At 39.4% G+C, this 144,179-nt stretch overlaps 1 protein-coding gene across 1 annotated transcript; it reads left to right on the top strand.

Moving 5' to 3' along the window:
• Positions 1-4,985: 4,985 nt before the first annotated feature.
• Positions 4,986-102,479, top strand: LOC131996706 (uncharacterized). Its single transcript, XM_059366468.1, has 4 exons — positions 4,986-8,240; positions 8,913-9,633; positions 102,227-102,330; positions 102,438-102,479. Exons 1-4 carry the CDS (start codon positions 4,986-4,988, stop codon positions 102,477-102,479), a joined length of 4,122 nt encoding a protein of 1,373 aa, XP_059222451.1.
• Positions 102,480-144,179: the final 41,700 nt, after the last annotated feature.

The following is a 144,179-nucleotide window of genomic DNA, read 5'->3' on the forward strand; positions in this document are numbered from 1 at the left end:
TGAGCAGTCAGTTGGCACTGGCTCTTAATTAAATACTGAGTGCCAATGATACTCAAGATGACAAGACGAGTTATTAGCGCCTTCAAATAACCAATGGCCAACATCAGCGTCTGTTCCCAGGTTAGGAGCAGCTGGAAGCCAGCGTCGGATCTTGGAGCTAGCGGCTTGCCACAACGAAGGTTACATGTACATTTCCACAAAACCCATGCGGTTCAAGAATATAAATCGTTTATGGGGTCTCAGACGAATATTTCGAGTAGCTACAAACAGAAGGACGAAATAAGTATACCCCCATCCTATGGTGGAGTATATGAAAACTGACCCCCCCAACATTGACGACCTACGCAAACGAAAAAAGGACCATGGTTTGCGGATCTGCACCTGGAATGTTAACACTCTATATATAGAGAAGGAGCAGTATAAGCGTTGGCGGATGTATTAGAGAAGTACAAGGAAGATATTGCTGCCTTACAGGAAGTGCGATGTACTGGAAAAGACGTCACTACAACACCAAACGGTGACGAATGAATTTGGCTGTGGATTGTGGAAACACCTTGTCTCAAGCCTTACTTCGGTGGATGAGAGGCTTGCCACAATCCGCATAAAAGCCAATTTCTTCAACATTAGCCTTATTTGTGCCCATGCCCCGACGGAAGACAAAGACGAGCACACGATGAATATTTTCTACGAGTGCCTAGAGCAAGAAATGCCCTTGATATTAAAATCGTTCTAGGAGATTTAAATGCGAAGATAGGGAAGGAAGACTTTGGTCCAACAGTCGGAAAGTTTAGCCTCCACGAGATAACGTCCAGCAATGGGTTGAGTCAGATAAATTTCGCAGCGGCCAAAAACATGGAAGTTAGTAGCACTAGATTTCAACATAAAAATATTCACAGAGCCACATGGCTGTCATCAGATCAAAACACGAGGAACCAAATTGATCACGTTGTGATAGATGGAAGGCATTCATCCATCGTATAAGATGTACGATCGATCCGTGGAGCGAATAAAGATTCGGATCATTGCTTTGTTGCAGCAAAGCTTCGCACCCTTTTGAACATGGCGAAGAAAGTACGATCTGACACTGCACGGAAGCCTGACACTGAAAAGCTAGAAACACAACAGACAGCAGCGGCATCTCCACTCGACTGACCCAACTGCTTGATGAAAGCACTCCTAGTTCCGATGATATATTGGCGAAGTAGCAAGCTATTGCCTACTCCATGGAAAATGCAGCGAAATCCGTATTTGTGTACCAAGAACCAAGAATGCAACTTATAGAGCAACCCTGCAATCAGACGCAACGCGCCAGATGAAGGAGAGGTATTGGGAGAAAGGAGAAACGTCTATTACGCGTTTCTCAGTAATCTCTCGGAACCATTTAATACCAAACGAGGTTTCAGACAAGGAGACAGCCTATCGTGTGATCTTTTTAATATCCTGCTGAAGGAAATAACGCGAGATGCAGATGTGAATTGATATGGCACACTAATCACTAGAGAACACATGCTACTAGCTATGCCGACAACGTCGACATCATAGGTCGGTCACCGAAAGTAGTAACTGCAGCCTTTGAAAGAATCGAAAGAGAGTCAGTGCAAATGGGTCTGGCAGTAAATGGAGATAAGACGAAATAGATGGTTTCAAATCCCAAAACGCCTTGTACAACCGAGCAGATAAAGAAAATGGAGAAAGTTGGGAACCACAACCTCGAGATAGTTAGCAACTTTATCTACCTCGGCACCGCCGTAACCGAAACGAATGACACTAATTTTGAGATAAAGCAAAGATTAATACTCTCAAACAAATGCTACTTTGGAACAAGGCCACCTCTCGACAGACGAAGATTACACTATACGAGGTACTGATACTACCCGTGTTGTTATATGCTTCTGAAGCAGTGCTTGAAGTAGTTGAGAGAAAAATTCTTCGTAAAAGTTTGCGTTAGTGGAGAATATTCGCGACGTATGAACCACGAGCTTTATGAGCTGTATGACAACCATAACATAGTTGCACGCATCAAAATACAACGGCTGCGTTGGTTAGGTCATGTTGTCAGAATGAAGATGAGATGAAGAAGCTCCAGCAAAGAAGTCTTTTGAAGGCAAACACGATGGTACACGCAAACCGACAAGACCAAAAGCTCGATGGAAAGATCAAGGGAGACACCTCGAAACTTGATGTCAGAGATTTTAGAATGAGCGCAGAAGATCGAGGCGCTTGGTACGCTATTCAACGTTCGGCTAGTAAAACAAATATTCTGCCAATTAAAGTAAGTAAAGTAAAGTAAGTATATTCAGAAGTGGGGTATATGGATGTCTAGAGGGGAAACACTAGAATGACTGGTTGATACACATTTTCCGGGAAATTCTGTAGCGGACAACGTAGCGCCAGAAGAGGTTGTCACTGGTAGGCATTTGTCGGAGGTCATTAGGGAAATTGTGTCTGAGCCCAAATCCTTTGGGCGATAAGAAGTTTCAACTCCTTAAAATCGCCAGCACCTGATGATGTATCACCGGTTGAATTGCAATCTGTGTCTGATAGACTGGTTTTTTGGCTTAGGGAGATACACTCTGCTTGTATCAGAATGTTATATATACCTGTGGGATGGAGGGACACGAAGGTCTTTTTCACCCTGAAAACAGGAAAACAGTTTCACACGAAAGCGGAAGATTTTCTTCTTATTAGTCTGTCATCCTTTATGCTGAAGACTCTTGAGAGGCTGATAGAAACATATCTTAGGGCAGATCCCTGGAGATAGCCTGTCGCGGCAGTAGCATACATATAGTAAAGTTATATCCACTGAAACAGCCCTTCACGGCCTAGTGGGCTACATTGAGGGTTCTCTCGCTGTCAAGAAATATACAATGGTAGCATTTCTTGACATTGAAGGTGTTTTCAATAATGTAAAACCGACGTCAATTAAGAATGAGTTGGAGTTTCTAGACATCAATGCTTACTTTAGAAGGTTTATTAATAACTTACTAAAAGATGCAGAGGAACACCCCAAAGAGGTGCACTGTCTCCTCTACTTTGGAATTTAGCCATTAACAATATATTATTGTTGTTTACATCCAAAACCCCTACATATTTTACGGTCAAACTACATTCCCAATTTGTTTATCGAAAATCCCCAGATAACCATATTGGATTATTTACAATCTTGTTTTGACGTTTCATCAAATGACGTATTTTTTCGCCGCGATTAGTAACCCATCAAAATTGATATTTCCGCAAAAAAATCTGAGGCCTTCTGTCTCATTCGCTGTTCATCTTCATACTGGTAAGACGTATTCCCCCTCAATAAAATCCAAGCATATTTGTTCAATCCTAACTCCACTGCTTTTTCTCATTCCTTTTGTTTTCATATGTTCACTGGGAACATATTCTCCAACCATTCTTACGAAGATGCAAAGCCATTAGTGAAGTGTTACTTCTGACTTTTGCAGTGGACTCAATCAATACACCATCTTCCCACAGATCGAAGTGCACTCCCGCACACATAAACATTTTGGTCCAATTCGAACCTGATACCTACGACCTCTTGGAGCAGGCACTCTCAGAAGTTTCAATTCCAGAAGTTCCAGTTCTTGTCATCCCGATAAAAACAGGTTAGTGTTACATTGCCTTTTGTGTTCTAGCTATTTGTTATTGAGGTGCTATAGAGTGAGGATTGACACAGAATAAGCTACAGTCAAAAGCGCATTTAACCACGTGTCAAATTTATAAATTGTGCTATAAGAAGAAAATAAATTAATTAGTCCGCATACAGAATTTATATAAGCCAAACTGGGAGATCATACATTTGTTTGGTCACTATGGAAAATACACTTATTAATGTGACAAAATAATCACCAAGACTTCGTTTACAAGCATTGCCTGAAATATTGGATTAATTGGACCATAAGGCATGGGCCCTTCATGGACAAAGCATTGGTGAGTCGTGTGTTTTTAAATCCAAAAATACAAACATTCCATAAATGAAGTAAAGAAAAAATTCTTTCAATATCCATGTGCATGAGGCAAAGTAAAATCGGTGGTGTATGTTCAGTGCGCGCTTCCTACTTTGCAGTTGATATACCCATGAATGCACAGTAGCCAAAGATGATATGGGATTTCATTGTGCTCTGTGGTTATTTCTCTTGCAGTGAATGTATGCTTATTTTGATTTTCAGCTATTTGTTGTTATTTGAGATCATCCAGTCATTTACGATATCTTCTGTTCATTCCCATTGTCCCTAAGTCAACTCTTTTTTTTCTAATTACCACTCCTATTCTCTATCACTCAAACCATTGCACTCTCTTACAAGTGATCTTTCCACATAGAAGCTTCATTTCATTTTGTCAGTGATCATAACTTGTCATACGATTGTATCATAGGGGTACAAACAAGTTATTTTATGACTACACTACTCCCATGCGCTGTGTACTAATAAGTTCGCTTGTGGGTACAATTTTCTCTTCTATGTTTGGAGCCAATCTGATTTTCATCACTGGTGCCTGTATTTATTGGAGTCTGCGCAGTGGTTGATTTCCTCTCTTGAGTTATAAATATTTCGGTTCTCCGTTCTCCATTCCTTCTTTCTTCTTTCGAGGTTATTGACCCCCAACAGTTTTGAATAAGGCTACAGCTGATTCATGACGTCACTAGTGCAGTTTAGCCTAGCGATGTATCTATGACTTATGTTTTTGAATCTCTGTTGGGATCCATTTGTGGTTGAATATTCTTTTTCTTGGTTTTTCAGTGTGACTAGATACTTTTGTGTTTCGAAGGTACATTTTACGCTTTGTTTGATTAACAGGAATTAATTCTATATTTTGTCTACGGGCGAAATCTGTTTGAATAGAGACTTCCTGTTAAGGAACAGAATTATTCGACCTAGTCGATTTTTGGTTTGCTGTGCATTTCCCCACATTTTTTTTATCTACTGCCTTCCCACGGTGCTTTTGAGATTGTATAAAGGCAATCGAATGTAGATACGATCATGTCCTTGGATAAGTTCATCCGATTGTCTGACAGGCTTGTCGAATTTGAGGCACTCCTTAATGATAAGCATACCAAGTTGTCCTCATGTTATGCTGTTGAGACGCACAAGGAGGAAGTCAAGGAAATTTGGGATAGGCTGAAGCCAGTTTACGAGCAATGCCTTGGCGATTTGGAAGAGGAGGCAGTTGGGGATGAGATGCCTTTTGGGGGAAATGACGAGAAGGCTTCTGAGGTTGAAATGGTCAAGTCAAAGTTTAGAAGTGCTTTCTCAACTTATTGTCGATGCGTTGAACATTTAGGGGAGGTGCTTCAACAGCTCTCCCAACCCATTTCTACAACGGCTTCGAATCAACCTCAGGGATTTAAACTCCCACCATGTGAAATTCCTACATTCGGTGGCGATTATCCCACATGGCCCACATTCCGGGACATGTTTACGGCGGTCTGTATTCGGAATTCTCGTCTTAGTCCGGTGGAGAAGCTATTTCATCTGACTCAAAGGACGAAGGGAGAGGCCAATGAGATAGTGAGGAAATTCCCTTTGACTCAGGAGAATTTTGCCTTGGCTTGGAGAAGTCTTTGTTCACGGTACGAGAACAAACGGGTTCTTGTCAACACTCAACTGAAGGCACTTTTTAATATTTCTTCCATTCATTCAGAATCTGCCGGCGCACTTAAGTCTCTTCAGCGAGACATAAATGCTTGCATCTCCATGTTGAAGCTTTATGACATTGATGTTGACAGTTGGGACCCCATTTTCATTTATATATGCTCCAGTCGTCTTCCTGACGTGACCCTTACTTTATGGGAACAGACATTGGAGGACAAAACTTTAATTCCGAAATGGTCTGTCTTCGATACATTTCTGACAAATCGACATAGGACCTTAGAATCTGTGTCCGAAATCCGTAAAAAGGACACGATGTCGACTGGCTCTAATACGGGGCAGAGGTCATGCCCGAAGTCCGGGGGCAAGAACATAAGGGCTTTTCAGAATAAAGTTTCTGAGTCCAACTGCAAACTGTGCCCTAATGAGGTTCACGTTATTCGAAAGTGTCCTAAGTTTTTGCAAATGAGTGTGAATCAGAGGTTGGCGGAAATTAAGAGATTGGGTCTATGCCTAAATTGTTTTTCCAAATCCCATTCCGTGAGACACTGTTCGAGTAAGTTTTCTTGTCTGAGGTGCAACAAACGCCACAATTCTTTACTACACCGAGAACAGACGCCTTCGACCCAGGGCCAGCCCGATACGAACGCTCATACCACTTCCAGTTCTGTCACATCTCCGATACCAAATTCCTGTACTCTACAGTCCACTAATTCCGGAGGTGGTTTAATACAGACATGCTTTTCAAGTCATTCCAAAGGGGTTCTGTTGGGCACGGCTATGGTGAAGATTTGTCATAATGGTTTGGATTATCTGGCAAGAGCACTAGTTGATTCAGGTTCTGAGGGTACCTTCATTTCCGAGAAGTTGTTCAATCAGCTTAAATTGCCGTTCAAACGTATGAGTGCGAGTATTTCGGGGTTAAATAATACAATTTCCGCCTCCGTTCAGAAGGAATGCCGTTTCAAGTTAAATTCAATAGTGGATCCGAATTTTGAGGTCTGGGCTTCAGCACTGGTGGTACCACATTTGTCAGGAAGCCTGCCATCGAGAACCTTTCATCCGAACTCATTAGTCGATTTGCCCGACATTCCTTTTGCAGACCCCCGGTTTTATGAAAGTTCCAAAATTGATCTTCTTCTAGGTGGGGACATTCTTCCATTTATAATGCTCTCGGGCATTAGACGAGAAGTCTGTGGATCGTTGCTTGCACAGGAAACTGTATTTGGATGGATCCTTACAGGTCCAATTCCTTCTGAATCCATTCCTTCATCTCCTAGAGTTGTGTCTTATTTTTGTGAAGTTGCTCTAGAATCACTGATTTCCCGTTTTTGGGAGGTGGAAGACCTTCCAAGGAAGACGTTTTTATCTCGTTCAGATCAGTATTGTGAGGATTTGTATGCAGCGACTACTACAAGGGATAAAGAGGGCCGATATATGGTTTCACTTCCATTTAGGGAGGGTTTTCCGGAGGATGTTAACATCGGTCACTCTAGAAACTGTGCGATGGCACAGTTCATAAGGAATGAGGCACGTCTTCTCCGAAATCCAGTTTTCAAGTCCGAGTATGACAAAGTGCTTGAGGAATATACGTCCTTAAAGCACATGTCCAGGGTTTCTGCCCCTAAAGATGTACACTCTTGCGATTATTATTATTTACCCCATCACGCCGTTGTAAAGCCCGAGAGCACTACGACAAAAGTGAGGGTGGTATTCAATGCCTCTTCCCCCTCATCCAATGGTGTCAGTTTAAACGATGTTTTATATGCTGGCCCTGTTTTACAGAATGACCTTGTCGTGCTCATTCTTAGGTGGAGATTTTTCCGTTATGTATTCAACGGGGACATAACGAAAATGTATCGGCAGATACTAATACGTCCGGAACATAGAGTTTTCCAAAGAATTCTTCACCGTATAGACCCTAATGGAAGTATTTCTGACTACGAACTCGATACGGTGACTTTCGGAGTCAATTGTGCCCCCTTCCTTGCCATAAGGACTATCCTGCAGTTGGCTGACGATGTGAAAGAGTCATTTCCATTAGCAGCCCATATATTACGGGATTCGATGTATGTGGACGATGCTCTCGCAGGTGCCCACACAATTGAGGATGCGATTGAGTCGAGAAATCAGCTTATTAGAGCTTTGATGTCCGCTGGTTTTTCAATGAGGAAGTGGGCATCTAATTCCAAGATGGTCCTTTCCGACCTTTCTACTGACCAACTGCTTTCCGAGGACTTTTTGAATTTAGATGACCGAAGTACTGCTAAAACTTTAGGCATTCGCTGGAATGCATCTTCTGATTCATTTTACTTTTCTACTTCACCATTTCCCGACAATTGCAAATTTACGAAAAGGGAAATTTTATCGCAAATCTCCAAACTCTTTGACCCTGCCGGTTGGTTGGCCCCATGCATTGTTATAGCGAAAATGATTATGCAGACTATTTGGACCGAAGGTACAAAGTGGGACGAGGAAGTTTCCCCACAATCATTGTCTGGCTGGAGATGTTTTCAGTCTGCATATCCGTCAATAAATTCCATTGTCGTGCCAAGGTGGTTTGAGTATAGCCCAGATTGTGATATCCAGTTTCATGGTTTCAGTGACGCCTCAGAGAAGGCATACGCGGCTGCACTCTACGTTCGGGTCAGTAAGAGGGGGTCAACATCCGTCCATTTGGTTTCATGTAAGACTAAAGTTGCACCATTGAAGACACTTTCGATTCCACGATTGGAATTGTGTGGGGCAACTTTACTTGCTGAAATGCTTGACCACCTACTTCCTCAATTACATATCCAGGATTATTCAGTGTTTTGTTGGACGGACTCCACTATTGTCCTGTCTTGGCTTAGTAAACCTCCTTGTTTTTGGTCGACGTTCGTGGCCAATCGGGTATCAAGGATCACCCAGGTTATTGATGTTTCTAAATGGCATCATGTAAGGTCTGACTTTAATCCAGCTGATTTGGCCAGTCGGGGTATATATCCGACTGAACTTCTGAATAACAACCTATGGTGGCATGGACCATCGTGGCTAAGTAGCCCCAAGCATGCTTGGCCAAAGCTCAGCGAGTGTTCAAGCGAGCCTATTGAGCTTGAAAGGAAGACTGTGAAGGTCCATTTTTCCTATTTTCGTGATTTTGACGACATCCTGGAAAGGTTTTCCTCTTTTTCAAGAGCCATTCGGGTTATTGCATACATATATCGGTTTTTCCACAGCACGCATCCAAAATACCGATCTAAGCACCAGAGGCATAGGGCAACAATTTCACCATCAGAGGTTTTGATGGTGCAGAACCGCCTTCTCTCCATGACTCAGAAAGCTTACTTTCCCGACGAATATTTGGCACTGTCTGCGAAGAAAACTATTGCCTCCAAAAGCTCATTATTAAGTTTAAATCCATTCCTGGATGATGAAGGTGTTATGAGGATATGTGGGAGGCTGACATCATCTCCGGTCTTGTCGTATAATGAAAGACATCCGGTTATACTTCCGTATAGTAGCCAGTTATCTCGTCTCCTGGTTAAATTCACCCATGAGATTTCCATTCATGGTGGCAACCAACTGGTTCTCCGTTTGCTTCGTATGCAATTTTGGATAATCAAAGTTAAAAATTTGATTAAGACGATTATTAACAGATGTAAACCGTGCATCCTTTATAAGCAACGGTGTCAGCGACAAATGATGTCCGCACTGCCTCCAGAAAGAACTGAAATTTTCAGGCCTTTTACTCACACTGGTCTGGATTTCACTGGGCCATTCGATATAAAGAATTATTCCGGCCGGTGCTGTCGCATCACCAAAGGCTATGTATGTGTCTTTGTGTGTTTTGCGACCAAGGCCATTCATTTGGAACCCACATCAGATCTGTCCACCAACACGTTTTTGGCGGCTTTTACTAGATTTGCTTCACGGCGTGGATGTCCTCTCCATCTCTATTCCGACAATGGCACTAACTTCGTTGGTGCGTCCAAGGTCTTGGCAAGAGATTTCCTCCAATCATCCCAGCAGTTACTTGAGTCCAAATATGCTCACCAGGGTATAGCATGGCATTTTATCCCTCCTGGAGCCCCACATATGGGTGGGCTTTGGGAGGCAGGGGTAAAAAGTTTTAAGTCCCATTTCCGAAAGGTGGCGGCGAATTCCAAACACACCTTTGAAGAGTTTCAAACTTTACTGTCTAAAATTGAGGCTTGTTTGAACTCACGCCCACTTTGCCCTATATCTCAAGAATCATCCGATTTATCGGCCCTAACACCTGGTCATTTCTTGATTGGGGCTCCGATTTTAACGCCTATTGATCCAAATATGAAAAATGTCTCATTATCCCTCGTGAATCGATGGCAACGATTAAAAATTATGCACCAACATTTTTGTATTCGATGGAAGGACGAATACCTGAAAGAGCTCCACAAGCGCCACAAGTGGAAAAATCCCACTGCGAACTTGGAAGAAAATTCGTTGGTTGTAGTTCGAGAAGAAAATTTGCCCCCAAATTGTTGGCGATTGGGTAGAATCTCGAAAGTGTGTCCAGGCTCAGATGGTCGAGTCCGTGTCGCCGAGATTATTACCGAGAAAGGTAAAATAACAAGGCCGATCACAAAGTTAGTCGTTCTTCCTAACGAATCCACCTTTTAACACTTTAATCCTTTGATTAAAATCTAATTGGTACTAAAACTACATTCAATCCTAGCAAAAAAAAATGCGTGGTAACCAAAAGGCCAGTAAACCAAATAGTAAGAAGCCCGGGCAATATGTATGCAGATTGTGTAGATGGACCCATCCACTCCGAAAATGTAAAAAGTTCTTGGAAATGGAACCTATTAGACGGCTTCAACTGGTAAACAAATTCGGCTACTGTAAGAACTGCTTGGCACATTCGCACTCCCAAGGTTCTTGTTTTACAACGACTGGTTGCCGGTACTGCCAAAAAAAACCATCACAGCCTACTTCATATGCACAAGGCACAACAACAAACTCGGAGCCAAAAAGGACGGCCTCATTCTACACAACAAAAACAGTCCAAAAATAAATCCCGAAGCTCAAAAACTCCAAATTCACATCCAAAGCCAAACCCGAATCCAATACTAAATCCGGATTCAAATCCAAATTTGAAGCCAACTGCAAGGTCGAAATCGTGTGAAAATAAATCTTCCAATGCTTCTTTATCTGCTATCCTAAAGCAGAATACAGTTACGCTACTCCCAACCGTGGTTGTGGAAATCGAAGGTAACAAAGGAAAATGCAGAGTACGTTGTTTGCTTGATACTGGATCCCAATATAGCCGCATATCTTCAAGTTTAGTGCGCCAATTGGGACTTACAACGCTTACTCTAAACGAAGAGACAATTTGCCCAATTGTTTTGGCATCCGTGTACGATCCAGACATACGAATCGAGGTTACACTCCGCGTAACTAATAGAATTTCCGTGCGCACACCCGGCAAATTGCTTTCAAAATCCATAAAGGCCAAATACACCAATATAATGCTTGCAGACGCTTCATTCTACAAACCAGGCCCCATAGATGTAATACTTGGTATCGACATATACTCTTTAGTGATAAGAGAAGGCATTTCCAACCATTCTGGTCTGCCAACTGCCCAGAATACTATGTTTGGATGGACCATCTATGGCAGTTGCCCAATGTAGTTTTTACCTTGCACTTTGAATTATTACTCGCATCAACTGAAATCCAACAAAACTGAACTCACTCTAAATAGCAAACTGAACACTTAAGCAAATGTAACCTAACACCAACACTTCAATATACGTACATAATTTTAAAATTATTATAAAAATACAAATCTAGTTTCTATTTTCAATTGAAAATACAAAGAAGTATTTATAACCTTAAGAGTACAATGAATTACATAACTTTCCTAACCTAGCGAATTAATTTGAAAATTATTTGTAGAAATTATATTTTTTAATACTAAATTAACATGAATTGTAAACGGAAAATCAATTCTGATGTGGTACGAACTATTTGTTGCAGTAATACTGCAAGGGGGGCGGAATGTTTACATCCAAAACCCCTACATATTTTACGGTCAAACTACATTCCCAATTTGTTTATCGAAAATCCCCAGATAACCATATTGGATTATTTACAATCTTGTTTTGACGTTTCATCAAATGACGTATTTTTTCGCCGCGATTAGTAACCCATCAAAATTGATATTTCCGCAAAAAAATCTGAGGCCTTCTGTCTCATTCGCTGTTCATCTTCATACTGGTAAGACGTATTCCCCCTCAATAAAATCCAAGCATATTTGTTCAATCCTAACTCCACTGCTTTTTCTCATTCCTTTTGTTTTCATATGTTCACTGGGAACATATTCTCCAACCATTCTTACGAAGATGCAAAGCCATTAGTGAAGTGTTACTTCTGACTTTTGCAGTGGACTCAATCAATACACCATCTTCCCACAGATCGAAGTGCACTCCCGCACACATAAACAATTGTGGTCGCGCATGCTGATGGCATGGAAATTGCTGTTAGGGGAATGTTCCCAGCATTCTGAGAGATATACTTCAGGAAGCTCTACGTGAAACAGCAAAGCGGACTACCGAAAGTGGCCTAGGCGTAAATCCGTGCAAGACGGAAGTAGTTCACTTCAACAGGAGATACAAGTTACCTACGGTGGCACCTGTTTTCTTGGGAGAAGAGAATGTCCCATTCGCAGAAAGCGCAAAATACCTGGGTGTTTTGTTGGACAGAAAATTGTACTTGAAATCCAACATGTTGGATGGTCAAGAAATGCAATTCCTGCCCTATACACCTGCAAGAGAGCTTTCCTCCTTTTATAAGCTCATTACACTATATCGGGAGATCGGTCTATATGACAGCTATATCAAAATATGGGTAGGGGTCTACCAGAACTCACTGTGCCAAATTTCATCGAATTCGGATGAAAAATTAGTCTGGAGATCGGTCTATATAGCGGCTATATATAACTCAAATCCGATTTTATGAGATCAGATGGTCAGGTTTATATAAAAAGAATACGAAATCATCAAAAACTGTTTGGAAAATGTTTTTATACCCAAGATATCTGCAAAATCATAAATACCCAGGGTAAAAAACTATGTATTTACCGGATAAATACATTTTGGCATGATCAAGATGCCATTAAAAGCATCATTATCATCGACGTCTTCATCATCAATTTTCAATTACTTGTCAATAAAGGTGAGTACCGTCAAATAGTTGAGCATACGCGAGTGCATTTTTCTATTTTTATATCCTCCACCATAGGATGGGGGTATACTATTGTAATTTCGTCATTTTGTTTGTAACTACTCGAAATATTCGTCTGAGACCCCATAAGGTATATATATTCTTGATCGTCGCGACATTTTATGTCGATCTAGCCATGTCCGTCCGTCTGTCCGTCCGTCCGTCTGTCTGTCTGTCGAAAGCACGCTAACTTACGAAGGAGTAAAGTTAGCCGCTTGAAATTTTGCACAAATACTTCTTATTAGCGTAGGTCGGTTGGTATTGTAAATGGCCCATATCAGTCCATGTTTTGATATAGCTGCCATCTTATCCGATTGGAGTGAAATTTTGCACGACGTGTTTTATTATGATATCCAATAACTGTGCCAAGTATGGTTCAAATCGGTTCATAACCTGCTATAGCTGCCATATAAACCGATCTTGGGCCTTGACTTTTTGAGCCTCTAGAGTCCGCAATTCTTATCCGATTAGAATGACATTTTGCACAACGTGTTTTATTATGATATCCAATAACTGTGCCAAGTATGGCTTAAATCGGTCCATAACCTGATAAAGCTACCATATAAACCGATCTTGGGCCTTTACTTCTTGAGCCTCTAGAGTGCGCAATTCTTATCCGATTGGAATGAAATTTTGCACGTAGTATTTTGTTATCATTATCGTGTTGTCAAATCGGTAAATAACCTGATATAGCTGTCATATAAACAGATGTGGGTACTTGACTTCTTGAGCTTCTAGAGGGTGCAATTCCTATCCGATTTGGCTGAAATTTTGCAAGACATATTTTATTCTTACTTTCAACAACTGTGTCAAATAAGGTTCAAATCAGTCCATAACCTGATATAGCTGCCATATAAACCGATCTGGGATCTTGACTTCTTGAGCCTCGAGAGGTCGCAATTACCATCCGATTTGCCTGAAATTTTGTACGACGGATTCTTTCATGACCATCAACATACGTTATTATTATGGTTTGAATCGGACTATAGCCCAATACAGTTCCCATACAAATCGATCTCTCTATTTTACTTTTGGAGCCCCCAAAGGGTGCAATCCTTATTCGAACTGGCTGGCATTTTACACAGGTCTCCAACATATAATTTAATTGTAGTCCAAACCAGACTATATCTTGATATCGCTCTAATAGCAGAGCAAATCTTTTCTTGTATCCTTTTTATACCCTCCACCATAGGATGGGGGTATACTAATTTCGTCATTCTGTTTGTAACACCTCGAAATATGCGTCTAGGACCCTCATAAAGTATATATATATGCTTGATCGTCATATCATTTTAGGTCGATCTAGCCATGTCCATCCGTCTATCCGTCCGTCCGTCTGTCTGTCGAAAGCACGCTAACTTTCGAAGGAGTAAAGCTAGCCGCTTCAAATTTTGTACAAATACTTTTTATTAGTGTAGTTCGCTTGGTATTGGAAATGGACCAAATCGGTCCATGTTTTGATATAGCTGCCATATAAACCGATCTTGGGTCTTGACTTCTTAAGCCCCTAGAGGGCTTGCGCCCTCTATACGATTATCCGATTTTATTGAAATTTTGCACGTAGTGTTTTGGTATCACTTCCAACAAAAACGCTATGTATGGTTTAAATCGGTCTATGTTTTGATATAGCTGCCATATAAACCGATCTTGGGTCTTGATTTCTTGAGCCTCTAGAGGGCGCAATCTTCGTCAGATTTTATTGATATTTTGCACGTAGTGTTTTGGTAGCACTTCCAACAACTATGCTAAGTATGGTTTAAATCGGTCCATGTTTTGATATAGCTGCCATATAAACCGATCTTGGGTCTTGACTTCTTGAGCCAATAGAGCGTGCAATTCTCAACCTATTTGGCTGAAATTTTGCATGAGGTGTTTCGTTATGTCAGTATAGAACCTGATATAGCTACCATATAAAGAGATCTGGGATCTTGACTTCTTGAACCTCTAAGGACGCAATTGTAATCCGATTTGGCTGAAATTTTGTACAACGGCTTCTCTCCTTCAACATACGTGTCTAATACGGTGTGAATCGATCAATAGCTTGATACCCATATAAACCTATCTCCCGATTTTGCTTCTTGAGACCCTACAAGGCGCAATTCTTACCCGAATGAACTGAAATATTACATAATGACTGTTCAGTATTCATTTATGGTCCGAATCGGACTATAACTTGATATAGCTGCAATAGCATAAGAGTTCTTATTCAAAATTCTATGTTTGTCCAAAAAGAGATACCGCATAGAACTCGACAAATGCGATCAATGGTGGAGGGTATATAAGATTCGGCCCGGCCGAATTTAGCACGCTCTTACTTGTTTTGCCTAAGAAGAGATGCTGGGAACAGAACTCGACAAATGCGATCCATTGTGGAGGGTATATAAGATTCGGCCCGGACGAACTTAGCATGCTTTTACTTGTTAGTATTTTTTTCAATCCAAACTCCAGTATTGTAAAGAACGAGAGAGAGATAGAGAGGAAACAAGTAAAAGCGTGCTAAGTTCGGCCGGGCCGAATCTTATATACCCTCCACCATGGATCGCATTTGTCGAGTCCTTTTTCCGGCATCTCTTCTTAGGCAAAAAAGGATATAAGAAAAGAGTTGCTCTGCTATTAAAACGATATCAAGATATGGTCCGGTTCGGACCACAATTAAATTTTATGTTGGAGACCTGTGTAAAATTTCAGCCAATTCGTATAAGAATTGCGCCCATTGGGGCTCACGAAGTTAAATAGAGAGAACGATTTATATGGGATCTGTATCGGGCTATAGACCGATTCAGACCATAATAAACACGTTTGTTGATGGTCATGAGAGGATCCGTCGTAAAAAATTTCAGGCATATCGGATAATAATTGCGACCTCTAGAGGTCAAGAAGTCAAGATCCCAGATCGGTTTATATGGCAGCTATATCAGGTTATGAACCGATTTGAACCTTATTTGACACAGTGGTTGAAAGTAAAAATAAAATACGTCATGCAAAATTTCATTCAAATCGGATAAGAATTGTGCCCTCTAGATGCTCAAGAAGTCAAGACCCAAGATCGGTTTATATGGCAGCTATATCAGGTTATGGGCGGATTCGAGCCATACTTGGCACACTTGTTGGGTATCATAACAAAACACGTCGTGCGAAATTCCATTCCAATCAGATAAGAATTGCGCCCTCTAGAGGTTCAAGAAGTCAAGACCCAAGATCGATTTATATGGCAGCTATATCAGGTTATGAACCGATTTGAACCATACTTGGCACAGTTGTTGGATATAATAACAAAACACGTCGTGCAAAATTTCATTCCAATCGGATAAGAATTGCGCACTCTAGAGGCTCAAGAAGTCAAGACCCAAGATCGATTTATATGGCAGCTATATCAGGTTATGGAGTGATTTGAACTATACTTGGCACAGTTGTTAGATATCATAACAAAACACGTCGTGCAAAATTTCATTCTGATCGGGTTAGAATTGCGCACGCTAGAGGCTCAAGAAGTCAAGACCCAAGATCGGTTTATATGGCAGCTATATCAGGTTATGGACCGATTTGATCTATACTTGGCACAGTTGTTGGATATCACAGCAAAACACGTCGTGCAAAATTTCATCCCAATGGCATAAGAATTGCGCACTCTAGAGGCTCAATAATTCAAGACCCAAGATCGGTTTATATGGCAGCTATATCAAAACATGGACCGATATGGCCCATTTACAATACCAACCGACCTACACTAATAAGAAGTATTTGCTCAAAATTTCAAGCGGCTAGCTTTACTCCTTCGGAAGTTAGCGTGCTTTCGACAGACAGACGGACGGACGGACGGACGGATGGACAGACGGACGGACATGGCTAGATCGACATAAAATGTCGCGACGATCACGAATATATATACTTTATGGGGTCTCAGACGAATATTTCGAGTAGTTACAAACAGAATGACGAAATTAGTATACCCCCCATCTTATGGTGGAGGGTATAACAAGTAAAAGCGTGTTTGTTCGGCCGGGTCGAATCTTGGGACCCACCACCATGGATTCTGCTGCCGTACTTGGTACAGCTGTTGGAAGTCATAACAGAACGAATGTGCAAAATTTTAACTAAATCGGACGAAAATTGCTGCTTTCATGGGCTAAAGATGTCAACTCGGGAGACCAGTTTATATGGCAGCTATATCAGGTTACAGACTGATTTGATCCGTATTTGGCAGAGTTGTTGGAAGTTGTAATAGAACACCGCATGGAAATTTCAGAGAAATCGGACAAAAATTTCGGCTTTCAGGGACTCAAGAAGCATGGCTTTTTCGAATCAGAATGTCGAAACGATCAGGAATATATATATATATATATATTTTATGGGGTCTTAGGCGGATGTTTCGAGGTGTTACAAACGGAATGACTAGATTAGTATGCCCCCATCCAATGGTGGTGGGTATAAAAACACTGGCCATCAACTGTTGGGTTGTAACAACAATAACATTCACTGCATTCAGCCTCTTCTTGATCATCGATCGGCTGCTTGCTTGCCTAAGTGCACACACACGCACACGTAAAGGAACATATGTACGTCAGTCGCGAAAAAGTGTTGCCAATTTAGTCACCCTTTTTAGCGTTTTTTCAGCTTAGAACTTCTGCGTTTTTTTAATTGATAGATAAACGCAATTATCTATAAATCGGAAAACGTAAATTAATTGATCGTGAGCACCCTATACGCGGAACTATTGACATTTGAACAATTAAGTGTTATATCTATAAAGAAATATTGTAATTATTTTCTTGACTTATATTTTCGATTTTGATATAATTTATAAAAAAAAAACATTTCTGTTGGCTATTTGCGTGCACAGTCCGTGCACCCTACAAAAGGCTGTTCTTTTGAATGTAATTCGATTTTTTACGATTTCTTGCCTATTTGTTGTGTTTTTTGATACAATAAAGAAAAGAGCTGTCTATTTTCCGATACAATAAAATAGGTTACAAAATAATTTTCATTAGTTTTTAGTTAGATTTTTGTTCGAAAGTTAAGATTTTCCAAATATTCGTTCCAACTGCTGGTGTAAAAAGTTTGTTCTAGGTCTGAACGTTAAAATCTGTCCATTTGAATATTAATTTCTGAAATGTGTTTGATTCTTTGAGGATTAAAGAATTTATTCCCTTAAAATGTCGCTTACTCCATTAGACTTTTTCATCAGAGCAACAGATGCTCTTATTAAATATGATGACAATTTTACTTCTCTCCGAGTTGAAGATTTTGATATTTATTCTCTTGAGATTCAAGCTGTTGAGGTTAGAGAAATGTGGAGTAGGGTGAAGGATATGTTCGATAAATGCCTTACACACAAATTTCTAATAATACCAAGGCCGAAGATATTACATCAGCGGAAAGTAAGTATCAGGTAACTTGATGCTGCAGGCTCCGCGAAAGACATCTAATGCCACGGAAGAACAGAGTATGGATGTTACTCTTCGGGAAGAGTCTCCGGGAATATATGGGAATATGTCCTGGTCCCAGGTTTCGCATAGCAGTGGAAGTTCAGGTGAAGTGTCAGTTCCATTTAATGATTGTGGTACCCATAATCTAAACTTGCCTCCTTAAAGGACACATATGACAATGTCCGAATTCTTGTTAACAATTAGTAGAAGTTGTTGTTTGATCTTCCAGTCTGATTCAGAAACTTGTTCAGGTTTGAAAAATCTACAAGGGGCTATTAATGGTTGCATTTCGCACATGGCGATCTATGAAGTTTCTACGAACGATTAATCTGTGATAGATAAATCGTTGGCTAATTGGAAAGATTTGCTATTTGTGCTATTTGTTAGTAAAATAATTGCATTTCTTTTCGAATTATTCTGCTTTAAAAATCAAAGCAGACTGCTCACAAATTTTTTAATTTTCCTTCTACATCTGTTATTAGTTATATAGTGACACTTTTGTGTTGATCTACAACATCTAGCCACATTTTTTAGGATTTATGTAATCACCATTCACCACTGTTTATGAAAAACAATAATTTTATCATAATGAATTGATTTCACAAAAATGAATTTTGTTTTTAATGTGTGTAAGAAATTCCTTAAACCTAAATTAGTTTCGTTAATGAAAATTTATGAAAAAAGTCACAAAAAAACATGCTAATTGTTTTGTAAAGGAGTATATCTTCTACAAGAAGTTAATGAAAATGTCTTAGAAGTGCAGTAACAATTTGCTAAAATTTTTTTTTCATACAAATCTATCATGTATATCACAAACTACAATTAACGATGCAATTATCCCTTCCTCCCGGTATTTTTGAAAGAGATTTTAAGATTTTTTAACTGGTTATGAAGAAACATTTTTAGGAAATATCCATACCCATTTTAAGCACATGAACTACAATAACTGCAATTTCTTTGAAAATAGGATATGTTAGGATACCGTAGTTAAGCAAAATTTTATTATAAAAAACAGAAAATTTTCATAAAACGTAATAAAATGTTTGTACTAATTTTAGGCAAATTGTTTACTACGTAATAGGATACCCTTTTTTCAGTGTATCTATAATTCGGCCCGACCGATTTTAATGCTTCTTATTGACTTTTTCGTATCGCCGGATTTGTGGATCTTCGAAAGAAAAACATGCTCGATTTCTACGTACTAAACCGCACTCCCATCTGCTATCGCCATGAACTATAGTTATATATACTTCTACCGCGTTCCAATTTTCCTCCGATCTAACATGACGGTTACTAGATCGTCTGCCATTAATCGTTTGTTTATGAAACACTTGTTTTGCGACCCATGGCGAATCTGAATACTACATTGTCTGCGTCCTCATCCATTGTAGGGCATTTTGGGCACCGCGGAGTGGTGACATGTTCGAAGCGATACTGGTAGCTTTTGTAAAAGCCATGATCTGTCAAAAATTGGGTCAAATTGAAGTTTAGCTCCCCACGCTTTCGCGTTAACCACATATTTATGTTTGGCAATATCTCCTCTGCCAGTTTCCTATCATGGTTTCTCTATCAGACCTACGAATGGCCTTCTTGACGTGCTCCCGTCTTCGAGTAATCTCCTATATACATTGGAATTCTCCCTAGCAAGCACAAGGAGATAACGAGCAGTGCCCATCACTGATAAATAGAGTATGATTTAGAATTTTTTCATCACTCTTATTTGCAGCCCCTTTCCAATCCTACAATGGAGTTATACATAATCGTAAAAAATTATGTCGATTATGCAAAAACACCTTAACCATGAGAATAACCTAGAGAAATGTGAAATGTGTTACATTTAAATATTCGGGGTATCCTGATTTCTCGTAATGTGGGACGAGTGTACAAAAGGTTGTGACTTTACGATTGTAAAACAATTTCTATGGCTAATATGTCTTGATTTTTATGGACAAACAGGTTGTGACCATCAGAGCTAATGATGGCAGGGACAAATCTCAAGGCAAAAACTCAATACATTTTATGAAGGGAAAACACTACAAAAACCCACAAAACAAAATAGGCAACTGTAGAAGAGGGGGAAGGGTACATATTGAACCGGAATCAAGTGTTTTGTTCATACTCTGTTTTGGAAATCAATAAATTTTTATTGTTTTGTATCAGTGGCACAATATTTGCTCTCGTTCATCATAACATAGTCATATGGTTGTTCGACATATCCGTTTCCGCTTTGATTAGCTTTGCCTGCGGCCATTAAAATTTATTTGTTTCGATTTGAGTTTTACGACACTACGTATGTGTTGCTAAACTAATTTTATGTTCAATCCAGCTACTTAAAGACTTGCCTAGATTTGATTCTTTATTTTAAAATGGATTCTAAGGCATTCTGCATGTGGGAGAGATGTCTTAGACAGGCCGCAAACTGTGGTGTATTTTAAATGTTTCATATCCTTGAGGCTAATTGTTTTTAGTTGGCGTATAATATGCTCACAACGGATTAAAATTAAACAAGTAAGAGCGCGCTAAGTTCGGCCGGGCCGAATCTTATATACCCTCCACCATGGATCGCATCGGTCGAGTTCTTTGCGCAGTATCTCTTTTTAGACAAACAAAGAATAATGAATAAGGACTGTAATGCTATTGGAGCTATATCAAGTTACAGTCCGATTCGGGGCACAAGAAGCAAAATCGGGAGATCGGTTTATATGGGAGCTGTGTCAAGCTATAGATCGATTCAGACCATATTGCACACGTATGTTGATGGCCGTGGGAGAAGCCGTTGTACAAAATTGGTGTCAAATCGGATGAGAATTGCGCTCTCTAGACGCTCAAGAAGCCAAGATCCCAAATCGGTTTATATGGCAGCTATATCAGGTTATGGACCGACTTGGACCATACTTAGCACAGTTGTTGGAAGTAATATCAAACAAATCGGACGAGAATTGCGCCCTCTAGAGGCTCAAGAAGTCAAAACCCAAGATCGGTTTACATGGCATCTATTATCGTGCTGAAACAAAATAGAGAAAGGAATTATTATGCCCTCCACCACAGGATGGGGTATACTAGTTTCGTCATTCTGTTTGTAACGCCTCGAAATATGCGTCTGAGACCCCATAAAGTAAATATATTCTTGATTGTCATGTCATTTTAAGTCGATCTAGACATGGCCGTCCGTCTGTCGGTCGAAAGCACCTTAACTTTCGAAGGAGTAAAGCTAGCCGCTTGAAATTATGCACAAATACTTTTTATTACTGTAGGTCGATTGGGATCGTACATGGGCCAAATCGGTCCATGTTTTGATATGGATGGGTGCATATGGCGAACAATAATATATGCCATATGCACCCAGAGAAATCATTGGTTAAAATTCTATTATAAGAACAAAAAGATAATAATGTCAAAACAATTTCAATTGTTTGAACCACAGTTTGGTTATTTTCATAGTTCAGTTTGTATCTTAACCACGACACAATAAATAGGGTTAAAAGAAGATGCTACATACGTTTATATCAGTTCTATCTATCATTTTCATAATAAATAAATTCATTTGCTTCTGCCAATTGTATCAACAATGTTTTATTTTCTGCAGTAGCAATAAAGAGTTAGCATAAAAACCCTTACTATAGTTTTGCTTATTACCCTCCCGGTATCATTCTTGTTTGAACCATTGAGTGGAGCAGACATTGTCATTTCACTCCGCAAGAATTTTCCTGTAACTGGTAATAGGTCATTGTTTTTGGAAGAAAAATTTAAGTCACTCAAGGATAGCTGCGATAGAGGTACCTATTAGGCGGTTGATGATCTGCGTATGTTTCCAGCGGAGCGGCACATCTAGAGCCCGGAAGTAGGCTTACAATGCAGTCTAAAGACCGAACAGCTGCGGTGGTGGTATAAGGCCGTAGCATGTTGTCTGCTACTGAAACTTCGACTGGTGGAACGGCTATTCCACAGTGCACTAGCCGACAGACGCCTGGTCAGCAGGGGCTTTTGATGAAGACACCTAGTTCGAGTCTCAAGGACAAGGCCGAACCTATCCTATCTTCACATGCCTATAATTTGCCTAGGCCATCGGCCTTGCCCGGTAAACCAACACGCTCTTTAAGAGGTTGGAATAGAAGAAGACGCATCGCTCTCAGGTTTATTGAGAGGCTTGGTACGAATGATCCTAGGACTGTCACTAATAGGGAGAGAGACTCCCAATATTGGACTTGGGAATCCGTTGCACAGGCTACCCCAAAGACTACACGTCTGGATTCGGAGACTGCTCCGCAGTCAGCCAAAAGGCTGCGGGCACCTGGAGGGCATCCCATGCCTAAAAGAACTAGGGCGAACAACAGTAAGATGGGTACTCCTTTGCTAATGTCGCTAGGAACAGTTTGGTGATGGCAGTTATCGACAAGGGAGAAGAACAGGGCTGCATTCCATGGAATACTTGGAGTGGGATAGTCAATGGACTGTCATCAGTATACTCCGATGTCCTTACGGAATTTCCTGGGTCTCCTCCAGTTTGTGACGATGCAGGCTGGTACCGGGGCCGATATAGATGAATTGCCTTCGGCGATCAACGCTCAATTGAAATGTATCGTTGTGCGCTAAAAAAAGATTGATGAGATCTAGTGCAGCACTAGATTTAGTCAAGAAGGAAGATATTCCTTCTCGACCAATGGCGCATGCTTTGATACCAAGGATTCCCTCAGATCCTGAATCGATAATTGGAAACTAAGAGAATGTAATCCCAATCTTTCATCCACCGACTGGAAGATTGGTACATTGGATGAGGATGGTGACCGGAGACATGCAGTTTTCGTGCTAAACTCCGGCTGTCGCAGACCCCAACAAGTCTGAAGGAGTTGTATCCTACGGTTTTAACAAGTTGAAACTCAAGGTTTATAGAAGCTGTGGTGTTGGGGAATCAGGAGACGACTCAGCAGTTGTTGCTGAACACTTGCCTGAGGGACTAACGACCACATTGCTAAAGTCTGACGGATTGCAGGAGACTGAAAATCCCAGTGCCACGATCGAGACTGAAGGGGATGACATCGAAAAGGTACCCGACAAGCCCTGTGCGGGTGTGTCTCAAAGTTGAACTGGGCTCAAAGTGTGCGCCAGCGGGGAAACACGGAACTCAGAAAGTAATTCGACAGCAGCAGTTATTGAAGCATCTAAGGAGAAATCTTCCACACCGCAAGTGTCCAGTGTCCTGAAGAAGAGTGGTTCCATAGCTTTCTCACCTGCCCTTGGATGCGTACGGAAGCTCACCATGACAAGTTCTAACGAATTTTGTGACGATGAACTCCTGGTGGAATAAGAAGACGAGGCTAGCACAACTGTGGTGGAAATTCTGAATGCTGACAATGGTCCGGATTTTCTTCTTCTATCGCTAAGCACTGAAGATTTAGTAGTACCCAGCCTTTTAATAACTAAGTCTCATTACTGGCTGGCTTCCCTATATATGGCACACGATTCAGAGATGCCGCCTTCAAATCATAAGTTACTGGTTAAAGCCGCTTCTCTACACATCGCAATTCCAGATATAGGGAAGTTCGGATGTCAACGAAAGGGGTGAGCTGCTTGTTGAATCTTATATATAAAAATCAATTCGTGTTTGTTTGTTTGTATGTTTGTGTGTTCCTTATAGACTCAAAAACGGCTGAAACGATTTTCGTGAAATTTTCACAGATGGTGCATTATGACCCCGTGGTGAAAATGGAGTACTACATTTTTTGATATCTGAGGGGAGCGGACCCTCCCCCTTACCCTAATTTTCAGAAACCCCAGATCTCGGAGATGGGTGGTGCGATTTAAGCGAAATTTTGTGTGCTCTCATAAAGTACCCTAAAAATTACAAGTAAAAGCGTGCCAAGTTCGGCCGGGCCGAATCTTATATACCCTCCACCATGGATCGCATTTGTCGAGTTCTTTTCCCGCAATCTCTTCTTAGGCAAAACAGGATATAAGAAAAGATTTGCTCTGTTATTAAAGCGATATCAATATATAGTCCGGTTTGGACCACAATTAAATTATATATTGGAGACCTGTGTAAAATGTCAGCCAATTCGAATAAGAATTGCACCCTTTGGGGGCTCAAGAAGTAAAATAGAGAGATCGATTTATATGGGAGCTGTATCGGGCTATAGACCGATTCAGACCATAAAACACACGTATGTTGATGGTCATCAGAGAATCTGTCGTACAAAATTTCAGGCAAATCGGATAATAATTGCGACCTCTAGAGGCTCAAGAAGTGAAGATCCCAGATCGGTTTATATGGCAGCTATATCAGGTTATGGACCGATTTGAACCACAATTGTCACAGTTGTTGGATATTATAACAAAACACGTCGTGCAAAATTTTATTCCAAGCGGATAAGAATTGCGCACTCTAGAGGCTCAAGAAGTCAAGTCCCAAGATCGGTTTATATGGCAGCTATATCAGGTTATGGACCGATTTGAACAATACTTGGCACAGTTGTTGGATATCATAACAAAATACTACGTAGAAAATTTCAGTCAAATCGGATAAGAATTGCGCCCTCTGGAGGCTCATGAAGTCAAGACCCAAGATCGGTTTATATGGCAGCTATATCAGGTTATGGACCGATTTAAATCATACTTAGCACAGTTGTTGGATATTATAACAAAACACGTCGTGCAAAATTTCAATCCAATCGGATAAGAATTGCGCACTCTAGAGGCTCAAGAAGTCAAGACCCAAGATCGGTTTATATGGCAGCTATATCAAAACATGAACCGATATGGCCCATTTACAATACCAACTGACCTATACTAATAAGAAGTGTTTGTGCAAAATTTCAAGCAGCTAGCTTTACTCCTTCGGAAGTTAGTGTGCTTTCGACAGACAGACGGACGGACATGGCTAGATCGACATAAAATGTCGCGACGTTCAAGAATATATATACTTTATGGGGTATCAGACGAATATTTCGAGTAGTTACAAACAGAATGACGAAATTAGCATACCTCCTATCTTATAGTGGAGGGTTTAAATATTTGGTATCCAAATTTCGGATGGGGTACCTAGGGGAGCTGCCCCACCCTAAAACCCACCAAACATATATATTTAGACCAATCAGGACAATATGGGACTCAAATGAAAGGTATTTAGGATAAACAAGTAAAAGCGTGCTAAGTTCGGCCGGGCCGAATCTTATATACCCTCCACCATGGATCGCATTTGTCGAGTCCTTTTTCCGGCATCTCTTCTTAGGCAAAAAAGGATATAAGAAAAGAGTTGCTCTGCTATTAAAACGATATCAAGATATGGTCCGGTTCGGACCACAATTAAATTATATGTTGGAGACCTGTGTAAAATTTCAGCCAATTCGTATAAGAATTGCGCCCATTGGGGCTCACGAAGTAAAATAGAGAGAACGATTTATATGGGAGCTGTATCGGGCTATAGACCGATTCAGACCATAATAAACACGTTTGTTGATGGTCATGAGAGGATCCGTCGTAAAAAATTTCAGGCATATCGGATAATAATTGCGACCTCTAGAGGTCAAGAAGTCAAGATCCCAGATCGGTTTATATGGCAGCTATATCAGGTTATGATCCGATTTGAACCATACTTGGCACAGTTATTAGATATCATAACAAAACATGTCGTGCAAAATTTCATTCTGATCGGGTAAGAATTGCGCACGCTAGAGGCTCAAGAAGTCAAGACCCAAGATCGGTTTATATGGCAGCTATATCAGGTTATGGACCGATTTGAACTATACTTGGCACAGTTGTTGGATATCACAGCAAAACACGTCGTGCAAAATTTCATCCCAATGGCATAAGAATTGCGCGCTCTAGAGGCTCAAGAAGTCAAGACCCAAGATCGGTTTATATGGCAGCTATATCAAAACATGGATCGATATACGCATTTACAATACCAACCGACCTACACTAATAAGAAGTATTTGCGCAAAATTTCAAGCGGCTAGCTTTACTCCTTCGGAAGTTAGCGTGCTTTCGACAGACAGACGGACGGACGGACGGACAGACGGACGGACATGGCTAGATCGACATAAAATGTCGCGACGATCACGAATATATATACTTTATGGGGTCTCAGACGAATATTTCGAGTAGTTACAAACAGAATGACGAAATTAGTATACCCCCCATCTTATGGTGGAGGGTATAAAAAACGTATCTGATATCCAATTGGCGGACCAAGAACTAGGGGAACAACCCTAAGCCCCAAAACACCCCTAAATCGGACATATTTACCGACCGTGGCAATATGGGACTCAAATGAAAGGTATTTGCGAGCAGAATACGAATCTGATATCCAAATGTGGGACCACGTTACTGGGGGTCCACCCCTTTTCCAAAACACCCTCCAAACAGGACTTATTTACTGACCATGGGAATATGGGGCTTAAATAAAAGGTATTTGAATGTAGAATACGAGTCTGATATCCAAATATGGGACAAAGTGTTTGGGGGCCGCCTCTCACCAAAAACACCCCCCAAAGGGGACAAATTACGACCATAGCAAATTGGGGCTCAAATGAAAGGTCTTTGGGAGTCAAGCACGAATTTGATATCAATAATCGGGAAAAGTGTCTATGGGGCCACCCCACCTCCCCACACCATCCAAATAGTAAGTATTTTCTGACTATTGCAATATGAGGCTCAAATAGGAGGTATTTGGGAGTAGAATACGAATTTGATATCCAAATGTAGGACCATGTATTTAGGGCATCACCCCTTCCCCAAAACACCCCCAATGGGAAACATTTTTCGGCCATGCCAAAATGTGGCTCAGATGAAAGGTATTTGAGATTAGAAAACGAATTTGATAACCTATTTTGGGTCCATGTGTTTGGGGGACGCCTCATCCTGTAAACACCTCTTAAGCCAATGTCAACATGGGGTTTAAATAAATGGTATTTGAGAGAAGAGCACGATGCTGATATTTTTTCAGGACCAAGTATCTGGGGCACCACCTCTCCCCCGAAAACACCCCTAAATCAGACATCATGAGAATATCAGGCTGAAATAAAGTATTTTAAGAATGGAGTACACCTTACATCCAAACTTAAATTCGTAGACCAATAAAGATCATGTGGGATTCAGATAAAGGTACTTATATTGTAAAACTGTTAGTAAAGTTAGCATGGTATTTCACTAAAAGATCTTTAATTGTCGAAAGTAAATATTCCAAGGAAACTTTTGTTCCATATAAAGTAAAAGAAGGCGCAGCGGAGCGGGCCCGGGTCAGCTAGTATATTATAAGTTGCAATATGGTGGTTTGAAATAAAGGGGATATACCGATATTTATTACCAGGAACAGGCAGGAGGTACTAGATATTACCTTTGTATCGGAAGATATAAGTGGAAGAATATGCGACTGGGAAGTGTTGGATGACCACAGCTTTTCTGATCATCGTTACATTAGTTTCAGTCTTGGAGAAATTACTGAAGTAGTGGGCCCTCGGCTAAACAGAAGAAAGGCGGATTGGGATAATTTTCGGCACAAATTCTGCACGTCTATCCCTTCTAGACCAGAAAAGGAAGTGGAAACTGTGCAGGATATAGACTAAGCGGTCACGCGGATCACGAAGGCCCTGAATGACTCGGTTGTGTCAGCATGCCCTAGTGCCAAGCCAAGGGGCAAACAGCGACCGCCATGGTGGACCTCGGAGCTAGTTGGTCTAAGGAAGGACTGCAGAAAACTCTTCAACAGAGCAAAAGCCACCAGAGCACCAAACGATTGGGACATCTATGAGGCTGAGTGAAGAAAATATAAGGGGGAGCTGAGAAACGCTCAGAACAAATCCTTTGTAGAATTCTGCAGCTCCGTGGAGGATACATCTGAGGCCTCTTGGTTAAGGAAGATTCTGTCCTCGATACCTATTCCAGTGGGGTATATTCAGAAGTCAGAGAATGTATGGACAATATCTAGTGAGGAAACACTAGAACTACTCGTTAATACCCATTTTCCAGGAAATTCTCCAACGGACAACGTAGCGCCGGAAGATGTTGTCACTGGTATGCATTCGTGGGAAGCTATTAGGGAAATTGTGTCTGAGCCGAAAATTCTTGGGCGATAAGAAGTTTCGACTCCTTAAAGTCTCCAGGCCCTGATGATGTATCACCGGTTGAGTTTCTTGGCATCAGCTCTACCGCAGGAAGGTTTATTAATAACTTACTTACCAAAAGATGCATTACGGCAGGCTTGAGATCTGTCGATCTAAAAAGATGAGTCAGCAGAGGAACAGCTCTAGGAGGTATACTGTCTCCTCTACTTTGGAGTTTAGCAATTAACAATTTATTATTGTCTCTGGAAGAAGAAGGCGTAAAAATAGTTGCGTATGCTGATGAGGTTGCAATTGCGGTAAGGGGAAAGTTTCCCAGCACTCTAAGAGCTATACTTCAGGAAGCTTTACGTGCAACAGTAAAGTGGGCTAAGTATAAATCCGTGCAGGACAGAATTAGTTCTTTTCAGCAGGAGATACAAGTTGCCTACAGTGGAACCTGTTTCCTTGTTTGGAGAGAATGCTCCATTTACAGGAAACGCAAAATACCTGTGTGTTTTGCTGGACAGGAAATTCAACTTCAAGTCTAACATTTTGGAAAGGACAAGAAAGGCCACTCTTGCCCTGTACACCTGCAAGAGAGCCATTGGCAAAAGTTGGTCGTTTAGACCCCGTGTCATGCATTCGGCATATACTGCAGTTGTCAGACCAATAATGTTATATGGTGTTGTGGTTTTGGTGGACGGCGCTTCAAACCGGATTCAAAGGATGGCTTGTTTGTGCATAACAGCCGCACTGAGTACGACACCATCTGATGCACTGAATTTAATGCTACAACTTATGCCTCTGAACATTGTGGCTAGACACATTGCTGCGACCACCACATTGGTCATGTGGCGGCCACGGACACTGTGTTATACTTGATACAATATCCGATGTCCCAGGCAGTGTGGATTACACCCTGCCACAGCCGCTTTTTGATAAAAATTACTGTACCACTTTTCCTGATAGAACCGATTGGAACTACGATATCCCTGGTAATAGAAGTTACATAGACTTACATATGGATGGTTCCAAACTAAACGACCAGGTGGGCTTTGGGGTGTTCTCTAAAGATCTGGAACTGGTCAAATCGAAGAGGTTACCCGACCACTGCAGTGTGTATCAAGCAGAGATCATTGCAATTAAGGAAGTGGTGGAATGGCTAATATATAATGTCATTACGACAATTGTCATAACTATCTTCTCAGACAGCCAGGCAGCCATTAAGTCCCTGGAGAACGTATTTGTGAACACAAAAACTGCCCTCGACTGTCGCAGATCTTTCAACGAGATGGCTGAACAGTTCAATATTCATCTGTTCTGGGTGCCGAGCCATATAGATATGCCAGGGAATTGTAAAGCAGACGAACTTGCGAGACTAGGAACTACCTTACACACTCCAGGGACAATGGAATCTGTGTGTATGATAAAGTAAGTTTTCAGGACCAGGCCCGAAGGGCAATGAATGATAGATGGTCACAAATAGGGGTCTGTGAGCATTCCAAAATTATAAGGCCTCATCTAGACTTGAATTTTAAGGCCTCATCTAGACTTTGCTCTCATTGGCTAGAACAGACGTCTCAGTCATTGTGTCCGTTATGACAGGTCACTAATCGGAAATCTAATCGGAAACAATGCTGTCAGACTGAAGGTTGCCAGCAACGACTTTTGCAGAAGCTGTAGGGACATCAAACAAGAAGAGACAATAGAACACCTTCAGTGTGTGTGTCCCGCACTAGCAGTCAGAAGGAGCTCTTCTTTAGGTTCTCATTTCTTTGAGAATCTGTCTGATTTAGCGGATGTGAACATTCCCAAGTTATTGGGTTTTTTTAAAGCAATCTGGTTGGTTCTACAGTAGGAACTAGAAGGCATATTCCTTCTTCTGTCCCTTTGGTATCACAATGGACGAAAACGGCTAAGTGAGTCTGATGGCAGACTGCCACTTAAACCTTACCTAACCTAACCTAAGGTCATGTTTTGGGGGAAATTGGCTTGTCGAAAGTCAGTAATTTCTTACATCCAAACAATATACAAACATTTTTATACCCTCCACCATAGGATGGGGAATATATATTATTTCGTCATTCTGTTTGAAACTACTCGAACACCTTCAGTGTATATATTTGATCGTCGCGACATTTTATGTCGATCTAGTCCGTCTGTCTGTCGAAAGCACGCTAACTTCCGAAGGAGTAAAGCTAGCCGCTTGAAATTTTGCACAAATACTTCTTATTAGCGTAGGTCGGTTGGTATTGTAAATGGGCCATATCGGTCCATGTTTTGATATAGCTGCCATACAAACCGATCTTAGGTTTTGACTTCTTGAGCCTCTAGAGGGCGCAATTCTTATCCAATTTGAATGAAATTTTGCACAACGTGTTTTGTTGTGATATTCAATAACTGTGCCGAGTATGGTTCAAATCGGTTCATAACCTAATATAGCTGTCATGTAAACCGATCTCGGGTCTTGATTTCTTGAGCTTCTAGAGGCCGCAATTCCTATCAGATTTGCCTGACATTTTGCATGACGTATTTTATTTTCACTTTTAACAACTGTGTCAAATAAGGTTCAAATCGGTTCATAACCTGATATAGCTACCATATAAACCGATCTGGGATCTTGACTTCTTGAGCCTCTAGATGTCGCAATTATTATCCGATTTGCCTGAAATTTTGTACGACGGATTCTTTCATGACCATCAACATACGTGTTTATTATGGTCTGAATCGGTCTGTAGCCCGATACAGCTCCCATTTATATTGATCTCTCTATTTTACTTCTTGAGCCCCCAAACGGCGCAATTCTTATTCGAATTGGCTGACATTTTGCACAGGTCTCTAACATATAATATAATTGTGGTCCAAGCCGGACCATATCTTGATATCGGTATAATAGCATAGCAAATCTTTTCTTATATCCTTTTTTGCCTTAGAAGAGATGCCGGGAAAAGAACTCGACAAATGCGATCCATGGTGGAGGGTATATAAGATTCGGCCCGGCCGAACTTAGCACGCTTTTACTTGCTTTTTCTCATAATTCTTAGGAGTGAGATTTTTATACCCACCACCGTAGGATAGGGGTATATTCATTTTGTGATTCCGTTTGCAACACATCGAAATATACATTTCGATCCTATAAAGTATATATAATCTTGATCAGCGTAAAAATCTAAGACAATCTAGATATGTCCGTCCGTCTGTCTGTTGAAATCACGCTGCAGTCTTTAACAATAGAGATATTGAGCTGAAATTTTGCACAGATTCTTTTTTTTTTTTGTCTATAAGCAGGTTAAGTTCGGAGATGGGCTATATCGGACTATATCTTGATATAGCCCCCATACAGACTGATCCGCCGATTACGGGCCTTAGGTCCATAAAAGCCACATTTGTTATCCGATTTTGCCGAAATTTGGGACGGCGATTTGTGTTAGGCTCCTCGACACCTTTCTGCAGTTCGGCCCAGATCGGTTAAGTCTTGGGTGTAGCTGCTATACAGACCGATATCTCGATTTAAAATCTTGGACCCATAAAATGCACATTCATAATCCGAATTCGCTCAAATTTGACACAGTGACATATATTGGGCTTTTCGACATTCGTGTCGTATATGGTTCAGATCGGTCTATATTTGGATATGGCTACCAAAAAGACAAATATTTTGTTCTGCAAAATTTAACAATGACTTGTACTTATTAGAACACTCAATATCCATGTCGAATTTGGTCCAAACCGGACCATATTTCGATTAAGCTGCTATGGGGGCATAAATTAAGCATTTTTCACCGGATTTTGATGAAAGGTTGTTTATATATATACCCGAGGTGGTGGGTATCCAAAGTTCGTCCCGGCTAAACTTTACGACTTTTTACTTGTTGGAATTTATTTATGTGTCTTGTAATTAAATCCACATTTCTTCGCCAAGTGGTTATAACATATTAAAAAATGTTTTTTTTTTCGGAAGTAAAAAAAAAAAACTTTTTTTCTAAAATTTTTGCAAATATTTTTTAAAAATTTTCTTTAAAAAAATGTTTGTTTAAAAAAGTGACAACGTCTATATAAATGCTCTAAATTATAAATATACGAGCTGACCCAGGCCCGCTCCGCTGCGCCTTCTTTTACTTTATATGGAACAAAAGTTTCCTTGGAATATTTATTTTCGACAATTAAAGATATTTTAGTGAAATATCATGCAACTCGACTAACAATTTTACTATATAAGTGCCTTTATCTGAATCCCACATGATCTATATTGGTCTACGAATTTAAGTTTGGATGTAAGGTGTGCTCCATTCTTAAAATACATCATTTCAGAACGATATTCTCATGATGTCTGATTTACCAGATACTTGGCCCTGAAAAAATATCAGCATCGTGCTCTTCTCTTAAATACCATTTATTTAAAACCCATATTGCCATTGGCTTTATAGCAGTTTACAGGATGAGGCGTTCCCCAAACACATGGCCCCAAAATAGGTTATCAAATTCGTTTTCTAATCTCAAATACCTTCCATTGGAGCCACATATTGGCATGGTCGAAAATTTTTTTTCCTTTGGGGGTGTTTTGGGAGAGGGGTGATGCCCCAAATACAGGGTCCTACATTTGGATATCAAATTCGTATTCTCCTCCCAAATACCTTTATTTAAGCCCCATATTGCGATGGTCACTTAAAAAATGCGTATCAATTCTTGTTATGCTGTTTTTATACCCTCCACCATAAGATGGGGGGTATACTAATTTCGTCATTCTGTTTGTAACTACTCGAAATATTCGTCTGAGACCCCATAGAGTATATATATTCTTGATCGTCGTGACATTTTATGTCGATCTAGCCATGTCCGTCCGTCTGTCCGTCCGTCTGTCCGTCCGTCCGTCCGTCCGTCTGTCTGTCGAAAGCACGCTAACTTCCGAAGGAGTAAAGCTAGCCGCTTGAAATTTTGCACAAATACTTCTTATTAGTGTAGGTCGGTTGGTATTGTAAATGGGCCATATCGGTCCATGTTTTGATATAGCTGCCATATAAACCGATCTTGGGTCTTGACTTCTTGATCCTCTAGAGTGCGCAATTCTTATCCGATTGAAATGAAATTTTGCACGACGTGTTTTGTTATAATACCCAACAACTGCGCCAAGTATAGTTCAAATCGGTTCATAACCTGATATAGCTGCCATATAAACCGATCTTGGGTCTTGACTTCTTGAGCCTCTAGAGTGCGCGATTCTTATCCGATTGGAATGAAATTTCGCGCGACGTGTTTTGTTATTATATCCACCAATTGTGCCAAGTATGGTTCAAATCGGTCCATAACCTGATATAGCTGCCATATAAACCGATCTTGGGTCTTGACTTCTTGAGCCTCTAGAGTGCGCAATTCTTATCCGATTGGAATGAAATTTCGCACGACGTGTTTTGTTATGATATCCAACAACTGCGCCAAGTATAGTTCAAATCGGTCCATAACCTGATATAGCTGCCATATAAACCGATCTTGGGTCTTGACTTCTTGAGCCTCTAGCGTGCGCAATTCTTATCCGATCAGAATGAAATTTTGCACGACGTGTTTTGTTATGATACCCAACAACTGTGCCAAGTATGGTTTAAATTGGTCTATAACCTGATATAGCTGCCATATAAACCGATCTTGGGTCTTGACTTCTTGAGCCTCTAGAGGGCACAATTCTTATCCGATTTGAATGAATTTTTGCACGAAGTATTTTGTTATGATATCCAACAACTGTGCCAAGTATGGTTGAAATCGGTCTATAACCTGATATAGCTGTCATATAAACAGATCTGGGGATTTGACTTCTTGAGCTTTTAGAGGGCGCAATTCCTATCCGATTTGGCTGAAATTTTGCATGACGTATTTTATTTTTACTTTCAACAACTGTGTCAAATAAAGTACAAGTCGGTTCATAACCTGATATGGCTGCCATATAAACCGATCTGGGATCTTGACTTCTTGACCCTTAGAGGTCGCAATTATTATCCGATATGCCTGAAATTTTGTACGACGGATCCTCTCATGACCATCAACAAACGTGTTTATTATGGTCTGAATCGGTCTATAGCCCGATACAGATCCCATATAAATCGTTCTCTCTATTTTACTTCGTGAGCCCCAATGGGCGCAATTCTTATACGAATAGGCTTAAACTTTACACAGGTCTCCAACATATAATTTAATTGTGGTCCGAACCGGACCATATCTTGATATCGTTTTAATAGTAGAGCAACTCTTTTCTTATATCCTTTTTTGCCTAAGAAGAGATGCCGGGAAAAGAACTCGACAAATGCGATCCATGGTGGAGGGTATATAAGATTCGGCCCGGCCGAACTTAGCACGCTTTTACTTGTTTTCTTTTTATACCCTCCATCATTCACTAATTTCGTCATTCCGTTTGTAAAGCATCGAAATATCCATTTGATACCCATCAAAGTATATATATATATATATATATATTTGATCATCTTCACATTCGATTTAGCCATGTCGGTCCGTTCATCTGTCGAAAGCAGGCTAACTTTCGAAGGGATAAAGCTAGGCGCATGAAATTTTGCACAAATACTTCCTATTTGTGTAGGTCAGTTGGGATTGTAAATGGGTCATATTGGTCTATGTTTTGATATAGCTGCCATTTAAACCGATTTTGAATCTTGACCTCTTGAGCCCCTAAACGCCACAATTCTTATCCGAATTGTCTCAAATTTTGTATAAGATATTTTATTATGGTTTGCAACATCTGTGCTAATATTGGTTCAAACCGGTTTATAGCTCCCACATAAACCAATCTCCTAATTTGACTCTTTGAGATTCTAGAGGGCGCAATTCTTGCTATTTGGCTAAACGTTATTTTAACTCCTTCTCCTATGACCTTCCACATACGTGCCAAATATGGTCTGAATGGGTCCATAACATGATATAGCTCCCATATAAACTGATCTCCCGATTTTGATTCGTAAGCCACTGTAGGGCTCAATTCTTATCCAATTTTAGCTGACATTTTGCACAATGGCATCTACTATAGTCTCCAACAGCCAAACCCAGCATGGTCCGAATCGGTTGATAACCTGAAATAGCTCCAATAGCTTTGCTATTTTTATCCATAATCCTATGTTTGCCTATAAAGAGATATCGGGCAAAAAATGACAAATCCATGGTAGTATACCCCCTCCACCATAGGATGGGGGTATACTAATTTCGTCATTCGGTTTGTAACACCTCGAAATATGCGTCTAATGGTGATTTCGATTGTGAAAAAAGTGCAGCATTTTTTCGACATGTTGCACTGAGATCGAAATTTTGTGTTCGATTCTCCAAAAAAGTGTAACCCCACAACCGGGTAAATGTTCGTTTGTAATGGTGTTGCCCACTGAAAGTGAAACAAGTAAAAGCGTGCTAAGTTCGGCCGGGCCGAATCTTATATACCCTCCACCATGGATCGCATTTGTCAAGTTCTTTTCCCGGCATCTCTTCTTAGGCAAAAAAGTATATAAGAAAAGAGTTACTCTGCTATTAAAACGATATCAAGATATGGTCCGGTTCGGACCACAATTAAATTATTATTGGAGGCCTGTGTAAAATTTCAGCCAATTCGTTTAAGAATTGCGCCCATTGGGGCTCACGAAGTAAAATAGAGAGAACGATTTATATGGGATCTGTATCGGGCTATAGACCGATTCAGACCATAATAAACACGTTTGTTGATGGTCATGAGAGGATCCATCGTACAAAATTTCAGGCATATCGGATAATAATTGCGACCTCTAGGGGTCAAGAAGTCAAGATCCCAGATTGGTTTATATGGCAGCTATATCAGGTTATGAACCGATTTGAACCTTATTTGACCCAGTTGTTGAAAGTAAAAATAAAATACGTCATGCAAAATTTCAGCCAAATCGGATAGGAATTGCGCCCTCTAGAAGCTCAAGAAATCAAATCCCCAGATCTGTTTATATGACAGCTATATCAGTTTATGAACCGATTTGAACCATACTTGGCACAGTTGTTGGGTATCATAACGAAATACTTCGTGCAAAAATTCATTCAAATCGGATAAGAATTGTGCCCTCTAGAGGGTCAAGAAGTCAAGACCCAAGATCGGTTTATATGGCAGCTATATCAGGTTATGGACCGATTTGAACCATACTTGGCAGAGTTGTTGGGTATCATAACAAAACACGTCGTGCGAAATTCCATTCCAATCGGATAAGAATTGCGCACTCTAGAGGCTCAAGAAATCAAGACCCAAGATCGGTTTATATGGTAGCTATATCAGGTTATAAACCGATTTGAACCATACTTGGCACTGTTGTTGGATATAATAAGAAAACACGTCGTGCAAAATTTCATTCTGATCGGATAAGAATTGCGCACGCTAGAGGCTCAAGAAGTCAAGACCCAAGATCGGTTTATATGGCAGCTATATCAGGTTATGGTCCGATTTGAACCATACTTGGCACAGTTGTTGGATATCATAGCAAAACACGTCATGCAAAATTTCGTTCCAATAAGAATTGCGCACTCTACAGGCTCAAGAAGTCAAGACCCAAGATCGGTTTATATGGCAGCTATATCAAAACATGGACCGATATGGCCCATTTACAATACCAACCGACCTACACTAATAAGAAGTATTTGTGCAAAATTTCAAGCGGCTAGCTTTACTCCTTCGGAAGTTAGCGTGCTTTCGACAGACAGACGGACGGACGGACGGACGGACGGACATGGCTAGATCGACATAAAATGTCACGACGATCAAGAATATATATACTTTATGAGGTCTCAGACGAATATTTCGAGTAGTTACAAACAGAATGACGAAATTAGTATACCCATCATCTTATGGTGGAGGGTATAAAAATGCTGCATTTTCTACACCGTGGCTAGGCTAGGATGGAGAATGCCGCACTTTAAATCAGCTGCTATCATCTCGTGTGCATGCCACCGTTCAAGCAAATTTTGGTTGAAAAGAAGAAGAAGAAAACAATTTGTAGAATGTTTGGCAAAATATTAAAAAGAAATACATAAAACAAGTAAAAGCGTGCTAAGTTCGGCCGGGCCAAATCTTATATACCCTCCACCGTGGATCGCATTTGTCGAGTTCTTTTCCCGGCATCTCTTCTTAGGCAAAAAAGGATATAAGAAAAGAGTTGCTCTACTATTAAAACGATATCAAGATATGGTCCGGTTCGGACCACAATCAAATTATATGATGGAGACCTGTGTAAAATTTCAGCCAATTCGTATAAGAATTGCGCCCATTGGGGCTCACGAAGTAAAATAGAGAGAACAATTTATATGGGATCTGTATCGGGCTATAGACCGATTCAGACCATAATAAACACGTTTGTTGATGGTCATGAGAGGATCCGTCGTACAAAATTTCAGGCATATCGGATAATAATTGCGACCTCTAAGGGTCAAGAAGTCAAGATCCCAGATCGGTTTATATGGCAGCCATATCAGGTTATGAACCGACTTGTACTTTATTTGACACAGTTGTTGAAAGTAAAAATAAAATACGTCATGCAAAATTTCAGCCAAATCGGATAGGAATTGCGCCCTCTAAAAGCTCAAGAAGTCAAATCCCCAGATCTGTTTATATGACAGCTATATCAGGTTATGGACCGATTTCAACCATACTTGGCACAGTTGTTGGATATCATAACAAAATACTTCGTGCAAAAATTCATTCAAATCGGATAAGAATTGTGCCCTCTAGAGGCTCAAGAAGTCAAGACCCAAGATCGGTTTATATGGCAGCTATATCAGGTTATGAACCGATTTGAACCATACTTGGCACAGTTGTTGGGTATCATATCAAAACACGTCGTGCAAAATTTCATTCTGATCGGATAAGAATTGCGCACGCTAGAGGCTCAAGAAGTCAAGACCCAAGATCGGTTTATATGGCAGCTATATCAGGTTATGGACCGATTTGAACTATACTTGGCGCAGTTGTTGGATATCATAACAAAATACGTCTTGCAAAATTTCATTCCAATCGGATAAGAATTGCGCACTCTAGAGGCTCAAGAAGTCAAGACCCAAGATCGGTTTATATGGCAGCTATATCAGGTTATAAACCGATTTGAACCATACTTGGCACAATTGGTGGATATAATAACAAAACACGTCGCGCGAAATTTCATTCTGATCGGATAAGAATTGCGCACGTTAGAGGCTCAAGAAGTCAAGACCCAAGATCGGTTTATATGGCAGCTATATCAGGTTATGAACTGATTTGAACTATACTTGACGCAGTTGTTGGATATCATAACAAAACACGTCGTGCAAAATTTCATTTCAATCGGATAAGAATTGCGCACTCTAGAGGATCAAGAAGTCAAGACCCAAGATCGGTTTATATGGCAGCTATATCAAAACATGGACCGATATGGCCCATTTACAATACCAACCGACCTACACTAATAAGAAGTATTTGTGCAAAATTTCAAGCGGCTAGCTTTACTCCTTCGGAAGTTAGCGTGCTTTCGACAGACAGACGGACGGACGGACGGACAGACGGACGGACATGGCTAGATCGACATAAAATGTCACGACGATCAAGAATATATATACTTTATGGGGTCTCAGACGAATATTTCGAGTAGTTACAAACAGAATGACGAAATTAGTATACCCCCCATCTTATGGTGGAGGGTATAAAAAGGAAAAAGTAATCGCGTTTTATTTAGCTAACGGCATATTAAATGCATTGCTACATTTTACAGCATTATTTGGTTGAAATTACAATATACGGGCATATTAACATGTTCGATTGAAAATGTAAAAAGTATAAAACTATGAGAGGGATAAGGCAGCATTCCCAAAATGTTGTCCCGTATAAGTGCAACATTAGTGTAACATTTTTTTTCAGAATCGAAATCACCATAAGTCATTTTAAGTCGATCTAGTCATGTCCGTCCGTCCGTCTGTCGAAAGCACACTAACTTTCGAAGGAGTAAAGCTATCTGCTTGAAATTTTGCACAAATACTTCTTATAAGTGTAGGTCGCTTGGGATTATAAATGGGCCAAATCGGCCAATGTTCTGATATAGCTTCCATATAAACCGATTTTGGGTCTTGACTTCCTGAGCTTTAAAAAGGCGCAAATCTTATCCGATTTGACTGTAATTTTGCTCGTGGTGTTTTAGTATCACTCCCACATTTGTGCGAAGTATGGTCCAAATCGGTCTATAATCAGATATAGCTGCCATATAAACCGATCTGGGATCTTGATTTCTTGAGCCTCTAGAGTGCGCAATTCTCACCTGATTTGGCACATATTTTGTACAACAGCTTCTCCCATGGCCTTTAACATATGTGTTCAATATGGTCTGAATCGATCTATACTTCCTCCTCCTCCGTCCTTATTCATTATTTTTTGTTTGATTAAAAAGAGATACTGCGCAAAGAACTCGACAGATGCAATCCATGGTGGAGGGTATATAAGATTCGGTCCGGCCGAGCTTCGCACGCTCTTACTTGTTTGTTATTTTTTCTTTAAACTAATTTTAGAAAAATCGAAGTAAAACAAGTAAAAAGGCGTTAAGTTCGGCCGGGCCGAACTTAGGATACCCACCACCTCGGGTATATATGTAAACCACCTTTCATCGAAATTCGATGAAAATTTCATACGTTCCGATTTGGACCAAATACTAATAAGTACACTAGCTATATCTAAAAATGAACCGATCTGAACTATATACGACACGGATGTCGAAAAGCCAGACATAAGTTACTGTGGCAAATTTCAGTGAAATCGGATTATAAATGCGCCTTTTATGGGGCCAAGACTTTAAATCGAGATATCAGTCTACATGCAGCTATATCCAATTCTGGACCGATTTGGGCTAAGTTGCATAAAAATATCGAAGAGCCTTACACAAAGTACTGTCTAAAATTTAGGCGAAATCGGCCAATAAATGCCTTTTTTATGGGCCCAAAACCTTAAATCGAGAGACCGGTCTATATGGCAGCTATATTCAAATCTGGACCAATCTGGGCAAAATTGAAGAAGGACGTTGAAGAGCCTAACCAAACTCACTGTCTTAAATGTCAGCGACATCGGACAATAAATGCGTCTTTTATGGCCCCAAAACCTAAAACCTAGATATCGGTCTACATGGCAGCTTTATCCAAATCTGGCCCGATCTGTGCGATATTGCAGAAGTATGTCAAGGGGCTTAACTTAACTCACTGTCCCAAATTTCGGCGACATCGGACAATAAATGAGCATTTTATGGGCCCAAAACCATAAATCAAGAAATCGGTCTATATGGCAGCTATATCCAAATCTGAACTGATCTGGGCCAAATTGAAGAAAGATGTCGAAGGGTCTAACACAACTCACTATCTCTCATTTCAATAAAATCGAACAATAAATGTGCCTTTTTGTGGGCCTAAGACCCTAAAGCGGAGGATCGGTCTATATGAGGGCTATATCAAGATATAGTCCGATATAGCCCATCTTCGAAATACCTGCTTATGGACAAAAAAAGAATCTGTGCAAAATTTTAGCTCAATATCTCTATTTTTAAAGACTGTAGCTTGATTTCAACAGACGGACGGACATGTCTAGATTGTCTTAGATTTTTACGCTGATCAAGAATATATATATTTTATAGGGTCGGAAATGGATATTTCGATGTGTTGCAAACGGATTGACAAAATGAATATACCCCCATCCTTCGGTGGTGGGTATAAAAATTATTTATGTTTGTTTGTTTGTTCATATAAACTCAACAACGAGTTTATTTGTTTAAAATGTTCGCAGTGAAGAAAGACACTGTGATGGAAAAACCGGATATGTAGGAGATCGCTTTTCCACTAACACATTGAAAGAGTACATGTCTGCTTTGGGATTGTTAGGGGTAATGCGACGAAAGACACGATCAAAGCATAATGGTGTCTTAAATATAAGGTGTAGCGAATCTGCCATGGACATATGGCATCAAGTGCCTTGGCGTTATCCCAGGGTTTTAGAAGTATAGTAGGAACCAACAAGTAAAAGCGTGCTAAGTTCGGCCGGGCCGAATCTTATATACCCTCCACCATGGATCGCATTTGCCGAGTTCTTCTCCCGGCATCTCTTCTTAGGCAAAAAAGGATATAAGAAAAGATTTGCTCTGCTATTATTATACTATTACATGTTGGAGACCTGTGTAAAATGTCAGCCAATTCGAATAAGAATTGCGCCCTTTGGGGGCTCAAGAAGTAAAATAGAGAGATCGATTTATATGGGAGCTGTATCGGGCTAAAGACCGATTCAGATCTTAATAAACACCTATGTTGATAGTCATGAGAGGATCCGTAGAACATAATTTCAGGCAAATCGGATAATAATTGCGACCTCTAGAGGCTGAAGAAGTCAAGATCCCAGATCGGTTTATATGGCAGCTATATCAGGTTATTAACCGATTTGAACCATACTTGGCACAGTTGTTGGATATCATAACAAAACACTTCGTGCAAAATTTCATTCAAATCGGATAAGAATTGCGCACTCTAGAGGCTCAAGAAGTCAAGACTCAAGATCGGTTTATATGGCAGCTATATAAGGTTATGAACCGATTTGAACCATACTTGGTACAGTTGTTGGATATCATAACAAAACACGTCGTGCAAAATTTCATTCCAATCAGATAAGAATTGCGCACTCTAGAGGCTCAAGAAGTCAAAACCCAAGATCGGTTTATATGGCAGCTATATCAGGTTATGGACCGATTGGAACCATACTTGGCACAACTGTTGGATATCATAACAAAACACGTCGTGCAAAATTTCATTCCAATCAGATAAGAATTGCGCACTCTAGAGGCTCAAGAAGTCAAAACCCAAGATCGGTTTATATGGCAGCTATATCAAAACATGGACCGATATGGCCCATTTACAATACCAACCGACCTACACTAATAAGAAGTATTTGTGCAAAATTTCAGGCGGCTAGCTTTACTCCTTCGGAAGTTAGCGTGCTTTCGACAGACAGACGGACGGACGGACGGACGGACGGACGGACAGACGGACGGACATGGCTAGATCGACATAAAATGTCGCGATGATCAAGAATATATATACTTTATGGGGTCTCAGACGAATATTTCGAGTAGTTACAAACAGAATGACGATATTAGTATACCCCCCATCTTATGGTGGAGGGTATAAAAATTAAAATTTGGATTCAAGTTACAGAAGGCCTTAACCCCAAAAGCACTTAACGGATGTGTAACCTAATAAGAAAATAAAGGGTTCAAATTCGAGATATTTAAGAGCAGTGTACGAATTTGATATAAAAATGTTGACCCAAGTATTTCGAAGAACGCCAATTTATCAAATAAATGTATTTTGGGAGTAAAGTTCGCAATGGCATTGGCCATATAAATTCAAGTATCTTTGCGCCTATATCTCCTTAAAATTATAATAAACAGACTTTTAACCCGATCCTAAAATTTTGGTTTTGATTTAAGTCATTTAGAAGTGAGCACATAACCATTTTAGGCCAAGTATCAGTACGGGTCCCTGAGATTGCCCCAAAAGCCTTCAAGTAGATTGTAGCCTGATAATAACCAATGGATCGTAAATGAAAGGTATGTGAGAGAGGAGTGCGTATTCAATGAGTGGTTTACAATTTTTTTTCAGATTTTTTTTTTCAGATATGAGCAAATATTCTTTGCTGATTTTAAATTAACGGTTTCAGCCAAAAGTTTTAACTTTTAGAGCTTCTAAACAATAACAAACGCATTCCCTACATATTAAAGTACATTTGTGACCATTTCAGAAGTACATTTTTTGTTTAAAAGCATAAATATGATTTTAATAATTATTTTGTCTTAGAAAACTTTGATAACATTGAGTTCTGAAACTGAAACAAGTAAAAGCGTGTAAAGTTCGGCCGGGCCGAATCTTACATACCCTCCAGCATAGATCGCACATGACAAATTCTTTGCCCGGTATCTCCTTTAAGGCAACCAAAGGATAATAGATAAGAGTTGCTATGCTATTGTAGCTATATCAAGTTATGGTCCAAGTGGGACCTTAACTAAATTCAATGTTGGAGACCATAGTAAAAGTAATTGTGTAAAATTTTAGCTAATTCGGATAAGAACTGCGTCCTATTGGGGCTCAAGAAGAAAAATCGGAAGATCGGTTTATACAGGAGCTGTATCAGTTTATACACCGATTCAGACCATATTTGACACGTATGTGGAAGGTAAAAGAAGAAGCCGTTGCAAAAAATTTACACCAAATCGGGTGAGAATTGCGTCCATTAGAGGCTTAAAAATATAATTCGGAGATCGGTTTATATGGGAGCTATATCAGGTAATAGACCGATTTGAACCATATGTGGCACTTTTGTTGGAACAAAACACCTCATGCGAAATTTCAGCCAAATCGGAAAAGAATTTCGCCCTCGAGTGGCTCAAGAAGTCAAGATCCAAGATCGTTTTATATGGGAGCTATATCTGGTTATAAACCGATTTCAACACACTTAGCAAAAGTCATAACAAAACACCTCATGCAAAATTTCAGCCAAATCGGTTAAGTATTGCTACCTCTAGTGGTTCAAAAAGTCAAGATCCAAGATCGGTTTATATGGAAGCTATATGAGTTTATAGATCGATTTGAACCATACTTAGCACAGTTATTGGAAGTCATAATAAAACTCCTAATGATTCAGACAAATCGGATAAGAATTTCGCCCCTTAGTCGCCCCAAAACAAGATCCGGGAGCTATATCAGCTTTAAGGCCGATTTGAACAATACTTTACAGAGCTGTTTAAGTGATACTAAGATCAGTTAAGATCCAAGATCGGTTTATATGGGAGCTATATCATAATATGGACCGATATAACCCATTTACAATCCCAACCGACCTACACTAATAAGAAGTATTTGTGCAAAATTTCAATTTAATCCTTCGAAAGATAATGTGCTTTCGAGAGACGGACATGGTTTAAAAATGTCATAACGATCCGGAATATATGTATTTTATGGGATCTAAGACGAATATTACCAGGTGTTGCAAACGTAATGATAAAAATAATATGCCCCCTCCTTTGGTGGAGGGTATAAAAATTAAAAGACAACGTGATATATACAACTGCTTAAAGTATTTATGACATTTCACCTTCAGAAAATCTTCGCCGTTTTTGTTGCTTTCCCAATTCCAGCAGACAATGTGTTGTTACCCCAAAATTTTTGTTAATTTTATGACCATTTTTTATACGCAACACCGAAGGATGGGGGCATATTCATTTTTTCATTCCATTTGCAACACATCGAAATATCCATTTCCGATCCTATAAAGTGTATATATTCTTGATCACAGTAAAAATCTAAGACGATCTAGACATGTTTGGCCGTCTGTCCATCTTTCTGTTGAAATCACGCTACAGTCTTCAAAAATAGATATATTGAGATGAAACTTTGCACAGATTCTTTTTTTGTCCATAAGCAGGTTAAGTTCGAAGATGGGCTATATCTTGATATAGCCCCCATATAGACCGATCCGACGATTTAGGGTCTTAGGCCAATAAAAGCCACATTTATCATCCGATTTTGCTGAAATTTGGGACAAAGAGTTGTGTTAGCCCCTTTGACATCCTTCGTCAATTTAGGCCAGATCGGTCCAGATTTGGATATAGCTGCCACATAGACGGATCCGCCGATTTAGGGTCTTAGGCCCGTAGAAGCCACGTTTATTATCCGATATTTCTGAATTTTGGAACAGTAAGTTGTGTTAGGCCCTTCGAAATCTTTCTTCAATTTGGCCCTTATCGGATCAGATTTGGATATAGCTGCTATATAGACCGATCCCTCGATTTAAGGTTTAAGGCCCATTAAAGGCGCATTTATTGTCCGATTTCGCTGAAATTTGGGACAGTGAGTTGTGTTAGGCCCTTCGATATCCTTCGTTAATTTGGGTCAGATCGGTACAGATTTAGATATAGCTGCCACATAGACGGATCCGCCGATTTAGGGTCTTAGGCCCGTAGAAGCCACGTTTATTATCCGATTTTGCTGAAATTTGGGACAGTGAGTTGTATTAGGCTCTTCGACATCTTTCTTCAATTTGGCCCTTATCGGATCAGATTTGGATATAGCTGCTATATAGACCGATCCCTCGATTTAAGGTTTAAGGCCCATAAAAGTCGCATTTATTGTCCGATGTCGCCGAAATTTGGGACAGTGAGTTGCGTTAGGCCCTTCGATATCCTCCGTTAATTTGGCTCAGATCGGTACAGATTTAGATAAAAGCCACATTTATTATCCGATTTTGCTAAAATTTGGGACAGTGAGTTGTGTTAGATCCTTTGACATACTTCTTCAATTTGGCCCAGATCGGTCCAGATTTCGATGTAGCTGCCATATAGACCGATCCTCCGATTTAGGGTCTTAGGCCCGAAAAAGCCACATTTATTATTCGATATTTCTGAATTTAGGAACAGTAAGTTGTGTTAGGCCCACCGATATCCTTCGTAAATTTGGCCCAGATCCGTCCAGATTTGGATATAGCTACCATACAGACCGATCCTCTGATTTAGGATCATAGGCCCATAAAAGCCACATTTATTATCTGATTTCGCTGAAATTTGGGACAGTGAGTTGTGTTAGACACTTGGACATCCTTCTTCAATTTGGCCCAGATCGGTCCAGATTTGGATATAGCTGCCATATAGACCGATCCTCCGATTAAGGGTCTTAGGCCCGTAGAAGCCACGTTTATTATCCGATATTTCTGAATTTTGGAACAGTAAGTTGTGTTAGGCCCTTCGACATCTTTCTTCAATTTGGCCCTTATCGGATCAGATTTGGATATAGCTGCTATATAGACCGATCCCTCGATTTAAGGTTTAAGGCCCATTAAAGGCGCATTTATTGTCCGATGTCGCTGAAATTTGGGACAGTGAGTTGTGTTAGGCCCTTCGATATCCTTCGTTAATTTGGGTCAGATCGGTACAGATTTAGATAAAGCTGCTATATAGACCGATCCTCCGATTTAGGGTCTTAGGCCCATAAAAGCCACATATATTATCCGATTTTGCTAAAATTTGGGACAGTGAGTTGTGTTAGACCCTTGGACATCCTTCTTCAATTTGGCCCAGATCGGTCCAGATTTGGATATAGCTGCCATATAGACCGATCCTCCGATTAAGGGTCTTAGGCCCGTAAAAGCCACATTTATTATCCGATTTTGCTGAAATTTGAGACAGTGTGTTGTGTTAGGCCCTTCGGGAGTAGACCACGTATCTGATTTCAACATTAGGGACCAACTGTCTAGGGAACGTTGCAAAACCACAACAACCCCCAAATAGGACGTAGTTGCTCACGAAGACAATTTGGGTCTTAAAGAGAGTGGAACTCGATATTCATAGTTTATAGGGCCCATACGCCAACAAGGGGTTTAAGTGAATGGAATTTGAGATTAGAAAACAAATTTGAAATCCAACTTTGAGGCCAATGGCAATATGGCGTTCAGATAAATGATATATAGATATATGAGAATAGAGCTCATTGCTGATATATTTTCCGGGCTTAGTGCTTGGGGGACCACACCATTCCCCAAAACACCCCTAAATCGGGCATATTTACCGACCAAGTCAATGTGGAACTTAAATAAAAGGTATTGGGCGGTAGAGCAAGAATTGATACCATTTTTCGATACCATTTTTCGGGGGTCTACCCCTTTCTCAAAATACCCCACAAAAAGCAATTTTTACTGACCATCGCAATATGCGGCTCAAATTAGGGTATTTGGGAGTAGAATACGAATTTGATATCCAGGTGTAGGACCATGAATTTAGGGCATCACCTCTAACCCAAAACACCCCCCAAAGGGTAACAAATTTTCGACCATGCCAATATATGGCTCAAATGAAAGGTATTTGAGATTAGAAATCGAATTTGATAATCTATTTTGGGGTCATGTGTTTGGGGATGCCTCATCGTGTAAACTCCCCTAAACCAATGGCAATATGGGGTTTAAGTAAATAGTGTTTCGTGTAAACTCCCCTAAACCAATGGCAATATGGGGTTTAAATAAATAGTGTTTGAAAGAAGACCACGATGCTGATATTTTTTCATGGCTAAGTATCTGGGGGACCACCTCACCCCCGAAAACACCCCTAAATCGAATATCAAGAGAATATCGGGCTGAAATAAAGTATTTTAAGAATGGAGTTCACTTTACATCCAAACTTTAATTGGTTTATGAAAAGATTATATGGGATTCAGATAAAGGCACTTATATTTTTAAACTGTTAGTCAAACGATATGCTATTTTCGTAGCATGGTATTTCACTAAAGCTCTTTAATTGTCGAAAATAAATATTTATAAGGAAATTTTGTACCATAGAAAGTAAAAGAAGGCGCAGCGAAGCGGGCCCGTGTCAGCTAATTGTAAATAAAAAGGCATGGAATTATTTAATCCAATTTTTGGTTGGACAGCTAATTCGGGACACGTTATGTTTTTCATGTATTAAGAAAAAATGGGTATGATTTGTTTATCTTCAATTAGTTTTTCGGGTTGTTATTAAGGCTCCGTAAACTCTAAAAACTATTTGGGTATCCCTTAGATGTAAGTACTGCTCTTCAACTTGCAAACTTTTTTATCGAACCTGGGTTTAACCAAAATTCTTATACATTTTGGAATAACTCATCCGAATTTCAACTTGTTGTCTCCAAAGCTTCCGAGAGTGTCTTAATGAGTTTGAGTAAGGTCATCTGAGGAGATCAGATCGATAAATCTATGTTGTTATTAAAAGAACAAGGGTTTAACGCTCCTGGATGAATGAAGTTAGCATGTTGTGAACCACCAATGCGTTCATTGCATTTTTCGTTACATCTCTATAGAAAAGGTGATCCATTCTTTGAGTTTTTATACCCTCCACCATAAGATGGGGGGTATACTAATTTCGTCATTCTGTTTGTAACTACTCGAAATATTCGTCTGAGACCCCATAAAGTATATATATTCTTGATCGTCGTGACATTTTATGTCGATCTAGGCATGTCCGTCAGTCTGTCCGTCCATCCGTCCGTCCGTCCGTCTGTCCGTCTGTCTGTCGAAAGCACGCTAACTTCCGAAGGAGTAAAGCTAGCCTCTTGAAATTTTGCACAAATACTTCTTATTAGTGTAGATCGGTTGGTATTGTAAATGGGCCATATCGGTCCATGTTTTGATATAGCTGCCATATAAACCGATCTTGGGTCTTGACTTCTTGAGCCTCTAGAGTGCGCAATTCTTATCCGATCAGAATGAAATTTTGCACAACGTGTTTTGTTATGATATCCAACAACTGTGCCAAGTATGGTTCAAATCGGTTCATAACCTGATATAGCTGCCATATAAACCGATCTTGGGTCTTGACTTCTTGAGCCTCTAGAGTGCGCAATTCTTATCCGATTGAAATAAAATTTTGCACGACGTGTTTTCTTATTATATCCAACAACAGTGCCAAGTATGGTTCAAATCGGTCCATAACCTGATATAGCTGCCATATAAACCGATCTTGGGTCTTGATTTCTTGACCCTCTAGAGGCCACAATTCTTATCCGATTGGAATGAAATTTTGCACGACGTGTTTTGTTATGATACCCAACAACTGTGCCAAGTATGGTTCAAATCGGTCCATAACCTGATATAGCTACCATATAAACCGATCTTGGGTCTTGACTTCTTGACCCTCTAAAGGGCACAATTCTTATCCGATTTGAATGAGTTTTTGCACGAAGTATTTCGTTATGATATCCAACAACTGTTCATAACCTGATATAGCTGTCATATAAACAGATCTGGGGATTTGATTTCTTGAGCTTCTAGAGGGCGCAATTTCTATCCGATTTGGCTAACATTTTGCATGACGTATTTTATTTTTACTTTCAACAACTGTGTCATATAAGGTTCAAATCGGTTCATAACCTGATATAGCTGTCATATAAACCGATCTGGGATCTTGACTTCTTGACCCCTAGAGGTCGCAATTATTATCCGATATGCCTGAAATTTTGTACGATGGATCCTCTCATGACCATCAACATTATTATGGTCTGAATCGGTCTATAGCCCGATACAGCTCCCATATAAATCGTTCTCTCTATTTTACTTCGTGAGCCCCAATGGGCGTAATTCTTATACGAATTGGCTGAAATTTTACACAGGTCTCCAACATATAATTTAATTGTGGTCCGTACCGGACCATATCTTGATATCGTTTTAATAGCAGAGCAACTGTTTTCTTATATCCTTTTTTGCCTAAGAAGAGATGCCGGGAAAAGAACTCGACAAATGCGATCCATGGTGGAGGGTATATAAGATTCGGCCCGGCCGAACTTAGCACGCTTTTACTTGTTTTACGTTAGGTTAGGTAAGATGAGAAAGAACCCTAAAAACATTATGTTACCTCCGTCGGGGTTTAGCCTTTAAAATATACTGAGGGTCAAGTTTTCTGTTTGGAGGACGTCGTATGAATTTTTAACCATGAAAGTAAAAAAAAAACATTACCCTCAGTATTTTTCAAAGGCCATAAATCCTGATGGAGGCAGCATAATGGGTATGGGGTGTTTTTTCTTGGTATGGTGTGGTTCCTAAAAATAAAAATACTCAAATAATGGATCACCAATTTCACAGAGATGTAAAGGAAAATGCAATGAAAGAAGCTCAAAGCTGCCGTCCCAATGGGCAGCAACGGTGTGCTTCCTCCGAGGGCATTGAAATTCTAACCCCATGTGAGCCAGGTATCTACAAGGCAATCTAAAAACAAATAAAAGCGTGCTAAGTTTGGCCGGACCGAATCTTGGGAATCCACTACCATGGATTCTGCTAAACTATGGGAGCGATGTCTGGTTATAGACCGATTTGGACAGTACTATGTGCAAAATTTTTGCCAAATCGGACAAAAATTGCGGATTACAGGTGCTCAAGAAGTCAAATTGGGAGATCGGTTTATATGGGAGTTGTTGTTGTTGTTGTACAAAATTTCAGACAAATCGGACGAAAATTTAGACAACCAGGGGCTCAAGAAATCAAACCGGGAGATCGGTTTATATAAGGTTATAGACCGATTCGGACCGAACTTGCCACACTTGTTGGAAGTAATAACAGAAAAGTATTTGCAAAATTACAGCCAATTCTGATGAAAATTGCGACTTCCAGGAGCTCAAGAAGTCAAATCGGGAGATCGGTTTACATGGGAGCTATATCAGGTTACAAACCAATTTGGACCGTATTGGCACAGTTGTTGGAAGTCATAACAGAACACCATCTGCATAATTTCAGCCAAATCGGATGAAAACTGTGACTTCCAGGGGCTTAAGAACTCAAATCGGGAGATCGGTTTATATGGAAGCTATATCCAAATCTGAGCCGATATAGCCCATTGCCAATCCCCAACGACCTACATCAATATTAAGTATCTGTGCAAAATTTCAAGCGGCTAGATTTACGCGTTCGACCGCTATCGTGATTTCGACAAACGGACGGACGAACGGACATGGCTAGTTCGGCTCAGAATATCGAGATGATCAAGAATATTTTTATTTTACTAGCTGAACCGGGCCCGCTCCGCAGCGCTTCTTCTTACTTTATATGGAACAAATTTATCCTTTGAATATTTATTTTCGACAATTCAAGAGCTTTAAGTGAAAATCATGCTACGAAAATTGTAAATGTTTATCGCTTGAATAATAGTAGAACAATATAAATGCCGTAACCTAATCCCATATGACCTTTGTTGGTCTATGAATTCGCTCGAAGGGTTTTAGTTTGAATTTTAGATGTACTCCACTTTTAAAATCCGATTAGTGTTCGATTTAAGAGTGTTTTCGGTGGTGATGTGGTCCCTCAGGCACATAGCTCTGAAAAAAGTATAAGCATAGTGCTCTACCCTCAAATACCATTTATTTAAACTTGATATTGCCATTGGATTAAGGAAATTTAATGGGATGAGGAGTCCCCAAATTGGTTACCAAATTCGTTTTCTAAGCCCAATACCTTTCATTTGAGCCACATATGGCCGATAAATTTGTACTTTATGGGGAAGGGGCGGTGCCCCAAATACATGGTATCACATTTCTATATCATATCCGTATTCTGCTCCCAAATATCTTTGTTTGAGCCCCATAGTAAATAATTGCTGTTTGTGTGTGTTTTGGAAAAGGGGTAGACCTCCAAAAAAGTGGTTCCGAAAGTGGGTATCAATTTTGTGTTCTACTCCCTAATATCTTTCATTTGAGCCCCACATTGACATGGTCGGCAAATATGTTCGATTTAGGAAGCGGTGTGGTTCGCCGAACACTTAGCCCTAAAAATAAATCATCATCGTGCTCTACTTTCAAATATCATTTATTTGAACCCCATATTGCCATTGGCCTCAAAATTGTATATCAAATTCGTTTTCTAATCTTAATACCTTTCATTTAAATCCCTCATTGGAAAAGTCTGCAAATATGTCCAGTTTGGGATATGGGCCCTAAAAACCAAATGCGTATTATTTGGGGGTTGTTATGGGGATGGGACGTCCCATAGACAGTTGGTCCCGAATGTTGAAATCACATTCGTGGTCTACTCCCAAATACCTTTCATATGAGCCCCATATCCATATTCGGCAAACATGTCCGGTTTGGGGGGTGTTTTTAGGGGGATGGGGCGGCCACTCAGTGACCCTGAATACATATCTCAGATTCGTGTTATACTATAACACACCTCTTTTTATAGCCCCATATTGCAGTCATCAGCACATACGTCCTATTTCGGTGGTGGTAATGGTGGTGGGTTGGCCCCATAGAAAATTTTACCGAATATTGACATCAGATTCGTGCTTTATTCCCAAAGACCTTTCATTAGAGACCAAAATTGCTATCGTCGTAAATTTGTCCTCTTGGGGGGGTGTTTTTGGGGAGGTGCGGCCTTCCAAACACTTGGTCCCACATTTGGATTTCAGATTCGTATTCTACTCTCAAGTACCTATAACATGAGCCCCATATTGTCATGTTAAGGGGAAGGGGTAGACCCTCAGAATTAAGATTAAGATATCAGATTCGTATTCTACTTGTCAATACCTTTCATTTGAGTCCCATTGTGCCATGGTCGGTAAATATGTCCGATTTAGGGGTGATTTGGGGGTTGGGGTGATCCCCCTAACACTTGGTCCGACAATTGAATATCAGATCCGTTTTCTTTTTTAAATATCTTTCATTTGGGTCCATATTGTCGTGATTAGTCTAAATATATATTTGGTAGGATTTAGGGTGGGGCGGTCCTCCTAGGTATCCCATCCCAAATTTGGGTAACAAATTGTTACTTTTATGGTACAATATGAGAGCACACAAAATTTCGCTTAAATTGCACCACCCATCACCGCGATCTCGAGTTTCTGAATATTATGGTAAGGGGGAGCGTCCGCCCCCCCCCCCCCCCCCTTTAGGTATCAAAAAATTTTGTATCCTATTTTCACCACGGGGACATTATGCAATATCAATGATAATTTCATGAAAATCGGTTCAGCCGTTTTACTACCCTCCACCATAAGATTTCGTCATAATTTCGTCATTCTGTTTGTTACTACTCGAAATATTCATCTGACACCCCATCTTCTTCTTATATATTGGGTTGCCCAAAAAGTAATTGCGGATTTTTCAAATAGTCGGCGTTGACAAATTTTTTCACAGCTTGTGACTCTGTAATTGCATTCTTTCTTCTGTCAGTTATCAGCTGTAACTTTTAGCTTGCTTCAGAAAAAAGTGTAACAAAAGTATATTTGATTAAAGTTCATTTTAAGTTTTATTAAAAATGCATTTACTTTCTTTTAAAAAATCCGCAATAACAAGTAAAAGCGTGCTAAGTTCGGCCGGGCCGAATCTTATATACCCTCCACCATGGATCGCATTTGTCGAGCTCTTGCCACGATATCTCTATTTAGGCAAACAAAAGATAAAAGAAATAAGAAATAAGAAAATTATTGGAACAATATCAAGTTATGGTTCATTACAGACTATAATTGAACTGAAAATTGGGGACCATAGTAGTAGTCATTGTGTAAAATTTCAGACAAATCGGATAGGAATTGCTCCCAGTAGAGGCTCACGATGTCAAGACCCTAGATCGGTTTATATGGCAGCTATATCGGGTTATGGACCGATTTGAACTATTCTTAACACAGTTGTTGAAAGTCATAATAAAACACCTCATGCAAAATATCAGCCAAATCGGATAAGAATTGTGCCCTCTAGCGGCTCATGAATTCAAGACCCTAGATCGGTTTATATGGCAGCTATATCGGGTTATGGACCGATTTGAACTATTCTTAACACAGTTGTTGAAAGTCATAATAAAACACCTCATGCAAAATATCAGCCAAATCGGATAAGAATTGTGCCCTCTAGCGGCTCAAGAATTCAAGATCCCAGATCGGTTTATATGGCAGCTATATGAAAACGTTGACCGATATAGCCCACTTTTCAATCCCAACCGACCTATACTAATAAGAAGTAAATTTCAAGCGGCTGGCTTTAATCCTTCGAAAGTTAGCGTGCTTTCGACAGACAGACGGACGGACATGGCTAGTTCGACTTAAAATGTCATGACGATCAAGAATGTATATACTTTATGGGGTCTTAGACTAATACTTCGAGGAGTGACAAACAGAATGACGAAATTGGTATACCCCCATCCTATGGTGGAGGGTATAAAAATCAATTTCTATTTGTTTGTAGGTTTGTTTGTTTGTTTGTGTGTTTCTTATAGACTAAGAAACGGCTGAACCGATTTTCTTGAAATTTTCACAGATGGTGCATAATGATCCCGAGGTAACAATAGGGTCCTACATTTTTTGATATCCGAAGGAGGGGCGGAGCCTCCCCCTTACCACAATTTTCAGAAGCGCCAGATCTCGGAGATGGGTGATGCTATTTAAGCGAAATTTTGTGTGCTCTCATATAGTACCCTAAAAATAAAAATTTGGTGTCCAAATTTCGTATGGGGTACCTAGGGGGGCTGCCCCACCCTAAAACCTACCAAACATATATTTAGACCAATCACGACAATATGGGACTCAAATGAAAGGTATTTAGGATAAGAAATCGTATCTGATATAAAATTGTCGGACTAAGTGTAAGGAGGACCACCCCAACCCCGAGAACACCCCTAAATCGGATATATTTACCGACCATAGCAATATGCGCCTTAAATAAAAGGTATTTGAATGTAGAATACGAATCTGATATCCAAATATGGGACCAAGTGTTTTGGGAGGCCAAATTTACGACCATAGCAAAATGGAGCTCAAATAAAAGGTCTTTGGGAGTAAAGCACGAATGTGATATCAATATTCGGGAAAAGTGTATATCTATGAACACGAATCCGATATATTTTTTCAAGGCCAACTCACTAAGTGGTCGCCCATCCTCAAAACACCCCCAAGCCGGTCATATTTGGCGACTATGGAAATATGGGCCTCAAATTAAAGGTATTTGGGTCTAGACCACATATTTGATATCAACATGGGCCTCAAATTAAAGGTATTTGGGACTAGATCACATATTTGATATCAACATTAGGGACCAATTGTCTAGGGGACGTTCCACCACCATAACAACCCCCAAGTAGGACGTATTTACCCACCAAGAAAATTTGGGTCTTAAAGAGAGTTTTACAGTTGTTAGGGGCAATACACCAATCCGGACATATTTGCTGAATTTTGCAAAAAGGAGTTTAAACGAGATTAGAAAACGAATTTGATATCCAACGTTGAGACCAATAGCAATATGGGGCTCAAATAAATGATATATAGTTATATGAGATTAGAGCACGTTGCTGATATATTTTCCGGGCTTAGTGTTTGGGGGACCACTCTAATCCCCAAAACACCCCTAAATCGGGCATATTTACCGACCATGTCAATGTGGAGCTTAAATGAAAGGTATTGGGCGGTAGAGCAAGAATTGATACCCACTTTTGTGACCAATTTTGGGGGTCTACCCCTTTCCCAAAATACCCCACAAACAGCACTTTTTTACTGACCATCGCAATGTGGGGCTCAAATAAAGGTATTTGGGAGTAGAATACGAATTTGATATCCAAATGTAGGACCATGTATTTAGGGCATCACCCCTTCCCCAAAACACCTCCAAAGTGTAAAAATTTTTCGACCATGCCAATATGTAACTGAAATGAAAGGTATTTGAGATTAGAAAAATAGAAAATGGAGACTTGTGTTAGGGGGACGCCTCATCCCGTAAACTCCTCTAAACTAATGGCAATAAGGGGTTTTAATAAATGGTATTTGAACGAAGAGCACGATGCTGATATTTTTTCAGGACCAATTGTCTGTGGGACCATTTCACCCCCGAAAACACCCCTAAATGAGATATCATGAGAATATCGGGCTGAAATAAAGAATTTTAAGAATAGAGCATATCTTAGATCCGAACTTAAATTCGTAGACCAATAAAGATCGTGTGGGATTCAGATAAAGGCACTTATATTGTTAAACTGTTAGTCAAGCGATATACTATTTTCGTAGCTTGTTATTTCACTTAAATCTCTTTAATTGTCGAAAATAAATATTGCAAGGAAACTTTCGTTCCATATAAAGTAAAAGAAGGCGCAGCGGAGCGGGCCCGGGTCAGCTAATAAAGTACATATATTCTTAATGGTCGTTAAAGTTTATGTCGATCTAGTGATATCCGTCCGTCTGTCCGTCCGTCCGTCCGTCTGTCTGTCGAAAGCACGCTAACTTGAAATTTTGCTTGACATTTTGCATAAATACTTCTTAGTAGTTTAGGTCGATTGTTATTGTAAATGGGCCATATCGGTCGATGTTTTGATATAGTTGCTATATAAACCGATCTTGGGTCATGACTTCTTGAGCCTATAGAGGGAGCAATTTTTATCCAATTGGAATGAAATTTTGCACGACGTGTTTTGTTTTGATATGCAACAACTGTGCAAAGTATGATTCAAATCGGTCTATAACCTGATATAGCTGCCATATAAACCGGTCTTGGGTTTCGATTTCTTGAGCCTCTAGAGGGCGCAATTTTTATCCCATTGGAATGAAAATTTGCCCGAAGTGTTTTGCTATGACTTCCAATAACTGTGTTAAGTTAGGTTCAATTCGGTCAATAACCTGATATAGCTGCTATATAAGCAGATCTTGAACCTTGACTTCTTAATCCACTAGAAGGCGCAATTCTTATCCAATTTGAATGAAATTTTGGACGAAAAGTATGGCTCATCTGCCAAGTATGGTTCATATCGGTCCATAGTCTGACATAGCTGTCATATAAAGCGATCTCCGGACTTGACTTCTTGAGCTTCTAGAGGGCGCAATCTTGCATTACGTATTTTTATTATGACTTTCAATAACTGTGCTAAATAAGATTCAAATCGGTCCGTAACTTGATATGGCTGCCACATAAACCGATCTAGGATCTTGACTTCTTGAGCCTCTAAAGGTCGCAATTATTATCCGATTTGCCTGAAATTTTGTACGACGTATCCTCTCATGACCATCAACATATGTGGTTTGAAACGGTCTATAGCCTCATACAGCTTCCATATAAATCGATCTCTCTATTTTACTTCCTAAGCGCCCAAAGGGAGCAATTATTATTCGAATTGCCCGACATTTTACGCAGGTCTCCAAAATATCATTTAATTGTGGTCCGAACCGGACCATATCTTAATATCACTCTAATAGCAAGGCAAATCTTTTCTTTTATCCTTTTCTTGCCTAAGAATAGATGCCTGGAAAAGAAAACGACAAATAAGATCCATGGTGGAGGGTATATAAGATTAGGCCCGGCCCAACATAGGACGCATTTACTTGTTGAGTCTATAAGGGACACACAAACAAACAATCAAACAAGCCGACAAACAAGCACAAATTGATTTTTATATATAAGATGGTGTCCTAGATCAATATTACGAGGTGTTACAAACGGAATGACTAGATTAGTATAACCCCATCCTATGGTGGTGGGTATAAAATGACACACGGGTGAAGGATTACTTGGTAAGCACGGAGAAGAAACTCCTTAAGAGCAGGATCGCAGAAGCATTCCAGAATGTGCTAGATGATTTCTTCTTCGAAGAGCAATTATGACTAATTGAAACCAGCCTTAAGCAATGGTCGAACTGAGATCAAGGAAACAGAGGCTGGAGGAATGACATGAAGTTTCTTTTCCATCTCACTCGTGTGTTCCGTCACCTCACTAAGAGGCGTAAGATCTCTTTTGTAAAGTTTAAGCAGATCCAAAATATCTGCAATACAAGCCGGATCTCTCGTACCATTCTTACTCTTCCTGCGGTTATTCTGATGCCTGAAACCCGGAACTGGTTGCGTAAAATCTGTTCATTAATTTCTCGCCCAGGGGCTGATTATTAGATGAGTTGTCAATTGTTCCGCACTGAGGATATTGAAGAACTACCTGTAGCTCTGAATGGCAACCCAAAAGCTCTCAAATACTTGAAGATCCACTAGGAAAACTAGTGCTGCGAGCGTGCGATCAAAGATATACAACTTATATAACTTTTGCCGGAACAAGGACAACCTCCTACCAAAATTCATCATTTCCAATGACAACGTGACTACTTTAGTTCCTAGTGTGTTTGATGATCCTATGATATGTTACATATATGTGGCTCTTAAGCTAGTGTTCAATTATATAAGTGCTTTTAGTGACTTCTAAAAAAGGAGGCCACCGTAGCGCAGAGATTGGCATGTCCGGCTATGACGCTGAATGCCTAGGTTTAAAACCTGGCCATACCATCAAAAATGGCAACATTTGTAAGTTACTATGCCATGTGAAAACTTCTCTGCAAAGAGGTGTCGCACTGGGGCACACCGTTCGGAATCGGCTATAAAAAGGAGGCCCCTTATCATTGAGCTTAAACTTGAATCGGACTGCACTCGTTGATATGGGCGTAGTTTGCCCCTGTTCCTTAGTGGAATGTTAATGTGCAAAAATTTGCAACAAAAATTTTAAATTCTAAAATTGCCCAAAATGTTGTAAGAAAAATTTTAAAATAATTTTTTACGTGAGGTTTTTTTATGGAATCACCCTCTATGTAAGATTTTATATAATCTTATGTAAAATCACATCCAAATAAGATACAGGGATAAGAGGCTGTAAAAAGTCATCACCCTAAAATGTATATTCTTTTTATACCAACCATTCCGTTTGTAACACCTCGAAACATGGATGTAGGGCCCCATAAAGTATATATATTCTTGATTGTCTCGACATTCTGATTCGAAATAGCCATGCCCGTCTGTCTGTCGAAATTACGATAGCAGTCTAACGCATAAAGCTAGCCGCTTAAAATGTTGCACAAATACTTAATATTGATGTAGGTCATTGGGGATTGCAAATGGGCCATATCAGTTCAGATTTGGATATAGCTCCCATATAAACCGACCTGCAAATGGAGCGTAATTAACACTTAAGTACGCTCCCTTCGACTCAGCGCAACATACTGATCTTTGCCCAGTCAAAAAAGGAAAATTGGTTGTGTGAGAATGTGTCTATACCAGTAGCAAGCACACAATCGCAATTATTGGCAAGCTCATGGGCTTGTTTGTGATTATTTTCTTGTGTGCTTACATTGTAATGTGCAATAGTGTGAGCATTTTGGCCCATCACTGGTCACTTTGGTACGCCAAATACTCACTCTTTCCTTTAACCGTAGGCGAAGTTGCTAAAAAGGTTTACAATATTCAAAATTAGTTGCGATCAATAGTGCTAGGGTTATGCCTAACTTTGGATACGTCGAAGCGAAATGTTACACAGTTACAATAAAAGAAAAACTTTATAACGTGTACAGGGCAGCTGACATGAAGTGTTATTAATGCACTTTTTTTGGTTTAAAACATTCCTTATTGTTTCTAATCACAAAAATGTGTGGAAGCAATCTAAATTTTCAGAATGCCTTCGAAATAACTACTTTTGCGTTTGAGTCACTCAAAAAACTAGTTGCAAGTTCCACGAATGTAATCTGTCGATTTTTTGACACATTTCCGCGCAATGACTTTTTTGAGCGCATCCATGTCAAATTTTTTAGTCATTACCTCTCTCATCCATAATCGTCAAACGAGAAAAGTCTATCGCATTTGCATCTGCGAATTGGACAGCTATTTGTTTTATTAACATGATATTTATGATGAAAGCAATAAGCAAGACTAACGGGTGATTTTTTAAGAGATATATGAACTTTTTTCAAGAAAAACACAAAAAATCAGAAAAATGCATGAAATCTTTATTTGAATCGATAGTACGATCCATATAATTTAAGGTTTGAAGAATATTTCATGCAAATATTGACCGTGACTGTGCCTCAAATGTTGCATCCGCTTAGTCCAATTTTGGCATACTCCTTGCACCATTTTGGGGGTATCTCACGAATAAACGTTTCAATATTGTCTTCCAATGCGTCAATTGTCAATTGTTTGTGTAGACATGAGCTTTAACATAGTCCGCACAAAGTAGTCTAAAGCAGTTAAATGGAACGATCTAGGCGGTCCCGAACGTGAAATAAAATGTTCACCGAACTCGCCTCTCAATAAGTCCATTGTTACGCGTGCTGTGTGGCAGGTTTGTTGAAACCACATGTCATGCAAGTCAAGCCCTTGCATTTTGGGCAAAAAAAAATTTGATAACATCTCACGGTAGCGCTGACCATTCACAGTTACGTTACGATTCGCATCATCATTGAATAAGTACGGTCCAATGATGCCACCAGTCCATAAACCGCATAAAACTTTGCCTTTGTCTGGACGCATTGGTAGCTCTTGCAATGCTTCTGGCTGATATTCATTTCAAAATTGACAATTCGGCTTATTGACGTACCCATTGAGCCAAAAATGAGATTCGACGCTGAACACGCGATGAACTTTCTTAACATAGCACGCATTTTGGTAATAAAATACTTTGCAAGCGTTGTTGCTTTGTAAGACGATTCATGGTTAAATTATAAACCAAACTGAAGATGTTTGACAGTGAAAGAAAACACGAAAGGAGCGTGAGCTGTTTAAACCAGTATTCCCAAAAAGATAATATCTAATAAATAACCCTTTAGTATAGGATGTTTCAGATCTACTCCTCCTGGATTTCTGGAATTAGTTTAGTATTCATTGTAAATGTTGACCACTATGCCAAGCATTTCCTTATCCCGTATCTTCGAACTGTTATTGGTTTATGTTTCAAAAATATTTTGTCAGATACCTTCCCACTTCTCCCCACATACATTTAAATGAGTAGCTTTAATTAAAAATTTTTACTTTTCTAAAAACTGACCAGCGTGTATGGAAATCAAATTCAAAAATTGTTTGCCCTTCAACAACATTTTCATTACAGCCACTGCTCTCTTTCCAATACAAAGTACTATTATTGCCATTGGTAAATATGGATGAACTACATATGGTACATATGCTGTCATCAAAAATTTTTATTAACCAATATTAATAATGCCATAAAAGTCTGGGTTAAATCAGTTTATATCCCAATCATGTTTGCAAATCGTTTATTGCAATTTACTAAAATGCCATACAGATGGAGTTTATTTTGCAGATTAGGGACAAAACCAAATGGTTGTATGCCACACTTCCATTATTAGAACAATCAGCTTCTGTACTATGGGATTGGCATGGGTTTAACAAATACAGTTTTATGTACATATACTTATCCAAAATCAGAATTTGGCAACAACAAGAACACCCAAAGCCATCGAACACTTCCCATCAATGTTCTGTGTATGTAGAAAGTAATTAAATTTACTAAATGTCAATGTACACGTTAGCCAGATTTTCATTTGTGTGGGTTAGTTCATCATGGGCATACATAAATACATGCCCAATTAGCTAAACATTTATCCAAGTCCGGCCGAACAAGTACTGTTATGGACACACATGCATACATATAAATAATTAGAACATAGGCGATTATACAGATTTATGATTTCATAACATTTGTCGCTCTACTCTTACGGAACGGGGTTTTAGTTTGGAGCTGCAGAAGTTTTCTCAACATCAGTTTTAGCAAAAAATCCTTTTGAATCTCTTACAAAAAGTCTAACACATGTATATTGTAAAATCATTTGAGCTTTTTAGCATCCTAGATCGGTTGTGTTAAGTTCCCAGAACGATATCTTTCTATAAGCAGAAATCAAAATGGAATGATTCTTTTGGTATTCGGATGAGAGTTGCGCACAATAGGTGCCGCAATTGGAGGATTGGCTGATAATTGTTTAGTCGGATCATGCAGTGACCACGCGGTAGCGACAGTTAAAATTTAAGCTATCTTAAAAATGGAACCCAAGAATTAGTACATATAGCGACTAAATCATATAACCTCTATTGAATGATTATATTTGCCAAATGGTAGAAGTAACCAGTTCGAATCCTGCCTTGAATATTGCGGAGGAAACTTAAATATAATATCTCATTACCCTTTTTCGAGTACAATAACGAATGACACTTAACTCCTCGCATCACGTCATGATTATTACCCATTTTGATGGGAAAGCACAGACTAATAATTTGTAGCTGCTTTTGCCTTTACCATCTCTTTAGGCTCGTCCATGGACATGCGTTCTGTCACAGTTCAGCGCAGCAACTTGTATCCATATGTTCAGGTTTTGGGGAAATGTGCGGTTACACACAGATCCTTTCATGCGACCTCAATATGGGCAGAATATCGCCATGTATTTCAATTATATTGGTTACTATACGCTCGAATAATGCGGCACATAATTTATGCAGGCAGAAATGTGTGGATGTGATTGAATTCTTAGTCTACACATGCCAATGCAAACCCATTGTTATGAGAGCAAATGAATAAAGGATCATTTCAAACGTAATGAATAACATGTCTTGTGGTGATTATATCAGCAGACAATAAGTTTCTCTACGGCCCAATTCATTGATATTGACTATGTATGTATATTTTGTTTAATCCATTTATGGAGGCTGAACTTGATATATATTTAAATTATTTTAAAATTTACTACCTCCCAACTTTAATTTTGCAAACTAATTATATTTTATAATACTTTAATTATAAATTTTATAGAGAGCATTCCTTTATGTCCAGGAATTCAGGATCATGTTTCTATCTTTTATACAGGGTGTCAAAATAGACCACTTTTAACCTCTCAAGCCCTCTGGAGGTTATAACATTTAGCCTACCGAACAGTGATTTTATAGACTTTGTAAAAGTTCGTTCGCTAAAGTACGCTTATATTGTAAAAAAAGTTAAAAAAAAGCAAATAAATGCGTGCTAAGTTCGACCGGGCCGAATCTTATATACCCTCCACCATGGATCGCATTTGTCGAGTTCTTTCCCGGTATCTCTTTTTAGGCAAACGTATGATACAAGAAACAGGGGCAAACTTCTCACATATCAATGAGTGCTGTCCGATTCAAGTTTAAGCTCTATGATTAGGGGCCACCCTTTTATAGCCCAGTCCGAACGGCGTGCCGCAGTGCGACACCTCTTTGGAGAGAAATTTTACATGGCATAGTACCTCCCAACTGTTGCCAGCATTAAGAGAGGAAAATCACCGAGGAAAATTTTTTCTGATGGTCTCGCCAGGATGCGAACCTAAGTATTCAGCATCATAGGCGGACAGGCTAACCTCTACGCTACGGTGGCCTCCCCTGTTTGCCCCTGTTCCTTAGTGGAATGTTCATGGGCAAAATTTGCATTTGCATTTATAATACCAGGAAAGAATTGCTATGAAATTGGAGCTATAATATCAAGTTATCGTCCGATTCGGACCATAATTGAACTGAATGCTAGAGACCATAGTAGAAGCCGTTGTGTAAAATTTCAGCCAATTCAAATAAAAATTGCGCCCATAAGGGGCTCAAGAAGTAAAGTATGGAGATCGGTTTATATGGATCAGGCTATTGACCAATTCAGACCATAATTCACGAGTATGTTGAAGTTCATTAGAAAAGTTGTTGTACAAAATTTGCGCCAAATCAGATAATAATTGCGACCTCTAGATGCTCAAGAAATAAAGATCCCAGATCGGTTTATATGGTAGCTTTATCAGGTTATGGACCAATTGAAACCATATTTGGCACAGTTGTTAGAAGTCAAAACAGAACACTTCTTGCAAAATTTTAGCCAAATCGGAAAATAATTGCGCTCTCTAGTGAATCAAGAAGTCAAGAGTCAAGACGGTTTATATGGCAGCTATAATAGGTTAAGGACCGATTTAAACCACACTCAACAAAGTTCCCAGCAAAAAATTTTACCTGCCTTGGAGCAATACGAAAATATTTTAGCATACTAATGCGCATTTCGAATGCTAAACAAGTAAAAGCGTGGTAAGTTCGGCCGGGCCGAATCTTATATACCCTCCACCATGGATCGCATTTGTCGAGTTCTTTTCCCGGCAACTCTTCTTAGACAAAAAAGGATATAAGAATAGATTTGCTCTGCTATTAGAGCGATATCAAGATATGGTCTGGTTAGGACCACTATTAAATTATATGTTGGGGACCTGTGTAAATTGTCAGCCAATTCGAATAAGAATTCCGCCCTTTGGGTGCTCAAGAAGTAAAATCATGTTGGATATCATAACAAAAGACGTCGTTCAAAATTTGATTCCAATCGGATAAGAAATTGCTAGAGGCTCAAGAAGTCAATACCCAAGATCGGTTTATATGGCAGCTATATCAAAACATGGACCGATATGGCCCATTCTTACCTTTTCGTCTGTCAACACTAAGATCAATAAGCAGATTAATACCAACAAGTAAAAGCGTGCTAAGTTCGGCCGGACCGAATCTTGGGAACTCACTATCATTGATTCTGCTAAAAGTTTATGCAAAATAAGTTTAGTTGAAGGGCTTAATTTTATTCTACATACCAAACTTCTATCAAACAAGCAAAAATTAAAGCTTCTAAAGCCCCATATTGCGATGGTCAGTAAAAAATTGCTGTTTGTGCGGTATTTTGGGAAAGGGGTAGACCCCCGAAAATTGGTCCCGAAAGTTGGTATCAATTTTTGCTCTACCCCCCAATACCTCTTATTTAAACCCCACATTGCAATGGTCAGTAAAAGTCCTTCTTGAGGTGTGGTGGATCCCCAGACACTTGGTCCCAAAAGTGAAAGTCAATTTCGTGCTCTATTCCCAAAGACCTTTCATTTAAGATCCATATTGCCATGGTCGGTAAATATGCCCGATTTGAGGGGTTTTATAGTGGTGGGGAGACCCACGAAACACTTAGTTCCGCAATTGGATATCAGATTCATTTCCTACTCTCAAATACCTTTAATTTGAGTCCCATATTGTAGTGGTTTTGGGGGTGGGCGGCTCTCCTAAGCATCCCACCCCAGAATTTGATACCAAATTTTTTGCTTTTAGATCCTTCCTATATTCCTATTTTTTATTTTTCTTTATTCAAAGAAAGATAGATTGTCATAACAATGATACATGCTAATGATTAACCACTCTGCCCTCTCTCTGTTCATGTTGGCATGTTTTTAATTGGATAAACTAAACCCAATTGATCAAACAATTTCAGTCGAAGACTTTCAGATGACGCTAATTTAAATGTTAGTGCTACTCGCTGAGAGTGGATCATATGAATAGTCATAGACAACCACCATACCATATGACTACCTATTAGTCATCATTTTGTCTTTTTTTATACCCACCACCGAAGGATGGGGGTATATTCATTTTGTCATTCCGTTTGCAAAATATCGAAATATCCATTTCCGACCCTATAATGTATATATATCCTTCAAATTCCTTCGCCAATTTGGCTCAGATTGGTCCAGATTTCGATATGGTTGCCATATGGACCGATATCTCGATTTAAGGTTTTGGGCACATAAAAGGCGCATTAATTGTCTGGTTTGGCCGAAATTTGGGACAGTGAATTAAGTTAAACCCCTCAACATACTTCTGCAATGTGACACTTATTGGTCCAGATTTGGATATTGCTGCCATATGGACCGATCTCTCGATTTAATGTCTTGGGCCCAATAAAGGCGCATTTATTGTGAGTTGCGTTGGACCCTTCGTCATTCTTCTTTAATTTGACCCAATGCGGTCCAGATTTAGATATAGCTGCCATATTGACTGATCTCTCGATTTAGTGTTTTGGGGCCATAAAAAGTGCATATATTGTCAGATTTCGCCGAAATTTGGGACATTAAATTGTGTTAGGTTCTTCGGCATTTTTGCTTTAATTTCAGGTGCAGCTGAGGACATCTATGGATATCGTGTTTATAGAAGAAGAGGAAGAGTCTGCGTATATGTTAACAATGCACTTAAATCAAGAATGGCGTATAAGATCATAGATGAAGGTTTATCTTTTTTAGCTCTATATATCTATTTGTCATCTATCTAATAAAGACAATAATGATAAATTATTTTCTAAGTAATAGGATTTATGCAGCTCCATTGAAAGCCATAAATAGGCAGATGTTAATATATATATATATATATATATATATATATATATATATATATATTACAAATAAGAGCTTGCTAAGTTCGGCCTGGCCGAATCTTATATATCCTTCACCATTGATCGCATTTGTGGAGTTCTATGCGCGGTATCTCTTTTTAGACAAATATAGAATATTGAATAAGAACTGTTATGCTATTGGAGCTATATCAAGTTATAATCCGATTCTGACCATAAATTAATGGTGAACATTGTAGAAGTCATTGTGCAATATTTCAGTTCATTCGGATAAGAATTGCGCCTTGTAGGGGCTCAAAAAGCAAAATCGGGAGATAGGTTTATATGGGAGCCGTATCAAGCTATTGATTGATTCAAACTATATAAGACACGTATGTTGAAGGTCATAAGAGAAGCCGTTGCACAAAATTTCAGCCAAATCGGATGAGAATTGCGCCCTCTAGAGGTTCAAGAAGTCAAGAACCCAGATAGGTTTATATGACAGCTATATCAAGTTCTATACCGATTTACGCCATACTTAAAACAGCTATTGGAAGTTATAACAAAACCCTTCATGCAAAATGTCAGCCAAATCTGATGAGAATTGCGCGCTCTATTGCCTCAAGAAGTCAAGATCCAAGATCGGTTTATATGACAGCTATACCAGATTATGAACCGATTTCAATCATACTTAACACAGTGATTGGAAGTGATACTGAAACACACAAAATTTCAGTTAAATCGGACGTGAATTGCGCTCTCTAGAGGCTCAAGAAGTCAAGACTCAATATCGGTTTATATGACAGCTATATCAAAACATGGACCGATTTGGCACATTTACAATCTCAACCGACCAGACGAAATTAGTATACCCCCATCCTATGGTGGAGGGTATAAAAAGGCGTTAAGTTCAGCCGGGCCGAACTTTGGATACCCACCACCTCGGGTATATATGTAAACCACCTTTCATCAAAATCCGGTGAAAATTACATACATTATGTCCCATAGCAGTTTTATCGAAATATGTTCTGATTTGGACCAAATACTAATAAGTACAAGTCATTGTTCAATTGTGTATAACAAAATACTGGTCTTTTTAGTAGCTATATCTAAATATAAACCGATCTGAACCATATACGACACGGATCTCGAAAAGCCTAACATAAGTCACTGGGTCATAACATAAGTCACTGTGTCAAATTTCAGTGAAATCGGATTATAAATGCGCCTTTTTATCGGGCCAAGACTTTAAATCGAGATATCGGAATTGTCGAAGAGCCTAACACAACGCACGGTCCCAAACTTCGGCGAAAACTGACAATAATAAATTACCAAAACCTTAAATCGAGAGATTGGTCTATATGGCAGCTATATTCAAATCTGGACTGATCTGGGCCACATTCAAGAAGGACGTCGAAGAGCCTAACGCAACTCACTGTCTCAAATTTTAGCGACATCGGACAATAAATGCGCTTTATATGGCCCCAAAACCTAGAACCGAGAGATGGGTCTATATGGCAGCTATATCCAAATCTGGACCAATCTGTGCCATATTGCAGAAATATGTCAAGGGGCTTAACTTAACACACTGTCCCAAATTTCGGCGACATTGGACAATAAATGCGCCTTTTATGGGCCCAAAACCATAAATCGAGAGATCGCTTTATATGACAGCTATATCCAAATCTGAACCGATCAGGGCCAAATTAAAAAATCGACAGGAAGGTTCTAACACAACTCACTGTCCCAAATTTCAGCAAAATCGGATAATAAATGTGACTTTTATGGGCTTTAGACCTAAATCGGAGGATCGGTCTATATAGCAGCAATATCCAAATCTAGACCGATCTGCACCAAATTGGAGATTACCGTCGAAAGGCCTAACGCAACTCACTGTCCCAAATTTCAGCAAAATTTGATAATAAATGTGGCTTTTAGGGGCCTAAGACCATAAATCGGAGGATCGGTCTATATGGGGGCTATATCAAGATATAGTCCGATATAGCCCATCTTCGAAATTAACCTGCCTATGGACAAAAAAAAAGAATCTGTGCAAAATTTCAGCTCAATATCTCTGTTTTCAAAAACTGTTGCGTGATTTCAACAGACAGACGGACGGACATGTCTAGATCGTCTTAGATTTTTACGCTGGTCAAGAATATATATACTTTATAGGGTCGGAAATAGATATTTCGATGTGTTGCAAACGGAATGACAAAATTAATATATCCCCATCCTTTGGTGGTTCGTATAAACATGAATTTGTGTTTGTTTGTGGGTTTATAAATTTGTTTGTTCCGTATAGACTCAAAAACGACTGAACCGATTTCTTTTAAATTTTCACAGATTATGGGGAGTGGTCCGGAAGGAGCAATAGGCTATCTAACTTATTGATATTGGTAGGGGGCGGACCCTCCCCCTTACCCTAAAAGTACGACTCCAAAATAAAAGTAAACTGATCGGGACAATATGGGATTAAAATTTTTATTTAGGAGTAGACTACGAATTTCATACTAAAAATTGGATCAATTATAATGACCTAACAGTACACTGCCGCTATTCCCCCAAAGTACTGACGTTCAGTGCGATAGGAGCAGTTGCAAACCTTAACGTCAAAGTGGCCGCCATTTTTAGCTCATCGACAAGGAGCCTTCTTTTCTTACAAAAGTCCAAACAACGTGCTGCTCGGCAACACTTACATGTTCAAATGTTTTACATGGTTTAATTACTAACAAGTAAAAGCGTGCTAAGTTCGGCCGGGCCGAATCTTATATACCCTCCACCATGGATCGCATTTGTCGAGTCCTTTTTCCGGCATCTCTTCTTAGGCAAAAAAGGATATAAGAAAAGAGTTGCTCTGCTATTAAAACGATATCAAGATATGGTCCGGTTCGGACCACAATTAAATTATATGTTGGAGACCTGTGTAAAATTTCAGCCAATTCGTATAAGAATTGCGCCCATTGGGGCTCACGAAGTAAAATAGAGAGAACGATTTATATGGGATCTGTATCGGGCTATAGACCGATTCAGACCATAATAAACACGTTTGTTGATGATCATGAGAGGATCCGTCGTAAAAAATTTCAGGCATATCGGATAATAATTGCGACCTCTAGGGGTCAAGAAGTCAAGATCCCAGATCGGTTTATATGGCAGCTATATCAGGTTATGAACCGATTTGAACCTTATTTGACACAGTGGTTGAAAGTAAAAATAAAATACGTCATGCAAAATTTCATTCAAATCGGATAAGAATTGCGCACTCTAGAGGCTCAAGAAGTCAAGACCCAAGATCGGTTTATATGGCAGCTATATCAAAACATGGACCGATATGGCCCATTTACAATACCAACCGACCTACACTAATAAGAAGTATTTGCGCAAAATTTCAAGCGGCTAGCTTTACTCCTTCGGAAGTTAGCGTGCTTTCGACAGACAGACGGACGACGGACGGACGGACGGACAGACGGACGGACATGACTAGATCGACATAAAATGTCGCGATGATCAAGAATATATATACTTTTTTATGGGGTCTCAGACGAATATTTCGAGTAGTTACAAACAGAATGACGAAATTAGTATACCCCCCATCTTATGGTGGAGGGTATAAAAACTGTCGCCACCGCACCTAATATAAAGATCGGCAAATTAGTTCTTTACCACTGAGAATCGTTTAATATGACAATTTGATTTGATTTAAAAAATACTAAATTATGACTATTCAACAGGTAGCCATATAGTTATAGACAACTAACACATGATGATAAATGATATAGGCGCTATGCCGCTCCAAGCGAATTGCAGCATAGACAAAGGAAATCTATAAACTCATAACAATATGTTCAAAAAAAGCTCTAACAGATGGGAGAAATGTCAAATTCTCAGTCGCTTATATGTGATTCAGGGATCCAGGGCGACATGGAACGGGCAACTTTTAAGTCATTTTGTTAACAACTTTTCCCTTATCGATGGCAGCACTAACATTTAAATAAGCGCCATCTATTCTGTTTGCAAATGAATCAACTGAATGGAGACGCCACCACGAACAGAGAGAGGGCAGAGTGGTAAAAATTGATCCCCCTAACCCCAAAAGTACCAGCCAAAAATAGAAGTGGACCGATTGGGACTATATGGGACTTAAATGAAAGGTATTCAAGAGTAGATTGCAAATTCCATATTAAAAATTGGGTCCAAGTAATAGGGGGTCCGCCCCGACCCCAAAAACCCCCCAAAATAGGTATATTGGACGATAATGACAAAATGGGAATCGAAGGAAAGGTATTCGGGAGTAGATTACGAATATGGTCCAGAAGAAATATGATATTGCAAGGGGGGCGCACCCTCCTACTTACCCCAAAAGTACCACCCAAAACTAAAAGTGGACCGATTGGGACAATATGGGAATTAAATGAAAGGTATTCAAAAGTAGAATACGATTTCCATTTTAAAAATTCAGTCCAAGTAATTGGGGGCCCCCCCGACCCCAAAAACCCCCCAAATTGGTTTATTGAACGATATTGACAATATGGAGCTCGAATGAAAGGTATTCGCGAGTAGATTATGAATATGGTTAGGAAGGAGGTATAGGCTATGTAATTTGTTGGAAGGGGGCGAATCCTTCCCCGTTACCACAAATACGCCACCCAAAATCTAAAGTTGACCGATAGGGACAATATGGGCTTCAAATTAAAGATATTGGGGAGTAGAAAGCGAATGTGGAATAAAAACTTGGGTTCAAGTATCCAAGGGGTAGCCCAAGCCCGAAAACTGCTCCAAATAGACATATTGGACGTATATATCAATATAGGACTCAAATGAAAGGTATTCGGGAGTAGAGTACGAATATGGCATAAAAAACGAGGTCCAAGTAATTGATAGTCGCCCCATCCCCGATAAGCTTCCCAAATGGGAATACTGCCAAATCATAGCTTGATGTAACTCAAATGATAGGCATTTGCGAGCAGATTACGAATATGACATAAAAATTTGTGTCCAGGAACCTAGGTGGTGTTTTACCTCCCAAAATCGCCTCCAATAGGTTATTTGACCTAGCAAAACAATGGGGAATCAAGTGATAGATTTTTTTGAGTTGAGTGCGTCAACCAAATTTTTGTTCAAGTGGCAGTGTGGCGCACAAAAGGCTGTATACACCAATCATGACATTATGAGGTTAAATTAAAGGTATAAGGTTGTGTACTGCGAATCTGATATCATTATTCAGCTCATATATCTAGCGGTTCACCTCACCCCAAAACTGTCGATCAATTATAATGACCTAACGGGACACTGTGTGATTTAATTAATGTGTAGGCCGCCATAGCCCCGAAATTATAACATCCAGGAGTTGCAAACCTTAACGATAATGTTGCAACCATTTTTAGCTCAACGATAGACGAGGCCAAACGACGTGTTGTTGGGCAACAATTTTTTGTTCAAAAGTTTTACACTATCGCCAACGCACCTAATATATAAACTGGCACATTAGTTTCTTACCACAGAAAATCGTTTTGTGAAAATCGGTGAAAATTTCATACCTTATTTCCCATAGCAGTTATATCGAAATATGTTCCGATTTGGACCAAATACTTATAAGTACAATTCAATTGTTCAATTGTGCATAACAAAATAGTGATATTTTTAGTAGCAATATCTAAAAATAAACCGATCTGACACGGATGTCGAAAAGCCTAATATAAGTAACTGTGTCAAATTTCAGTGAAATCGTATTATAAATGCGCCTTTTATGGGGCCAAAACTTTAAATCGAGATATCGGTCTACATGGCAGCTATATCTAAATCTAGACCGATTTGGGCCAAGTTGCAGAAAAATTTCGAAGATCCTAACACTAAGCACTGTCCCAAATTTCGGCGAAATCAAACAATAAATGCGCCTTTTATGGCCCAAAACCTTAAATCGAGAGATTTAATCTATATGGCAGCTTCATTCAAATCTGGACCGATCTGGGCCAAATTGAAGAAGGACGTCGAAGAGTCTAACTAAACTCACTGTCTCATATTTCAGCGACATCGGACAATAAATACGCCTTTTAGGGACCCAAAACCTAAAACCGAGATTCCGGTCTATATGGCAGCTTCCAAATCTGCACCGATCTGTGCGATATTGCAGAAGTATGTCAAGTGGCTTAACTTAACTCACTGCCCCAAATTTTGGCGACATCGGACAATAAATGCGCTTTTTATGGGCATAAAACCTTAACTCGAGAAATCGGTCTATATGACAGCTATATCCAAATCTGAACCGATCAGGGCCAAATTGAAGAAAGATGTCGAAGGCCTAAGGCAACTCACTGTCCCAAATTTCATCAAAATCGGATAATAAATGTGGCTTTTATGGACTTAAGACCCTAAATCGACGGATCGGCCTATATGGCAGCAATATCGAAATCTGGACCAATCTGAGCCAAATTGGCGAAGGAATTTAAAGAATATATTTACTTTATAGGGTCGGAAATGGATATTTCGATATTTGCAAACGGAATGACAAAATGAATATACCCCCATCCTTCGGTGGTGGGTATAAAAAAAGACTAAATGATGACTATTTAATAGCTAGTCATATGGTATGGTGGTTGTCTATGAATGACTATTCATAGACAACCATCATACCATATGAACCACTCTAAGCGAGTAGCACTAACATTTAAAATAGCGTCATCTAGCAGTCTTCAACTGAAATTGTTTGATCCAATTGTTTATGCCAACATAAACAGAGAGAGAGAGCAGGGTTGTAAAAATTAATCATCAGCATATATCTTTGTTATGACAATCTATCTTGCTTTGAATAAAGAACAAGTAAAAGCGTGCTAAGTTCGGCCGGGCCGAATCTTACATACCCTCCACCATGGATCGCATTTGCCGAGTTCTTCTCCCGGCATCTCTTCTTAGGCAAACAAGGATATAAGAAAAGATTTGCTCTGCTATTATTATATAATTACATGTTGGAGACCTGTGTAAAATGTCAGCCAATTCGAATAAGAATTGCGCCCTTTGGGGGCTCAAGAAGTAAAATAGAGAGATCGATTTATATGGGAGCTGTATCGGGCTATAGACCGATTCAGATTATAATAAACACGTATGTTGATGGTCATGAGAGGATCCGTAGTACATAATTTCAGGCAAATCGGATAATAATTGCGACCTCTAGAGCCTCAAAAGTCAAGATCCTAGATCGGTTTATATGGCAGCTATATCAGGTTATGGACCGATTTGAACCATACTTGGCACAGTTGCTGGATATCATAACAAAACACGTTGTGCAAAATTTCATTCCAATCGGATAAGAATTGCGCACTCTAGAGGCTCAAGAAGTCAAGACCCAAGATCGGTTTATATGGCAGCTATATCAGGTTATGAACTGATTTGAACCGTACTTGGCACAGTTGTTGGATATCATAACAAAACACGTCGTGCGAAATTTCATTCCAATCGGATAAGAGTTGCGCACTCTAGAAGCTCAAGAAGTCAAGACCCAAGATCGGTTAATATGGCAGCTATATCAGGTTATGGAGTGATTTGAACTACACTTGGTACAGTTGTTGGATATCATAACAAAACACGTCATACAAAATTTCATTCCAATCGGATAAGAATTGCGCACTCTAGAGGCTCAAGAAGTCAAGACCCAAGATCGGTTTATATGGCAGCTATGTCAGGTTATGGGCCGATTTAAACCATACTTGGCACAGTTGTTGGATATCATAACAAAACACGTCGTGCGAAATTTCATTCCAATCGGATAAGAGTTGCGCACTCTAGAGGTTCAAGAAGTCAAGACCAAAGATCGGTTTATATTTAGCGTGCTTTCGACAGACAGACGGACGGACATGGCTAGATGGACATAAAATGTCGCGACGATCAAGAATATATATACTTTAAGGGGTCTCAGACGAATATTTCGAGTAGTTACAAACAGAATGACGAAATTAGTATACCCCCAATCTTATGGTGGAGGGTATAAAAATAAATACGTAAAAGGGCGTTAAGTTCATCCGGGCCGAACTTCGGATACCCACCTCCTTGGGTATATATGTAAACCAACTTTCTTCAAAATCCGGTGCAAAATTCATACCTTACGCCCAATAACAGCTATATCAATATATGTTGCGATTTGGACCAAATACTAAAAAGTAAAAGTCATTGTTCAATTGTATATATCAAAATATTGGTCTTTTAGAAGTTATATCTAAAAATAAACCGATCTGAACTATATACGACAGGGATATCGAAAAGCATAACATAAGTCAGTCTGTCAAATTTCAGTGAAATCGGATTAAAAATGCGCCTTTTATGGGGCCAAGACTTTAAATCGAGAGATCGGTCTATATAGGAGCTATATGCAGATCTTGATCGATCTCGTCCAAATTGCACAAATATGTGGAGGGGCTTTACTTAACTCTTTGTTCTAAATTTCGGTAACATCGGACAATAAATGCGCCTTTTATGCGCCCAAAACATTAAATCGAGACATCGATCAATATGGCTGCTATATCCAGTCTGGACCGATCTGAGTGAAATTGAAGAAGGATGTCGAAGGGCCTAATACAACTCACTGTCCCATATTGCGGCGAAATCGTACAATAAACGCGCCTTTTATTGCCCCAAAACCTAAAACCGAGAGATCGGTCTATATGACAGCTATATCCAAATCTGGACCTCTCTGTACGATGATGCAGAAGTATGTCAAGGGGCTTAACTTAACTCACTGGCCCAAGTTTCGGCGACATCGGACAATAAATGCGCCATTAATGGGCCTAAGACACTAAATCGAAGTATCGGTCTATATGGCAGCTATATGCAAATCTGGACCGATCTGAGCCAAATTGACGAAGGATGTCGAAGGGTCTAACACAACTCACTTTCCTAAATTACAGCAAAATCGGATAATAAATGTGGCTTTTATGGTCCTAAGACCCTAAATCGGATGATCGGTCTATATGGCAGCTATATCCAAATCTGGACCAATCAGAGCCAAATTGACGAGGGATGTCGAAGGGCCTAACACAACTCACTGTCCCAAATTTCAGCAAATCGGATAATAAATGTGGCTTTATTGGCCTAAGGCCCTAAATCGGCGGATCGGTCTATATGGGGGCTATATCAAGATATAGTCCAATAGTCCATCTTCGAACTTAACCTGCTTATGGACAAAAAAAAGACTCTGTGCAAAATTTCAGCTCAATATCACTATTTTTGAAGACTGTAGCGTGATTTCAACAGACAGACGGACGGATATATCTGGATCGTCTTAGATTTTTACGCTGATCTAGAATATATATACTTTATAAGGTCGGAAATGGATATTTCGATGTGTTGGAAACGGAATGACAAAATGAATACACTCCCATCCTTCGGTGGTGGGTATAAAAATAGGAATATATTAAGGATCTTAAAGCAAAATATTTGGTATCAAAATCTGGGGCGGGATGCCTAGGAGAGCTGCTCACCCCCAAAACCCGGCAAACGAATTTATAGACCAACCACTACAATATGGGATTCAAATCAACGGTATTTGAGAGTAGGAAACGTATCTGATATCCAATTGGGGAACTAAGTGTTTCTTGGGTCTCCCCACCACTATGAAATGGATCTTAAATGAAAGGTCTTTGGGAATAGAGCACGAATTTGACTTTCACTTTTGGGACCAAGTGTCTGGGAGTCCACCACACCCCAAGAAGGACTTTTACTGACAATTGCAATGTGGGGTTTAAATAAGAATTACTAGAGTGTAGAAAAATCCATATGAAAGTTGAAATTCATTTTCAACCACAATTACGCAGAAATGTTCAAATGTAGAGTACTTCTCTCCAACATAGCATAATCAGGCGCAGCAAAGCGGGCCGGGCTCAGCTAGTAAGATAAGAAAATCAATTTGTGTTTGTTTGTAGGTTTGTTTGTGTGTTCATTATAGACGCAGAAACGGCTGAACCGATTTTCTTGAAATTTTCACAGCTGGCGCATAATGATCCCGTGGTGAAAATAGGGTACTAAATTTTTTGATATCTGAAGGGGGGCGGACCCTCCCCCTTACCCTTATTTTCAGAAACGTCAGATCTCGGAGATAGGTGGTGCGATTTAAGCGAAATTTTGTGTTCTCTCATATAGTACCCAAAAAGTAAAAATTTGGAATCCAAATTTCGGATGGGGTACCTAGGTGGGCCGCCCCACCCTAAAATCTACCAAACATACATTTAGACCAATCACGACAATATGGGCACCCAAATAAGTATTTGCTGACTATTGCAGTATGAGGCTCAAATTAGAGGGTTTTTAGAGTAGAACACGAATCCGATATATATTTTCAAGGCCAACTTACTGAGTGGCCGCCCATCCCCCAAAACACCACCCAAGCCGGATGTTTGCCGACTATGAAAATATGGGGTTAAAATAAAAGGTATGTGGGAGTAAACCACATATCTGATATCAACATTAGGGGCCAACTGTCCAGGGGACGTCTCACCACCATAGCAACCCCCCATTGGACGTATTTGCTCACCAAGACAATTTGGGTTTTAAAGAGAGTGGAACAAAATATTTATAGGTTTTAGGGCCAAAACCCCAAACGGGACATATTTGCTGACTTTTGCAATAAGGTGTATAAATGAGATTACAAAACGAATTTGATATTCAATAAATGATAAATGATATTCATAAATGAAATGATAAATGATATTTAGTTATATGAGAGTAGAGCACGTTGCTGATATATTTTCCGGGCTTAGTGTTTGGGGGACCACCCCAATTCCCAAAACAACCCTAAATCGGGCATATTTACCCACAATGTCAATGTGGAGCTTAAATGAAAGTAATAGGGCGGTGGAGTAAGAATTGATATCCACTTTCGGGACCAATTTTCTAGGGGTATACCCCTTTCCCAAAATACCCCACAAACAGCAATTTTTTACTGACCATCGCAATACGGGGCTCAAATAAAGGTATTTGGGAGTAGAATACGAATTTGATATCCAAATATAGGACCATGTATTAAGGGCATCACCCCTTCCCAAAACACCCGCCAAAGGGTAACAATTTTTCGACCATGCCAATATGTGGCTCAAATGAAAGGTATTTGAAATTAGAAAACGAATTTGATAACCTATTTTTTGGGTCATGTGTTTGGGGGACGCCCCATCCTGTAAACTCCCCCTCAAAACCAAGTCAATATGGGGTTTAAATAAATGGTATTTGAAAGAAGAGCACGATGCTGATATTTTTTAAGGGCCAAATGTCTGGGGGACCACCCAAAACACCCCTAATTTAGATATCAAGAGAATATCGGGCTGAAAAAAAGTATTTTAAGAATGGAGTACACTTTACATCCATTTAAATTCGTAGACCAATTAAGATATGGGATTCAGACTGTAAGTCAAGCGATTAACTATTTTCGTAGCATGGTATTTCACTAAAAGCTCTTTAATTCTCGAAAATAAATATTCCAAGGAAAATTTTTTTCCATATTAAGTAAAAGAAGGCGCAGCGGAGCGGGCCCTGGTCAGCTAGTACATATATGAAAAAGAATACAGTATAAGGTTTTTTAATTGGAGTAAACAATAAATATAACCTTGAACATTCAAACAATAAGATGTTCACACAAATACTTTTAATTAGTGTAGGTCGGTTGGGATTGTAAATGGGCTATAACGGTCCACTTTTTGATATAGCTGCCATGTCCGATCTGGGATCTTGACTTTTTGAGCCTCTAGAGAGCACAATTCTTATCCGATTTGGCTGCAATTTTGCATGACATGTTTAATTCGAATGGTTGAAAACGGTTCATAACCTGATATTGCTGTCATATAAACGTCTCTGGGGTCTTGACTTCTTGAGCGTCTAGAGTGCGCAATTCCTATCCGATTTGGCTGAAATTTTGCACGACGTGTTTTGTTATGACCTCCAACTACTGTGTTAAGAATAGTCCAAATCGGTCCATAGCCTGATATAGCTGCCATAGAAACCGTTCTGGGATCTTGACTTCTTGAGCCTCTAAAAGGCGCAAGTATTACCCGATTTGGTTGAAATTTTGTACAATACAGCTCTCCTACAAACCGATCTCCCTATTTTACTTCTTCAGCCCCTTAAGTGCGCAATTCTTACTAGACTGCGATCCACGGTGGAGGGTTTATAAGATTCGGCCCGGCCGAACTTAGCACGCTTTTACTTGTTATTATTCACCCAAGTGCGAAATTTTAAGATTTTGTTAAGAAATTAATAAATGTTACTAACTACAGCATAAAGCGTATAATATTTCCCACTTTTAGAAGTTCTTTCAAAAAAAAGTTTTTTTCAAGCTTACTTTTTCGAACGCTGTTTCATAATCTTGGACCTATACGCTGGGGCAAACATTCATCATCGTTCAATTTATTGTATGTCACACGTATGTAATTCAACAAACCACAAGATCAAAATTTGTACTTAGTTTCCGGCTGTAAAATGCCCTGATATCTAATCTTCATCATTTATTATCCAAATTACATGGCACACATTAATGCTGTGATGTATTTAAATCTGTATGGGATACGATACCACCAAAGCCTTTATAGACCATGATGAGCTAAGTGGGTGCTAAGCACACAACAACACAGCATTTTTTGGTTTGTGTCTGGGAACAGCGTAAGCATCTCAAGTCCTCATGTGTCCAAAAGCGGCTATGCAAAGCCATTGCCCTAGATGGCTTGCAAAGAAAATTTAGTTAGTCACAGCTGTTGCTTCAAAATAATGACCATGAAAAGCATCCTTAATGATGCCAAGTAATGGGGCTCTTTATAATGAATCGCGCCTCCTTTGCCACTCTATATATTCTTGAGCACAGACAAAACAGAGTCGGCCAACATTGTTAGCATGACAATTATAATAGAGCATAATACTGCTGATGAAGATGAGAACGACAATCTGGGTAATGCAAAAGACTGTGTGTGTGCGTGTTTTCGAGTTTTTGCTGTTGTGAACATTTTCTTTTTAGGACATGTGTAACAAAAGGAAAAGTTTGTAGATTCACATTTTTGTCCAACAAGAGGAGAGTGAATGGTAGCCAATATTAAAACTCAATTTAATTGTGTTTTTATTAGACATTATGCTCGTTAAGGGCATTGCGATTATCGTGCTTGGGACATTACACAACATGTTTTCATTGAGTCCTTGTTCAAAGGATACTTACGCTAGGCATATATATAACAAGAAATAATTACACAAATGTGCAAATGAAGTTGTAAATTATTACTTTCGACACAGACAATGTAATAAAAGTAAAACAAAAATAATTACAAATATGGGCCTGCTTCGGAAGAGAGTAGTGTGGGATTTAAAGCAAACCCCTGTCATTGCGAAAATAAGTACAATAAATAAGACCATGTTACCGCTTGGTGCAAAGCTAGATTTTCGACGAGATTCCGGAAATCTCGTGTTTGCCAACGAGGTTTCCCATACATTTTCAATGTGAGCAAATCTACTTATTTTAAGAGATTTGCAGCAAATCTCCTTCCAAATTCAAATGCAACACTGCGTTTGCATTGAATATTGGGTATTATTGGGATCTTTGGACAGCACTTTTTCTTAACATCTGACAATTTCTTATTGAAATTATAAAATTTAGTAGTAATTTAATAAAATCGTTTCACAAAATTATTTGTTGGCCGCAATGTATATGCTGAACATTATAAAAATGCTAATCACAATAAATACGCTGTCAAAAACGTCACTGTTGAGAAATAAAAACTGCTCAAATCGTAGTGAAAACGGGTTTTGGAGATTATCTCAAATGAAGTGGATATGGGCTCTAGTGGAAACATGGTTTAAGCAGAGATTTATTTGACATTAGGTTAGGTTAGGTTAAAGTGGCAGTCTGCCATCAGACTCACTAAGACGTTTTCTTCCATTGTGATAACACAGGAACAGGATATGGAAGATGCTTTCAAGTTCCTGGAAGATCGCTTCAAAAAGCCTAACAACGAATGCGAATGGTCACATTCGCTAAATCAGACAAGTTACCAAAGAAATGAGAACCCAAAGTGGAACACCTTCCAACTGCCAATACGGGACTTACATACAGCAGATTTTCTATACACTAATAGAAAAAAGTTTGTTGAAAATAGCAAACAATGTCTGCTGTTGTTGTTGTTTTATCAGTTTGTTGTGTTCCATCTTTCGTCTGCTTGATTCTATTGTGTGTCAAGATTCAGAGGGATCTGGGTCTGAGTCGAGTGGGTTTGGCTGGTCAGTTAAATAGGTTACATCATATGCCCAATTAAAGCGTTTATAGGGGGTAGGGTGACCCCCAATACTTCGATCTGATTCAATATGCCAGATTCGTAATCTACTGCGGAATACCTTTCATTTAAGGCCCATATTGACATGAACGTCCAATATGTCTGTTGGGAGGAATTTTGAGTTTGGGGCGGACCAATGGGTACCTAGACCCAAATTTTAACACTATATTTGTATTCATACTCTACTCCTGAATAGCTTTCATTTAAGTCCCATATTGTCCCGATCGGTCCACTTTAATTTTTGGGTAGTACTTTAAGGGTAAGGGGGAGGGGAAAAAAAGTTTTAGCTCAATATCTCTATTTTTGAAGACTGTAGAATGGTTTCAACAGACAGACGGACGGACATGGCTAGATCGTCTTTGATTTTTATGCTGATCAAGAATATATATACTTTGTAGGGTCGAAAATGAATATTTCGATGTGTTGACGGAACGACAAAATGAATATACCCCCATTCTTTGGTGGTGGGTATAAAAAGGAAATGGAAAGATGTGAGTATGAGCGAATTGAGATGTACAGGAGTCAGAATGAAGTCCGGAAATTCTACCAATCGATGTAGGTCGATAAGGATTGCAAATGGGCTATAACGTTTCAGATTTAGATATAGCTCCCAATTAACCGTTCTCCCGATTTGATTTCTTGAGACCCTGGAAGCCGCAATTTTCGTCCGATTTGGCTGAAATTTTGCACGTTGTGTTCCGTTATGATTTACTATGTACGTGCTAGGTACGGTTGGAATCGGTCTATAATCTGATATAGCTCACATATAAACCGATCCCCCGATTGGACTTCTAGAGCCCCTGAAAGCCGCAATTATCGTCCGTTTTGGCTGAAACGTTGCATGTAGTGATCTGTTATGACTTCCAACAACTGTGCCAAGTACGGTCTAAATCTGTCTATAACCTGATACAGCTCCCATATAAACCGATCTCCCGATTTGAATTCTTGATCCCTTGGAAGCCGCAATTTTTGTCCGATTTGGCTCAAATTTTGTAGATAGTGTTCTATTATGACTTTCAAGTACGGTCTAAATCGTTCAATGTTGTTCTCGTAGCGGTTTGTTGTGTTCTATCTTCCGTCTGCTTGATTCAGTTGAGTGTCAAGATCTGATGGGGTGCATTCAAGGGACCTGGGTCTGAGTCGCGTGGGTCTGGCTGGGCAGTTAAACAGGTGACGTGTATCGTGTGGTTCCTGGTCACAATCGGGACATACATCTTCCACGTCGGCATCAATCCTTGCTCCGTAGGAGTTGAGGCGGCTGCATCTGCCGGAACGTAATTGAGCCAGAACTACTCTGGTTTGCCGGGGGAGGTCAATTTCTTCGGGTGCAATGGGAGGCGGTCGTTCTCCAAGGACTACATTCACTTGTTAGATATTTACCGCATTCTGCATGAATGTTGTCTGGACTTGCTTGATATGCCGCTTGAGGTTCTCTATTGTAGCGCTGAACCTCACGCTCTAGATCATGTAGATCTACCTTAAGGCTTCTGGGCGGTGGATATCTATCCACAAGATGATGATAGGGATGGTCTCTGCGATAACAGCCCAAAAGGTTTTGCTTAGACAGCATTTAGGATCTTTGTCTCCCGATGGAGATGGTCCACATGAGAACTGAGAAGATAGCCCGTCAGTTCGGAGGGCGGTATTCTGACATATCTGAATATTATTCCACCGCGTGTCACAGAGCTGACAAGACCTGGCGCTGGCGCTGTATAACTTACCGCAGGCCGGCCAATTGCTTTATACGTGGTCAGCAAGACTTTGTTAGTGACGTGAGAATCTTGTTTCTACTTGTGACTTTATCGAAAATGGCTGTGGCGTGTTGGCAGAATGTATAAGAGCTGTCAAATGTGATGCCAAGTGTTTTGGGACACTTGATGGTCGGAATCATTTCTCCATCGACCATCACAGTCAGCTCGGCATTCACCTCACACATAATAAGATACTAATCTTATAATTAGAGTGTAGATATATTGTTATATAATACATCCGACTAAAGTAGATTCTTAATAAATAAATAAACTAGGGTACAATAAATAAAAAGTGGAACAAACCAATGTTTACAAATAAAAAGTGTTAAAAAAACAGCCGTATGTAATTGGGAATTCAACAAAAAGCACAAATAAAAATAATTACAAAAACAAACTAGTTTAAAACAAGTAAAAGCGTGCTAAGTTCGGCCGGACCGAATCTTATATACCCTCCACCGTGGAGTGCATTTGCCGAGTTCTTTACCCGGCATCTCTTCTTAGGCAAAACAGGATATAAGAAAAGATTTGCTCTGCTATTAGAGAAATATCAAGATATGGTTCGGCTTGGACCACAATTAAATTATATGTTGGAGACCTGTGTAAAATGTCAGCCAATTCGAATAAGAATTGCGCCCTTTGGGGGCTCAAGAAGTAAAATAGAGAGCTCGATTTATATGGGAGCTGTATCAGGCTATAGACCGATTCAGACCATAATAAACACGTATGTTGATGGTCATGAGAGAATCCGTCGTACAAAATTTCAAGCAAAAAATCAGGATAATAATTGCGACCTCTAGAGGATCAAGAAGTCAAGATCCCAGATCGATTTATATGACAGCTATATCAGGTTGTGAACCGATTTTAAACTTATTTGACACAGTTGTTGAAAGTAAAAATAAAATACGTCATGTAAAGTTTCAGCTAAATCGGATAGGAATGGCGCCCTCTAGAATTTCAAGAAGTCAAGTCCCCAGATCTGTTTATATGACAGCTATATCAGGTTATGAACCGATTTGAACCATACTTGGCACAGTTGTTGGACATCATAACGAAACACTTCGTGCAAAATTTCATTCAAATCGGATAAGAATTGCGCACTCTAGAGGCTCAAGAAGACAAGACCCAAGATCGGTTTATATGGCAACTATATCAGGTTATGGACCGATTTGAACCATACTTGGCACAGTTGTTGTATATCATAACAAAACACGTCGTGCGAAATTTCATTCCAATCGGATAAGAATTGCGCACTCTAGAGGCTCAAGAAGTCTAGACCCAAGATCGGTTTATATGGGAGCTTTATCAAAACATGGACCGATATGGCCCATTCACAATACCAACCGACCTACATTTATAAGAAGTGTTTGTGTAAAATTTCAAGCGGCTAGCTTTACTTCTTCGGAAGTTAGCGTGCTTTCGACAGACAGACGGACGGACGGACATGGCTAGGTCGACATAAAATGTCGCGACGATCAAGAACATATGTAGATTATGGGGTCTCAGACGAATATTTCGAGTAGTTACAAACAGAATGACGAAATTAGTATAACCCCCATCATATGGTGGAGGGTATAACAAGTAAGAGCCTGCTAAGTTCGCATTCATTGATCGCATTTGTCGAGTCCTATGCGCAGTATCTCTTTCTAGGAGCTGTATCAAGTTATAGTCCGATTCGGACCATAAATGAATGCTGAACATTGTAGAAGTCATTGTGTAATATTTCAGTTCACTCGGATAAGAATTGCTCCTTGTAGGGGCTCAAGAAGCAAAATCAAGCTATTGATCGATTCAGACCATACTAGACACGTATGTTGAAGGTCATGAGAGAAGTCGTTGTACAAAATTTCAGCCTAGTCGGATGAGAATTGCGCCCTCTAAAAGCTCGAGAAGTCAAGACCCCAGATCTGTTATATGGCACCTATATCAAAATATGGACTGATTTAAACCATTCTTATCGTAGTTGTTGGAAGTGATATCAAAACACTACGTGCAAAATCTCAATAAAATCAGATAAAAATTGCGCATTCTAGAGGTTTAAGAAGTCAAGATACAAGATCGGTTTATATGACAGCAATACCAGATTATGAACCGATTTGAACCATACTTGGCACATTTGTTGGATATTATAGCAAACCACGTCGTGCAAAATTTCATTCCAATCAGATAAGAATTGCGACTTCTAGAGGCTCAAGAAGTCAAGACCCAAGATCGGTTTATATGGCAGCTATATCAAAACATAGACCGATTTGGCCCATTTATAATCCCAACAGGTTAGCTTTACTCCTTCGAAAGTTAGCGTGCTTTCGACAGACAGACGGACAAACATGGCTAGATCGATTTAAAATTACATGACGGTCAAGGACAAATTTACTTTATGGAGTCCCAGACGCATATTTCGAGGTGTTACAAACAGAATGACGAAATTAGTATACCCCCATCCTATGGTGGAGGGCATAAAAAGCAAACAAATAAAAAATTTTAAAAGTGTAGAAATCAGTTTTAAACTATTTAGTAAAAGCGTGCTAGGTTCGATCGGGCCGAATCTTATATACCCTCCACCATGGATCGCATTTGTCGAGTTCTTTTCCCGGCATCTCTTCTTAGGCAAAACAGGATATAAGGAAAGATTTGCTCTGCTATTAGAGCGATATCATATAGAACGAGCCGCAGATTAAGGGTCTTAGGTTCATAAAAGCCACATTTATTATCCGATCTTGCTGAAATTTGGCACAGTGAGTTGTGTAAGGCCCTTCGATATCCTTCGTCAATTTGGCCCAGATCGGTCCTGATTTGGATATAGCTGCCATATAGACCGATCCTCCGATTTAGGGTCTTAGGCCAATAAAAGCCACATTTATTATCCGATTTTGCTTGAATTTGGGACAGTGAGTTGTGTTAGGCTCTTCGATATCCATCGTCGGTTTGGCTGAGATCGGTCTGTATTGGAGGATCGGTCTATATGGCAGCTATATCCAAATCTAAACCGATCTGAGCCATATTGACGGAAGATGTCGAAGGGTCTAAGACAACTCACTGTCCCAAATTTCAGCAAAATTGGATAATAAATGTGGCTTTTATTGGCCTAAGACCCTAAATCGGCGGAGCGGTCTATATGGGGGCTATATCAAGATATAGTCCGATATAGCCTATCTTAGAACTTAACCTGCTTATGGACAAAAAAAGAATCGGAGCAAAGTTTCAGCTCAATATCTTTTTTTTTGAAGACTGTAGCGTGATTTCAACAGACAGACGGACGGACATGTCTAGATCGTCTTAGATTTTTACGTTAATCAAGAATATATATACTTTATAGGGTCGGAAATGGATATTTCGATGTGTTGCAAACGAAATGACAAAATGAATATACCGCCATCCGTCGGTGGTGGGTATAATAAACCGATCTGAACCATATACGACACGGATGTCGAAAAACCTAATATAAGTCACTATTCCAAATTTCAGTGAAATCGAATTATAAATGCGCCTTTTATATACCAAGACTTTATATAGAGATATCGGTCTACATGTAACCTATATCCATATCTGGACCGATTTTCTTCAAATTGCAGGAAAATATCGAAGAGCCTAATACAACGCAATGTCCCAAATTTTGGCGAAATCGGACAATCAATGCGCCTTTTATTGACCCAAGGCTTTTCATCAAGATATAGGTCTATATGGCAGCTATATCTAAATCTGGACCGATTTCGACCAAGTTGCAGATAAATGTCGAAGACCTGAACACAACTCACTGTCCCAAATTTCGGCGAAATCGGGTAATAAATGCGCCTTTTATGGCCCCAAAACCTTAAATCAAGAGATTGGTCTATATTGCAGCTATATCCAAATCTGGACCGATCTGAGCCAAATTGAAAAATAATATCGAAAGTTTTATCACAACTCACTGTCCCAAATTTCAGCAAAATCGGATAATAAATGTGGCTTTTATTGGTCTAAGACCCTAAATCGGAGGATCGGTCTATATGGCAGCTATATCCAAATCCAGACCAATCTGGGCCAAATTGACGAAGGATGTCGAAGGGGCTAAGACAACTCACTCTCCCAAATTTCAGCAGAATCGGATAATAAATGTGGCTTTTATGAGCCTAAGACCCAAAATCGGAGGATCGGTCTATATGGCAGCTATATAGAAATTTGAACCGATCTGGGCCAAATTGACGAAAGATGTTAGGGGGCCTAACACAACTTACTGTCCCAAATTTCAGCAAAATCGGATAATAAATGTGGCTTTTATGGGTCTAAGACCCTAAATCGGAGGATCGGTCTATATGGGGGCTATATCTAGATATAGTCCGTTTTGGCCCATCTTCGAACTTAACCTGCTTATAGACAAAAAAAGAATTTGTGCAAAGTTTCAGCTCAATATCTCAATTTTTGAAGACTGTAGCGTATTTCAACAGACAGACGGATAGACGGACGGACATGTCTAGATCGTTCTAGATTTTTACGCTGATCAAGAATATATATACTTTATAGATCGGAAATGGATATTTCGATGTGTTGCAAACGGAATGACAAAATGTATATACCCCTATCCTTCGGTGGTGGGTATAAAAAGAATCTGTGCAAAATTTCATGTAAATATCTCTATTTTTAAAGACTGTAGCGTGATTTCAACAGACGGACGGACATGTCTAGATCGTCTTAGATTTTAACGCTGATCAAGAATATATATACTTTATAGGGTCGGAAATGGATATTTCGATGTGTTGCAAACGGAATGACAAAATGAATATACCCCCATCCTTCGGTGGTGGGTATAAAAACTTCTGCATCTCAAATTTTAGAGCTTTAGCCCGCTGTGCAAAAGGGACCATTTTCTACGCTTTAGAAATGAAATGAACGAATTTCAAAAAATCTTCCATTTTTAACCATTAGGTACCTATATGTACGATTTTCAAAAATGTCTTTTAGTCGCCCAATATATGCTTTCAAGGTACCAGTTACACCGCAATTAGTAAGTTTTCTTCCACTGCTGGAACGATTTGCTTAATATCGTATTTTTGAAAAGACTGATAATTCGTATCAAGTTGCTTAATACTAACCGTCCCGCTCGCATTATGCGAAGTTAAGCTATTTCGTATTTTTTGGCACATTTTATACCCTCCACCATAAGATGGGGGGTATACTAATTTCGTCATTCTGTTTGTAACTACTCGAAATATTCGTCTGAGACCCCATAAGGTATATATATTCTTGATCGTCGTGGCATTTTATGTCGATATAGCCATGTCCGTCCGTCTGTCCGTCCGTCCGTCCGTCCGTCCGTCGTCCGTCTGTCTGTCGAAAGCACGCTAACTTCCGAAGGAGTAAAGCTAGCCGCTTGAAATTTTGCACAAATACTTCCTATTAATGTAGGTCGGTTGGTATTGTAAATGGGCCATATCGGTCCATGTTTTGATATAGCTGCCATATAAACCGATCTTGGGTCTTGATTTCTTGAGCCTCTAGAGTGCGCAATTCTTATCCGATTTGAATGAAATTTTGCACGACGTGTTTTGTTATGATATCCAACAACTGCGCCAAGTATAATTCAAATCGGTTTATAACCTGATATAGCTGCCATATAAACCGATCTTGCGTCTTGACTTCTTGAGCCTCTAGCGTGCGCAATTCTTATCCGATCAGAATGAAATTTTGCACGAAGTATTTCGTTAAGATATCCAACAACTGTGCCAAGTATGGTTCAAATCGGTCTATAACCTGATATAGCTGCCATATAAACCGATCTTGGGTCTTGACTTCTTGAGCCTCTAGAGTGCGCAATTCTTATCCGATTGGAATGAAATTTTGCAAGACGTGTTTTGTTATGATATCCAACAACTGCGCCAAGTATAGTTCAAATCGGTCCATAACCTGATATAGCTGCCATATAAACCGATCTTGAGTCTTGATTTATTGAGCTTCTAGCGTGCGCAATTCTTATCCGATCAGAATGGAATTTTGCACGACGTGTTTTGTTATGATTCCCAACAACTGTGCCAAGTATGGTTTAAATCGGTCCATAACCTGATATAGCTGCCATATAAACCGATCTTGTGTCTTGACTTCTTGAGCCTCTAAAGGGCACAATTCTTATCCGATTTGAATGAATTTTTGCACGAAGTATTTCGTTATGATATCCAACAACTGTGCCAAGTATGGTTGAAATCGGTCCATAACCTGATATAGCTGTCATATAAACAGATCTGTTGATTTGACTTAATGAGCTTTTAGAGGGCGCAATTCCTATCCGATTTGGCTGAAATTTTGCATGACGTATTTTATTTTTACTTTCAACAACTGTGTCAAATAAAGTACAAGTCGGTTCATAACCTGATATAGCTGCCATATAAACCGATCTGGGATCTTGACTTCTTGACCCTTAGAGGTCGCAATTATTATCCGATATGCCTGAAATTTTGTACGACGGATCCTCTCATGACCATCAACAAACGTGTTTATTATGGTCTGAATCGGTCTATAGCCCGATACAGATCCCATATAAATCGTTCTCTCTATTTTACTTCGTGAGCCCCAATGGGCGCAATTCTTATACGAATTGGCTGAAATTTTACACAGGTCTCCAACATATAATTTAATTGTTGTCCGAACCGGACCATATCTTGATATTGTTTTAATAGCAGAGCAACTCTTTTCTTATATCCTTTTTTGCCTAAGAAGAGATGCCGGGAAAAGAACTCGACAAATGCGATCCATGGTGGAGGGTATATAAGATTCGGCCCGCCCGAACTTAGCACGCTTTTACTTGTTGATACCAATATGTACGAAAAGAATATTTTGTCACCCATCACGATCCGCATCGTTTGGGTGCCGGGCCATAGCGGAGTAAGGGGGAATGAATAACCAGATGATTTGGCAGTGAAGGCCAGAGCAATAAACTTGCCGTCAATAAACTTGGTTAACCCGAAGCCTTTCGGGTTAACGTACGTTTTTTCCCATTACCAGTACTATTTTTCCATTGTTTTTTTTTTCATCCTCATAATTTTGTAGCAGAGGTCTTTTAAGATAAATTTCTAAATTCGAAAACTGTTGGTACTTGTTTTAGTACCTAAATGTAAAAATTTCCAAAACTCTTCTAATCATCAAATTGAGTTTGCCGTGGTGTACTTAATTTTCAAAATTCAGGGCTCTATCTCAATTTACAAAGAAAGTACCAAATAGTACCTATTGTAGCACTTAAAGTAATATTTCTCCCACTTCCGGTACTACTTTTGGAAAATGTTTATACCCTCCACCATAAGACGGGGGTATACTAATTTCGTCATTCTGTTTGTAACTACTCGAAATATTCGTCTGAGACCCCATAAAGTATATATATTCTTGATCGTCGCGACATTTTATGTCGATCTAGCCATGTCCGTCCGTCTGTCCGTCCGTCCGTCTGTCTGTCGAAAGCACGCTAACTTCCGAAGGAGTAAAGCTAGCCGCTTGAAATTTTGCACAAATACTTCTAATAAGTATAGGTCGGTTGGTATTGTAAATGGGCCATATCGGTCCATGTTTTGATATAGCTGCCATATAACCGATCTTGCGTCTTGACTTCTTGAGCCTCTAGAGGGCGCAATTCTTATCCGATTGGAATGAAATTTTGCACGACGTGTTATGTTATGATATCCAACAACTGCGCCAAGTATAGTTCAAATCGGTCCATAACCTGATATAGCTGCCATATCAACCGATCTTGTGTCTTGACTTCTTGAGCCTCTAGAGTGCGCAATTCTTATCCGATTGGAATGAAATTTTGCAAGACGTGTTTTGTTATGATATTCAACAACTGTGCCAAGTATGGTTCAAATCGGTCCATAACCTGATATAGCTGCCATATAAACCGATCTTGGGTCTTGACTTCTTGAGCCTCTAGAGTGCGCAATTCTTATCCGATTGGAATGAAATTTTGCACGTCATGTTTTGTTATGATATCCAACAACTGTGCCAAGTATGATTCAAATCGGTCCATAACCTGATATAGCTGACAAATAAACCGATTTGGGATCTTGACTTCTTGAGCCTCTAGAGGTCGCAATTATTATCCGATTTGCCCGAAATTATGTACTACGGATCCTCTCATGACCATCAACATACGTGTTTATTATGATCTGAAGCGGTCTATAGCCCGATACAGCTCCCATATAAATCGATCTCTCTATTTTACTTCTTGAGCCCCCAAATGGCGCAATTCTTATTCGAATTGGCTGACATTTTACACAGGTCTCCAACATATAATTTAATTGTGGTCCAAACCGGCCCATATCTTGATATCGCTATAATAGCAGAGCAAATCTTTTCTTATATCCTTTTTTTGCCTAAGAAGAGATTCCGGGAAAAGAACTCGACAAATGCGATCTATGGTGGAGGGTATATAAGTTTCAGCCCGGCCGAACTTAGCGCGCTTTTACTTGTTTATATTTTTATTTTATTACTCAAATTTAAATCCTATTTCCATTTTGTAAGTTTAAAGTTTCTCTTGCTATAGCTGACAAATAAACCGATTTGGGATCTTGACTTCTTGAGCCTCTAGAGGTCGCAATTATTATCCGATTTGCCCGAAATTATGTACTACGGATCCTCTCATGACCATCAACATACGTGTTTATTATGATCTGAAGCGGTCTATAGCCCGATACAGCTCCCATATAAATCGATCTCTCTATTTTACTTCTTGAGCCCCCAAATGGCGCAATTCTTATTCGAATTGGCTGACATTTTACACAGGTCTCCAACATATAATTTAATTGTGGTCCAAACCGGCCCATATCTTGATATCGCTATAATAGCAGAGCAAATCTTTTCTTATATCCTTTTTTTGCCTAAGAAGAGATTCCGGGAAAAGAACTCGACAAATGCGATCTATGGTGGAGGGTATATAAGTTTCAGCCCGGCCGAACTTAGCGCGCTTTTACTTGTTTATATTTTTATTTTATTACTCAAATTTAAATCCTATTTCCATTTTGTAAGTTTAAAGTTTCTCTTGCTATAGTTTTATTATTTTTTACTTTTATGTATTGTATATTTACTAGTCGAACCGGACCCGCTCCGCTGCGCCTTGTTTAACTCTCTAATATCTTTTTACGGTGGGGAAACTTCGCCCTGAATACGGATATCGAAATCGTGCCTGAAGCCTATGACGCTGAACGCATTCGAATCCTAGGGAGAACATCGGACAAAGCGGTGGTTGGCGACATTTGCGAGGTACAATGCCATGCATGGTTATTTAAAAATTTTTCCCCAAAGAGGTGTCCACTGCGGGACGCCGTTCGGACTCGTATATAAAAGAAGGTCCTTATCATTGAGTTTGAACTTGAATCGTAAAGCACTCAGTGATGTGTAAGAAGATTGCTAATGCTCGGTTCCTGGTGTTTTTAAAAATTATGGTAATGGGAAGTGCTTTTTAGGGGAGGGATGACACTCAGACATTTCGACTAAAATATGATTATCAAATTCGTGCTGCACTTCCAAATCTCTTTAATTTGAGCCCCATATTTCCATGGCCGGTAAATATTAACCGTTTGGAGGGTGTTTTGAGGCTGGGGCGGCCACCGACATTTTGCATTGGAAATAGATATGAAATTCGTTCTTTATTTCGAACGGAAGTGAAGTTCAGTTTAGGGGGTGCTATAGGGCGTACCCCAAAACACTTGGTTCCAAAATTGAATGTCAAATTGGTTTTCTACTCTCAAATATCTTTAATTTGAGTCCCATATTGTCACAATGGGTCAAATAACCCATTTGACGTATCTTTAGGGGGAAAAGGGCCACCTAGACTACAACTCAAATTTTAATGTCATATTCGTAATCTACTTCCAAAAACCTTTCATTTGAGTCCCATATAGCCATGATGGGCTAATATGCCCATTTGGGGGTAGTTGGGTGTGGGCGACCACCCATTACTTGGACCTAATGTTTTATGCCATATTTGTAATCTACTGCCGGATACTTCTCATTTGAGTACCATATTGGCATGAACTTCGAATGTATCTGTTTAGAGGAGTTTTGGGGTTGGTGGGCCTTGAACCGAAGTTTCAATACCATATTCATTTTCTGGTCTCCAATACCTTTCATTTGATACCCATGTTGTGCCCATCGGACCACTTTCGGATATGGGTGGTGTTTTTGGAGTAAGGGGGAGGGTCCGCCTCCACCCGATATCTAAAAATTGTATAGCCTATGTTTCCTTCCAGAAAAACGTACACAATCTATGAAAATTTTTAGAAAATCGGTTTAGCTAAGTATCATAGTCATGACCCCCAACACTTCGATCTGATTTTGTATGCCAGATACGGGTACGTAGCCTCAAACTTTAATACCATATTCGTATTCTACTCTCCAATATCCTTAATTTGATACCCAAATTATTCCGATCGGGAACCGCCCCTTCCGTTATCAACAAATTATTAAGCCTATTCCTACATCCTGACCATATTCGTAATCTACTCCCGAATACCTTTCATTTGAGTCACATATTGTCATGGTCGTCAAATAAACCAATTTTTAGGGGTTTTGGGGCTGGGGCGGCCCCCAGGTACATAGACCCAACATTTATTATGAAATTCGTACTCCACTCTTGAATACCTTTCATTTGAATCCCATATTGTCCCGATCGGTCAACTTTTTTTTTTTGGGTAGTACTTTTGGGGTATCAAAATATCAAAAAATTATTAAGTCTATGTTTCTTTCCAGACCAACCTACACAATCTGTGAACATTTCAAGGTAATCGGTTCAGCCGTTCTCGAGTCTATTCGGAACAAACCCACAAACAAACAAACTCAAATTGAATTTTATTGGGTTGCCCACAAAGTAATTGCGGATTTTTCATATAGTCGGCGTTGACAAATTTTTTTACAGCTTGTGACTCTGTAATTGCATTCTTTCTTCTGTCAGTTATCAGCTGTAACTTTTAGCTTGCTTTAGAAAAAAAAAGTGTAAAAAAAGTGTAAAAAAGTATATTTGATTATTCTAAGTTTTATTAAAAATGCATTTACTTTCTTTTAAAAAATCCGCAATTACTTCTTGGGCAACCCAATATATATAAGACTCGCTGAACCGGGCCCACTCCGCTGCGCCTTCTTTTACTTTATATTGAATATTTATTTTCGACAATTAAAGAGCTTTTTGTGAAATACCATGCTACGAAAGTAGTATATCGTTTGACTAACAGTTTTAAAATATAAGTGCCTTTATCTGAATCCCATATGATCTTTATTGGTCCACGAATCTATGTTTGGATTTAAGGTGTATCCATTCTTAAAACACTTTATTTCAGCCCGATATTCTCATGATATCACATTTAGTGGTGTTTTCGGGGGAGAGGTGTTCCCCCAGACATTTGTCCCTGAAAAATTATCAGCATCGTGCTCTTCTTTCAAATACCATTTATTTAAACCCCTTATTACCATTAGTTTACAAGATGAGGCGTTCCCCTAACACAGGGCCCCAAAATAGATTATCAATTTCGTTTTCTAATCTCAAATACCTTTCATTTGAGCCACATATTGGCATGGTCGAAAAATTTGTATCCTTTGGGAGATGTTTTGGGCAAGGGGTGATGCCCTAAATACATGGTCCTACATTTGGATACCAAATTCGTATTATACTTCCAAATACATTTATTTGAGCCCCATATTGCGATGGTCAGTAAAAAATTGCTGTTTGTGGGGTATTTTGGGAAAGAGGTAGACCCCCGAAAATTGGTCCCGAAAGTGGATATCAATTTTTTGCTCTACCAATACCTTGCATTTAAGCTCGATATTGACATGGTCGGTAAATGTGCCCGATTTAGGGGTGTTTTGGGGGTTGGGGTGGTCCCCCTAGCACTTGGTTCCACTTGGTTTTAGGGTGGGGCGGCCCCCCTAGGTACCCCATCCGGATACCAAATTTTTATTTTTAGGGTACTATATGAGAGCACACAAAATTTCGCTTAAATCGCACCACCCATCTCCGAGATCTGGCGTTTCTGAAAAATAGGGTAAGAGGAAGGTCCGCTCCCCTTCAGATATTAAAACAAGTAAAATCGTGCTAAGTTCGGCCGGGCCTAATCTTTTATACTCTCCACCATGGGTCGCATTTGTCGAGCTCATGCCACGGTGTCTCTTTTTAGGCAAGCAAATGATATTAGAAAAGAATTGCTATGTTATTGGAACATGGAACAATATCAAATTATTGCTTATTTCGCACCATAATTGAACTGAATATTGGAAACCATAGTAGAAGTCATTGCGTAAAATTTCAGCCAAATCTTGTAAGAATTGCGCACTTTAGGGGCTCAAGAAGTAAAATAACTCCTTATTTTACTTCTTCTCCTCATGCAAATTATCAGCAAAATCGGATAATAATTGCTCTAGTGGCTCAAGAAGTCAAGATCCCAGATCGGTTTATATGACAGCTACATCAGGTTATGAACCGATTTGAACCTTATTTGACACAGTTGTTGAAAGTAAGAATAAAATACGTCATGCTAAATTTCAGCCAAATCGGATAGGAATTGCGCCCTCTAGAAGCTCAAGAAGTCAAGTCCCCAGATATGTTTACATGACAGCTATGTCAGGTTATGAACCGGTTTGAACCATACTTGGCACAGTTATTGGTTATCATAACAAAATACTACGTGCGAAAATTCATCAAGACACAAGATCGGTTTATTCGACAGCTATATCAGGTTATGGACCGATTTGAACCATACTTATCCCAGCTTTTGGAAGCCATATCAAAACACGTCGTGCAAAACTCAAGAAGCCAAGACCCAAGATCAGTTTATATGGCAGCTATATCAAAACATGGACCTATTTAAACCATACTTAGCACAGTTATTGGAAGTGATATCAAAAGACCACGTCGAATCGGACCAGAATTGCGCCCTCTAGAGGCTCAAGAAGTCAAGACCCAAGATCGGTTTATATGGCAGCTATATCAAAACATGAGCCTATATGGCCCATTTACAATCCCAACCGACCTACACCTATAAGAAGTATTTGTGCAAAATTTCTAGCGGCTAGCTATACTCCTTCGAAAGTTAGCGAACTTTCGGCAGACAGACGGACGGACGGACGGACATGGCTAGATCGACATAAAATGTCACGACGATCAAGAATATATATACTTTATGGGGTCTTAGACGAATATTTCGAGTAGTTACAAACAGAATGACGAAATTAGTATACCCCCATCCTACGGTGGAGGGTATAAAAATGTGTTGACAAAGTGATATCTTAACCAATAGAACTCGGTTGCGAAGTAAAGTTTCTAAACGCCACCCTTAGGAAATGGTGCTCAACGTAAATTCCTTTCGTCCCATGTAAATATGACTTGGCCACAGTATCATTATTCCTGCTCTGGTCCACACACAAAATGTTTAACGATGAGTGAGCAATTAAAGCCACCCCTTAAAATGCGAGATCCTAATTGTACTCTTAGTATAGGTTGAAAAGACTTTGTCTCTTCATTGTTATTCGCCCCTCTGTTGGAAACTTTTAATTCCTCTTGGTGTGCTTGTCATTGTTTTGTTGCGGCACATTTATAAAGTCACAAAAATGTGTTTATGGCAATTTAACATTGACGTGCACATATTTTGGGCTTAGCGCACACAAAAGACGTTTATGGCTATTATCAAAAAAAAAAAAAAAAAAACTTAAACCAAACGATGGTGGGTGCATTCTTATGGCGGTTGGATGTAATAATATTTAAAGAGAGCTATTCGTTAAGTATTATCTTAGATGCTACCATTATACAATGTATCAGGCCAAGTATGTAAATATCAAAAATCGAACATAACAACAAGTGAAAGGCAAACAAAGGATAAAATAAAATAATTGTTATGCCATAGGAGCTAAATCAAGTTATGGTCCGATTCGGACCATCATCGAATTGAATGTTGGGGACCAGTAAAGTCATTGTGTAAAATATCAGACAAATCGAATAAGAATTGCGCCCTTTCGGATTACAGGGGAGCTGTATCAGGCTATAAACCGATTCAGACCATATTTCACAGGTATGTTGAAGGCCATTACAATAATAACGCCCACTAGACGCTCAAAAGGTCAAGATCTCAGAAATGTTTATATGGCAGCTATATCAGGTTATGAACCGATTTCAACCATACTTAGCAAAGTTGTTGGGAATCATAACAAAACACGTCATGCAAAATTTCAGCCAAATGGGATAGGAATTGCTCCCTGTAGAGACTCAAGAAGTCAAGACCCCAGATCTGTTTATATGGCAGCATAATCAGGTTATGGATCGATTTGAACTATTCTTAGCACAGTTGTTGAAAGTTAAAACAAAACACATCAAGCAAGATTTCAGCCAAATCGGATAATAATTGCTTCCTCTAGTGGCTCAAGAAGTCAAGACCCCAGATCGGTTTATATGGCAGCTATGTCAGGTTATAGACCGATTTGAATTATTCTAAACACAGTTATTGAAAGTCATAACAAAACACGTCGTGCAAAAGTGCAGCCAAATCGGATAAGAATTGTGCCCTCTAGCGGCTCAAGAAGTCAAGATCCCAGATCGGTTTATATGGCAGCTATATCAAAAGGTGGACCGATATGGGCCATTTACAATCCCAACCAACCTACACTAATAAGAAGTATTTGTGCAAAATTTTTAACGGCTAGCTTTACTCCTTCGAAAGTTTGCGTGCTTTCGACAGACAGTCGAAGGGACCTTATGACTTCCAACAACTGCGCCTAATATGGTTTTAATTGGTCCATGACTAGATTTGGCTGAAATTTTATACAACGACTATTACTATTATCTCCAACATTCAGTTCAATTATGGTCCGAATCGGACGATAACTTGATATTATAGCTCCAATATCGTAGCATTTATTTTCTTTTATCATATGTTTGCCTAAAGAGAGATACCGGGAAAAGAACCCCGACAAATGCGATCCATGGTGGAGGGTACATAAGATTCGGCCCGGCCGAACTTAGCACGCTTTTACTTGTTCATTTTCATTTATTTATTGCAAAAGTCAGCAAATATGCCCGGTTTGGGGTATTGGCCCCATAAACTTTAAATATTTAGTTCCACTCTCTTTAAAACCCAAATTGTCTTGGTTAGCAAATGCATCCTATTTGGGAGTTGTTATGGTGGTGGGACGTTCCCTAGACAGTTGGTCCCTAATGTTGATATCAGATATGTGGTCTACTTCTAAATACCTTTAATTTGAGCCCCATATTTCCATAGACTGCAAACGTGACCGGCTTGGGGTGTGTTTTGGAGGATGGGCGGCCACTCAGTGAGTTGGCCTTGAAAATATATATCGGGTTCGTGTTCCTCTCTAAAAACCCTCTTATTTGAGCCTCATACTGCAACAGTCGGCAAATACTTACTATTTGGGTGGTGTTGTGGGGGTGGGGTGGCCCCATAGACACTTTTCCCGAATATTGATATCAGATTCGTGCTTTACTACCAAAGACCTTTCATTTGAGCCCCATATGGCTATGGTCGTAAAATTGTCCCATTTGGGGGATGTTTTTGGTGAGAGGCGGCTTCCCAAACAGTTGGTCTCATATTTGGATATCAGATTCAAATTTTACACTCAAATACCTTTTATTTAAGCCCCATATTCCCATGGTCAGTAAATAAGTCCTGTTTGGGGTGTGTTTTGGGGAAGGGTGGACCCCCAGAAACGTCGTCCCACAATTGGGTATCAGATTCGTATTATACTCGCATACCTTTTATTTGAGTTCCAAATAGGTATCCCATCCGAAATTTGGATGCCAAATTTTAATTTTTAGGGTACTATATGAGAGCACACAAAATTTTGCTTAAATCGCACCTCCCATCTCCGGGATCTGGCGTTCTGAAAAGTAGGGTAAGGGGGAGGGAAATATCCATTTCCGACCCTATAAAGTATATATATTCTTGATCAGCGTAAAAATCGAAGACGATCTAGACATGTCCGTCCGTCTGTCCGTCTGTCAGTTGAAATCACGCTACAGTCTTCAAAAATAGAGATATTGAGCTAAAAATTTGCACAGATTCTTTTTTTTGTCCATAAGCAGGTTATGTTCGAAGATGGGCTATATCGGACTATATCTTGATATAGCCTCCATATAGACCGATCCGCCGATTTAGGGTCTTAGGCCAATTAAAGCCAAATTTATTATCCGATTTTGCTGGGGCAGGGCAGGCCCTTCAACATTCTCCGTCAATTTGGCTTAGATCGGTCTAGATTTGGATATAGCTGCCATATAGACCGATCTCTCGGTTTTAGATTTTGGAGCCATAAAAAACGCATTTATTGTCCGATGTTGCCGAAATTTGGAACAAAGAGTTATGTTAAGCCCCACCACATATTTCTGCAATTTGGTCTAGATCGATCAAGATTTGCATATAGCTGTCATATAGACCGATCTCTCTATTTAAAGTCTTGGCCCCATAAAAGACACATTTTTACTCCGATTGCACTGAAATTTGACACACTGAGTAAAATTTAGCCGCTTGAAATTTTGCACAAATACTTCTTATAGGTGTAAGTCGGTTGGGATTATAAATGGACCAAATCGGACTATGTTTTGATATAGCTGCTATATAAACCGATCTTCGAACTTGATTTCTCGAGCCTCTAGAGGGCGCAATACTCTTCCGATTTGGCTGAAAATTTGCATGAGGCGTTTCGTGACTTCCAACAACTGTACTAAGTATGGTTCAAATCGGTATATAACATGATATAGCTGTCATATAAACCGGTCTGCGGTCTTGAATTCTTGAGCCTCTACAGGGCGCAATTCTTATCTGATATGGCTGAAATTGTGTGAAGTTGTTTGTTGTGACTTTCAACAAATGTCCGATGTATGGTTCAAAGAGGCCAATAACCTGATATAGCTGCCATATAAACCGATCTGAGATCTTGACTTCTTGAGTCTCTGAAGGTCGCAATTATTATCTGATTTGTCGATTTTGTATGACGGATCCTCTCATGACCATCAACATACGTGTTTATTATTGTCTGAATAAGTCTATCTTATATATAGCAAGTAAAAGCGTGCTAAGTTCGGCCGGGCCGAATCTTATATACCCTCCACCATGGATCACATTTGTCGAGTTCTTTTCGCGGCATCTCTTTTGTCCCATATAAAGTAAAAGAAGGCTCAGCGGAGCGGGCCCGGGTCAGCTAGTAACCTATAAAACGATCTCCCTATTTTAATTTTTGAGCCCCCTAGGGCGAAGTCCTTATTTGATTTGGCTGAAATTTTACATAAAGACTTCTACTGTGCTCTCCAACATCCATTCCATTATGGTCCGAATCGGACCATAACTTGATATAGCTCCAATAGCATAGCAATTATTTTCTTTGATCCTTTGTTTACCTTATAAGAGATACCAGGAAAACAACTCTACAAATGCGATCCATGGTGGAGGGTATATAAGATTCGGCCCGCCCAATCTTAGCACGCTTTTACTTGTTTAAATTACTTCAGTTCAGTCTTTATTGTATATAATATCTTCATTCCGTTTGTAACACCACGAAATATGCGTCTAAGACCCCATAAAGTATATACATTCTTGATCGTCATGACATTATAAGTCGATTTAGCCATGTCCGTCCGTCTGTCCAAAGCACCCTAATTTTCGAAGGAGTAAAGCTAGGCGCTTAAAATTTATCACAAATATTTCCTATTAGTGTGGGTCAGTTGAGATTGTAAATGGGCCAAATCGGTCCATGTTTTGATATAGCTGCCATATAAACCGATCTTTGGTTTCGACTTCTTAAGCTTCTAGAGGGCGCAATTCTGATTCAATTTGGCTGAAATTTTGCCCGTGGTGTTTTGGTATCACTTTCAACAACTGTGCTAAGTATGGTTCTAATCTGTTGATAATCTGATACAGCTGCCATATAAACCGAACTTGGGTCTTGACTTCTAGGCTTCTAGAGCGTACAATTTTTTTTCGATTTGGTTTAAATTTAGCATGTTCTGGTATTACTCCCAACAACTGTGGCAAGTTAAGTCTACATGAGTCTATAACTTGATATAGCAGCTATATAAACCAATCTCCCGGTTAGATTTCTTGGGCTTCTGTCTATCTCCCAGTTTGATTTTTTGAGCCTCTGGAGGGCGCATTTATTACACAATTTGCATGAAATTTTGGAGGTGGTGTTATTCTATGACAGGTGTTTTTCCATTTGAAAATGTCATTCAAAGAACTTGAAAAATACGATCCATGGTGGAGGGTATATAAGATTCGGCCCGTTCGAACCTAGCACGCTTTTACTTGTTATACCCTCTACCATAGGATGGGGGTATACTTATTTCGTCATTCTGCTTGTAACTCTTTGAAATATTCGTCTAAGACCCCAAAATGTATATATTGGGTTGCATAAAAAGTAATTGCGGATTTTTTAAAAGAAAGTAAATGCATTTTTAATAAAACTTAGAATGAACTTTAATCAAATATCCTTTTGCCATCTTCCTGGCAAATTTAGTATTCCACGCTCATAGAACTTCTGGCCTTTATCTGCAAAAACTGAACCAAGAGCGATTTTATAGCCTCATCATTGCCGAAAGATTTACCATTTAAGGAGTTCTGCAAGGATCGAAATAAATGGTAGTCTGATGGTGCAAGGTCAGGGCTATATGGTGGATGCATCAAAAGTTCCCAGCCAAGCTCACGCAGTTTTTGGCGAATGACCAAAGATGTGTGCGGTCTAGCGTTGTCCTGGTGGAATATGACACCTTTACGATTGACCAATTCTGGTCGCTTCTCCTTGATGGCTGTATTCAATTTGTCCAATTGTTGACAGTAAACATCCGAATTAATCGTTTGGTTCCTTGGAAGCAGCTCAAAATATACCACACCCTTCCAATCCCACCAAACAGACAGCATAACCTTCTTTTGGTGGACATCAGCCTTTGAAGTGGTTTGAGCTGGATCACCATGCTTGGACCATGATCGTTTTCGACTAACGTTGTTGTAAACAATTAATTTTTCATCTCCAGTTATGATTCGTTTTAAAAACGGATCGAATTCATTGCGTTTAAAGTGCATATCACAAGCGTTGATTCGGTTTGTTAAATGAATTTCTTTCAATACATGTGGTACCCATATTAAAATTGACGCCAAACAAACAAATGTAAACAAAATTTGGCGCACTTTTTTTCTAAAGCAAGCTAAAAGTATGTAATGCAATTTTTCCTATATTTGTTTGAAATGTGTACCACACGTTATATTCCTCAATACAATTCGAGTACTTGCACTGTACAGACAGAATTTTGTTACTTTTATTACAAGTAGGGAGTATTGACTACTTGTAATTGATAATTACATGCATACGTGTCTCAGCGGAGTTATGCTTGACAGGCTACGTGGCTGCGAAACCTCATTTTTGCATTCTTTTCTTGATCAACCTTTAAGAAGTAAAGTCAAAAATTTAAGACCAGTTTTATTTTAAGTGGAAGTTTAAGTCAAGAAAAATTCCTTCGCGGTGATTAAGATAAAGAAGAAAAAAAAAAAAAAAAAAGAAACAATATCCGAATTAATTCGGCTCAGAAATTCTAACCTCTTTGCTGAGGTCCGCGTGCTGCAAGACGACACGCCAATACTTTGCTTTCGTTGGACGTTTCAAATAATAAAAGCACCTAAGAGAAATCTTCATAAGAGAAGCTTTAAAAACCCACGTGCCACCTTCTGGTTCCCTGGAGCCCGACTGGTCGTCTCCAAGAATTATCTTGGGCACGTGGTCAACAGGAGCGCCTTCATAACACCTGAGGAAAAAGTGCCACGAAAATCCAATTTATATTCCACCAACAGCCGGAATTGTGCCTTGAACAACTTTGGAATAGACAGCCTTCCAAATTTTATTCATTTTTTGTCTTTGGCGACTACACCACATGTTCTCGGTGCTGTTGTCAGACAGGATTTCTGTTTAACTGCCTCCAACATTGGTTCGCCTTATTATCATCAACATTTGAAGCCCTATCACCGGTGCTTGGGCTGTTGCTAAGAGAGACGTTTAATTTTTTTATGGAGTAAATCAATCTCCCTTGAAAACCACATGCCATAACTATAAGCAACAGTCCACATAACCTACAAGTGACCCGCCGAATAAGCCAGCAAGATACCACCGAAGACGTAGCTAATTACCAAGATGTATTTTTAATCAACTAGCCATTCACCACTTTCAATAAAAAAAAACATCATCATCGTCGTAATTTTGGCATGGCTCATACACATCACCCACATAAGTAACTAAGATTTATGTAAACCGAAACCAAAATCATCATAATGACGATCAACTCCCATTCGACATACAAGTGTCTGATCGCATCGTAATAATTAAGTAAAAAAAAACATAAAGGAAAAGAATTAATCTGAAATATTTAAAATAAGCTAAGTTTGAAGCCAGTTAAGTATCATGGATATACTCTAAAGTTAAAACCAAACTATCTTAAATTATTTTTTTTACTTTTCAATATCATCATAATTAACTTAGCCCAAACATCATTTGCAAAGCAAAAACATAATCATCTTCCAACTTCCCATGTAATAGCGCCAGCAGCGGACGAGGCCTCATCCAACAGCGGCAGCAAAAACAATGTAAGTGGTGAGTCTTCAATGATATTTCATTCATTTGTTTTTTCTTTGTTTTTTTTTTTTTTTTTTTTTTTGCTTTGCATTGATCAAAATTGATAAATCGTGCGTAGTTACAAGCAGGCAAAAATCAAGTGACGTCATTGATAACATGAGTGCATTGCTTTTGTGATTTCTTTTTGTTTTTTTTTTCGAATTCTTTACATCATTCATTGTCTGGTTTTGATTCATGGTTGCTTGTAACCAAGGCTTAGGCGCTACACACAATTAATTTGCATATTAGATTTATCCGTCTATATAAATTTTTTTTTATTATTAATTTGCTATGGAGTTCTATTTAACTTATTTTTCATATTGATTTTATAAATTAAGGGTTAGAATTTAAAATTTTTATAGGATAAAATTTCTATGAATTTACATTTTTTTTTTATAATAAAAATGAATTTGGAAAGGAATATGTAAGTCTATTTAATATTCTTACCGGGTGTGAGAAAGCATAAAAACTTGAGGTAGCGTACTTGGGACTTTAGCAATACAAATCGGTGCAATGTTAAAGTCAAAGGTAGGGAGGGTAGAGAGCATCAATCTCCAAAACATCTGGAGAAATAGCAGTGTAGTAATTGTGGTGTTTTGTTGCAGGCATTGATCGACAGGGGAGTTTCGTTTGTCACCTGAAATCTTGTAGGTCAATTTCTTTGTTGTTTTTTTTTTTTTGTAGTCAATTTTCAGTATAGGGAGTCTATAAATTTATTTATGAATGACCATTTTTTTATTGGAGTGCGAGGGAACAAGAATCCCCCCCATGCCGACTGAAAGCTAGCATAGTCAATGACTCCCGTTCGTTCCTCCACTCTGATGGATTAAAAAGCCTGATTGTCAGGAAATAAAAAATTTAGTTGTGGAAATGGTTCATTACATAATTTGGCGCCCAGAACGTGGGGCCTAGGAAATTGTATTTGTTTCAGAACAAATCATTTTCTTGCCCTTAGTAAATCCATCCAAGTAAATATGTAAATTTCAAGACTGTTTTAGTTAAGCTTTCATGGACGTTATAACTTGGCACAACAGATAAAGTGCAGTGTCTTTTGGATTTTTGATTAATTGATGCTTTTGATTATATCAACTGAAAGAATCTCTGTATTTCCTTCGGTTGTTGAAGGTTTAGTCGTTTAGGGAAGCTTTATAAAATGTAGGTCACCGCAAATATTTTTGAGTTTGTGTTTTGTTTGGTACTGAGTTATCAGCTCCTGATTACTTTTGGATTTACAATATATTGCTGTTTGCGAGTTATTGTCCAAGTTAATTAGAGATAGAGTGAAATAATGCTGGTTTGTACGAATAACGATTTTCTCTTAAATATGACAATAGAATATTTTTTTTTTCAATCAATCACTATACTCTTGTTTAATCAAGTTTTTATTGTTGTTTCACACCCTATGGTAGGAATCGTTTAGATATCGATTGTTTAAACCTAAAATTTTGGTATATATTTTATTTGGCTGAATTTTTGTTTTAAATTTAATTTAGCATAATGGAGCGTACTCCTCCACAGAATCAGGCTGTAGCCATGCCTCAAGAAGTAGACGTCTCTGCTACGGATACTTGTGTAATTTGTGGGGATAAAATGTTAGAGGAGCATGATCTTTGTACATTGTCAGAATGTAGCCATAGCTTTCATAGAAATTGTATGGAAAACCATCTAGCTAGTTCGACAGAATGCCCGATATGCAAAAGGCAATGTTCTTTGGCAGAAATTAGGAAAGAAAAGGTAAAAGGTGGTATCAGTAGTCGTGGTAAACCCCGAGGGGCTATGGCAAAAACGTATAAGACTAGAAGTCAGGCACGGAATCCTCATCAAGACTCATTTCAAAATAGTTTTGTGGACTTAGACGCTATAGAGGGCAACCTTCGAGTTGATACGGATGTACCTCGACCTAGTGTAGATTACGGATATATTAGTCGAATTGTGAAAGATACGGTCACTAGTACGATGCAGGCGAATAGGGATATATCTCAACCTAGTGTAGACTACGATCGTATTGGTCGAATGGTAGAGAATACGGTCACGAGAATGGTACAGAACTTGAATTTGATTCCTTTGAACTCAGGAGGAGATGATTTTCCTTTAGGAGATGGCGAAGTAGGTCGAAATCCCGAGTCAGATAATCGCACGAATAGGGGAAATTTCCAACACCACAACAGGGCCGCTGTATCCAATTATGATGCTAGTTCAGATCCACCAAGAGTTGACAATGACATAAGAGGTAGCCATTCGAATAATAGTCAAGGTTTTAGATCGTCTTCTACTGAGAGCCGTAGTATAAGACCGGATAAGTTGACAGCCGTAATAAGGGACTGGAATATACGTTTTGACGGGTCTCATAGCGGGATAAGTGTAGAGGAGTTTCTTTATAGAGTCAGAACTCTGACGAAAGAGAACCTTAACGATGATTTTTCTCAGTTGTGTAGAAATTTGCCTTTGCTCTTAACAGGCAAGGCACAAGATTGGTACTGGAGGTACCATAAACAAGTACCTCAGATTGAGTGGGAACCTTTTTGTGCAGCATTGAAATATCAATACAAGGAGTTTAGGTCAGCGTTCGATATAAAAGAGGAGATAAGAAGTAGGAAAATGAGAACGAACGAGACATTTGAATCCTTTTATGAATCTATTTCTTCTTTGCTGGACAGACTTGATACTCCCATGCCAGAACAGGAGCTAATAGAGATTTTAACCCGTAATTTACGACCAGAAATAAGGCATGAGCTTCTTTATGTTTCAATATTTTCCATTGCGCACCTGCGTAAACTTGTCCAAATGAGGGAATCACTATTGGGAGACGAACAATTTCGTAAGGGATTGTCTGCTAGAATTGTTCCGAATCAGGGCCATAGAAAAATTGCTGAACTGGATTTTGAGGAAGACCATAATTTTCCATTGGAAGATATCGTTCAATCGGTTGACGCGGTGCAACACCCATCTAGGTCAGTGAAGTGTTGGAACTGCGATGAGTTAGGACATTATTGGGAAGACTGCGAATGTGAACGCAAAATATTTTGTTATGGCTGCGGAGAGAAGAATACTTACAAGCCGCAGTGTGCGAAATGCGCCTCTAGGAAATTGTGGAAGCCAAAAAACTAGATAGCTCTATAAATCCAATGCCAACCAAGATACAACCACCGAGACTGAATAACGATTTAAATAACCCAAATGGCATGGATTTAGAACCTAAAATTTCAATTCTTAAGCGACACTATTCTGAACTCGATAATTACACTCCAAATTGTTTGCCTTTTCCTCTCATTCCGTACCACAAACGGTGGGAAAATTACCTAGCTAGAAGAAAGGAAATTTTTGAAGCATCAGCTTTAAATTTACAGTCTATAAAGAGACCCAAGCGGTCAACCTTGAGATTAAGAAAATATTATAAGCAAAGAAAATTCACTTCAAAATTTTATTTATCCTCCATAGTTAATAATTCTTCAGATAGGAGATATTATGCATCTGTGAAGTTTTTGTCATATACCGAATTAGGTTTGTTGGACACCGGCGCTAACGTGTCATGTATTGGATCGGACTTAGCAGGAGTAGATTTTAGTAGCTATCAGGAATTTCATCCATTGAAGTCATTTGTCAGGACAGCAGACGGGGTTACACAAAGAGTTAAGGGATACCTTCATGTAAATATGCATTTTAAGAATCAGGTCCAGAGGATGAAGATTTTGATAGTTCCTTCAATTAGCCAAAGGCTAATACTTGGTCTAGATTTTTGGGCTAAATTTAAACTGGCACCCGATTTGTTTGATAATGCGATTGTTTCTTCCACACAAACTGATGTTCGGGAACTGGTTTCAGAGATGTCTGAAGCATCCCCTGAGTGTGATGATAATAGGAGATACCCGCTTACTCCATTGCAACGTCAGCAATTGGAGACTGTGATTCAATTATTCCCAAATTCCGACAGAGAAGGACTTGGTAGAACGGACTTAATCAAGCACAAGATTGAAGTTGATGGGGCTACTCCAGTCAAACAGAGATATTACCCAGTGTCCCCTGCCGTGGAGAGGCTGATGTATCAGGAGGTGGAGAGGATGTTATCTCTAGGAGTGATAGAACCATCTTCTTCATCTTGGAGCTCCCCAATGAGATTAGTCTTAAAACCCAACAAGGTACGCCTGTGCCTTGATGCGAGGAGATTGAACCAGGTAACCAGGAAGGACGCGTACCCGTTACCCAGTATTGAGGGAATATTTTCCAGACTCCCCAAAGCCCACATTATATCCAAGCTTGACTTGAAAGACGCATACTGGCAGATTGGCCTTACCGAGGAATCCAAAGCTTTAACGGCCTTTACAATCCCCGGTAGACCTCTCTACCAGTTTGTCGTTATGCCATTTGGGCTTTGTAATGCCCCTGCTACCATGTGCCGACTTGTTGACGAACTTATACCCCCTGACTTGCGAAATTGCGTTTTTGGCTACTTAGACGACTTAATTGTGGTCTCAGAAGATTTTAATACTCACCTTACTGTGTTAGTTAGGCTGGCTGAACAACTTCGGAGAGCAACCCTTACCCTGAATGTCGCGAAATCGCATTTTTGTGTGACTGAGGCTAACTATTTAGGGTATATCATTGGAGAGGGTGGCATAAAGACAGATCCCCAGAAAGTAGACTCGATTTTGAACTGGCCAGTTCCCAAAAATATTAAACAGGTACGAGGTTTCTTAGGCCTAGCGGGTTGGTATCGGAGATTTGTTTCTAATTTTTCATCCGTCGTTTTTCCGATCACTGAGGTTTTATCGACCAAACGAACATTCAAATGGACTGAGGACGCACAGAAGGCTTTTGACCATCTAAAGAAACTTCTCACCACTGCACCGATTCTGTCTAATCCGGATTTTTCTAAAAAGTTTTTCCTGCATTGCGATGCCAGCGATTTTGGCATAGGCGCAGTGTTAGTGCAGTTGGATGAGGAGGGCAATGAGAAGCCAATAGCTTTCATGTCTCGAAAGTTATCGTCGGCACAGAGGAACTACAGTGTGACCGAACGTGAATGTTTGGCAGCTGTTGAGGCTATTAAGAGATTTCGATGTTATCTTGAACTACAAGAGTTTGAGATAGTCACCGACCACTCATCCTTGTTGTGGTTGATGAGGCAACCCGATTTGACAGGGCGCTTAGCTCGATGGGTTTTCAAATTACAAGGGTTCAAGTTTACAGTCCGACATAGAAAGGGAAAAGAAAATGTGGTTCCAGACGCCCTATCTCGTATCCCCAGCGAGGAAATTTCTGCGGTTGAGCTGATTGGACCGGAAATCGACTTAGAATCTCCACATTTTCAGGATGAAGGATATGAAAATTTACGAGCCAGGATACAGAAAGATATGACAAGGTATCCAGATGTGAAGCTTATAGATCGGTATATTTATATACGGACAGACCACTACCGAGGGAATGGGGACCAGGAGGAAGGGTGTTGGAAACTCTGGGTGCCGGAGGAGCTGAGGCAGGATGTAATTCTTAGGGCGCACAATTCCCCGATTTCCGCCCATTGTGGCATTGTTAAGACATTGGATTTGATCCGCAGAAGTTTCTTTTGGCCTGGACTTGTACAAGATGTACGAAAGTACATACAGTCATGCGAAGTCTGTAAGTCCTCTAAAGCGCCTAATTTTATTTTAAGACCTGAAATGGGAAGTCCAGCCGAAGTTTCAAGACCATTCCAACGTATATATGTTGATATTTTAGGCCCGTATCCGCGTAGCAGACAGGGTTATATAGGTATATTAATAGTATTAGACCATATGACGAAATTTCACTGGTTATTTCCCTTAAAGAAATTTACCTCCTCGTGCATCAGTGAAATCTTGCTTGGGCATGTCTTCCATATCTATGGAGTACCGGAGACTCTTATGAGTGATAATGGCTCTCAATTTAAGGCCAATGATTTTAATGCCTTTTTGACTTCGTTGGGAATCTCTCATGTTTACACGGCCGTATACTCTCCGCAGTCCAATGCTTCGGAGCGTGTAAACCGTTCCATTATCGCCGGAATTCGAAGCTATTTGGGTAAGGACCATACTAAGTGGGATGAACATCTAAGTTTTATTAGCTGCTCTTTACGTAACACCTATCATCAAAGCATTAAATGTTCCCCATATAAGGCACTTTTTGGAATAGATATGGTTACCCATGGTAGCTCTTTCAAACTCCTACGGAATTTAAATGCATTGAACGAGCCATGTATTAGACTGAACCGAGAAGACGAATTGCAGGTGATGAGAACCAGACTAAAAGACCACATCGCTAAGGCTTACGAGACTAATGTTAGGCAATATAATTTGAGGTCCCGTCCAGTATCGTATAAGGTTGGAGACGAAGTCTTCCGAAGAAATTTTGCTCAAAGTTGTCAGATAAAGAAATTTAATTCGAAGTTGGCTCCCTTATTCATAAAGGCTAAGGTTAAGGAGAGAATTGGCAATCATTACTATTTATTGCAGGACATTGATAGTAAGAATACAGGCACCTACCACGCCAAGGACATTAGGCCATGAATTTTAATTCTCCCCCTAATACTTCACCATAAGATGGTAGTATTATGTGGTTTGTAATGCAATTTTTCCTATATTTGTTTGAAATGTGTACCACACGTTATATTCCTCAATACAATTCGAGTACTTGCACTGTACAGACAGAATTTTGTTACTTTTATTACAAGTAGGGAGTATTGACTACTTGTAATTGATAATTACATGCATACGTGTCTCAGCGGAGTTATGCTTGACAGGCTACGTGGCTGCGAAACCTCATTTTTGCATTCTTTTCTTGATCAACCTTTAAGAAGTAAAGTCAAAAATTTAAGACCAGTTTTATTTTAAGTGGAAGTTTAAGTCAAGAAAAATTCCTTCGCGGTGATTAAGATAAAGAAGAAAAAAAAAAAAAAAAAAGAAACAATATCCGAATTAATTCGGCTCAGAAATTCTAACCTCTTTGCTGAGGTCCGCGTGCTGCAAGACGACACGCCAATACTTTGCTTTCGTTGGACGTTTCAAATAATAAAAGCACCTAAGAGAAATCTTCATAAGAGAAGCTTTAAAAACCCACGTGCCACCTTCTGGTTCCCTGGAGCCCGACTGGTCGTCTCCAAGAATTATCTTGGGCACGTGGTCAACAGGAGCGCCTTCATAACACCTGAGGAAAAAGTGCCACGAAAATCCAATTTATATTCCACCAACAGCCGGAATTGTGCCTTGAACAACTTTGGAATAGACAGCCTTCCAAATTTTATTCATTTTTTGTCTTTGGCGACTACACCACATGTTCTCGGTGCTGTTGTCAGACAGGATTTCTGTTTAACTGCCTCCAACATTGGTTCGCCTTATTATCATCAACATTTGAAGCCCTATCACCGGTGCTTGGGCTGTTGCTAAGAGAGACGTTTAATTTTTTTATGGAGTAAATCAATCTCCCTTGAAAACCACATGCCATAACTATAAGCAACAGTCCACATAACCTACAAGTGACCCGCCGAATAAGCCAGCAAGATACCACCGAAGACGTAGCTAATTACCAAGATGTATTTTTAATCAACTAGCCATTCACCACTTTCAATAAAAAAAAACATCATCATCGTCGTAATTTTGGCATGGCTCATACACATCACCCACATAAGTAACTAAGATTTATGTAAACCGAAACCAAAATCATCATAATGACGATCAACTCCCATTCGACATACAAGTGTCTGATCGCATCGTAATAATTAAGTAAAAAAAAACATAAAGGAAAAGAATTAATCTGAAATATTTAAAATAAGCTAAGTTTGAAGCCAGTTAAGTATCATGGATATACTCTAAAGTTAAAACCAAACTATCTTAAATTATTTTTTTTACTTTTCAATATCATCATAATTAACTTAGCCCAAACATCATTTGCAAAGCAAAAACATAATCATCTTCCAACTTCCCATGTAATAGCGCCAGCAGCGGACGAGGCCTCATCCAACAGCGGCAGCAAAAACAATGTAAGTGGTGAGTCTTCAATGATATTTCATTCATTTGTTTTTTCTTTGTTTTTTTTTTTTTTTTTTTTTTTGCTTTGCATTGATCAAAATTGATAAATCGTGCGTAGTTACAAGCAGGCAAAAATCAAGTGACGTCATTGATAACATGAGTGCATTGCTTTTGTGATTTCTTTTTGTTTTTTTTTCGAATTCTTTACATCATTCATTGTCTGGTTTTGATTCATGGTTGCTTGTAACCAAGGCTTAGGCGCTACACACAATTAATTTGCATATTAGATTTATCCGTCTATATAAATTTTTTTTTATTATTAATTTGCTATGGAGTTCTATTTAACTTATTTTTCATATTGATTTTATAAATTAAGGGTTAGAATTTAAAATTTTTATAGGATAAAATTTCTATGAATTTACATTTTTTTTTTATAATAAAAATGAATTTGGAAAGGAATATGTAAGTCTATTTAATATTCTTACCGGGTGTGAGAAAGCATAAAAACTTGAGGTAGCGTACTTGGGACTTTAGCAATACAAATCGGTGCAATGTTAAAGTCAAAGGTAGGGAGGGTAGAGAGCATCAATCTCCAAAACATCTGGAGAAATAGCAGTGTAGTAATTGTGGTGTTTTGTTGCAGGCATTGATCGACAGGGGAGTTTCGTTTGTCACCTGAAATCTTGTAGGTCAATTTCTTTGTTGTTTTTTTTTTTGTAGTCAATTTTCAGTATAGGGAGTCTATAAATTTATTTATGAATGACCATTTTTTTATTGGAGTGCGAGGGAACAAGAATCCCCCCCATGCCGACTGAAAGCTAGCATAGTCAATGACTCCCGTTCGTTCCTCCACTCTGATGGATTAAAAAGCCTGATTGTCAGGAAATAAAAAATTTAGTTGTGGAAATGGTTCATTACAAGTAACAGCTGATAACTGACAGAAGAAAGAATGCAATTACAGAGTCACAAGCCGTTGAAAAAATTTGTCAACGCCGATTATATGAAAAATCTGCAATTACTTTTTGAGCAACCCAATATGTTCTTGAACGTCATGACATTTTATGTCCGTCCGTCCGTCTGTCGAAAGCACGCAAACTTTCGAAGGAGTAAAGCTGGTCGCTTGAAATTTTGCACAAATACTTCTTATTAGAGTATGTCGGTTGGGATTGTAAATGGGCTATATCGGTCCATGTTTTGATATAGCTACCATATAAACCGATCTTGGGTCTTGATTTCTTGAGCCACTAGAGGGACAATTCTTATCCGATTTGGCTGAAATTTTGCATGATGACTTCCAACAACTGTGCTGAGTATAGTTGAAATCGGCAAATAACCGGATATAGCTCTCATATAAATCTATCTGGGGTCTTGACTTCTTTGGCTTATTTTTTGCACGACGTGTTTTGGTATTACTTTGAAAAACTGTGCTAAGTATGGTCTCAATCGGTCCATAACCTGATATAGCTAACATATAAACCGATCTTGAATCTTGACTTCTTGAGCCACTAGAGGGCGCAATTCCTTTATCGATTTGGCTGAAATTTTGCTTGACGTGTGTTGTTATAACTTTTAATAACTGTGCCAAATATGGTTCAAATCGATGCAGCTCCCATATAAACCCATCTCTCTATTTAACTTCTTGAGCCCATTAAGGGCGCAACTCTTGCTCTAATTTTGCTGAAATTTTACACAACGACTTCTACTATGGTCTCCAATATTCAAATCCAAGTCCGATTCGGACCATAACATGATATAGCTCCAATATTATAGCAATTCTTTTCTTTTATCCTTTGTTTGCCTAAAAAGAGATATTGGCAAAAGAACTCGTCAAATGCGATCTATGGTGGAGGGTATATAAGATTCGGCCCGATCGAACTTAGCACGTTTTTACTTGTTTTTTCTATTTTGTGCCTTTTATGCAAACTAGTTATGAATAAAGAGCAGCGTTTTTTCAAAGAGGTGGAAGAGACATTACGTGAGAGCTATATAACACATTATACCGATATAACAAATTATATGAACTGGATCTCATCAATAAATTCTGTTATATATTCATGACTGAATTAACATTACCACAATTAAATTATATGTTGGAGACCAGTGTAAAATGTCAGCCAATTCGAATAAGAATTGCGCCCTTTGTTGGCTCAAGAAGTAAAATAGAGAGATCGATTTATATAGGAGCTGTATCGGGCTATAGACCGATTCAGGCCATAATAAACACGTATGTTGAAGGTCATTAGAGGATCCGTCGTACAAAATTTCAGGCAAATAGGATAATAATTGCGACCTCTAGAGGCTCAAGAAGTAAGATCCCAGAGCGGTTCATATGGCTGTTATATCAGGTTTTGAACCGATTTGAACCTTATTTGACACAGTTGTTGAAAGTAAAAGTAAAATACGTCATGCAAAATTTCAGCCAAATCGGATAGGAATTGCGCCCTCTAGAAGCTCAAGAAATCAAGTCACCAGATCTGTTTATATAAGAGCTATATCAGGTTATGAACTGATTTGAACCATACACAGTTGTTGGATATCATAACAGAACACGTCGTGCAAAAATTCATTCAAATCGGATAACAATTGCGCCCTCTAAAAGAAGTAAAGACCCAAGATCGGTTTATATGACAGCCATATCAGGTTATGAACCGATTTGAACCATACTTGGCACAGTTGTTGGATATCATAACAAAACACGTCGGGCAAAATTTCATTCCAATCGGATAAGAATTGCGCACTCTAGAGGCTCAAGAAATGAAGACCCAAGATCGGTTTATATGGCAGCTGTATCAAAACATGGACCGATATGGCCCATTTACAATACCAACTGACCTGCACTAATAAGAAGTATTTGTGCAAAATTTCAAGGGGCTAGCTTTACTCCTTCGGAAGTTAGCGTGCTTTTGACAGACAGACGAACGGACATGGCTAGATCGTCATAAAATGTCGCAACGATCAAGAATATATGTACTTTATGGGGTCTCAGACGAATATTTCGAGTAGTTACAAACAGAATAACGAAATAAGTATACCCCCCATCCTATGGGGGAGGGTATAAAAAGGAAATGGAAAAACGTGAGTGTTAGCGAATTGAGAGATACAGGAGTCACAATGAAGTCCGGCAATTTTACCAAAGAATTGAACATCAAACCGATAGCTTTGGTGCAGGCACATCCTCCTGCAGACACAAAGAAGGAATCTGGTAACTGACACAGATAACATGCTGAGGATTTGGAAAGAACATTTTACCCAACTGCTAGTGTCCGAAGTTGGCGGCGAAGAGGATACCGCACAACCAATCCCTGATGATGGTATAGAATGTTTACCTCCTAGTCAGAATGAGGTCCAAGTAGCAGTAACCCGACTAAAGAACAACAAGGCAGCAGGAGTCGACGGGTTACCCGCTGAACTATTTAAGACCGGAGGCGACACGCTGATAAGGCGTATGCATCAGCTTATCTGCGCAATCTGGCTAGAAGAACGCATACCCGATGATAGGAACCTCAGCATACTATTGTCCCGTACATATGTCCCGTACACAAGAAAGGAGACAAGACGGAATGTGCCAACTACAGAGGAATAAGTCTCCTCCCCATCGCATACAAGATACTCTCGAGCGTACTGTGTGAAAGATTAAAACCTAAAGTCAATGAGATAATTGGGCCCTATCAATGCGGCTTTAGACCAGGTAAATCCACCCTAGACCAGATATTCACACTGCGCCCAATCCTGGAAAAGACCCGGGAAGAACAAATCAACACCTACCACATCTTTGTTGACTACAAAGCCGCCTTCGATACTCCTTTACGTTCAAAGGTATTTCAAGCCATGTCTGAGTTTGGTATCCCTGCAAAATTAATAAGACTCTGCAGGATGACATTTGCTAATACGCGTTCCACAGTAAGAATAGGAAATAATCTCTCCGAACCATTTAATACCAAACGAGGTTTCAGACAAGGAGACAGCCTATCGTGTGATCTCTTTAATATCCTGTTGGAGAAGATTATACGAGATGCAGATGTGAATAGATATGGCACACTAATCACCAGAGAACACATGCTACTCGCCTATGCCGACGATATCGATCGGTCGGTCACCGGAAGTAGTAACTGCAGCCTTTGAAAGAATCGAAAGAGAGTCAATGAAAATGGGTCTGGCAGTAAATGGAGATAAGACGAAATGGATGGTTTCAACTCCCAAAAAGCCTTGCACAACCGAGCAGATAAAGAAATTGGAGAAAGTTGGGAACCACAACTTTGAGACAGTCAGTAACTTTATATATCTCGGCACCGCCGTAACCGAAACGACTGACACCAATTTTGACATTAAGCGAAGAATAATACTGGCAAACAGATGCTACTTTGGACGAAGTAAGCTGTTAGAAACAAGGCCACCTCTCGACAGACGAAGACTACATTTTACAAGACACTGATACTACCCGTGCTGTTACATGGTTCTGAAGCATGGGTACTTGTGAAAGCGTCATCTGCTTTCAGTGCTTGGAGTATTTGAGAGAAAGATTCTTCGTAAAATATATGGACCAGTTTGCGTTAACGGAGAATATAGGCGACGTATGAACCATGAGCTGTATGAGCTGTATAACAACGATAGCATAGTTACACGCATCAAAATACAACGGCTGCGTTGGCTAGGTCATGTTGTCAGAATGGATGAGGAAGCTCCAGCAAAGAAGTCTTTTGAAGGCAAACACGGTGGTCCACGCAAACCGGGAAGATCAAAAGCCCGATGGAAAGATCAAGTGGTGGGAGACACTTCGAAACTTGGTGTCAGAGGTTTTAGAATCAGCGCAGAAGGTCGAGGCGCTTGGAACGTTAATCTACGTTCTTCTAGTGGAACAAATATTCTGTCGTAGCCAATTAAAGTAAAGTAATGTAAGGTCTGGCACAACGGCCATACAAGTGCAAATCCGGCGATATATATGTATGGGTGCTACATCCTAATTTGAACCGATTTTGATGAAATCTCGCAAACAGTATCAAAGCTGTCCGTGCCAAATTTTGAACAGATCGGTGGAAAATTGTAGTTACAACGGTCATTTAAGTGAAATTCGGGCGATACACACATATGGGAGCTGTATCTAAATCTGAAACGATTTTGCAGATATGTTAAAATCAGTAACAAAACAATCCGTGCCAAATTTTGTGCAGATCGGTTGAAAACTGTAGTATCAACGGCCATTTAAGTGCAAATCGTGCGATTCATATATATCGGAGCTAAATCTTAATCTGAACCGGTTTATATGAAATCTTGCACACATGTTTAGATCAGTAACATAACAAATCGTGCCAAATTTTGTACTGATCGGTTAAAAATTTAAGGGCGATACATATATATGGGAGCTACATCGAAATCTGAACCGATTTTGATAAAGCTTCGCAGATATGTTAAGATCAGCAAGAAAACAGACTGTGCCAAATTTTGTACAGATCGGTTGAAAATTTTAGTTACTACGGCGTTTTAAGTGCAAATCGGGCGATACATATAAATGGGAGCTATATCTAAATCTGAACCGATTTTTATCAAAATCAATAGCGTCCTTGCGCCAAAAAAATGATATGAGCAAAATCTTGTGATGATTGGACATCAAATACGACCGGTTACAAGAATACACGGACTCACAGATGAACATGGCTAAATCGAATCAGAAAGTGATTCTGCGTCGATCGGTATACTTATCAATGAGTCTAGCTCTTCGCCGTACCACAGTTGTGGCGTAAGGTACAATTAAAACCGAACCACAAATGCCTTCGGAAATTGCAAAATACAAGGCAGATCTCGGTCAAAATTATCTTATACCCCATAGCAACTATATCGAAATATGTTCCGATTTGTACCAAATACTAATAAGTACAAGACATTGTTCAATTGTATATAACAAAACATTGATCTTCTTAGTAGCTATATCTAAAAACTAGTAAGAGCGTGCATAGTTCGGCCGGGCCGAATCTTATATACCCTCCACCAAGGTTCACATCTGTCGAGTTCTTTGCGCAGTATCTCTTTTTAGGCAAACAAAAAATAATGAATAAGGACGGAGGAGGAGCTATATCCAGTTATAGTCCGATTCAGGGATCGAGAAGCAAAATCGGGAGATCGGTTTAGATGGGAGTTGTATCAAGCTATAAATCGATTCTGACCATATTGTACACGTATGTTGAAGGCCACGGGAGAAGCCGTTGTACAAAATTTCTGTCAAATCGGATGAGAATTGCTCTCTCAAGAGGCTCAAGAAGTCAAGATCCTAGATCAGTTTATTTGGCAGCTATATCAGGTTATGTACCGATTTGTGCCATACTTATCACAGCTTTTGGAAGTCATATCAAAACACTTCATGCAAAATTTTAGTAAGAATTGCGCCTACTTAAAGCTCAAGAAGTCAAGACCCAAGATCGGTTTATATGGCAGCTATATCAAAACATGGACCAATATGGCCCATTTACAATAGCAACCGACCTACACTAATAAGAAGTATTTGTGCAAAATTTCAAGCGGCTAGCTTTACTCCTTCGGAAGTTAGCGTGCTTTCGACAGACAAACGGACGGACGGACAGGCGGACGGACATGACTAGATCGACATAAAATGTCGCGACGATCAAGAATACATATATATACTTTATGGGGTCTCGGACGAATATTTCGAGTAGTTACAAACAGAATGACGAAATTAGTATACCCTCCATCTTATGGTGGAGGGTATAAAAATGTTTGTTTGTTTCTCTTTTGAGACGAGTTTAATGATCGGAGATTTTTCTTTGCAAATGGAAAGCCAGAGATCATAACACACACCAACCACTATATGCCTCGAAAGAGAAACAATCGAAAATTGTGAAATTTAACAGGCAAAAAACTTGAAATCGAAAATATTCGGCGGAGACCGGCTGGGATTCCAACTTGGGCACACGGAGCAACACCAAAGGCCATTGTCTAGCGTTCGAAGCCATCTATACAACTTTCACCGGATGCACAGAATCATGTGCATACCATGGGAGTAGTGTAATTGTTGCAGACAAAAAATCTGTCATTACACCAAAACACATTGAATTGGGAAAAGTACAGTTAATAGACAGGGTTGGCGAACGTGGTTAATGTGTTATTCAATCATAGAGGCGTTTTCGCAATAAATTCGGTACAAGTACAACCTACCAATGTACGGCCCTTGAAGCCTTCACACCTAATGTGGGGGCAAAGTCTTCTAACCAAACACGAAACGGGTCCCATAGTGGTTGGTGTGTGTTGCGATCTCTGGCTTTCTTTTTCCATTTGTAAAGAAAAAACTCCGATCATTGATTGGATACGTAAATAAGCAGATTTGCCGATTTTGAAGTGAAGATCAGCCAGAAGCATTGCGAGAGCTACCAAGGTTCATGGTGTGGTGGCATCATCGGACCGTACTTCTTCATACAAATCGTAAGGTATGAAAATGGTGTCCGCTTTCGTGAGATCATATCTAACATTTTTTTGCCCAAAATGCAAGAGCTTGACTTGCATGACATGTGGTTTTAGACGGTACCACATGCCACACAGCACGCGTAACAATCGACTTATTAAGAGGCGAGTTGGGTGAATATTTTATATCACGTTCGGGACCGGTCCATTGGCCGCCAAGATCGTGCGATTTAACGCCTTTATACTATTTTTTGTGGGGCTATGTTAAAGATCATGTCTATACACACAAGCCCGCTTCAATTGACGCATTGGAAGATAACATTGAAGCATTTATTTGTGAGATACCGGCCGAAATGTCGGAAAGAGTATGCCAAAATTGGTCTTTGCGGATCGACCAATTGAGGTGCAGTCACGGTCAACATTCAATTAAATGGACCGTACTATCGATTAGGAATTCATAAATTTTTTTGAGTTGTATTTATTTTTGAGCCTTCAGTTTACCCTAATTTTCAGAAACGCCAGATCTCGGAGATGGGTGGTGCGATTTAAGCGAAATTTTGTGTCCTTTCATGTAGTAACCCAAAAATAAAAATTTGGTATCCAAATTTCGGATGGGGTACCTAGGGGGGCCGCCCCACCCTAAAACCTACCAAACATATATTTAGACCAATCACGAAAATATGGGACACAAATGAAAGGTATTTAGGATAAGAAAACGTATCTGATATCCAATTGTCGGGCCAAGTTTTAGGGGGACCACCCCAAACCCAACACACCCCCTCAATCTGACATATTTACCGACCATGGCATTATAGGACTCAAATGAAAGGTATTTGCCAGTAGAATACGAATCAAATATCCAAACGTGGGATCACGTTTCTGTGGGTCCACCCTTCCCCAAAACATCCCCCAAACAGGACTTATTTACTGACCATAGGAATATGGGGCTTAAATAAAAGGTATTTTAGTATAGAATTCGAGTCTGATATCCAAATATGGGACCGTGCAATATGGTGCTCAAATGAAAGGTCTTTGGGAATAAAGCACGAATCTGATATCAATATACTGGAAATGTGTCTATGGGGCCTCCCCACCCCCACAACACCATCCAAATAGAAAGTATTTGCTGACTATTGCAATATGAGGCTCAAATAAGAGGGTTTTTGGAGTAGTACACGAATCCGATATATATTTTCAAGGCCAACTTACTGAGTGGCCGCCCGTCCTCCAAAACACACCCCAAGCCGTTCACATTTGCCGACTATGGAAATATGGGGCACAAATTAAAGGTATTTAGAAGTAGACCACGTATCTGATATCAACATTAGGGACCAACTGTCTAGGGAACTCCCAAATAGGATGTATTTGCTAACCAAGACAATTTGGGTTTTAAAGAGAGTGGAACTAAATATTTAAAGTTTATGGGGCCAATACCCCAAAACGGACATATTTGCTGACTTTTGCAATAAGTAGTTTAAATGAGATTAGAAAACAAAGTTAATATCCATTTTTGAGGCCAATGGCAATATAGGATTCAAATAAATGGTATATATATATAAATAAATGGTATTTGAGAGAAGAGCACGATGCTGATATTTTCTCAGGGCCAAGTATCCGGGGGACACCTCTCCCCCTAAAACACCACTAAATCAGACATCATGAGAATATCGGGCTGAAATGAAGTATTTTAAGAATGGAGTACACCTCACATCCGAACTTAAATTCGTAGACCAATAAAGATCGTGTGGGATTCAGATAAAGGCACTTATATTGTTAAACTGTTAGTCAAGCGATATATTATTTTCGTAGTATGGTATTTCAGTAAAAGCACTTTAATTGTTGAAAATAAATATTCCAAGGAAAACTTTGTTCCATATAAAGTAAAAGAAAGCGCAGCGGAGCGGGCCCGGGTCAGCAAGTAAATTATATATATCCTTAATCGTCGTGAACATCTAAGACGATCTAGCCATGTCCGTCCGTTTGTCCGTCAGTCTGTTGAAATCGCGCTACAGTGTTCAAAAAGAGAGATATTGAGCTGAAACTTTACACAGATTCTTTTTATACCCACCACTGGAGGATGGGGGTATATTAATTTTGTCATTCCGTTTGCAACACATCGAAATGTCTATTTCCGTCCCTATAAAGTATATATTCTTGAACAGCGTAAAAATCTAAGACGATCTAGACATGTCCGTCCGTCTGTCTGTTGAAATCACGCTACAGTCTTTAAAAATAGAGATATTGAGCTGAAATTTTGCACAAATTCTTTTTTTGTCCATAAGCAGGTTCGAAGTTCGAAGATGGGCTATATCGGACTATATCTTGATATAGCCCCCATATAGACCGATCCTCCGATTTAGGGTCTAAGGCCCATAAAAGCCACATTTATTATCCGATTTAGCTGAAATTTGGGACAGTGAGTTATGTTAGGCCCTTCTACATCCTTCATCAATTTGGCCCAGATCGGTCCAGATTTAGATATAGCTGCCATATAGACCGATCTTCCGATTTAGGGTCTAAGGCCCATAAAAGCTACATTTTTTATCCTATTGTGCTGAAATTTGGGACGGTGAGCTGTGTTGGGCCCTTTGATTTGCATATAGCTGCCATATAGACCGATCCTTCGATTTGGGGTTTTAGGCCCATAAAAACCACATTTATTATCCGACTTTGCTGAAACTTGGGACAGTGAGTTGTCCTTGGCCCCTCGACATATTTCTTTAATGTGGCCTGATCGGTCCAGATCTGGACATAGCTGCAATATAGACCGATTTCTGAATTTAAGGTTTTGGGCCCTTAAAAGGTGCATTTATTGTCCGATTTTGCCGAAATTTGGGACAGTGAGTTAAGTTAAGCTCCTTAACATACTTCTGCAATATGGCACAGATCGGTCCAGATTTGGATAAAGCTGCCATACAGACCGATCTCTCGGTTTTAGGTTTTGGGGCCGCAAAGGCGTATTCATTGTCCGATGTCGCCGAAATTTGGGACCATGCTTTGTGTTAGGCTCTTCGAAATTTTTCTGCAACTTGGCCCAAATCAGTCCAGATTTGGATATAGCTGTCATATAGACCGATCCGCCGATTTAGGGTCTTACGCCCATAAAAGCCACATTTCTTATCCGATTTGGCTAAAATTTGGGACAATGAGTTGTGTTTAGTCACTCGAGGTATTTCTGCAATTTGGTCCCGATCAGTTAAGATTTAGATATAGCTGCCATATAGACCGATCTCTCGATTAAATGCTTTTAAGCCCATAAAAGGTGCATTTATAATCCAATTTCGCCGAAATTTGGTACAGTGAGTTGTGTTATGCTCTTCGACATCTTTCTTCAACTTGGCCCAGAACTGCCCGGATTTGGATATAGCTGCCATATATACCGATCTCTCGATTTAAGGTTTTGGGCCCACAAAAAGAACATTAATTGTACGATTTCGCCGATATTTGGGACAGGCAGTTGTGTTAGGCCCTTCGACATCGTTTTCGTACCCTGCACCATAGGATGGGGGCATAATTACTTCGTCATTCTGTTTATAACACCTCGAAATAGGCGTCTATGGCCCTATAAAGTACACATATTCTTGATCTTCATGACATCGATCTAGCCATGTCCGTCCGTCTGTCGAAAGCACGCTAACTTTCGAAGGAGTAAAGCTAACTACTTGAAATTTTGCACAAATACTTTTTATTAGTGTAGGTCGGTTGGGATAGTAAATTGGCCAAATCGGTCCATGTTTTGATATAAACCGATCTTGGGTCCTGAATTCTTGATATAGCTGCTATATTAACCGATCTTGGATCTTGAGCCGCTACAGGGCGCAGTTTTCATCCGACTTGGCTGTAATTTTGCATGTGAGGTTTCGGTATCACTTCCAACAAGTGTGCGAAGTATGGTTCAAATCGGTTCATAACCTGGTAAAGCTGCCATATAAACCGATTTTGGATCTTGAGTTCTTAAACCGCTAGTGGGCGCAGTTCTCATCCGATTTGACTGAAATTTTGCCAGAGGTGTTTTGGTATCACGTCCAATAAATGTGTTATGAATAGTTCAAATCGGTTCATAACCTTATATAGCTGCTATATTAACCGATCTTGGATCTTGAGCCGCTAATAATATAGCTGCCATATAAACCGATCTGAGGTATTGACTTCTTCAGCCTCTCGAGGGGGAAATTCTAATCCGATTTGGCAGAAGTTTTGTACAGTATATTCTTCCATGCGTTTTTAATATGGTCTAAATCGATCCATAGCTTGATACAGCTTTTATATAAACCGATCTCCCGATTTTGCTTCTTGAGCCCTTACAAGGCTCATTCTTATCCGAATGCACCAAAATATTACACAATGACGTCTACAAAGTCCAGCATTCAATTAATCTATGGTCCGAATCGGACTATAATTTAATATTCTTTCTTTGCCTAAAAAGAGACACCGCGCATAGAACTCGACAAATTCGATCCATGGTGGAAGATATAAAAGATTCAGCCCGGCTGAACTTAGCACACTCTTACTTGTTCAATTGGGGTTAGATCAGTTCAGATTTAAATATAACTGACGTGTAGACCGATCTCTTGATTAATAGTTTTCAGCCCATTGAAGACAGAGAGTTGTGTTAGTCTTTTTGACATCCCTCTTCGACACCCCTCTTCAATTCGGCTCAGATCGGTTCAGTATCAGATATAGCTGCCATATAAACCGATCTCTCGATTTAAAATCTTGGCCCCATAAAGGGCGCATTTATAAACCGATTTTACTGAAATTTGACTCATCGAATTATGTAAAGCTTTTCGACATCCGTGTCGTGTATGGTTGAGACCGGTCTATATTGGGATATATCTACCAAAAAGACCAATATTTTGTTCTACAAAATTGAACAATGACTTGAACTTATTAGACCACTCCGTGCCGAATTTCGTCCAAATCGGACCCTATTTCGATAAAGCTGTTGTGAAGCCATAAACTATGCATTTTTCACCGGATTATGACGAAAGGTGCTTTACACATGTACCAAAGGTGAGTATCCAAAGTTCGGCCGACGAACTTAACGCCTTTTTACTTTTTTTTTTTTATGAAAAACTTTCCTATAGCTCTTTAAAAATTACCCTTTAAAACACCTTTACGAAAAATGATTTTCTTAAGGGGTTCGTTGGAATAACTGTGGTGAAAACTGACCAGTCAATTTCCCAAAATGTTGACAAAAATTTCGAAAACTTCCTAAATTTGGAAATCTTTCTAAACAGATGAGATTTCTATTATACCCATGCATCAAAAAGGATTTTCGGTTTTCGATTTTATCACGTCAGTTTATCAGAATGCTGGTGGTTTTTGTAAAAATTGGTCAAAATATATTTTCTTCAAATGCATCGAAAAACAAGTAAAAAGGCGTTAAGTTCGGCCCGGCCGAAGTTTGGATGCCCACCTCTTCGGGTATATATGTAAACCACCTTTCATTAAAATCAGGTGAAAATTGCATACCTTATATCACATAGCAGTTATATTGGAATATGATCCGATTTGGAACAAATACTAATAAGTACAAGTCATTGTTTAATTATGTATAACAAAATATTGGTCTTTTTAGTAGCTATATCAAAAATAAACCGATTTGAACCATATACAACATGGATGTCGAATTGCCCAACATAAGTCAATGTGTCAAAATTCAGTTAAATCGGATTATAAATGCGCCTTTTTTGGGGCCAAGACTTTAAATTGATATATAGGTCTAAATGGCAGCTATATGCAAATCTTGATCGATCTAGACCTAATTGCAGATCTAGGCCAAATTGACGAAGGATGTCGAAGGGCCTAACACAACTCACTGTCCCGAATTTCAGCAAGATCGGATAATAAATGTGGCTTTTATTGGCCTAAGACTCTTAATCGGCGGATCGGTCTATATGGGGGCTATATCAAGATATAGTCCGTATATAGCTCATCTTCGAACTTAACCTGCTTATGGACAAAAAAGAATCTGTGCAAAGTTTCAGCTCAATATCTCTATTTCGGAAGACTGTAGCGTGATTTCAACAGACAGACGGACGGACATGTCTGGGTCGTCTTAGATTCTTACTCTGATCAAGAATATATATGCTTTTTAGGGTCGAAAATGGATATTTCGATGTGTTGCAAACGGAATGACAAAATGAATATACCCCCATCCTTCGGTGGTGGGTATAATAATTTTTGATTAATGTTTTCAATTTGTGTGTGTAGTATTTTATGGAAATAAATAACATTTAAAACCTAATGTCTTAACCAGGACAAGTCGCAAGGAAATCGAAATTTTGTGTTCGTTTGTCAAAAAAAAAATGTAACCGCACCACCAGGTGTAGTTTCGTTCGTAATGGTGTTACCTACATAGAGTGGAAAAATGTTTTATTTCCTACATTTTATTTCCTTATTTTACATGGACATTGGCGAGCCTTCAAAGCTGGTCAGCTCGGCCGTACAAAATTTTGTTCGGGGTGTCAAAAGCGCATTTACGGTCCGACTTTCAAAATTTTTTTTTTGCTGGAAGGTGCTTAAAAATACCTACAAAAACAACCCTAAATATGCGAGATATCTTTTATGGTGTGCAAGAAATTTGACTAATTTTTTTTTTGAAATTTTCGCAGAGTTTGTTCTCTTAGTTTGTTGTTCGTGAAAGATTTGTGAACCGATTTAAAATGTTTAAACTTATTTGGAAAGCTAATAAAATGTTTTTTTTTGTTTGATATATTCTAAGGTCCGATTCTACAGTCAAAAGTTATGCAAGTTTCAAAACAAAATATGTGAAAAAAGTAATTTTTTTTGCATTTTTTCATAAAAACATGTAATTTCATTGTTTCGTCTCTATACAGAAAACTTGGCCCAACACTATCAATTTTGCTTACTGAACTGTAAAGAAGACTTAATGTAAATGCTATTGTGTAATCATGTGTATCTTCTTCTTATATATAAAAATAAATTTGTGTTTGTTTGTATGTTTGTGCGTTCCTTATAGACTCTGAAACGGCCGAACCCATTTTCTTAAAATTTTGACAGATGGTGCATAATGACCCCGTGGTGAAAATAGGGTACTACATTTTTTGGTACCTGAAGGGGGGGGCGGACCCTCCCGCTTAAACTAATTTTCAGAAACGCCAGATCTCGGAGACGGGTGGTGCGATCTAAGCGAAATTTTGTGTGCTCTCATATAATACCCTGAAAATAAAAATTTGGTATCCAAATTTCGGATGGGGTACCTAGGGGGGCCGCCCCACCTTAAAACCTTCCAAACATACATTTAGACCAATCACGACAATATGGGACTCAAATGAAAGGTATTTAGGATAAGAAAACGTATCTGATATCCAATTGTTGGACCAAGTGCTAGGGGGACCACCCAAGCCCCACAACACCCCTAAATCGGACATATTTACCGACCATGGCAATATGGGACTCAAATGAAAGATATTTGCGAGTAGAATACGAATTTGATATCCACATGTGGGACCACCAAACAGGACATATTTACTGACCATGGCAAAATGGAGCTTAAATAAAAGGTATTTGAATGTAGAATATGAATCTGATATCCAAATACGGGACCAATTATTTGGGGGCCGTCTCTCACCAAAAACATCCCTCAAAGGGGACAAATTTACGTCCATAGCAATATGGTGCTCAAATGAAAAGTCTTTGGGAGTAAAGCACGAATTTGATATCAATATTCGGAAAAAGTGTCTTGGGGGGTAGAACAAGAATTGATACTCATTTTCGGGACCAATTTTCTGGGGATCTACCCCTTTCCCAAAATACCTCACAAACATCAACTTTTTACTGACCATCGCAATATGGGGTTTAAATAAAGGTATTTGGGAGTAGAATACGAATTTGATATCCAAATGTAGGACCATGTATTTAGGTCATCACCCCTTTCCCAAAATACCCCCAAATTAAAAATATTTTTCGACCATTGCAATATGTGGATCAAATGAAAGATATTAGAGATTAGAAAACAATTTTTATAACCTCTTATGGAGCCATGTGTTTGGGGGACGCCTCATCCTGTGCACTCCTCTTAAGCCAATGGCAATATGGGGTTTAAATAAATGGTATTTGAGAGAAGAGCACGATGCTGATATTTTTTCAGGGCCAAGTATCTGGGGGACCACCTCTCCCCCGAAAACACAACTAAATCAGACATCATGAGAATATCGGGCTGAAATGAAGTATTTTAAGAATGGAGTACACCTTACATCCAAACTTAAACTCGTAGGCCAATATAGATCATGTCGGATTCAGATAAAGGCACTTGTATTGTTAAACTGTTAGTCAAGTTTGCATGGTATTTCACTAAAAGATCTTTAATTGTCGAAAATAAATATTCCAAGGAAACTTTTGTTCCATATAAAGTAAAAGAAGGCGCAGTGGAGCGGGCCCGGGTCTGCTAAAGTTTTATAAATTGTGTTTACTCTAATAGGAGATCTGTGAAATAAAATATTGACATTTTTTAACACAAAAACTTAGTAAACCCTTCGAGTTCTCAAAACTCGCCCCAAGTAATACCCAATTGAATTCAAAACTTTTATTGCGCCATCCAAGGATAGAGGTCTCTGCGGACATTTTACCTAAAAGTTCCAATTTTGCAAACATCCTTCCCCAGTGTGGGGATTTTGGGTGTTTTCATCAAGAAATGTGGCCAAAATTTGTACTTATATTGTGAAAAATACAAACGAATTTGTGAAAAATTAGAACAATATCTTTAGTAGTTTTGGTTTAGTGATACTTTCAATTTGAATTTTATTTTTCACAATAGTGCATTTTTTGGCCTTATTATACCCTCCACCATAAGATGGGGGGGTATACTAATTTCGTCATTCTGATTGTAACTACTCGAAATATTCGTCTGAGACCCCATAAAGTATATATATTCTTGATCGTCGTGAAAATTTATGTCGATCTAGCCATGTCCGTCCGTCTGTCCGTCCGTCCGCCCGTCCGTCCGTCCGCCCGTCCGTCCGTCCGCCCATCTGTCTGTCGAAAGCAAGCTAACTTCCGAAGGAGTAAAGCTAGCCGCTTGAAATTTTGCACAAATACTTCTTATTAATGTAGGTCGGTTGGTATTGTAAATGGGCCATATCGGTCCATGTTTTGATATAGCTGCCATATAAACCGATCTTGGGTCTTGACTTCTTGAGCCTCTAGAGTGCGCAATTCTTATCCGATTGGAATGAAATTTTGCACGGCGTGTTTTGTTATGATATCCAACAACTGTGCCAAGTATGGTTAAAATCGGTGTATAACCTTATAAAGCCGTCATATAAACCGATCTTGGGTCTTGATTTCTTGAGCCTCTAGAGGGCGCAATTCTTACCCAATTTGAATGAATTTTGGCACGTAGTATTTTGTTCTGATATCCAACAACTGTGCCAAGTATGGTTCAAATCGGTCCATAACCTGATATAGCTCCCACATAAACCGATCTTGAGTCTTGACTTCTTGAGCCTCTAGAGTGCGCAATTCTTATCCGATTGGGATGAAATTTTGCACGAAGTGTTTCGTTATGACGTCCAACAACTGTGCCAAGTATGGTTTAAATCGGTTTATAACCTGATATAGCTGCCATATAAACCGATCTGGGGTTTTGACTTCTTGAGCCTCTAGAGTGCGCAATTCTTATCCGATTGGAATGAAATTTTGCACGGCGTGTTTTGTTATGATATCCAACAACTGTGCCAAGTATGGTTAAAATCGGTGTATAACCTTATATAGCCGTCATATAAACCGATCTTGGGTCTTGATTTCTTGAGCCTCTAGAGGGCGCAATTCTTACCTAATTTGAATGAATTTTGGCACGGCGTGTTTTGTTATGATATCCAACAACTTTGCCAAGTATGGTTCAAATCGATCCATAACCTTATATAGCCGTCATATAAACCGATCTTGGGTCTTGACTTCTTGAGCCTCTCGAGGGCGCAATTCTTACCCGATTTGAATGAATTTTGGCACGTAGTATTTTGTTATGATATCCAACAACTGTGCCAAATATGGTTCAAATCGGTTCATAACCTGATATAGCTGTCATATAAACAGATCTGGGAACTTGACTTCTTGAGCTTCTAGAGGGCGCAATTCCTATCCGGTTTGGCTGAAATTTCGCAAGACGTTTTTTATTATTACTTTCAACAACTATGTCAAATAAAGTACAAGTCGGTTCATAACCTGATTTAGCTGCCATATAAACCGATCTGGGATCTTGACTTCTTGAGCCTCTAGAGGTCGCAATTATTATCCGATTTGCCTGAAATTTTGTACGACGGATTCTCTCATGACCATTAATATACGTGTTTATTATGGTCTGAATCGGTCTATAGGCCGATACAGATCCCACATAAATCGTTCTCTCTATTTTACTTCGTGAGCCCCAATGGGCGCAATTCGTATACGAATTGGCTGAAATTTTACACAGGTCTCCAACATATAATTTAATTGTGGTCCGAACCGGACCATATCTTGATATCGTTTTAATAGCAGAGCAACTCTTTTCTTATATCCTTTTTTGCCTAAGAAGAGATGCCGGGAAAAGAACTCGACAAATGCGATCCATTGTGGAGGGTATATAAGATTCGGCCCGGCCGAACTTAGCACGCTTTTACTTGTTTTTTATAGTTTTACCCAAAAAATAGGACTAAAATTTAACCTTCTTTGCTCATTACTTATATGTTTGCAATACAAAATACACCAGCTATTTTCACAAGCGCCAACAACCGGTCTATGTGCGAAATTCAACTTCTTTATCTATTTATAATTTATCTATGGTCTACGGTATAGAATGTCGCACTTCAAACCAGCTGCTATAATTCAGGTGCAGGTGTCCCAAAAAAAAGTGTACACTGATTATTATCGAAATCTAAATTTGTTGAATGTTTGGAAAAAAGCGGCAACATATTAAGAAGCAATATATAAAAAATTGAAATCGGGGAACTCGTTTTATTCAGCTAAAGGCATATTAGATGCATTGCGAAAAGTTCTTCATTCGAAGACGAGACTGAAGAACTTTTATACGTATTATTTGGTCAAAATGACAACATATCGACATATGAACACGTTCGATTGAAAATACAACAAGTAAAAAGGCGTAAAGTTCGGCCGGGCCGAACTTTGTATACCCGCCACCTCGGGTATATATGTAAAACACCTTTCGTCAAAATCCGGTGAAAATTGCATTCCTTATGCCCCATAGCAGCTATATCGAAATATGTTCAGATTTGGACCAAATACTTATAAGTACAAGTCATTATTCAATTGCGTATAACAAAATATTGGTCTTTTAAGTAGCTATATCTAAAATTAAACTTATTTGAACCATGTACTAAACGGATGTCGAAATGCTTAGCATAAGTCACTGTGTAAAATTTAAGTGAAATCGGATTATAAATGCGACTTTATGGGACCAAGACTATAAATCGAGATATCAGTCTATATGGCAGATCTGAACGGATCTGGGTCAAATTTAAAAAAGGATATCGAAGGGCCTAACACAACTCACCGTCCCAAATTTCGGCTTCATCGGACAATAAACGCGCCTTTGATAACCCCAAAACATTAGATCGAGAGATCGGGCTATATGACAGCTATATCCAAATCCGAACCGATCTGTGCCATATTGCAGAAGTATGTCGAGGGGCTTAATTTAACCCACTGTCCCCAATTTTTGCCACATCGGACAATAAATGCGCCTTTTATGGGCCCAAAACCTTTAATCGAGAGATCGGTCTATATGACAGCTATATCCAAATCTGGACCGATCTGGATCAAATTGACAAGGGATTTCAAAGGGCCTAACCCACTCACTGTCCCAAATTACAACAAAATCGGGTAATAAATGTGGTTTTTATGGGCCTAAAACCCTAAATCAGGGGATCGGTCTATATGGCAGCTATATCCAAATCTGAACTGATCTGGGCCAAATTGACGAAGGATGTCGAAGGGCTTATCACAACTCACTGTCCCAAACTTCAGCAACATCGGATAATAAATATGGCTTTTATGGGCCTAGGACCCTAAATTTAGGATCGGTCGGTAGGATCGGTCTATATGGCAGCTATATCCAAATTAGAACCGATCTGGGCCAAATTGACGGAGATGTCGAGGAGCCTAACACAACTCACTGTCCCAAATTTCAGCAAAATCGGATAATAAATGTGGCTTTTATGGGCCTAAGACCCTAAATCGGCGGATCGGTCTATATCTATATCAAGATATAGTCCGATATAGCCCATTTTCGAACTTAACCTGCTTATGGACAAAAATCTCCATTTTTGATGACTGTAGCGTGATTTCAACAGACAGACGGACGGACATGTCTAGATCGTCTTAGATTTTTACGCTGATCAAGAACATATTGGGTTGCCCAAAAAGTAATTGCTGATTTTTTAAAAGAAAGTAAATGTATTTTTAATAAAACTTAGAATGAACTTTAATCAAATATACTTTTTTTACACTTTTTTTCTAAAGCAAGCTAAAAGTAACAGCTGATAACTGACAGAAGAAAGAATGCAATTACAGAGTCACAAGCTGTGAAAAATTTTGTCAACGCCGACTATATGAAAAATCCTCAATTACTTTTTGGGCAACCCAATATATACTTTATAGGGTTGGAAATGGATATTTCGATGTGTTGCAAACGGAATGACAAAATGAATATACCCCCATCCTTCGGTGGTGGGTATAAAAAGTGTAACACTATGAGAGGGTTGGGGCGACATTTGCAAAATGGTATCCAGTATAAGTGTAGCATTTTTTTCAGAATCGAAATCACCATAAGAAAGCTGCACAAAAATATCTAATCGGCATGCAATTAAAAGATTAGCCCTTGTTTAATGAGTATATGTCATCGCCGATGAGTCTCTGCCCCGACCCATTAGGGACTAAAATTATCCATAAACAAATTTGCGCTATATATATCCATTTCACAGTTTCAGAAGGATTTTGAGAATTTAGTGAGGTTTGAACATTTCTTAACAGATCCTCACGAAATTTGTGACAAATATTTTTCTTTTGCCTTTAAAAATCACTGGTGAATGCATAGAAATCGATTCAGATTGAGATATAGCTACCCTATGTATTGCCCGATTTTAACTTCTAGAGCCCTTGCAAGCCCATTTATCATCCGATCTTCAAAATCAAAATTTGGCATAAAACTTTCTTCTCCGACTTCCAATATATTGACATCTGGCACTACGGGACACTCAATGCAGCCCGGACCACGGAGGACCAACGATTGCGGTAATCCAGTTAAGCCTCCACCGGGCCGAGACGCTCTGATGGAAAAAATCAGCAAGGGCAAGATTCATATTGTCTTCATTTAGGGGCCACGGACGACCCGGAACAAAGTTTCTGGACTGAACCATATCAACTACCAATTCGTTCGTCTGTCTGTAGAAAGCACGCCACCTTTCGTAAAGCTAGCCGCTTGAAATTTTGCACAAATACTTCTTCTTAGTGTAGGTCGGTTGGGATTGTAAATGAGCTATATCGGTCCACGTTTTGATATAGCTACCATGTAAACCGATCTGGGATCTTGACTTCTTGAGCCACAAGAGGGCACAATTCTAATCCAACAACTATGCTGAGTATGGTTCAAACCGGTCCATAACCCGATATAGCTGTCAAATAAACTGATCTGAGGTCTTGACTTCTTGAGCCACTAGAGGACGCAATTATTATCCGATTTGGCTGATATTTTGCATAAGGTGTTTTGTTATGACTTTCAACAACTGTGCTGAGAAATGTTCAAATCGGTCCATAACCTGATATAGCTGCTATATAAACCGATCTGTCGTCTTGACTTCTTGAGCCTCTAGAGGACGCAATTATTATCCGATTTAGCTGAAACGGCTTCTCTTATGAACTATAGCGTACATGTCGAAAATGCCATGAATCGGCTTATAGCCTAATGCAACTCCCCTATAAACCGATCTCCCTATTTTACTTCTTCAGCCCCTAAAATACGCAATTCTTACTAGATTTGGCTGAAATTTTAAACAATTACTTCTACTATGGTCTCCAATATTCAGTTCAATTATGGTCCGAAATGAACCATAACTGGATATTGTTCCAATAACATAGCAATTCTTTTCTTTTATCCTTTGCTTACCTAAAAAGAGATACCGTGGAAAGAGCTCGACAAATGCGATCCACGGTGGAGGGTATATAAGATTCGGCCCGCCCGAACTTAGCACCCTTTTACTTGTTTAGGTTAACAAGTAAAAGGACCCAAGATCGGTTTATATGGCAGCTATATCAGGTTATAAACCGATTTGAACCATACTTAGCACAGTTGTTGGATATCAGAACAAAATACGTCGTGCAAAATTTCATCCCAATCGGATAAGAATTGCGCACTCTAGGGGCTCAAGAAGTCAAGACCCAAGATCGGTTTATATGGCAGCTATATCAAAACATGGAGCGATATGGCCCATTTACAATACCAACCCGACCTACACTAATAAGAAGTATTTGTGCAAAATTTCAAGTGGCTAGCTTTACTCCTTCGGAAGTTAGCGTGCTTTCGGCAGACAGACGGACGGACGGACGGACGGACGGACAGACGGACGGACATGGCTAGATCGACATACAATTTCACGACGATCAAGAATATATATACTTTATGGGGTCTCAGACGAACATTTCGAGTAGTTACAATCAGAATGACGAAATTAGTATACTCCCCATCTTATGGTGGAGGGTATAAAAATTAGCAGCTGAAACTTGGTTTTATAGAGTGTCGGGGGATTAAGTCCATGGTTTTGTTTCGGTGAGAGTTAGGGGCATCTCTTAAGCCATTTTAAAAGTTTAGACTCCCTTTATTGGCTTTTATTGTAACGGCTTGTATTGTATATTATAAATGTTCACTCATTACAAATAAACTTCATACGACAACCAATTTTCATTCCACTATAAAATATTGCAGACGTTGTAGCATTGAAATATTAATAGCTTATTTTCAATGGGTTTGCGTTCTTCCAATAAAAGGATTACAGCTAATTTACAATTAAAGCAACATTTGCACACAATTTCTCCAAACTCATGTTGTCCAAGACTGTAGACATCATGTTAAACAAATCCTCATTGCATCCCTTGAGCCCATTGGGAACAACGAGAGAGAACACAGGATTTGCTTAATACCACAATAGCACGTGCGTACCTCGGACATGATGATGGCTGTAGGTTGCCGCCAACACACTTTCCCAAAATGTGATGTATAAATGAGTGGCTGTATATCTGAGTGTATAAATTCGAAGATTCAAGAATATATTTGAAGAGAAAAAAAAAACAACCCATCACGTTGACATAAGGATTCCAGTCACTTTTATTCTGAGAAGCTGTTGCAATTTTAAATATAGCGGGAAACATTGCCAAACTTTAAAATAACTTCAATGCGGTTTTGGAAAAAAAATTTAAATTTTTTAAGATTTTACTTTCTAGTACAGGCACGTGCTTTCGTTAACTCACCATAGTTTTGTAATCCATAACACACTTCTTGTTATCAGAAAATGATATTCGGTAACAAGAAGTAAAGTATGCTAGTTAATTTTGATACCAAAGGAGTAAAGGCTGAAACTTTTATTTTACCACTGAGACCACCAGATTAATTAAACGGCAATTCTTCGTAGAAACAAGTAAAACCATGCAAAGTTGGGCCGGGCCGAATCTTGCGAATCCATGGATTCTGCTAAAAGTTCCGATTTTCTACCAAATCAGGCAAAAATTTAAATAATAAACCGATTAGTACCATACGTGGCACGATTATTGGAAATCCTTACGAAATACTAAGTGTAAAGTCGGATAACAATTGCGGCTTCCAGGGGCTCGTGATATCAAATCAGGAGATCGGTTTATATGGAAGCTATATCCAAATCTGAACAGATACATCCCATTTGCAATCCCCAACGACCTACATCACTAAGAAGTATCTGTGCAAAATTAAAAGCAGTTAACTTTACGCGTTGCGTTCCATCGCTATCGTGATTTCCACAGACGGACGGACATGGCTAGATCGACTAAGGATGTCAAGACGATCAAGATTGCATGTACTTACAGGGTCGCAAATCAATATTTCGCGGTGTTAAAAACGGAATGACTGAATTATTTTACCCACCATTAGTGGAATTTTCATGAGCAAATTTGCATTGCATACCTAATGCAAATTATTGTATGTAAATCGTGTATGTAAACCGTTAGGCATAATATTGGGCTCCAATTAAAGGTAGTTGAGAGTGAAGTACGAGACATCGCAGCCAAATCAGGTTGGAGTTTTAGAGTGTTTCGGAAGTTAGCGTATATTCGACAGACAGACGGACGAAAAAATGCACGAAAGTAATCTGCCGGTATTTTGGACCATTCCCGCACAATGACTTTCTCAGCGCATCCATATCGGGATACTTTTTAGTGTGAACGAAATGAATTGCTTGATTTGTGAGTCATTTTTGGTATACACATACAGTGTTTATCGATGGTATCGTGAGTTCAACCGAGGTCGTAGTTCACTCCAAGACGAATTTCGTGAAGGTCGTCCAAAATCAGTTGTTATTCCAAAAACCTTTGATGATATACGCCAACTGTTATTTCAAGATCTTCATGTGACCTATCGTTAGATTGAGACAACCTTAGGCATTAGTGGGACCAGCGTACATTTAACATTTTTTTGCCGTCAAAAAAATTTGTTCGTGTTGGATCCCACACAATTTGTCAATCGCTCGTTTCTATCGGTCGATAGAAATGTTCCAAAAATACGATCGCTATGCTTCGAAACTCGTATATGACAACGCGACAGGTGATGAATCGTGTCGCACTGTATGGGTGTTCCAAGATGAGCCAAATCCAACAAAAGTTGGTCGCGCACAAGCACTTCCTACATAATAATCGTCCGTTTTTTCGGTAAAACTGGACATGTAGTAATCGTACCTCTAAAACAACGCAGAATAGTAAATTCTGAGTGGTACACAACCATTTGTTCGCCGAAGACGGGTCACTCTTCACCACGACAATATGAGCTCTCATACATCGTCCCAAGCAACACTGAAAACATCGATTTGATGAGTCATCCGCCGTATAGTTCTGACTTGGCGCCGAATGAGAGGTCAAAGTTTTTCGACACCTGACGCGTTCAGAATGTATGTTTTGGAGATACCCCATTCAGAGTGGCAAAAATGCTTCGACAATTGGTTCAAACGCATGTAAAAGTGTACAGATCTTAAAGGGAATATTTTGAAAAAAATTAAAGTGATTTTCGATGATAAGTATTTGTTCTCTATTTTCGAAATATAAAAGGTAAGAAGAAGGTAGACTTCTTACTTCGTTTTCATGTGTTCACATCGTAATTTTATCTGCTTTACACTATTTCAGAATAATTCTTTTAAAAATATATTGTATTTATTAAATAACTAGCTGATCCGGGCCCGCTCCCCTGCACTTCTTTTTACTTTATATGGAACAAAAGTTTCCTTGGAATATTTATTTTCGACAATTAAAGATATTTTAGTTAAATACCATGCTAACTTGACTAACAGTTTAACATAATAAGTGCCTTTATCTCAATCCCATATAATCTTTATTGGTCTACGAATTTAAGTTTGGATGTAAGGTGTATATCATTCTTGAAATACTTTATTTCAGCCCGATATTCTCACGATGTCTGATTTAGGGGTGTTTTCGGGGGAGAGGTGGTCCCCCAGATACTTGGCCCTGAAAATATATCAGCATCTTCTCTCAAATACCATGTACTTAAACCCCACATTTCCATTGGCTTAAGAGGACTTTACAGGATGAGGCGTCCCCCAAACACATGGCCCCAATTGAGCCATATATTGGCATGATCGAAAAATGTTTCCTCCAAAGGGAAAGGGGTGATTCCCTAAATACATGGTCCTACATTTGAATATCAAATTCGTATTCTACTCCCAAGTACCTTAATTGAGCTCCATATTGCGATGGTCAGTAAAAAATTGCTGTTTGTGGGGTATTTTGGGAAAGGGATAGGCCCCCAGAAAATTGGTCCCGAAAATGGGTATCAATTCTTGCTCTATCCCCCAATACCTTACATTTAAGCTCCACATTGACATGGCCGGTAAATATGACCGATGTAGGGGTGTTTTGGGGATTGGAGTGGTCCCCCGAACACTATTGCCATTGCCCTCAAAATTGGATATCAAATTCGTTTTTTAATCTCATTTAAACTCCTTATTGCAAAAGTCAGCAAATATGTCCTGTTTGGTGCATTGGCCCTAGAAACTATGAACATTTAGCTCACCAAATGGTCTTGGTGAGCAAATATGTCCTATTTGGGGGTTTTTATGGTGGTGGGACGTCCGCTAGGCAGTTGGCCCCTAATGTTGATATCAGATACATGGTCTACTCCCACATACCTTTAATTTGAGCCCCATATTTCCATAGTCGGCAAACATGACCGGCTTGGGGGGGGGGGTTTTGGGGAATGGGCGGCCACTCAGTGAGTTGGCCTTGAAAATATATATCGGATTCGTGTTCCACTTTAAAGACCCTCTTATTTGAGCCTCATATTGCAACAGTCAGAAAATACTTACGATTTGGGTGGTGTTGTGGGGGTGGCGTTGCCCCATAGACACTTTTCCCGAATATTAATATAAAATTCGTGCTTTACTCCCAAAGACCTTTCATTTGAGCCCCATATTGTTATGGTCGTAAATTTGTCCCCTTTGGGGGATGTTTTTGGTGAGAGGCGGCCCCCCAAACACTTGGTCACATATTTGGATATCAGATTCGTATTCGACATTCAAATACCTTTTATTTAAGTCCCATATTCCCATAAGTCCAATTTGGGGGGTGTTTTGGTGAAGGGGTGGACCCCCAGAAACGTGGTCCCAGATTTGGATAACATATTCGTATTATTCTCGCAAATATCTTTCAATTAAGTCCCACATTGCCATGGTCGGTAAATATGTCCGATTTAGGGGTGTTTTGGGGCTTAGGGTGGTCTCCGTAGCACTTGGTCCGACAATTGGATATCAGATACGTTTTCTTATCCAAAATACCTTTCATTTGAGTCCCATATTGTCGTGATTGGTGTAAATATAAGTTTGGTAGGTTTATGGGTAGGGCAGTCCCCCTAGGTACCCCATCGGAAAATTGGATACCAAATTTTTATTTTCAGGGTATTATATGAGAGCACACAACATTTCGCTTAAAACGCACCACCCATCTCCGAGATCTTGCGTTTCTGAAAATTTGGGTACGAGGGAGGGTCCGTTCATTTTTCATTCCGTTTGCAACACATCGAAATATCCATTTCCGACCCTATAAAGTATATATATTCTTGATCAGCATAAAAATCTAAGACGATCTAGACATGTCCGTCCGTCTGTCCGTCTGTCTGTTGAACTCCAGCTACAGTCTTCACAAATAGAGATATTGAGCTGAAATTTTGCACAGATTCTTTTTTTGTCCATAAGCAGGTAAAGTTCGAAGATGGGCTATATCGGACTATATCTTGATATAGCCCCCATATAGACCGATCCGCCGATTTAGGGTCTTAGGCCCACAAAAGCTAAATTTATTATCCGATTTTGATAAAATTCGGGACAGGGAGTTGTATTAGACCCTTCGACTTCCTTCGTTAATTTGGACCAGATCGGTTCAGATTTGGATATAGTTGCCATATAGACCGATCCTCCGATTTAGGGTCTTATGCCCACAAAAGCTATATTTATTATCCGATTTTGATAAAATTCGGGACAGTGAATTGTGTTAGGTTCATCAACCTTCGTTAATTAGGCCCAGATCGGTCCAGATTTGGATATAGCTGTCATATAAACCGATCCTCCGATTTAGGGTCTAAGGTCCGTAGAAGCCACATTTATTATCCGATTTCGCTGAAATTTGGGACAGGGAGTTGTATTAGACCCTTCGACTTCCTTCGTTAATTTGGACCAGATCGGTTCAGATTTGGATATAGCTGTCATATAAACCGATCCTCCGATTTAGGGTCTAAGGTCCGTAGAAGCCTCATTTGTTATCCGATTTTGCTGAAATTTGTGATAGTGAGTTGTGTTAGGCTCTTCGACATCCTTCGTCAATTTGGCCCAGATCGGTCCAGATTTGGACATAGCTGTCATATAAACCGATCCTCCGATTTAGGGTCTAAGGTCCGTAGAAGCCACATTTATTATCCGATTTCGCTGAAATTTGGGACAGGGAGTTGTATTAGACCCTTCGACTTCCTTCGTTAATTTGGACCAGATCGGTTCAGATTTGGATATAGTTGCCATATAGACCGATCCTCCGATTTAGGGTCTTAGGCCCACAAAAGCTATATTTATTATCCGATTTTGATAAAATTCGGGACAGTGAATTGTGTTAGGTTCATCAACCTTCGTTAATTAGGCCCAGATCGGTCCAGATTTGGATATAGCTGCCATACAGACCGATCCTCCGATTTAGGGTATAAGACCCATAAAAACCACATTTATTATCCGATTTTGCTGAAGTTTGGGACAGTGAGTTGTCTTAGGCCCTTCGACATCTTTCTTCAATTTGGTCTAGATCGGTTTAATTTGGCCTAGATCGGTGCCATATAGACCGATTTCTTGATTTAAGGTTTTTAGACCATATAATGCTCATTTATTGTCCGATATTGCCGAAATTAGGGACAGTGAGTTAAGTTAAGCCCCTAGACATATTCTGCAATATCGCACAGATCGGTCCAGATTTGGATATAGCGCCATATAGACGGATATCTAGGTTTTGGGGCCATAAAAGACGCATTTATTGTCCGATGTCGCTGAAATTTGTGACAGTGAGTTGTGTTAGGCTCTTCGACGTCCTTCTTCAACTTTGCCCAGATCGGTCCAGATTTGAATATAGCTGCCATATAGACCGATTTCTTGATTTAAGGTTTTGGGCACATAAAAGAGGCATTTATTGTCCGATTTCGCCGAAATTTGGGACAGTGCTTTGAGTTAGGCTCTTCGATATTTGTATGCAACTTGGCCCAAATCGGTGCCGGTTTATTTTTAGATTTAGCTACTGTACTTACCAGTATTTGGTCCAAATCGGAACATATTTTGATGTAACTGATATGGGACATAAGTTATGAAATTTTCACCCAATTTTAATGAAAGATGGTTTACATATATACCCGAGGTGGTGGGTATTCAAAGTTCGGCCCGGCCGAACTTAACGCCTTTTTATACCCTCCACCATAAGATGGGGGGTATACAAATTTCGTCATTCTGATTGTAACTACTCGAAATATTCGTCTGAGACCCCATAAAGTATATATATTCTTGATCGTCTTGAAATTTTATGTCGATCTAGCCATGTCCGTCCGCCTGTCCGTCCGTCCGTCCGTCCGTCTGTCTGTCGAAAGCACGCTAACTTCCGAAGGAGTAAAGCTAGCCGCTTGAAATTTTGCACAAATACTTCTTATTAGTGTAGGTCGGTTGGTATTGTAAATGGGCCATATCGGTCCATGTTTTGATATAGCTGCCATATAAACCGATCTTGGGCCTCTAGAGTGCGTAATTCTTATCCGATTGGGATGAAATTTTGCACGACGTGTTTTGTTATGACATTCAACAACTGTGATAAGTATGGTTCAAATCGGTCCATAACCTGATATAGCTGCCATATAAACCGATCTTGGGTCTTGACTTCTTGAGCCTCAAGAGTGCGCAATTCTTATCCGATTGGGATGAAATTTTGCACGACGTGTTTTGTTATTATATCCAACAATTGTGATAAGTATGGTTCAAATCGGTCCATAACCTGATATAGCTGCCATATAAACCGATCTTGGGTCTTGACTTCTTGAGCCTCTAGAGTGCGCAATTCTTATCCGATTGGGATGAAATTTTACACGACGTGTTTTGTTATGACATTCAACAACTGTGATAAATATGGTTCAAATCGGTCCATAACCTGATATAGCTGCCATATAAACCGATCTTGGGTCTTGACTTCTTGAGCCTCTAGAGAGCGCAATTCTTATCCGATTGGAATGAAATTTTGCACGACGTGTTTTGTTATTATATCCAACAACTGCCAACCTTATATAGCTGTCATATAAACCGATCTTGGGTCTTGACTTCTTGAGTCTCTAGAGGGCGCAATTCTTATCCAATTTGAATGAATTTTGGCACGTAGTATTTTGTTATGATATCCAACAACTGTGCCAAATATGGTTCAAATCGGTTCATAACCTGATATAGCTGCCATATAAACCGATCTGGGATCTTGACTTCTTGAGCCTCTAGAGTTCGCAATTATTATCCGATTAGCCTGAAATGTTGTACTACGGATTCTCTCATGACCATTAACATACGTGTTTATTATGGTCTGAATCGGTTTATAGCCTGATATAGCTCCCATATAAATCGGTCTCTCTATTTTACTTCTTGAGCGCACAAAGGGCGCAATTCTTATTCGAATTGGCTGACATTTTACACAGGTCTCCAACATATAATTTAATTGTGGTCCAAACCGGACCATATCTTAATATCGCTTTAATAGCAGAGCAAATATTTTCTTATATCCTTTTTTTGCCTAAGAAGAGATGCCGGGAAAAGAACTCGACATATGCGATCCATAGTGGAGGGTATATAAGATTCGGCCCGGCCGAACTTAGCACGCTTTAACTTGTTTTGCCTAAGAAGAGATGCCGGGAAAAGAACTCGACATATGCGATCCATGGTGGAGGGTATATAAGATTCGGCCCGGCCGAACTTAGCACGCTTTTACTTGTTCCTTGTTATATATAAGATTCTTATTTAATAAGTTATATTATTAAGAGATAAATAAAAACCACAATTTCAATTTTTCTTGATTTTGTTTTCTACCCGCGCCACTATTTGTCTGTAGTTGAAATAAACTAGACATTTTTTGGCCCATTCGCACTTCTTCGCACAACATATGTTTGAAAGAGGACACAACCGGACGCAGAAATAGATTTCACAATTTGTATTATTTAATAACAATATAATTTTTAAACCCTCCACCATAAGATGGGGGGTATACTAATTTCGTCATTCTGATTGTAACTACTCGAAATGTTCGTCTGAGACCCCATAACGTATATATATTCTTGATCGTCGTGAAATTTTATGTCGATCTAGCCATGTCCGTCCGTCTGTCTGTCGAAAGCACGCTTACTTCCGAAGGAGTAAAGCTAGCCACTTTAAATTTTGCACAAGTACTTCTTATTAGTGTAGGTCGGTTGGTATTGTAAATGGGCCATATCGGTCCATGTTTTGATATAGCTGCCATATAAACCGATCTTGGGTCTTGACTTCTTGAGCCTCTAGAGTGCGCAATTCTTATCCGATTGGGATGAAATTTTGCACGACGTATTTTGTTCTGATATCCAACAACTGTGTCATGTATGGTTCAAATCGATTTATAACCTGATATAGCTCACATATAAACCGATCTTGGGTCTTGATTTCTTGAGCCTCTAGAGTGCGCAATTCTTATCCGATTGGAATGAAATTTTGGCACGTAGTATTTTGTTATGATATCCAACAACTGTGCCAAATATGGTTCAAATCGGTTCATAACCTGATATAGCTGTCATATAAACAGATCTGGCGACTTGACTTCTTGAGCTTCTAGAGGGCGCAATTCCTATCCGATTTGGCTGAAATTTCGCAAGACGTTTTTATACCCTCCACCATAAGATGGGGGGTATACTAATTTCGTCATTCTGATTGTAACTACTCGAAATATTCGTCTGAGACCCCATAAAGTATGTATATTCTTGATCGTCGTGAAATTTTATGTCGATCTAGCCATGTCCATCCGCCCGTCCGTCCGTCTGTCTGTCGAAAGCACGCTAACTTCCGAAGGAGTAAAGCTAGCCGCTTGAAATTTTGCACAAATACTTCTTATTAGTGTAGGTCAGTTGGTATTGTAAATGGGCCATATCGGTCCATGTTTTGATATAGCTGCCATATAAACCGATCTTGGGTCTTGACTTCTTCAGCCTCTAGAGTGCGCATTTCTTATCCGATTGGGATGAAATTTTGCACGACGTGTTTTGTTATGATATCCAATAACTGTGCCGAGTATTGTTCAAATCGGTTCATAACCTGATATAGCTGCCATATAAACCGATCTTGGGTCTTGACTTCTTGAGCCTCTGGAAGGCGCAATTCTTATCCGATTGGAATGAAATTTTGCAAGACGTTTTTTATTGTTACTTTCAACAACTATGTCAAATAAAATACAAGTCGGTTCATAACCTGATATAGCTGCCATATAAACCGATCTGGGATCTTGACTTCTTGAGCCTCTAGAGGTCGCAATTATTATCCGATTTGCCTGAAATTTTGTACGACGGATTCTTTCATGACCATCAACATACGTGTTTATTATGGTCTGAATCGGTCTATAGCCCGATACAGCTCCCATATAAATCGATCTCTCTATTTTACATTTTGAGCTCACAAAGAGCGCAATTCTTATTCGAATTGGCTGACATTTTATACAGGTCTACAACATATAATTTAATTGTGGTCCAAACCGGACCATATCTTGATATCGCTCTAATAGCAGAGAAAATCTTTTCTTATATCCAGTTTTGCCTAAGAAGAGATGCCGGGAAAAGAACTCGACAAATGCGATCCATGGTGGAGGGTATATAAGATTCGGCCCGGCCGAACTTAGCACGCTTTTACTTGTTTATTGTTACTTTCAACAACTATGTCAAATAAAGTACAAGTCGGTTCATAACCTGATTTAACTGCCATATAAAACGATCTGGGATCTTGACTTCTTGAGCCTCTAGAGGTCGCAATTATTATCCGATTTGCCTGAAATTTTGTACGACGTATTCTCTCATGACCATTAACATACGTGTTTATTATGGTCTGAATCTGTCTATAGCCCGATACAGCTCCCATATAAATCGATCTCTCTATTTTACTTCTTGAGCCCACAAAGAGAGCAATTCTTATTCGAATTGACTGACATTTTACACAGGTCTCCAACATAAATATAATTTAATTGTGGTCCAAACCGGACCATATCTTAATATCGCTCTAATAGCAGAGCAAATCTTTTCTTATATCCTTTTTTTGCCTAAGAAGAGATGCCAGGAAAAGAACTCGACAAATACGATCCATGGTGGAGGGTATATAAGATTCGGCCCGGCCGAACTTAGCACTCTTCTACTTGTTATAATTAAAAATATGTTTAAAGTATGCCTTCTTTACCAATCACGTGCCATGATACAAATAAATCGTACTTCAATGTCAACAAGTAAACAGTAGTTAAGTTTGGCCTGGCCGAACTTCGGATACCCACTTCCTCGGGTATATGTGTAAACCACCTTTTGTCAAAATCCGGTGAAAAATGCATACCTTATGCCCCGCAACTATATCGAAATATGTTCCGATTTGGACCAAATACTTATAAGTAAAAGTCATTGTTCAATTGTGTATAACATGTCGAAGAGCCTAACACAACTCAATGTCCCAAATTTCGGCGAAATCCGACAATATATGCGCCTTTAATGTGCCCAAAACCTTAAATCGAGAGATCGATCTATATGGCAGCTATATCTAAATCTGGACCGATCTAGGCCAAATTGAGGATGGATGTCGAAGGGCCTAACACATCTCACTGTCTTCAATTTTGGCAAAATCGGAAAATAAATGCGCTTTTTATGGGCGAAAGACATGAAATCGAGAGGTCGGCCTATATGGCAGCTATCCCAATCTGGACCGATTTGGGCCAAGTTGCAGAAAAATATCGAAGAGCTATTTTGAATTTTGGCAAAATCCGACAATATATGCGCCTTTAATGTGCCCAAAACCTTAAATCGAGAAACCGATCTAAATATATGACAGCTATATCTAAATCTGGACTGATTTTACCTATATTGCAGAAGTATGTCGATAGCTTAACTAAACTCACTGTCCCAAATTTCGGCGACATTGCACAATAAATGCGCTTTTTATGAGAATAAAACCTTAAATCGAGAGATCGGTCCATATGGCAGCTATATCCACCTCTGGGCCGATTTGGGCCATATTGCAGAGGTATGACGAGGGGCTTAACCTAACTCAATGTCCCAAATTTCGGCGACATCGGACAATAAATTCGCTTTTTTTGAGCCGTGACATTTTATGTCGATACAGCCATGTCCATCCGTCTGTCCGTCCGTCCGTCTGTCCGTCCGTACGTCTGTCCGTCTGTCTGTCGAAACCACGCTAACTTTCGAAGGAGGAAAGCTAGCCGCTTGAAATTTAGTACAAATACTTCTTATTAGTGTAGGTCAGTTGGGATTGCAAATGGGACATATCGGTCCATGGTTTGATATAGCTCCCCTATAAACCGATCTTGGATTTTGACTTCTGTAGCCCTGGAGGGCGCATTTTCTATCCGATTTGGCTAAAATTTTGCACGTAGTGTTTTGCTATGACTTCCAACAA

Source organism: Stomoxys calcitrans, chromosome 1 (assembly GCF_963082655.1).
Source record: "Stomoxys calcitrans chromosome 1, idStoCalc2.1, whole genome shotgun sequence".
NCBI classification, from domain to species: Eukaryota; Metazoa; Arthropoda; class Insecta; order Diptera; family Muscidae; genus Stomoxys; species Stomoxys calcitrans.

Coding starts and splice junctions, on each gene's coding strand:
- LOC131996706 (XM_059366468.1), top strand. CDS start 4,986: ATGTCCTTGGATAAGTTCATCCGATTGTCTGACAGGCTTGTCGAATTT. Junction 8,241..8,912: donor CGGCTGCACTCTACGTTCGG/GTCAGTAAGAGG, acceptor TCCATGACTCAG/AAAGCTTACTTTCCCGACGA. Junction 102,331..102,437: donor ACAGCGGCAGCAAAAACAAT/GTAAGTGGTGAG, acceptor AATCGTGCGTAG/TTACAAGCAGGCAAAAATCA.